This window comes from Rattus norvegicus, chromosome 2, assembly GCF_021556685.1.
Source record: "Rattus norvegicus strain SHRSP/BbbUtx chromosome 2, alternate assembly SHRSP_T2T, whole genome shotgun sequence".
Taxonomy (NCBI): domain Eukaryota; kingdom Metazoa; phylum Chordata; class Mammalia; order Rodentia; family Muridae; genus Rattus; species Rattus norvegicus.
Window position 1 is genome coordinate 133,029,936 of NC_141535.1, and position 144,179 is coordinate 133,174,114.

General features: G+C 36.7%; 1 protein-coding gene and 1 pseudogene across 1 annotated transcript; both read left to right on the forward strand.

Annotated features, from left to right (window-relative positions):
- Window positions 1–894: 894 nt before the first annotated feature.
- Window positions 895–50,544, forward strand: LOC134485905 (uncharacterized). Its single transcript, XM_087637203.1, has 24 exons — window positions 895–1,002; window positions 2,820–3,000; window positions 5,846–5,995; window positions 11,748–11,789; window positions 12,352–12,433; window positions 17,743–17,820; window positions 19,420–19,483; window positions 21,163–21,345; window positions 23,513–23,691; window positions 24,100–24,261; window positions 25,224–25,333; window positions 25,711–25,900; window positions 27,314–27,572; window positions 28,509–28,648; window positions 29,899–30,057; window positions 30,893–31,002; window positions 32,285–32,471; window positions 36,577–36,814; window positions 39,837–39,976; window positions 41,151–41,309; window positions 42,984–43,093; window positions 44,590–44,776; window positions 47,973–48,209; window positions 50,286–50,544. The coding sequence occupies exons 2-23, from the start codon at window positions 2,858–2,860 to the stop codon at window positions 48,168–48,170; spliced, it is 3,270 nt and encodes a 1,089-aa protein (XP_087493329.1). The 5' UTR covers window positions 895–1,002; window positions 2,820–2,857; the 3' UTR covers window positions 48,171–48,209; window positions 50,286–50,544.
- A 15,197-nt stretch (window positions 50,545–65,741) lies between these two features.
- Phb1-ps17 (prohibitin 1, pseudogene 17) lies at window positions 65,742–73,385 on the forward strand (annotated as a pseudogene).
- Window positions 73,386–144,179: the final 70,794 nt, after the last annotated feature.

A 144,179-nucleotide genomic window follows, 5' to 3' on the forward strand; every position in this document is an offset into this window, starting at 1 on the left:
AAATGGTTATTTATGGCATTTGAATACATAAATTTCTTTATGATATTCTCTTATTTACAGTACTTCAATATATCAGTCATGTGAAACCAGAATTAAGCAACAGCAAATTTTTAAAGAGAACTTTAATTTGATACAATTTTACTCTTAATAAGTACTGAATTATTACATATAGTTTGCAGAATGAATAATTAAACTGTTGTCAAAATTCTATATTTTTAAAAGATATAGACATTCTAATTTTATATGATCTTTCTAGAATGGTGACATTTCCCTGTTAAACTTCGTGAATAATTCTGAGATTTGTAGAGTATCTCTCAGATTGTTTCAATTACAATTCTTTGTCTCTAGCATATATTCTATAAAATGTACTATATATTAATAATTGTGTCCTACTCTGTATCCTTCAAAGCCGTCTGCCTTCACAGAAGTATGTGAAGGGTTCTGATTCTCTGTCAGTAAAGCACATTCCAATTTAAAGTTCCTTGTGATTTTATGTCTATTCAGCTCTAAAGTTCACAGTGTTAATGAAGTTTCCATGCTACCTATTTCATAAGGAACCTTATGTTGAAAAAAATAAGAATTGACAATCATCTAGGATTCATATGCATTTCACAATATTACTCTTACCATACACATGTCTATTTACCTATCCATCCATGTATTTATCTTCTATCTCATCTATAACATACAGCTATGTCTACATCTATATGTATACCTATAGTTGTGACAGTGTTATTCATTACAAACACTTGTGGCTCCTCTTTTGTATTCCATGTTTTAAAGCTACAGGGAGAGAAATGGAATGCACATGTCACTCTGCCAGCTGGCATGAGCCTCAGAATATTGACATCACAATGGTTCTTCAGCCTGACAACTACAGAATCCTCAGAGCTCAGTTGCTTTCTAGCCACTGCAGTAACCAGTTCGGTGTTTAGAGGCAGGAAGGCGAACGAAAATTTCACATTGTTTGATAAATTCTTCATTGCAGGCTCGTCCAGAAAGGTATATATTTATATAATTTGATTCTCATGATAGACTTATGGTATCAGGAAGTGTTCTGTCTTGATCCTGCCAGATCATGTGAAATAACTCTCCACTCAGAGTTGTTTCTTGAAAAGGTAATCATTGTAGCAATATTCAGTACCAATCTTCTACAGAATCAAAGTAGAGGGGTATATTTGAGCTACAGAGGAGATTAATTTCTGTAAATTTTTAAAAACTGCACGAGTTAGAAATGAGGATTATTTTATATTCACTCCATATGCATTACTCACCATGACAGCAGATAATGTTTTTTAAGAAACTGCTTAATCTAACCCACAATCTAAGAATTCTCTGGTTTTCAAGAAATTGTTATTTTTTTCCAAAATGCTTTGTGTTCATTGGAGTCTAATTCTCCTTATTCAACATTGACTCAGATTACAAATGCTCAGCTTTCATGATGTGGAAATTTACTTTCAATATTGTTCAACATGAAACTGTGGTAATACTATGTTTAAAGATATCTTTTCATTATTATTTGATGTGTGTGATGGCAACCATGGCTGTTCTCTCTTCGAGGCTTTGATTCATGTGAGTCTTAAGTCCTTTCTAAATGAAAGCTAGGGCATTTCTACACAAATTCTTTGAAAGATGTAATAGAATTGTGGGATGAATTACAGGCACTTGAGTAACTATACATTTTAAATATCCAAACTGAATGAGCAGAGAAAGTAAAGGAACCACAAAAACAGAAGCCACTCCTTTATTAGAGTAGCAATTTTATTATGGGGAAGAGAGAAAAAATGTTCAGAGACATCTGGAATATTTCAGTATATAGAGAAAAGAAACAGGTTTGATATGACCAAGTCTGGGAAAAGAGAAGGAATACTATCAGAGGACAAAAATGGAGATAGCTTGGTCAGGAAAATGGACTCACAGAGAGGTGGGAGGTTTCTAGCACATATTAGGAGTTAATATGATGAGGAAGCAGACGGGATGTTGGAAAAGATCAGAAACCTAGATGGGGATTTGAAATTTATAATTAGTATGTTTACCCACTTCCGGTATAAAGAAGATCAGAATGGGAATTGATATCCTATAAGAACAAGTCAATGGAGAGTCATATGTCCCTTTTGCCACAAGGGAAATATGTACCTTTGTTAAAAATGACCAATTTCACAAATTTTTGATGAATGCTTGTTTTCTTTTTCATTTTTGTTATTGTTGTTGTTGTATGTTTGTTTGTTTGTTTGTTTCCATCAGGAATCTTTCTTTACTGTACCTTGAGCTGGACCAAGTCTGGCATTTCTGAGTCCCTCCCAGAGGTCTAACTAAATCAACAAGATAATCTGAGTATTTTCTTCACACCTACTATGTTAGCTTACAAAGGTTTAGTTATGGCATTTTCTCAGAGTAACATCTGATATCTGTCATAACGTATATCTTCATTAAGATTCAAAACAGTTTCACATTATTGGTTATAAATTAGCAGTACAATAGCTTAGTTGGACTGTATCAACAAACTTTAGGGTCCACATTAAAGTCTTTCAGTAAATACAGTTTGAGAACGATTTTCTAGATCCTTCCAATTACACTTCTTCAAACTATTCCCATGACTCCTCAGAAAGTGTTCCCACTTCTGAAAAGATCCCAGTTCTTCAATAGGTTCCAAATAGTTGCCTTTATACATGACATATTTTCAGTTACATTTGAAAGCTGTCTATAGCTCAACAGAATCAAGCTTGGAAAATTGAGTCTGTATTTTAACACCATTCACCCTTTGAAATATAGTATGAATATTGGTCTTAGAACTTATCCACTGAATATTTTTCTGCTAGGTGGAGCCCTGTATGAAGAGAATTCTTTTTTTTTCAACATGGAAATGATTGAGGAGGAAGATGTGGGAAAAGAAAATCAAGCCATGGTTTGCCAAGGTGCCGTGGTTTTCCGAAGAGGATGGAAAAGAAATAAACGATATCTCACACTGCTCAGTGATGTTTTGGTTGTCTCCAGTAAACTGTAAGTATATGCATCATGACTTCCTTACTATAAGAGACCACACATTGGAAAGGATTTAATGAACAAAACTATTTAAACTATCTTTTATTTTTGAGATTATAATTACTTCACTACTCTCCTTCGTTTTCCTTTTCCATGTCCTTTCATATATCCCTCCTTGTTCTCTTTTAAAATCATGGCTTTGTGTTTTTTATTACTTGTTCTTACATATTATTTTATATGGAAGCTAACTTAAGATACACATATATAATAGATATGCAGGTATACATATATATGTATAGTTTCTAAGTATTTAAATAAAATCTGCTCACTCAGTATAATACTGGGTGTATTTGTGTTTTCAGGAATGTATATATGGCATTAGATAAGCAGCCGTGTGAAATTCCTACGGGGGGGTGGGTTCTCTTACTTTCAATTTTGCTTAGTGGCATTTCCTTCTTTGAATAGAGTTGATGCTTAGTAGACTAAACCTACATATTTCGAATTTGTTTTTACGCATTCCTTGGGCACATTTAAAAAGTGAATTAAGGTACTACTCTGCTCTTGAATCTGGCAAAATGCTAGCAACAAGCTACCAAGCAGACAGTTATGCTAGCATGTGTCCACATTTCTAGCTTTGTTAAAACTAACTTATGAGTATTACAACTCATAATGAGAGACTTGTGAACTATACAGGGACACATTTCTCTAAATAAAATATTAAATCCATGATAAGCAGGAGCCTTCTTGCTTGGTGTTTACAGATTATAGAAGCAAGATGGTTTGTCATAAGGGGCTACCCATTTAAGTCTCCTGACCTCATAGCTTCCAGATTAGCATGAGGAGACAGGAAGCAACTCCTATCCCTGCACTAATCAAGGAAACTGCAGTACTAAGTCTTGCTTGGTGACTCTGCAGACACTAGAGAAAAGTGAGCTGATTGAATGAAGCTGTGTACATGGTTATATTACAATTCATGGTATAGAGTGGTTTTCTAGGATCATATCATATATAATCTCCTCTGGTCATGATCATAGCCTTCTTATTATTCTAGAAGGTGTGATGCTGCTGCTGACATCATCAAGTAGATATTTTAAGTGCTGTTCTAATAAGTACATAAAATTATCAGACAGACATCAATAAAATAGTCTATTCCATTTTGGGGGCAGGGGGTTAAATTTTCTTATCATCAGTGAATTATTTTCCCAAAAAATCCATTTTCAGATTGTTAGAAAAATAATAAATTCAGTTGAGAGTTCTTCTATACATTATAAATACACCAACTGGGTATATTTTTCTTTCAACCCTGATCAGTCATGTAAGCTCATTCACAGAAAATGGTAGTTAGTGTCTAAGGGAAGCAGGCTTCGAGTAAGAGAATGAACTGGCTGACTATCAATCTGTACATTTTTCTTGTTTTTCTACTCAGCTCCCTTTCTTTCCACACTGGGAAATCTTCACATTTTACTTTAAAAGGTATTAATCAACTTATCTGAAATGTAAAATGAAACAAACTGATCATTTGCCATATAAGTGTAGTTGGTGGAAGGAAATGAACTTCACTTTGTGTTGTGAGAATAAAGGAAATGGAAATGATTGGTTTCTTAAAGCCAATTAATATGGTCCCTTCTGTCATGTTGCAATAGTAATTAAAACTATTTTTAGAATCACATTCATATTATAAAAAAAGGTTATCAAGCTTATAAGAAAAAAATATCTATTTCCATTTTCAAGGAAGATTATCTTTTATCAGACTTTGGAATGAAAGATTTTAGGTTCAAGCAATTCTTTGGAATTTTTAATTTTTTTGTATGCACATATACATACATTGAGATGTTTTCAATGGTGAATGTAAATGTGAATATAACTGTCTCATATTATTGAGACATGTGTTGTTATATCTTGAAGTAAATCTTACATGATGACTAATAATTTGAATATAGCATGTTACATTAGATTACATGAGGAATATTTCTCTGTAGTGCAATTAGTCATTCACATGTTTCCAATATTAAAGGATTATATACAGGATTTTTTGGATCATGGCTTATTCTTGTGATATTCTGTCCCCTGAATTAGAAAGGGAGTCATTTATATCTTCAGTTATGTAGCCACATATTAGCTCACAAATATTCGAAGGAAAGTTTAATACCTGGGTTTACACAGCAAACACACTAGATTATACTAGGTGCATCACTAAAAAAATAAAAAAAACCCTATGAATGTGGGGAGGAGACCTGTCAGGGGGTAGAATGGAAAGGAGAAAGTTACAAAATCGTTAAACAAATTGTATTTGTATGTAGAATTCTGGGAGAGCAAATTACTCATAAAAAGAATGAAAATGAAGAAAATTTATACTTCTAATTTTTTTGTTTTTGAAAAATACTTCTAATAATATCACATGATTGATAGGAAGAAATAATTCTAATTATTTGGCTAAATTATTGTAAAAAAGTATCATCTTTTTGGTTATTTGTGTGATATGTATTTTGTAGGATTCCTAAAGGAGCTACTGTAATGAGGTAATTGATTTATTTAGTTCAGGGAGATGGACAACAGAAAATAGATTTTTTAAGTCAAACAATATTTTTGTTTCTATTCTAGAAAGATTTTTACAAGTAATTAAAATAAATTTATTTAAATAATTTCCTTTGTGTATTATGGGAAAAAACAAAGCTAAATGGTTATTAATTAACTAAATCCAGGTAAGAAATATTGAAATAGGTCATTTTCTAAAAATGAAGCTCTGCTTGGATATAGAAATGAATGTGTACTCCTTTGCTCTGGGGCAGGAAGAACTGGGTTTTACCACAACTCCAACTACCATGCAAATTAAACTAATGTAGATATTCGATTCTCTTTCTAGAAATAAGAAGAAGTTTAAGGTAAAGCATGTCATTCCATTGACTTACCTGTGGATTGGAGATGAAACAGACATATTCAGGACAGACAACAGCCCTGCTTCCAAGACCATTTACCTATATTGGCCAATGGGAAATGCTGTTGTCACCTTCCGGTAAGACATAGATTTCTGATCTGTAATCACAAGAGGATAGCTTCAGAAATTGTTGGTCAAATTAATTGTGCATAATTCACTTCCCAGTGAATGAGTATACTCATTCTAAAATTCTCCAACTAAAAAACAATAATCAGGCTCTGGCTATTGGTGACCGTTGAAGAATGTGTTTCTAGTAAATTCTTTCACCGAAGACTTTCATCATCCCAAAATGCTTGCAAAACTAGAATCAATTTTATTCTGTCTGTATATAGGAAGACAACTCAATTTTCCCCCTTCTATGATGACCCTAGATTTTCTCTACTCTTCACCATATACATTTCTACATGTAGGTAGGTTCTTTATGTTTTGATTTCTATGTTCATCAAGACTACACCAGATCTGTGGGGCGGGACAGAAGTGCATTGTTTTCTAATAAGAATGTTGACAGGACAAGGTGTAATTATATCCTAGACATTCTTCTCCCCAAAATGATCAGGGAAATTTCAAATTTACATTCTTATCTTTCCTGATAAAATGTGCTTATGGCATATTGATATTATCTTGAGTGCAGTTGTGATTTGAGCTATTTTCATTCTTCTGTCCAAACTCTTAATGTCATCACATAGTTGATTCAAATAAAATAAACAAAAGTTTTATGAGAATTCTAAGCTCTGCAAGTTTGCTCTTTACATGGAAAAGCATTTGTCATAGACACTGACAAAAGATAGCACCTTTTGTTTTTCTTTTTTTTTTCGGAGCTGAGGACCGAACCCAGGGTGCTTTACCACTGAGCTAAATCTCCAACCCTACCATTATCATTATTATTATTATTATTATTATTATTATTATTATTATTATTATTATTAACTTGAGTATTTCTTATATACATTTCGAGTGTTACTGCCTTTCCTGGGTTCCGGGCAAACATCCCACTTACCCCTCCCCTTATTTATGGGTGTTCCCCTCCCCTTCCTCCCCCCCTTGCCGCCATCCCGCCAACAATCTAGTTCACTGGGGGTTCAGTCTTAGCAGGACCCAGGGCTTCCCCTTCCACTGGTGCTCTTACTAGGATATTCATTGCTACCTTTGAGGTCAGAGTCCAGGGTCAGTCCATGTATAGTCTTAAGGTAGTGGCTTAGTCCCTAGAAGCTCTGGTTGCTTGGCATTGTTGTACATATAGGGTCTCGAGCCCCTTCAAGCTCTTCCAGTTTTTTCTCTAATTCCTTCAACGGGGGTCTATTCTCAATTCAGTGGTTTGCTGCTGGCATACGCCTCTGTGTTTGCTGTATTCTGGTTGTGTCTCTCGGGAGAGATCTACATCCGGCTCCTGTCGGCCTGCACTTCTTTGCTTCATCCATCTTGTCTAATTGGATGGCTGTATATGCATGGGCCACATATATATGTTCGGTAGGCTCTGAATGGGTGTTCCTTCTGTCTCTGTTTTAATCTTTGCCTCTCTATTCCCTGCCAAGGGTATTCTTGTTCCCTTTTTAAAGAAGGAGTGAAGCATTCACGTTTTGATCATCCGTCTTGAGTTTCATTTGTTCTAGGCATCTAGGGTAATTCAAGCATTTGGGCTAATAGCCATTTATCAATGAGTGCATACCATGTGTGTTTTTCTGTGATTGGGTTAGCTCACTCAGGATGATATTTTCCGGTTCCAACCATTTGCCTACGAATTTCATAAAGTAATTGTTTTTGATAGCTGAGTAATATTCCATTGTGTAGATGTACCACATTTTCTGTATCCATTCCTCTGTTGAAGGGCATCTGGGTTCTTTCCAGCTTCTGGCTATTATAAATAAGGCTGCAATGAACATAGTGGAGCACGTGTCTTTTTTATATGTTGCGGCATCTTTTGGGTATATGCCCAAGAGAGGCATAGCGGGGTCCTCAGGCAGTTCAATGTCCAATTTTCTGAGGAATCTACAGACTGATTTCCAGAATGGTTGTACCAGTCTGCAATCCCACCAACAGTGGAGGAGTGTTCATTTTTCTCCACATCCTCGCCAGCATCTGCTGTCACCTGAGTTTTTGATCTTAGCCATTCTCACTGGTGTGAGGTGAAATCTCAGGGTTGTTTTGATTTGCATTTCCCTTATGACTAAAGATGTTGAACATTTCTTTAGGTGTTTCTCAACCATTCAGCATTCCTCAGCTGTGAATTCTTTGTTTAGCTCTGAACCCCATTTTTAATAGGGTTATTTGTCTCCCTGCGGTCTAACTTCTTGAGTTCTTTGTATATTTTGGATAAAAGGCCTCTATCTGTAGTAGGATTGGTGAAGATCGTTTCCCAATCTGTTGGTTGCCGTTTTTTCCTAACCACAGTGTCCTTTGCCTTACAGAAAGAAGCTTTGCAGTTTTATGAGATCCCATTTGTCGATTCTTGATCTTAGAGCATAAGCCATTGGTGTTTTTTCAGGAAATTTTTTCCAGTGCCCATGTGTTCCAGATGCTTCCCTAGTTTTCTTCTATTAGTTTGAGTGTATCTGGTTTGATGTGGAGGTCCTTGATCCACTTGGACTTAAGCTTTGTACAGGGTGATAAGCATGGATCGATCTGCATTCTTCTACATGTTGCCCTCCAGTTGAACCAGCACCATTTGCTGAAAATGCTATCTTTTTTCCATTTGATGGTTTTGGCTCCTATGTCAAAAATCAAGTGCCCATAGGTGTGTGTGTTCATTTCTGGGTCTTCAATTCTGTTCCATTGGTCTATCTTTCTGTCTCTGTACCAATACCATGCAGTTTTTTATCGCTATTGCTCTGTAATACTGCTTGAGTTCAGGGATAGTGATTCCCCCTGAAGTCCTTTTATTGTTGAGGATAGCTTTAGCTATCCTGTGTGTTTTTTTTATTCCAGATGAATTTGCAAATTGTTCTGTCTAACTCTTTGAAGAATTGGATTGGTATTTTGATGGGGATTGCATTGATTCTGTAGATCGCTTTTGGTAAAATGGCCATTTTTACTATATTAATCCTGCCAATCCATGACCATGGGAGATGTTTCCATCTTCTGAGGACTTCTTCAGTTTCTTTCTTCAGAGTCTTGAATTTCTTGTTGTACAAATCTTTTACTTGCTTGGTTAAAGTCACACCGAGGTACTTTATATTATTTGTGTCTATTATGAAGGGTGTTGTTTCCCTAATTTCTTTCTCGGCTTGTTTCTCTTTTATGTAGAGGAAGGCTACTGATTTATTTGAGTTAATTTTATACCCAGCCACTTTTCTGAAGTTGTTTATCAGCTTTAGTAGTTCTCTGGTGGAACTTTTGGGATCACTTAAATATACTACCATATCATCTGCAAATAGTGATATTTTGACTTCTTCTTTTCCGATCTGTATCCACTTGACCTCCTTTTGTTGTCTGATTGCTCTGGCTAGAACTTCAAGAACTATATTGAATAAGTAGGGAGAGAGTGGGCAGCCTTGTCTAGTCCCTGATTTTAGTGGGATTGCTTCAAGTTTCTCTCCATTTAGTTTAATGTTAGCAACTGGTTTGCTGTGTATGTCTTCTACTATGTTTAGGTATGGGCCTTGAATTCCAATTCTTTCCAGGACTTTTATCATGAAGGGGTGTTGAATTTTGTCAAATGCTTTGTCAGCATCTAATGAAATGATCATGTGGTTTTGTTCTTTCAGTTTGTTTATATAATGGATCACGTTGATGGTTTTCCGTATATTAAACCATCCCTGCATGCCTGGGATGAAGCCTACTTGATCATGGTGGATGATTGTTTTGATGTGCTTTTGGATTCGGTTTGCCAGAATTTTATTGAGTATTTTTGCGTTAATATTCATAAGGGAAATTGGTCTGAAGTTCTCTTTCTTTGTTGGGTCTTCGTGTTGTTGTGTGGTTTAGGTATAAGAGTAATTGTGGCTTCATAGAAGGAATTCGGGAGTGCTCCATCTGTTTCAATTTTGTGGAATAGTTTGGATAATATTGGTACGAGGTCTTCTATGAAGGTCTGATAGAATTCTGCACTAAACCCGTTTGGACCTGGGCTCTTTTTGGTTGGGAGACCTTTAATGACTGCTTGTATTTCCTTAGGAGTTATGGGGTTGTTTAACTGGTTTATCTGTTCCTGATTTAACTTCGGTACCTGGTATCTGTCTAGGAAATTTTCCATTTCCTGTAGATTTTCATGTTTTGTTGAATATAGGCTTTTATAGTAAGATCTGATGATTTTTTAAATTTCCTCTGAATCTGTAGTTATGTCTCCCTTTTCATTTCTGATTTTGTTAATTTGGATACACTCTCTGTGTCCTCTCGTTAGTCTGGCTAAGGGTTTATCTATCTTGTTGATTTTCTCAAAGAATCAACTTTTGGTTCTGTTGATTCTTTCTATGGTCCTTTTTGTTTCTACTTGGTTGATTTCAGCTCTGAGTTTGATTATTTACTGCCTTCTACACCTCCTGGGTGTATATGCTTCTTTTTGTTCTAGAGATTTTAGGTGTGCTGTCAAGCTGCTGACATAAGCTCTTTCCTGTTTCTTTCTGCAGGCACTCAGCGCTATGAGTTTTCCTCTTAGCACAGCTTTCATTTTGTCCCATAAATTTGGGTATGTTGTACCTTCATTTTCATTAAATTATAAAAAGTCTTTAATTTCTTTCTTTATTTCTTCCATGACCAGGTTATCATTGAGTAGAGCATTGTTCAATTTCCACATATATGTGGGCATTCTTCCCTTATTGTTATTGAAGACCAGTTTCAGGCCGTGGTGGTCTTATAGCACGCATGGGATTATTTCTATCTTTCTGTACCTCTTGAGGCCCATTTTTTGACCAATTATATGGTCAATTTTGGAGAAAGTACGATGAGGAGCTGAGAAGAATGTATATCCTTTTGCTTTAGGGTAGAATGTTCTATAAATATCTGTTAAGTCCATTTGGCTCATGACTTCTCTTAGTCTGTCTACGTCTCTGTTTAATTTCTGTTTCCATGATCTGTCCATTGATGAGAGTGGCGTGTTGAAGTCTCTTACTATTATTGTGTGAGGTGCAATTTGTGTTTTGAGCTTTAGTAAGGTTTCTTTTACGTATGTAGGTGCCCTTGTATTTGGGGCATAGATATTTAGGATGGAGAGTTCATCTTGGTGGATTTTTTCTTTGATGAATATGAAGTGTCCTTCCTTATCTTTTTTTGATGTATTTTAGTTGAAAATTGATTTTATTTGATATTAGAATGGCTACTCCAGCTTGCTTCTTCTGACCATTTGCTTGGAAAGTTGTTTTCCAGTCTTTCTCTCTGAGGTAGTGTCTGTCTTTGTCTCTGAGGTGTGTTTCCTGTAGGCAGCAGAATACAGGGTCCTCGTTGCTTATCCAGTTTGTTAATCTATTTCTTTTTATTGGGGAGTTGAGGCCATTGGTTTCTTGCAGCAGAAAAGTTGGTCTTACAGTTGTCCTGAAGCTCAAGTTTGCTCCTGGGGTTCTGCCTACGAGCTCTCCGCGGTGGCAGCAACCAGGAAGATCACACCTTTTCTTTTTCTCTGAATATTATCTACTCCTCTGGTAAAATCTGTATAGATGGTTATTTAATGCTTAGTGTTTCTCCCTTATAGAATATGAGAATTATTATATTTATAAATGGTAGAGTGTCATATGACAGCTTTTCCAGTCGAAAATATTAGGCCCTTAAGAAGTGGAGTCATGTGTAGACTACCAAATACAACTATACCATAATTAATTGCCACAAACTTAAGATATTTTTATGCATAATAACCTTAAAAATCTTACCATTTATCACAACTCTAATTTTTTCAATTTTACAGTTCCATGGAAGAGACCATTTGGTGGAACTTCTTTCTACAAAGGTATTTTACTTATATTCATATTTTAATTCTTGGTTATGTAGGCATGGCAGTATGTGTTTCAGTTTCTGTATGTTTATTTGATAGTCTGTCTCAAAATCAGCTGTTAATTAGATGGTTAATGGATAATGCTTTATATTCTCCTGTCCATTGTTTATTTTGTTAATTTTGAGGAAGTTTTGCATGTATTATTTCCTCTTTGTATTGGAGTAAACAATATTCTCAAGTCTTAACTTTAAATTTCACTAAGTAGATGTCACTCTAGCATGCTCATTCAAACTATCTGCTGCTTCCTCCTTTGAGGTCAAGCAGATTTCTGCAATTCTGTTTGTTTCAGACACATCATTTTCAGGACTGGATATCCTACTTAGGTCAATGTGCTATTACCTGACTCTGTCTTAGTTTCTAAAACATTTCTGAATGTTCACCAGTTGAATGAAAAATATTGATGAACTTATTTTCTTGTATAGAAAGCTAAGATGTTTCTGAAAAAACATTAAGGGATTAGCTTGAAAAAAGATACTAATTCATTTTGCTGTATTGTATGGTATGTTTCATTTGACAGATCCATTCGAGATGCGAAGAAGCAGAACAAAATAGATTTATCCCTGCAGATATCCACTGAGGACATTGCACGCTGTGACACTGTATGTGAATACAAACGAAAACTACTACTCAAAGTTCATGATTAGGAAAAAGACAGTTTGTAAAGTAATGGAAGATGGAGACTTAAGAAGAGCATGGATGGGGAAAGAGGAAGAGAAGGAGAGAGGGAGAGAGAGAGGGAGGGCCTGAGTGAGGGAAAGAGGGAGAGAATTTAAGCAGTATTTTGTGGATATTCTGTCTGTATTCCAGGCAGACATAGGACATTCATATGTAATATGGGGAAAACAACATGAAACAGACTGATTCATGTACTAGAGTCCCGAAAAGAGGAAATAATTTTTGTTAAATCCCTGAAAATTGACTCAGATAGTTCCAACAGCTTATAATTCCAAATGAAGTATTATTACTACAATTAAACTGCCCCGTCATGCAGCCTTATTGCTTATATGTAGACTTGTGTGGTGTTTGCATTATTCCTTATTAATCTTAAAATATTTATGACTAGTAAACCATTCTTGTTATATGAGGTTATCATAAAGATTTACAGTTTCTTTCGATACTAACTGTTCGGTGATGTTTTAGCTCTTTATCTCCATCCTGTGCTCTTTCTCTATGGCCCTTTCTGTGCAGCCTCACAGCTGCATGTGAACACCAGCTACAAAATCATGGCTTTTTATCCTCATATTCATTTGAATAATTAGTCATAAGGGTATCGTTGCACATAACTACTGTTCAAAAATCAACCTTATAAATTTAACAGTGGTGTGTGTGTGTGTGTGTGTGTGTGTGTGTGTGTGTGTTTGTGTTTGTGTGCGTGTGTGTGTGTGTTCATCTTTGTTACAGTGTTTAGGATAAAACTCACAACTTCACACATACTATACAGTAATTCTATCATTGAGTTAAACTTAACTATCTATTGAATAATTGTCTATTTTTTAATGCTTATATTATTGTCTACTTTCCAGTATTGGGTTTAGTGCTGATCAAAAATTTAACTATTTTGTAGCATGTAAAGCATTGAAGATATTTCCTACTGTAAAGCAGAATAGACTGTGGCTCAGGGATCAGCATCTCTGTCTTTCATAATTGATAATGTGTATGAAATGGACCTAGAGTCAGTGTTCTTACATGTCACTGTGGATACTGTGAAAATAATGAAGACATTTTAGATCACCAAGAAATTTCTTCTTCTTACCAAGACTACGTTATACAAAACAGTAATTAAATATGGTATAAAATAAATTTCGAGTCAGTGACATGAATCAGGAAACGATCACTAACTTGCTTGACCATTTGTGTCCTCAGGACAGAGAGGAGTAAAAGAGCAGAACATCCCATAGGGAAATGTTCTCTTGCCTCTGCTGTTTAACTTCAGCTGTGGCAAACGCTTAGCATTGTAGATGAACAATATTTCTAATGATGTTCAACACTATTGTGACTTAAATCCAATTCCTTTAAAATGAACATTTTTACTAATTTTCTCCCATGACTCTAGTGCTTTAATATTTTATCCTCCTATAATTACTGAATACGTTTTGTGTGATTCAGAAGATTGGAATACATAATTTTTAGTTTTTTTTCATGTTATGATAATTTTTATTTCCTTTTTGTCCTTTAAGAGTTATTATCAGATCATCAAAACATTCTTCTACCTTTCTTAAATATCATCCATTATTTTCTTTCTCCATGTTCCCTAGTGAGTATTCAAAATATATGAATCTTTATGTATATAGGTATATGTATATATATATATATTAAATATTAATATATAAGTCAATTTCTTATTGGTTTTCTTTGATTTTCTCTTTATACTTCAGTCTTTTCCTTTTATAGTTTGAAAATTCTTTAAATCATCAATGAATTTGATTACTCTTAAGATAAACCTATAAAGGTTTTCTATAGATATATTAGGAAAATGTTTTCAGGATTTTTATTTTAGAATTTTTCCACCTAATTTTTTTCTTACTCTTAATATTGAATGTAGATCCCCACATTGCTTATATTTTAAAGTACATTGGTGCAGACAATTTTAGAATTATCTTTATTTGTTAATTTCATAGAAGTACAGAAATGCCAAATCACATGCACAATTCCAAGATATCGTCAATCCTTTCCCTCAATTAATGTTCTTCTCTTGACTTCAACAATTAACAATGTATAAAATATTGACTTTTGGTCTTAGTATTGAATTGAAAAGAACTGCATGGTCATCATGAGTCAATGGTCATGCCAGGACTGGTGAAAACGTTTTAATACATGCCTACATGACTTTAAGTAATGTGTTTTGAAATTCATACATTGTTAATAATAGTATCACCAAACTGCTTCAGATCTAGTCTATTAACATGCAATTTCAATATTTACAGTTATTATTTCTATCTAGAGATAGTTAAATATATTTATATTAAGTATATTTTTATTTATCTTTGAACAATTAAAACATTTTATTCCTCATGGGAGGAACATGTGAGCTATTACAAGGTTGATATTCTCTCTTAAACCTGCAAAGCTTCTGTAAGTCAAAGGTCCTGTTGTTTGGACAAAACGGCAACCAACCGATTGGGAAAAGGTCTTTACCAATCCTACAACTGATAGAGGGCTTATGTCCAAAATATACAAAGAACTCAAGAAGTTAGACCTATTAAAAATGGGGTTCAAACCACAGAAAAACACACATGGTATGCACTGCTTGATAAGTGGATATTAGCCAAAATGCTTGAATTACCCTAGATGCACAGAACACATGAAACTCAAGGAGGATGACCAAAATGCGAATGCTTCACTCCTTCTTTAAATGGGGAACAAGAATACCCTTAGCAGGGAATAGGTAGGCAAAGTTTGGAACAGAGGCAAAGGAACACCAATTCAGAGCCTGCCCCACATGTGGCCCATACATATACAGCCACCAAACTAGATAAAATGAATGAAGCAAAGAAGTGCAGGCTGACATGAACCGGATGTAGATCTCTCCTGAGAGACACAGCCAGAATACAGCAAATACATAGGCGAATGCCAGCAGCAAACCACTGAACTGAGAATGGGACTCCAGTTGAAGGAATCAGAGAAAGAACTGGAAGAGCTTGAAGGGGCTCGAGACCCCATATGAACAACAATGCCAACCAACCAGAGCTTCCAGGGACTAAGCCACTACCCAAAGACTATACATGGACTGATCCTGAGCTCCAACCGCATAGGTAGCAATGAATAGCCTAGTAAAAGCACCAGTGGAAGGGGAAGCCCTTTGTCCTGCAAAGACTGAACCCCCAGTGAATGTGATTGTTTTGGGGAGGGCGGTAATACAGGAAGGATGGGGAGGGGAACACTCATAGAGAAGGGAAGGGGATGGGGTTAGGGGGATATTGGCCTGGAAACAGGGAAAGGGAATAACAATCCAGATGTAAATAAGAAATATCCAATTTAATAAAGATGAAAAAAAAACACAAAATTCCTTACATTTCTGTTGTTCATCATGAATCAAGAAGTATTTAAACATATATAACTACCCGTTATATTTTCGTTTCCATGCTTTAAAACCTTACTTGTAAATATATTATATTTAAAATCTCTTTGTCATGAAATCTGATTGATAAACAAAATCACCATTAGGAAGAGACGTAAACATCTTTGCAATCATTAATTAGACATTAATATGTTTCTAATGGCCGGAAAACAAAATATTTTACAATAATGTGAATTAAAGTTCTATGTGTATAGTTACTCTATTTCTTTTGTGGAATTCTTTATAATAAAAGTTTGTTATCTTGAAGTTATACAGACGTTTTCAGATATTCAACAAAATATCAGAAGCTTTACTTTAAATGTGCTAAGCTCACACTGTTTGTGTGTGTGTGTGTGTGTTTGTGTGTGTGTCTGTGTGCAAGTGTGTATGTTTATCTGTGTTCCTGTGTGTATGTGGTATTTGAATGGTTGTACATATTTCAATATGCCATGTTGATGTAAGAAGGAAACTTACAGGTGTTTACTTCCTTTTATTACATATGATTTCTGAGGGCTGATCTATATTTTCATCCACAGATGATTAATTTTATATTCTGAACAAAACCGTAAATTGTTTCCTTTCTTTTTACATTACAACTACAAGATCAGAGTTGTTTTTTCATATTCTAAGATGCTTTAGCATTATGGCTAGCCTCTGCATAGCAAGATGCAAAATCAGTTAGTGTACGTTATCCTTTTCATAAAATTCTACTAAGCTGACAGATAACATTAGGGTCTTGGATGAATCTTCAGAACCACTCTAACAAACATTCACAAACACACACACACACACACACAAACACACACACACACACATACACACAAACACACACATATACACATACACACACACTCATAATTTTCAAAGTAATAGGTTATGCCTAGCAGTTGATTAATAGAAAGTAAAAATTAAAAAGCAATGAATAAAACCAGTGAAAGAGATGGCTTTTTTCAAGGGTGTTGTTATGGATAGGGAGAGAGCACTTGTGCTGTGTTTCTTATTGTAGGGACTGTTTCCTAGAAACTTAAAATCCTTATCAAAGATATATGATACTATAGAAACTAACTTCATAAAAATATACTTATCTACTCACTGTCTGTTTATGATTAGATTTCTAGTACATCAGTGGTTTCTTCCCTGATTACTATGCTTTGATTTCATGCTATTTTATTCTTGCTGTCTTCTTAGGTCTTTGGAGCAGAATCTAAATATGAGAGGCAGTAGAGAGCTAATAGTACAAATAACTTTTTTCTTCCTGGGAGTGTTAAGACATGAAGTCGTGTTTGTAAATATACATTTTGGATTCCTAGATCTATCACCATAAAAGATTTCAACACTCTATATCTATATACCATTTTAATATTTACAAACCCTGATATGATAAGAATGCTCAGTAATTAAAATTATTATAAAAATAATTGTGCTGCTTCTCATCCTCATTTCCCTAGAGCTGTGCACATGCAGCACATGGAAGTAGGGTCTAATGATGGAAGTCCAACTGGGAGGTAGCAAATGTCTCTTCTCTCCTTTTAAGAGCCCTCCATGACTACCTTCTGCCATAATTAACGAAAAATCAGGATGCTTAGCACTAGCACATATGGCATCTCAGTCACCCTTTATCATACACAACCTGTGACAGTTATGTTTGATATCTCATTACCCAAGTATTAATTTTAAGATAAATATGTTAGAGAGAGTGTCTTCCAGACTTATCTAATGGGAAGAAAATGTTATATATTAGAGGAGTTGTCACAGATTATAATTTGTAAATAATGATTACATCATAGTAACTTTTTCATCATGAGCTTTAAGGTTATTTTATATCATTTTTTCTCTCTCTACATTCTATAGCCTCTATATGTAAAAGCTACAAACTTCGATACAGTGAATGACATAATGAGCAAGTTACTACCAATGATGAGAAAACATGTAAGTTACTTTCAGTTTACTTTGAGTTAAAATGGAATTTTGCTTTTGAGATTCACATACGTGGAAATGTGTAAATACAGAAGAAATCTGATCATGATACATTGACATATAGACTTTACAAATGCCTCCGTTTTTATGTGAAGGTATCGAAAACATAATAATAGTCCTGCGAGTGATATTTTTCTTGAATTCGTGTCTACTTTTATGTGAAATGAATTCATAGCACAGTGGTTTGAGCTATATGCTTAGTTTCACTGGATAATAAACATACATTGTAATAAATTGTGATTAATTTGTCACATGCTCACACCTAACTTAAAGGAAACCAATGTTGGAGGGAAGAGTTTTCTTTCTTCTTTTCTTTTTTTTTATGAAAATGAGTCTATAAACCCTATTTGGGATATAATTCTGTCGTCTTCCCATTTCTGCTTGTTTTAATTTCTCGGTTTGGAGGTGTAAGTGTACATATTCTGGTATTTATTTTTTTACTTTTAATAAGTCTCGAATGAATGTGTCTGTTTTTTATGTCCTTTCTGCATACATATCTGTATATATCTTTGCTTTTCTATTTTGAAATGTGCACGTGTATCTCTGTTTAACTGTGCATGTGTGAGTGTTGTGATGGGTTTGCGTGTACATGTCTATGACTTTCTGTGAGTTTGTAAAATGAGAATCTACATGTTACTCTGTCTCTCTGTCTCTATGCCCCTCTACCTCTCCCTTCCTCCCGCTCTCTCTCACACTTTTTCTCTTTCTGAATCATTATCACCTCTCTGTGTATGTTGGGGTGTGGATGGGTAGTTGGTGGTGTGTCTGCTTGTGTGTTTTTAGTGTCTAGTTTAATAATTAAAAACTTTATGGGACAATGTCATTGGTTTTAAATAAGAGTCTACAAGAAAATACAATTAATAATTCTAGTTAGAGCCACTCCTGGAGGGTGCTCAATATTTCCACATAATGTTCTATTTAGAAGGTTGAATCAAATGGATCCATCACACTGTGTGCAGTAAATATATTCCAGAACTTCTTTTCAACATTGGGTCTATTTTCCAGGATAGACACTTGTGCTTCATCTCCACAGACAGGACATCTCTCATTGAAAGCCAAAAGCTGTTTTCACTTGTAGGCACACTCGTAGACTCTCTGTTTTTACTATTTTGTTCACTGTTGTCGAAGTTCTCCTATCTTTGAAATGACACTTTGCTAAACTTATCATAGTCACAGTGTGTATGTGCATCTGTGAGCACTAGTTTGTGTGCTCATGTTAAGTTGAAGTTCAGTATTCCTCACCCAGTATGCACAGATGTAAGAAATTATAATAATATTTGTCTTGGTTAGTGATAATGGCTGAATGCAACTTCTTACTTTATTGTGGATCAGTAGATCAAGGCTCCATCAAAGAGGAAAGGCAAGTACCCAAAGGTTTTCTCCTGAAATCAGTCCTGTTTGCTCAAACCTGTGTTCAGAAAACGTATCATTAATACTGGTCTAAATAATTTCCCTGCTATACAGCTAGATATGATAAGTAAAGGAAATTCTAGACTCTTCAAGACTCTGATGTCACCTTATTTGTGATGGTTGGTTCTTTTTGCCTTCCAGAACATTGAAGATTATCAACTGTGGTTCTGTCCTCGCCCTGGGGAAGCTCCAAGAGCACTCCAAGGTAATAACAGGGAAATCTAAAGAGAGACTAGCTGAGTTTGGTGAATTCCCAATGTTTTCATTACTTTGTCTTATACTTACACACTAAAGCAAAATGATTTAAACATAATGTCATGCATTTAAATCATAATTAATATCTAATATGACCTTCAGACTCAAGATAACATCTCGTAAGTTACAGTCTGAGAATAACAGGAATTTTTCTGGGATTTTCTATTTGAAAAACAGAATTTTCCTGAAAAGGCAAACAAAACAAAATTTTAAGCATCTTGTTTCTGGAGAAAATAATTAAAATTTGGTGATGATTACAGAATATCCTCCTAGCTAGAGAGATATCTCAAGGATTTCCATCACTCACATGGTAGCTCACACCCGTCTATAACTCCAGTTTCAGGGCATCTAATTCCCACATCTGACCTGCACAATCACCAAGTGCAACATAGTAAACAGGCATTTATGAGCAAAAGTCTTACACACAGAAACAAGTTTAAATCTAAAATGCAATATCTTCAGTTTTTTCTCTTTATTCCAAATTATATAGATTGTTTCGTAATGAATATTATAAATGTAGCCATTTCTCTGAATCCATGTAAAATATTCAGTTCACATCTCTCATGACAAGTAACTCTGTAACTGAATGTGAGATCATATTCTGATTTCTGGAAACAGCCTGCCTTACTCACAGATACTTGGTTTGTTGCCTTCTTTTAGTTCCACACTAGATTATTGCCAAATAAATAATGGTAATAGAATTATCAGAAAAGTTTGAATAAGAATTAAAAATCTGAGATCTCCAAGTGTGCTTGCAAAGCTGGACTTTTCAAAGGTAAATTTGTGAAGCTCTAACACATAGAGTTGATCTTCCTACAAGTGACTTAAATCTCTGAAGATGCTCTCCCATTAAGGCCAGATTTTCCAGTTTTGTCAAGTATAGTCTTTTGTAGTAAAACCTGATGATGTTTTTAATTTCCTCAATTTCTGTTTTGTCTCCCCTTTCATTTCTGATTTTGTTAATCTGCATACTATTTCTGAGACTTTTATTCAGTTTCAGTTTATGTGTCTTGTTGATTTTCTCAAAGAACAGATCTTGCTTTTATGGATTCTATTTCTAATTGATTTCAGACCTGATATTCTTTCCTGCTGTTTGCTTCTCTTTGGTTTGCTTTCTCCTTTTTGATCTAGGCTTTTCATTGTGCTTTTAAGTTGCTAGTATAGGTTCTGACTATTATCTTTGTGAAGACATTTAGCGCTCATATTTTTTTATGTATGCGGTGTGAAATATTTAAATTGCTTAATGTAAAGTTATACAAGTGCATAAGGATTCTTATGATGTAAAATATTATTGATATTAATACTCCAACAGGCATGTCTTCAAACGGTTGGAACAGAATATAACAAAGTCACTCTAATACATTGCACTGTTAGATCTATATTCTCTAAACAAAGTCTCACACAGAAATTTTTCTCCTCATTGTTTTTAGAGTTGTCAGCTAACTTAATTCTACTATCTGAATAGGGTTCTAATGTTTTCATGTGTACAGTCTTCATTATCCCAAAGAAGAAGAGGGAAGAGGAGGAGGAGGAGGAGAAATATGAAGAGGAGAAATATAGAAAGCATACAAATTGTATCAGAAGATTTGCCCATATTCAGTTACAATTCATGTTCTTTTTTTCTCATAGGAAATGAGTATCCACATGACATTATAATGATAAATATTCAAAAGAACTTCAGTTCACGGGACTTAAGGCATTTTACATCTTTCCCTTCCCTACCTGGGCTGATCATGAAATATCTAAACTCTGATGCACAGGGGCAATTCATCTTAAGGCCCAGAAACTCAGCCAGAAGCCAACAGCAAAAAAGTGAGTCCGCTGTTTTCTTTAGGGTGGCTTTTCTTAGTTCCCATTTTAATTTGTCAATAAATATCACACCATACTATCATTTCCTTGCTTGGGAGAGAGGTACTGTAATAAATAACAACAACAACAAAAAAAAAACTAAAAAATATGTTCCAGGTCCATAAGAAGAGAACTCTAAATTCTGATGTGAAGACTAGGCTTGGTTATAGGGAGAACATGTCGCTTATTCCAGACAGATATTCACCATAAATTGGTATACCAAGCACTGTGTGAACACATTTTTGTCCCATTAGAATTGCGGCCCTAAGTCATGGATCCTGATATGTTGCCCCTCAAGTGTTTCTATGATTAGAGCACAAAGTGACTTAAGAACTACATTTTGACAAACTATTGCAATGAAAACTACATAGAAAAAGTAGATTTTTGGGATTGAAAATAATCTGTTGCAGGCTTCAAATACAAATTAACTTAGGCTTATAGCCAAGTCTCTCATCTCATTTCAAATTATATAAACATATACTTTAGACCTAAATCTAGAGTCACAATATTCCTAAAATTGATAGACTGGGCATTTTTATTTTTTAAAAAATATTCTGCAAAGGATAGAATACTTTTATACTTTCTTCTTACTCTGTTTTCTTGGAACCCTCCCATTTACTAACTTGATTTCTTTTAAAATTTGTCTTTTTTTCATAGTTATTATATTTACATTTGAAATGTTGTTCCCTTACTGCCCCCCTAAGAATAACCAACCTCATCCCTCTGCTCCTTTGTCTCTAAAACGGTGCTACCCCACCAATCTTCCTACTCCCACCTCATCCATCTATCCTTCCCTTCTCTGGGTACTCAAGCTTTCACAGGAGCAAGGACATCCCCTCCCACTGAGGCCAGACAAGACATACATGTGCTACATATGTAGCAGGGGCCACAGACTGACAATGTGTACTCTCGTGTTGTTATCTAAGATCAGGGAGCGCTGAGGTCAAGTAAATTAATACTATTGTCCCTCCTATGGGGCTGCTATTCATTTCTCCTCCTTCATTCCTTCCCCTAATTCTTTTGTTGGGGACCCAGGGTTAAGTTGGATGGTTGCCTGTAAGTATCTGCATCTGTCTCAGTCAGAGGCTGGTAGATCTTCTCAGAGGACAGCCATGTCAGGTTCCTGCCTCCAAGTATATCTTTGTAACAACAATCTTATCATGTTTTGGTGTCTATGGATAGGATGGACCAGAAGTTGAGGCAAGTTCTGTATGGCCTTTCCTTCAGTCTCTGCGCCCATTTTTGTCCCTGCAGTTCTTTTAGACAGAAACAGTTCTGAGTCCAATATTTTGAAATGGGTTTTGGTATAATATATATCTATAACTACACACACATACATATACACACACTCACACATACACACACACACACGCACACAAACACACACACACACTCACTGAGAGACCTTTGTCAGTCTATGTAATATTACTTGTGATTTCTGCCCTCCTGATTTTACATTAGATAGCCAGGCAGATAATGTGTTCTACAGTGAGGAAGAATATTTTATACTGTGTTATATGACTCATTTGTTTACTTTTAATTTATTTGTTTTAAAAATCGTTTTTAAATTTTTTTATGGTCCAATATTCTAAAGGAAAACTCAGAAGGGAAAAAGAAACTAGGATTTCAGCTGTGTTCTTACACTACAATGTATAGTCATGTATTTTCTCATGAGGGGGACATGCTGCTGCTAATATAAACTTGAGAATGGTTCTTGAAAATACTGAACAAAAAACTAAGGATAGAAAGAACTTCATCATAACATTTGAAGTAAACAGAAAAATTTTAAATGTGAATAAAGGAAGGGCGTCAATTAAAATGGATGTGACTACTGAAGCAACAGCCTGTACATATTTCAGGGAGCTTGTTCAACCAAGGTACCTAGTATTTCATGAGGAACTGTGGAGTTAGACAGCATCATCTTGTGGGAATGGCACCTAGAGAACTTTAGACCCTGTCTTAGAGACATCAGTAAGATTAATAACAGTGTAGGTTATATGAGAAGAAGGAGGTATAAACACAACAGAATTATTAACCTATTAAAATAGGGACATATTCTACTTAAATTTAGTTTTGTAAAAGATCTTTATAAATTATACTATCCCATGTAATGATCTCAACTCCTGTTCAGATATGAAGGAAAAGACTCTTAAGAAACAAAGAACTTCTACATCATCGTGGTGGCACAGGAGCTGTGAGCCCCACCCAGACCAAGTATGCACCACCCCAAAAGTTAATAATAGAGGAAAACTGTTTGGAAGAGAACTCAGTTCCATTTGTAAGGATGGCAACCTGCCCTTGGCAATTCTGGTATGTCTCATATGGTTCTTCTCTGGCTCTCCTAAGTCAAAATCCTGCTTCTTAAATCCCTATTCCTTCACTTCTATCACAGTGTGGAGTAAAATTTGTGTCTCAAATCATTGGCTTTCAAATAAGAAGATGAGAGAGGGTTATCAGGGATGATCTATTGGAAAAGTTTGATTTAATCCCTTAACTATTTTGGAAAATTTGATAAAAAGAAATGTTGCACGAACTTTAAGGATTAATGTTAACGTTGGCTATATACAAAAAAAATTGAGGCACAAAACTAGCCTGAGGGACTCTGTGTCCATGCAGGTACTTGCACTGCATCTGTGCACACCATTGTTCTGGTTCTCAAGGAGCCAATAGTGCTCTGTTGTGCAGAAAGCCTGACAGATATTTCCATTCTTCCTCTAGGACATGCTGTCCCTACTAAAAAGGGAAGGGCCCACAACCGAGGGTGTCTTTATAATACATCCGAGTATAACAATGTGCCAAACAATAAAAGACAAATTGGATTCAGAAGAAGAGGTGGACATGAACAAGCTATCAGTGCATGTCGTGTCGTGGATCTTTAAGGTAGGGAAAGTCCTTCCATCATCCACCCTCAGGCTTCCTGAGTGAATGGGAATAGTGTCCTTCCTTTTGCATTCCATTGACTGACAATAGATACACATGAGAGAAATATGGTAAGCTCTAAGTCTCCTCAGTTAGTCATAATAATATGGATGATGTTTTGTTCAGAAATTATTTGAGCAATGCTATTGTTGGATTATCAAAACTGAGCCCTCCCTTCATTTCTAGGAGATCCAATGTCAAAGCAAATGTCCTTGTCCTCTGGTATACAGTCTTTGTGACACTCTTTTCCAATGCATGGAGCCCACAGTTGAGGAGTTAGTATGTATATGCATAAATTGGGGCTCAGAGCCACAGGATATTTTGTTCTTTGTGCCTTAAATAGCTGTAGTTTTAAGTAACAGTCTCCAACCATTGCAAAGAGAAATTTTCTGACGGGTAAGGGCTATGTTATCTGTGAATATTAGTAAAATATTAATAATAGAGTTAGGAGTCACACTTGTTTAGTGAAATGGGGGCAGGGCATTCACTAAGAACCCTGACGACACGTTCCTCCCTGCTTGAAGTACCAGACATAGCTTTCTGCTCCTGAGAAATCAGATAGTATTTCCTATGGTTGTCTTTGTTGTGGTTACTACCATAATTTATGTTTCTATCATGTAAAATAGTATTTGAACTGAAATATTTTTTGCTTATATGTGCTAGCTGGCTCAGCTGTCCACTAGAGGAATGTTGAGCTGAGGACAGATTTTTCTATAGTCCATGTAAATCTGAAAATCTACTCTTTGGTTTCTGTTTTGAATAGATGAAACTTACTGGACCAATATACTGTGGAACATTCTAAGTAGGGGAAATTTGGGGAGCTGTGAAGAAAGTTAGAATTAACTTGAAATTTACAGTTGAATGCATTTTGAATAATTTCCATGATTAATTTCTTCCATAAAATATTTTTGCTCTTTTTTAAGGACTTTCTACAAAACATTGAAGGAAGTCTGATGACTTCAAAACTGTATGATGAGTGGATTGCTGTAACCAAAATAGTCGATGACGAAGAGAAATTAGCTGCAGTGCAGAGGTAATTGTTGGCAAACTCTGTGAACAACATCAACAAAATAGAAGCAGTATTTGCTTACACATTAGAGATAATATATCACAGCAATATTTACTAAAAACATTGACAGACAGCAAAAGGTTTCACTTGTTCACACACACAAAAGACACTTTGAAAAGAGAAGTGTGAGTTACAGTGGCCCAAGCTTTTATCTTACATTCACATTCCAATTAGATTTGTCTTTTTTTCTGAATTGGATAAATATTTCAAGCAATAATTTGAAGAAAAATTCTTCCATTTTATTTTGAGAGCATCCAGCAAATGATACAATCACTCTGTTCCCTTCATTCATATTTACAGATCGAGTATACTTGTTTAAAAATAACTTTCTCTACATTCAGCCTTTTAGATAAACTGCCATCTGCAAATGCTGTGCTTCTGAGGCAAATTTTTCAAATATTATATGAAATAAAAAGTAATTCTTCTGTTAATGAGATGTCTTCTTACAATCTATCTGTTGGGATAGCTCCATGTCTCTTATTCATGCCCAGTTACTGCAATAACGGAGGGACAAATGACATTCCCATAAAGGTAACGCCTAACTTTGATACGCCTTTACAATGAGACAGGAAAAAAGGATTATCCTGAGAATCCAGGTTATTCTGTTGTTGTGGGTGATTGTTTTGGTTTTGGTTTTGTTTCATTTTGTAAAGGAAGTACAGCTTTGAAAGGTGTTCTTGTGCAGGGAAGGAATCATTGGTGAATTTTAACTAAAACATAAATGTGTATTTGAGCTCAGTGACTCAGTCTTTAGTCGTCATTTAGAATGTCCTAGACTCACGCAGTGAAAACAAATGCTGTGAAATGATACAAAAAGTAATAATCCTGGGTATTGATTGGGTCAGCAAACCAGACTTAATACGGATATAATCAGTGTAGAATGTGGGAAATTCTACTTGTTTTCAGGGTGGTTTCCCCAACAAAACAAAGGCAATGCAATTTGGATTGCTTTAATCAGATAAGGTCATTAGAACTCCTGATTAATGTTAGTAAGTACACCCTTGCGCTCTGGGTGCTGGTTATGATTGATTTAGAAAAGTGATTGAGTATACTCTTCTATGTTAGCCACCTTTTAAATACTATAATGAAACACCAAAATTTACATAGTATATTGATCAAATGGTTCATTTCATTAATAAGTATCTGAGTTTCTGATTCATTATTAATTGACCAATTGTCATTGGACCTCTAAGGCTCATATTATAAAACAGCCCAATTGAGAAACAATAATATTCCTCACATTGTGTAGAATCAAAGGTCAGGAGGAAAAGACAGGGTACCAAAGTAGCTGCCATTGAAGATCAATAATTATCCCATTTCCTCCAAGAAAATCTTATTTCAAATACCTCCCAATACAATGAACCATAAGATCAAGATGTTACCATTGCTTCTGAACTGAGTAATCACTGTTTTAAGATTAAGTAATTAATTAAGGATATGTGAAGAAATGACTTACAGTGATATACTGATGCAGCTGTTACCATTGCACTGTACTGAGACATGATGGGCTCAGATGGGTTTGCCTGTCTCTTGCTTTTTAGACAACCCTTGGGAACTTTTCATCAGATGGTGCCTGCATTGAGAAGCCATTTTTCTCCTTAGTTCTGCCTTTCTATAAGCATCCTTACAATCATGCTCACTCATGGGTGTATCAAATGTAACCAAAACTATTTCAGTGTACAGTACACATCACGTACTGGCCATCACAATGTAAAAACTGGAAATCATCCTCTTATATAACATTGCACTGTGATGATCACACTTGAACATTAGATCTAAGAATCTTTGAAATTTCTGGCATAGCCAGCCCCTGTATTCTAACAGCTAACTTTTTCTCCGAATTTTAATCTGCACATTTTTAGCCTCCAAGACTAATAAGTAAAATGTGATTTGCAACCAGGCAAACTAAAAGAGACATTCTGTGTTTGCCCTCCTTTACCACAGATTTCTCTGGTAACATTTATGATCGAAAACACTCCAAAAATTTTTGGAGAGGACGTGGTTGCAGTGTCATATGAAACATCCCTAACTCATCCTCCCGGAGCAAAGTCCTCATGTTCCCCTGACACTTCAGCAAATACCAGAAACGTGAAGCAAACCAATCGTGGACTCAGCAGCTGCCCCACTGAGAGGACATGCCCTCCTGACTATAATGCACTGCCAGGAAGTCCAGCTGCCCCTCTTCCCTGTGAAGACATTCTAGGTGTGTAAACTTGTTCTACTACCATAACTTAAAGGTAGAATCATTGAGCACTGAAAATATATTTGTAACAAACAGCAATGAAGGATTTCCTGAAGCATGTGAAGAAAAATTTTGCCTATGCATTATAGGTATTATCCCATTGTTAGAATTTGCCTCCTAATTTAAGTACCTCTTTCCACTGTTCCTTACTTTATGTTAGAGGTTACTCCCAGCAATGAGATTAAATAATTAAGGATATGTAAGTAAATGATACTTACAGTGAAAAATTGAGTCTTAACATAGATTCTTAAAGAAAATATCAACTCAATAGCAAATTGGGTTTTCTCTATGTAACAGGTCTGGTTGTCATGAAACTTGCTTTATGTACCAGAATGACCTCAAATTCACTATGCTCCTCCTTGCTCTTCTTCTTGAGGTCTGGGAATATAGCCATGTGGCACTATGCTAGTCTCTTATGAAAATCTGAATATATAGCATAATATACCCATATGTTTGACATAGACACTATGATCTGAGATTTGAGCTCATAGATCAGTGGAAAAAGCCAAGGGCTGTAACAGAACTGTACTTAGTCAAACTGTGTTGGGAAATCCAGATACTGCTATTAATTTACTGTTGTCAATGGCAGTCAGAGTGTTACACAGGGGGATGAAAAGACTGGTACTATATGACTGTTTGATTCTAATATTTGTATGCATAGCTTTCAATGCAAACACAAGAAATTGATGTTTATCCCATAAGTATGGGACATATACAACTATATATCCAGTGATTTACAAAGCAAGATCATAATAAATGTTATAATATTAATTAGTTATTTTCTGTGTGTTTGTGGTATCACATAAGGCATGCAGGCCTTACACTGAAAAGGGTCTACTAAGGCTAAATGAGGGCTAAATCTGTTCAGTTAAAACAATGATTTCCCTTCTTTCTTAGATTCAGAGAAAAGTGAAGGAAATGTATATACCAACCAAGCAATACCTTTGCTTAGTCTACCACAAGCACCAAAGAAATGTTTGTTTGGCAAATCTCTTGTGAGAATTTTTGAAGGCAAAAGCCTGCCTACTCCAATATTTGTGAGTATCATTTGGGGTTTCTACAGCACCTTTGTTTTCACTAAGTTGTTGAACCAAACTGATGAATGTTTATATAACTTATCCATGAGAGCAAGATCAGTTTCGAGTAAAATAAGTTCCCCAAAAGTTTGAATCATGTAATGAAAAAGAATTGTAAAAGAAGAAAAAGAAATTGATTTCCCATGTTTTACAGTTTTTGCATCCAAGATACAAACCCACCATCTTGTTGGAAGAAATGGGTCTATAGAAATGCCCCAATGATTACCCAACTGTTTTCCAGTTTCTTTATGACTCCATGTCACTCTGGAGTCAATCCCTTAATATCATTGCTATGAGATTAATCACTCTTTTATAATTAGAAATATCTCTAGACTTTTACTTTACATTATAAAATGATTAGTTTTGCTATGTATTAACATCTTTTATCCTATTAGAGTATATTTAAATGTCACCTAATATGCCATAATCTATTTTAAACTCGTTACTAAACTTCTTTCGAAATATATATTTACTGTCCAACATCTATTTTAGCACTATAGCTATGCTGGAAATTTAAGCTGTGTGTGAACAAATTGAACGTGTCAGACACATAAGCATTACTGCCCAGTTCTTAGGTATTTTAGAGCAGAATTTTCTGATAACCATGTTTTTAATCATGTAATCTATTGAAAATGCAGAAAATATGGGGTAAATCTGTGTATGGTAGTCATTTTTACAGAGTAAAATTATGGAAGAATGAATGACATTGCTTGGGTTCTTAGATGTGACAGCATCATTAGACATAGGTAAAAATAAGAGAACACAAAAAAAGAAAATAAAAGTTGTAGATGTATAGTGAAAAAAAATTCTTAAAAACACAAAAGTTAAGATTCGTAATAGAGGCCAGGACAGAGAGGAAATAAAAGTGATTTGATCTCAGAAAGGGAACTATTCCAACAATTACTTAAGATGGCATGCTTGAGAAGGATATGCATAGAAGGAAACAAAAAGTAATGGAGGACCATTCACCAAAATGGTTGGTGAAACAGAGGTCCAAACAAAACCGTAATGTTACAAATTGTGGAAAAAATGGATTAGGGAAGCAAATGTGTATGTTAGCAGAAACAATAAAAGGTCAATGACTTTTTCATTCTTCTCATTTATAGCTCTATATCCAAAACTGCCATTGCTCAGGTTAACAATAAATGACATAAATATTCTTCAGATGTGTGGACCTCTAATAATAACAAGCTTATCCTTATCCCACACAGGATATGTTTTCCATAATTGCAGAGAAGGGACAAGATTCTGATCATATATTTAATACGGTATCTGAAATTTCACACTGGTCCCTGAGGGACAGGATTGAAAATGACGAACACATAAACTGGCAGGAAGAAGACGTTCTGGTTATAGCATCCGTATTAATGGTAAGGAAGGTTTTCATATCACCAACATTAAGCATCCCTCTGCAGATGCATATGTGCTTTCTGTCCTTGAGATTATGTGATGACTGATTCCTGGAACTATGGACCCTTGACACATGACCTCTGTAGCTTTCCCTAAGGAGTTCCTGTCTCCTTCAGGGCATCGAATCCTTCCCCCATTTCTTCCAAACAAGTACTCGATTCATCCATAAGATCCAATGATTGGCTGTGGCTCCTCATATCCTATTTCAGTCAGATGCTGGCTGGAGCCTTTGAGAGGGCAGTTAAGATAGGTCCCTGTCTGGATGTTCCACATAGGAGCTGCCTTTTTCAAGGCAGAGGTCTTTGGGTTTGGGAGTACATTATAGAACTGCAGTTGCAGATACAGATGTGGACTAGAATCCAGGAGAGACAATTTGAAAGGACGGTAATTTTGTTTCATTGCTATAGCAACTAGGACTCTGCTTCTTTGATTCTACTTGTAGGTAAGAAAACACAGGATCGTGCACATAGGTTCCACTTTTGAGCTTAGATTTTGGGGAGATGACACTTTGGGAATCTTTGTGGAAGTAAGCCCTCAACCAGTGATTCTCAACCTTCCTAATCCAGAAACACTCATCTATTTCCTGATGGTTTTGTGACTCTTAACCATTACTTCATTTGACTTCTCTTCATAATTAAAATTTTGCTACTGATATGAATAATAAAGAAAATGGATAGATTTTCTTATATACAAGATAAATGATATGACACTCAAGTTGAAAATCACTGGTCTAAACTGCCAGTTTTAAACAAAATTACATTGAACATTACTTTTTTGCTTTATTTCATTAAAAAGGACTTCATTAGTAACATTAAAGGAAGCTTACTTACTTCTGATTTATATGAAGATTGGCTTACCGTCATGGATGAAGGAACTCTGTTTGGAAGAATTACTGCCATCCAAAGGTAATGATAGAGTAAGCACGTGGGGAACTACACCAATATAGAAGCAGTGCTTTTGTAAGGTACAGAGGCTTGTGAATACAGGATTATTAGCTGGCATGATATCTCATGCCAAGTGGTTTCCTTAGCTCAGACAGGTATTGTCACTTTTTAAACATGTTCATTTCTCACGCTAGTGTGTTGAATCATGTCTGTAAACTCACCTGGGAGTCTTCTCCTTTATTTCTGTCATGGCCAAGAAGTCAGCCTATGTAAGAAATTTTGTGCAGGTCAGCCTAGAGTATTGGTTTAGTTCCTGTGTGAGACAAATTAAAAGAAGTTTGTGTGTATAATACCTGTGGGTTATTTGCATCCCAATATTACTACCATGGTTTTAAATAGGTCATTGATTAGAATATGAAGCTATTACTGGATTCTTCTTCCTCAATTATAGCTATCTAGAGACGTCTGAGTCAGTTCTCACTTTGACTTTGAATCATTTTTCTGTGTGAAAGTTCATAGAATGTTTTCGTATTTAACAGGAGCTTTGTGCTCCCGTTCCTAACCAGGAGCCCTGCATCTTTGCCTTGCCTGTAGCAGAAGCTTTTGTAACTGCATCATGTAGAGTCACTAGGGTCCTTCCTCCTACTTATGTTTGAGAGTGTCTAAAGAGTGTTACGTGGATTCATACTACATTAGAAATAAAATGTGTCTCCACTCCATTGTGGTTGGATAAATAGGTTGCTGTTTAATAACAATGGATGTTTTCATGAACAGAACACACATGGTCTGCAACAACCTTCATTCATTCTCATACCAGGGCATTTTGTGGATTCACTAGTGTGATTTCTGTTCCTTAAGTTCTACAGTGTCACAAGAGTGTTACATGGATTCATAATACATTAGATATTAAATATGTCCCCGTGGTGCCTGGAAAGGTGGATCGCTGATAATTACACTGGATGTTTTCATACACAAAACATATATGGTTTCCAACAATCTTCATTCATTCTGATACTAGTGATCCAGGAACCTTTCTCTGGCTTCTGTAGGGTACCACTCATACATCGTACACAGAAATTCATAAAGAATTTTAAAAATATTTCCCATGATTCTCTGAAGAAAAGTGAGTTGCAGAAAATATTTTATGTAATACTCTATCTATATATTCTTACTTGTTTTGAATTCTGATCATGCTATGAGTTGGTCTACAAAGCATTTATCTTGTTTTTTCTTTGTGGTTAGATTTGTAACTTACATTACTTTTAAGATGATCTAGCATAAACTTCTCCTTTTCTTTGTTTAGACTTACACGTCAGATGCCCGAACAAAACTTCCTTCTTCTACAATATGTCATTTGTGTATTAGTAATGATAAGTGACTCTTCGATGAATAATTTAGACTCTCACACATTATCTCTCCGCATAGCTCCGTCTGTGCTATGTGGTCAGCCTGCAAGTGACGCACTATATGGGGATTCTGCCTCAAGAAAGGTAAGGGGGTCTGACTTTCGCCTTTGGGAACAAAGTTAGAATAATTATCCTGTAATTGGGAATACTTTGGAAAGTTCATTTCTGCAAAAGGAAACACTAGGACTGCATTGTTCTGGAGTGGAAGGAAATAAGTATTGATCTCTTTTAGGAAGATTTGGGAAGGGAGATAGTTAATGTAGATTAAAGAAGTTGAGTCATTTCTGTCTTTCTTTTGTCTTCTCCTTCTTTCCTTTTAGATACTGATTTTAGATATTGATGTTGTAGCCAACAGCAATCTGCACGTATAATAGTAGTCCAGGAAGTTTAAATTGAAGTTCACCAAAAACCCTGATCATATAGAAACCTGATTGCTTTTATAAACTAAGTTTATACTTGTGTTTCATTGTAGGGAGACCATTATATTACTAAATATTCACATCTTTATATCATTAAATATGTGTGTGTGTCTGTGTGTACATATCCATGTAATTGTACTTGCACGTGTACATTATTTGTATATGTGTATGTGTATGTTTATGTATAAGTGTATGTGTATGTGTATGTACATATATAGTACATACATATGTAATGATGAATCATTGGTGTATGTTATTTTGTATACTTTCCATTATTTTCACACTAACCTATTACAGGACAAATTTTATGTTCCTCAGGTTTACCATAGCTATTAATTATCTTATAAACACATATACATTAACAGTTTTCCCTAATTTATTTACTCTATATCCTGAATGGGGTCTCTTCCTCCAAGTCCCATCTTCACAACCTGTTTTTTTCCCTCCATTCTTTTTTACCTCAGTAGTATAGACCTTCCATGGACACCAATTCACTCTCATACATCAATTCACAACAGGAATAAGTCCACCTCCTCCCACTGAAGTCATACAGCGCAGCCCAGGAATCAGAGAAAGGACTAAAAGAGCTTGAAGGGGCTCGAGAACCCATATGAACAACAATACAAAACAAACCAGAGCTTCCAGGGACTAAGCCACCCTCCAAACACTATACATGGACTGACCCTGGGCTCCAACCTAATAGTTAGCAATAAATAGCCTAGTAAGAGCACCACTGGAAGGGGAAGCCCTTGGTCCTGCCAAGACTGAACCCCCAGTGAACGTGAATGTTTGGGGGAGGGCAGTAATGGCAGGAAGATGGGGAGGGGAACACCTATAAAGAAGGGGAGGGGCAGGGGTTAGGTTGATGTTGGCCAGGAAACAGGGAAAGGGAATAATAATCGAAATGTAAATAAGAAATAACCTAATCAAGAAGGATGGAAAAAAAACAAATATGGAGTAGTAGATTTTAGAGTCAGATCCAGCCCATACACCTATTGTTAGGAGACCTACCTGAAGATCAAGCTGCACGTCTGCTGCATATATGTAGGAGGCCTAGATCCTGGGCTGGAGCATATGAAGGGGGAGACCCGGCAGATGCAAAGCTGAAGGATCACAATGATTAAAGGCTATAGCAAGGTACTAGGATAGAGAAGGAGATGCATCTTCGGGAGGTTCTAGTATTGATGGTGCAGCAACATCAGACCAGTGACCTATTTTGATGTACATTTACAAGCAATCTGTTTGGACAAAAGTGTATAATGTGTGACACAGTATGGCACTGTACATCTCACACAGTCCATTTTTACAAATGTTTAATTTTAGTTTGACTTTTTAATATTTAATTTAAATTTTATTTAATTTATTTTTTGAAATTTTGGGAGAGGGGATTATTTCCAAGATATACATGGAAGGATTGATAAATGAAATGAGTTACTTGGTAGCATGATTGTAAATTTTTAAAGAATCAATAAAGGACATATATTTTGAAAAGGATAAAAGGGAAAGAAAATGTAAAAAATGACAAAAAGCAAGTATGTTTTATTTTATTTTATTTTATTTCATGGGTTTATTTTAACTTTTCTATGTACACATAGCCAGTTAAACCAGCACCATTTATTGAAGATGCTTTCTGTCTTTTTATTTTTGAAATTTTCTTCATTTTTTAATTAGAAATATTTCTTTATTTACATTTCAAATGTTACTTCCTTCCTGGTTTCATGTCCATAATCTCCCATCCTTACAGATCCCCCATCCAGGTGTTCCCCCTCTATCCACTTACATTATAGCACCCCACCCCAACATTAAGGGCAGGACCAAAGGCTTCCCCTTCCACTGGTGCCCCAAAAAGGCTATTCTCTGCTATAGAGGCACTTAGAGCCCTGGGTCAGTCCATCTATAGTGATTGGGTAGTGGTTCAGTCCCTATATTTTTAACTAGTATTTTCCAGGTATTAGGTCCACAAGAAAGAAGATATAGTGATATAACTCACGATGGAGGAGGATAGCCCAAGGGACAGCTTGAAATAGATTCTGGCCCAGGACTCAACTGGGCTTGGACTAGAAACATAGCATTTTTAGTTAAATTCTAATTACCAAGCTACTGGAAACCTAAAATCCAAGCCTATATCAAACTGCATGTTCAGTCCAAATGAAGCAATAAATACATTTTTTCACTCTTAATATCTATTAATTATTCCTCCTTTATGGAAATTCCTTTCAAGTATGTTCCTTACATGGTTAAGTATGTAAAACAAAGAAACAAAACTATTTGTACCATCTGCACATAAAATTAGACAATCTTCTGACTGTGATTTTCCTAAGAAACATTTCTTTCCTATCGTGTGCAGGACTGCTCAAACACAACCTTAGGTGCATCCTGGGAAGAAACACATGGCATCAGTAGAGTTGACTTAATCTCAGCCATCATCTGAGAAGAAAAGAAACTTATCCATGTTGTTCAGTTTAGGAAGTGTCATAATTTACTACTATTGCTGTGACAAAACACTGACGAAAAGGAACTTATGCAAGACAGATTACACTCCATGGTATACTTACAGTTACCAGTTAAATACTGGGAAATGTCAGGGATCAAAATGAAGCCTGGAGGCAAGAACTGAAGCAGAAGCCTAGTAGGAGTTCTGTTGCCTGCCTTGTGTCTCATATTTTTGTTTTTCTGGCTAATAACTCAAGCATGACACCATCCCGGAGATCTCGGCCCTAAAAGTTCCAACATTAGTCAGGACAATATACCTTAGACTTCCTTGTACAATAGGTCAATCTGATGGAGGAATTTTCTAGTTAAGACTCCCTCTTCTCATCCACTTCTTCTCTCAGTCACCTTTCTTTGTCCTTAATAAAACACCAGGAGCTAAAACACCAACCAAGGAATGCACAATAGGGAAATATGTCTCCAGCTCGATATGTAGCAGAGGAGTGCCTTATTGGTCATCACTAGGAGGGGAGCCTCATAGTCCTGTGGTGTCTTGATGACCCAGAGTAGGGGAAGGTTAGGGGGTTGAGGCACTTGAGGTAGCACTCAAAGGAGCAGGTGCTGGAGATAGAGATTGCAGAGGGGAAACTAGGAGGGGAGATAACATTTGAAATGTAAATTAATAAAATAACCAATAAAAATTAAACAACGTGACCAAGGCAAATTATTGAAGTAATTGTTTACTTGGCACTTAAAGATGTAGAGGGAGGGCAGTCCCTCAGTGTCATGGCTGCAGAAATGAAAGACAAGGAAACAGGAAGTTGAGACCTGATGGCTCTTATCTTGGGAAATAAACATGAAGCAGAGAATGTACATTGAAAATGGGCACCAGCTTTTGTAACTACAAATTCTAAACAATGGCATCCTTCCACCAGGAAGTCCAAGGCACCAGGAAGCTGTCAAAAATAGGGTATTGTAATGCATAGAACTAGAGGGGCATCCCATTCAAAACATCTCAATAAAACTACCTAATCCCCCCACTCACACACAGAAAAATAACTAACAGTCCTTAATTTGATTCACTCACAGGTTTTGGCAGCATTTCAGGTCTTAAAAGTTGCTTTGGTTTAGTAGTTCTTCTATAATTTGAAATATGTATGACATTATAAAAATTTTAGTAAAAGGCAAAGAAATAAGTGTCTTCATTTCAGAGACTTCATTTCATGGGTTCCTCTCTGTTTGTGGCAAGTGTTTTCCTCATAGATTTGGATTTCATTTTTAAATTTCAATTTTGTAATCTATGTAAAATGACAATCTTGTTTTTGCCTTTTGGTTTACAGATATCTGTTATAAAAATGATGATTGACCACTACCTTGAAATATTTGGAAATGATAATCTATTTTCTAAACATATTGACGAAAGGTCTGATGATCTAAAGATGTATATAGATTTAATCTTCTCTAAGGGCAAATCTCCTATTATGAAAAAAGTCATAGTTGGCCCCAATGGGACAACCTGCAGTAATGATGAAAAAGTAAATATTTCAAATGCTGCTCTGCAGGAAGAATTTCCTACAGGTAAGACAAGATTTATTCAGTCATCAAATGAAGGGAATTATATCATTCCATAATTTCATAAATTTGTAAATATCAGAGCAGCTTTGGGTTGCATAATGATTATAGAGTATGAGAAAACTTTTTTGAACACACTTTAATTAAATATATTCATCTATACCTAAATATGTATATATATGTACATACACATTTATTTACATATATCTGGATACATACAAGTATGAATGACACACGGTTTATTTAGAAAATCCTACAATATTGTCTCCTATATTCCTCCCTTTCTTCCCATGGACCTTAAGTAATAGATTTCTTGTATATGAAATTATTATTGAGTCCACTTTGTTCTGTTTTGTGAATATGGTTTCCATGGTGTACAGTGTGTAGTAGTCAATACACATGAAGACCATTTCTGGCAAATTAATATTCTTTCAGTCATCATTAGCTGCCTATAACTTTTGATATATGAAATTTTGACCATTGCCCTAATACACCATTGATATTGTTATTATTGTGGTTTTGCACCTATTTTTATAAGAGGCTATGTCAAAACAGACGTTCAAGAAGGCTGTCTCTTACAGTATTTGTAACCTCCCTTCTACAATGTTCCCTGAGCTATAAAGCGTTTACTGGTACTGGGTTTTCCACAATGCACTTATCTCTTCATTGTGTCCAGTTTTTGTTTTCTGGAATGCTCTCCATCTTCGGGATAAAAAGGCTTCTTTGATGAGGGATGATGGCCCCACTTATTTGAGGAGATAAGATTAATATTTAGAGCACTATAAAGAACATGGCAGAATTAGTAAATTAATGTGATAAAATTTAAAGTGTATTAAGAGACTAGCTACACAAATCTGACTGGATTTCTAACCCCGGCCATGATTTCAATATTTTTGAGAAAAATTCTTCCAATTGTTAAAGTATTTAATGTGACTTTCTCCAAAATATGGATGCTTTAGGTAGCCCTTATATTTCTGTCAAGGTTCCGGTCTTGAGTCCCAGTGGCAAATGAATCGTTCAGGGATGTCTCAAAAGTCATTCTATCTCCATAAATCTTAGAAACTTCTAGCTTTAAGTCAAGGATGGAAGTTAAAAGAAACAGTATGCAGATTGGCATGTTAGGGAAGCAACTGATAGTTGTAACCAACTCTAACCCAGATAAAGGATAAAGTAAACATGTGGCAAGATATCAGAATAGGTGCATTAAGCGTCACTAAAAGCTCAGTTCAAAATAACTGTTCTTGAATTAGACTTTAATGTATTTTCTTTACTACAGAATTGAACATAATTCTGTGTCGTTTGTTTCTCAAAAAAAGTGTTGTTCCTAAGTACCTCTTTGTAGTTCAACATTGTATGTCTTGATATTTCTCTTTAGGATCATTCATACAGGTCTTTGACTTGTCCAAGTTAGACAATTTCAGTCCTCTATGACAAGATTAATTTATTTTCCTAGTATAATAAAATAAATGAAATGTAAATATAAAATTCCTTCATTTTTGACTGCTTTTGTTTTCTTTTTTCCACATCTGCAATTAGCCTTAAATGATTATATTCTGAAATGTTAAAAGTTGAAATTTCAGGTAATAAGAATGCTTTTCATACTTAGTTAAATGAAGAACATTTAGCAGTGATGGCCTTCTTTCTACAAGGACAATGATTCTATCACCCAGAATTTCCTTAGTGTATGCTGCCCCCCATCTAGTAACTTATCAACTATTATGCAACCAGTGGTTTGTTGTGCTCATCTTTGATCATGCTCAATGTCCTCTGTTTCATACATTTGTAAATAAGTAGGAAACTATAACAATCGAGGGAGGCCAACAGATACACATAAGAAATGAAGGAGTCAAAGTATCTCTTATTGAACATTATACGGTAGTAAACATAAGTGAGTAATATTCCATAAGAATACTCATTTAACTTGTAAACTCAACAAATAGTGACACACAAAACTAACACGCAAGGTGAATACTCCTTGTAAAAATCACAAACTAACTGAGAGGTAAATCAATGAATCACCATCATTCACAGTAAATTTCAAAAGTATTAAGTTACTTGAGGAAATTTTAAGCAAGATATAAAAGACTTTTGATTCGAAGACCATTTTGATTCTATCCTTTTAAAGCTTGATAAAATTTATAAGGTTTTGATGTTAGTAGGAGAAACAATATTACAGAACTGATTGTTTTACCTACTTTCCTCCCAGTCCTCTGCCATGTTCCCTTGACCTCACCCATAAAGTCTCCCCAACATGACTTCCAAAACATTACCTGAACAAAGACGACACCAATGAACATGAAAAACTGAATGGGACCCGGAAACTACAGAGAGAAATATAGGGAATTGCATCCTAAGCAAGCATATGCAATTGTATCTGAAAGAAGTGAATTTTTTTGCTTAAAGGCAAAAGATGGAACCTGTTTTCTTACACAAACTGATATCATAGTCTGTATATTACTGCTGTGAGACAGTTAATGCTTTCATTTATTTAGGGGTCTTTGTTATTTTGTTGTTGCCATATAGTTTTTCCCCCTCTGTTGTTGAATGACTACAGGGTTATTTATCATTTCTCTCTTCTTGAGTATAGAGACCTTAAATTCAGAATGCTGTTTCCCTTTTGTAGACCAAGACTGCTGATGAGAAATGTCTTCATGGTGACTATACTATGGAAAGTTTCTCCTCTTTTGTTGATATGAATGATACTTTTGCTCAGTAATAAACTCTAAGCTATTCTTTGACAACATGTTGAATGTTGGTGCAGGCCCACACATATTTTAGAATATCCATTGAAAATTCAGTTGTTAGTCAAATGCGGTCAGCTTTATGTGTGACTTGGTCTGTTCCATCATGGCTTTTTGTATTTTTATTTCTTTATTCGTTAGTCTTTGATTATTCTGTGTCTACTTGATGGCTTCTCTGCTTCTAGTACTTTAACAGGTATCTCTTTCTGAATTGGGGGCTATAAAATGAAAAGGATTTGCAAGGGTAAGTGAGTTCAGTTACAACAATGATTTCCCTTCTTTCTTAGGTTCAGAGAAACATGAACACACTGTATCTACTATTCCCTCAGTACTGTCTCCAAATCGACTACGACCTAGGAAGAAAAGTTTGTTTGGCCAACCTCTTACAAGTATTTTTGAAGACAATAAGCTGCCTACTTCAATACTAGTGAGTATCATTTTGGTTTCTCCTGCACCTTTCTTCTAAGTAAGTTATTCAATCAAAATGAATGTTTAGACACCTTATCCATGAGGGTAAGATCATTTTAAAATGGAAATAAGTTGCACTGAGGTTCAAATCACATAATTGAAAGAAAAAGTATTCCCATTTCACACTGGCTGTATCAAAGAAACAAACCTAAAAGCCCGTTGAAGGAAATGGGACTATGGAAGTGTCCTGCAGATTACCCAACTGTAAAGTCATTCAGTTTCTTTATGACTCCATATTACTCTGTAATCTCCTTAATATCATTGCCTCTGAGATTACTCAATCTTGTATAAGAAAAATATCTATAGACCTTTACGTTATGAAGGAATTAGATATACACTTTGGTTTTGCTATCTATTAACTTCTTTTATCCTAGTGGACTATGTATAAATGTACACTAATATGGCTTAACCCATTTAAAATGAGTTAGTAAACTTCTTAGGAAATAAATATTTATACTCCAGCATGTACTTTAGCAGTATAATTGTGCTAGGAATTTATGCGTCATGTTAATAAATTTATCTTGTCTGACACATGAGGATCACTGCCCATTTCTGAAGTATTAAATAACAGAATTTTCTGGTAACCATGTTTTTGATCATGTAGTCAATTGAAAATAGACACTACATGGAACAAATCTCTATAAGGTAGTCATGTGTACAGAGTAAAATTATGGAAGAATGGTTGACACATACTTGGGTTCTTCAATGTGGCATCACTGGAGACATGTTGAAAAATAAGAAGTCACAGAAAAAAGAAATAAAATCTCAGAAATATGGTGAAAAAATCTTTCTTAAAAATGCAAACATAGGATTCATAATAGATGCAATGACAGACAGAAGTAAAATAGTAATTTGAACTCTGAAAAGGAAATACCCATATAGTTACTTAGGATGGAATGCTTGACAAATATATTAATAGAAGGAAGCACAATGTAATAGAGGACCACTCACCAAATGCTTTGGGGAACAAAGTCTAAACCATGGTGTTTCAATTTGGTAGAAAAGAATAGGTTCAATGTCTCAGTTATAACTCTTTATCCAAAACTACCATAACTCAGGTTCACAATAAATGACTTATTTGGATTCAGAAGTGTGGATATCTAATAATACAAACTTATCATTATCCCACACAGGACATGATATCTATAATTGCAGCAAAAGGACAAAGTTCTGATCAATTATTCAGAACTATATCTGAAAATTCCCAGTGTTCCCTGAGGGACAAGATTGACACAGAACAACCTATCAACTGGAATGACGAATGTGTGCTGGTTGTAGCTTCAGTCTTAAAGGTAGGGAAGGGTTTTACATCTCCAACATTACACATCCCACTAGAGATGCATACATGCTTTCTGTCCTAGAGTTTACATGAACATGACTTTTCCTGGAACTGTGGACACATGATCTCCTGGTAAGAGGCATGGCAGTTAAAAGTCTGAGAAACCCATAGATTCATCACAAAGACCCCGGTGAACAGCTTCCGTTGAGAGTGAACTTCCTCGTATATCAAAGGGGGTTTAGTTTGGCGTTATAAATGTTCAAACTGATTTCACCTCTAACCATACCATGTGATGTAATAGCTGAACAAGTAATAATAGTGATTAAAGGGTGTTTTACAATATACATATTTTAAGTGATACCAAGACATATCACTCCCAATTAACAGTTCAAAATGGCTAGTCCACCACTGACATACAAAAGGATAAAGAATTTGGATATTGCCCCATGTCCAGTAGATACATGAAGTTGTTTTCCTTCTCAATCAAAAAAACACAAGCACTTTCACTTTTGCCAGATGTTGACATTCTACTTCCATGTCAAATAGTCAAGAATTAGCCTAACCGACATTTAACTTGTCTACACTCTTAACTTGCCAGTGAGCTGCAGTGAATCTAGAGCAAATATCATTGTTTTATTTTTGTTTGGGCCATGATCTGAGTTTACATTTCAGAAGATTGTTTAGCTATGACCCAGACATCAAAGGAAAAGATAATGCTCTGGGATTAACCATGCTTAATAACATTAGGCAAAGGTACAGAATGATTGCTCCTTGGCCCTTCAGATTGACAAGTGTCTCTGGTTCTCATTGTCAGAAACTTGGGATCACATCATGGGTAGAAAATTAAGATCAGTGACTGAATGTAGCCAGGTGCATTCAAAGTAATTTACAGGTACAAGAACACCTGGGATTTTTCAATCTTTATCTGTTCTTATGGAGTTCCTATCTCATTCATGGCATGGCATGGAATCCTTTCCCCATTTCTTCCATACAAGTCCCTGATTGATCCATAAGATCCAATGATTGGTTGCGGCTCCTCATACCCTATTTCAGTCAGATGCTGGATGGAGCCCATCAGATGGCAGTTATGATAGGCTGCTGACTGGATGTTCCACATGGGAGCTGACTTCCTTCAAGGCAGTGAGAGCAGTGGACTGGGAAGGGGAGTGTAGATCTATGATTGCAAGTAGATGTGTGGACTAGAAGCCAGGAGAGGCAATTTGAAAGGACAGTAGGTTTATTTCATTGCTATAGCAGCTAGGACTCTGATTCTTTGATTCTAGTCGTAGGTAAGAAAACACAAGATCCTGCATACAGGATCCACTTTTGAGCCAAGATTCTGGGGAGAATAAAGTATGGGAAACTTTTGTGGAAGTAGGGTCTCAACGAGTGATTCTCAGCCATCCTACTCCCATAACACTTATATATTTCCTCTTGATTTGTTATGCCTAACCAGTACATGATTTTGTTGCTGTTCCTAATTAAAATTTTGATACTGATATCAATTATAAAGAAAAATGGATAGAATATCTGATATGGGAGATATATGATAGGTGACCCCCAAAAGGATTATGACACACAAGTTGAGAATCACTGGTCTAAACTGATAATTTAAACAAAAAAGTTTTTCAAGTACTTTCTAACATGTACATTGACCATTACTTTTTTTTTATTTCCATTAACAAAGGACTTTATTACAAATATAGATGGAAGCCTACTTACTTACAATTTATATGAAAATTGGCTTACCGTCCCAGAAGAAGAAACTCTGGCTGGACAAATTATTGCCATTCAAAGGTAATGATACAGTTAAGCACGTGGGGAACTACACCAATACAGAAGCAGTGCTTTTGTAAAGGTAGACAGGCTTGTGTTTACAGGATTCCAAGCAGGAATGATGTCCCATGCCAAGAGGTTTCCTTAGGTCAGGCATGTATTATCACTTTTTAAACATGTGCATTTCTCAAGCTAGAAAGAGGGTTGAATCATGTCTGTAATCCCACGTAGGAGTCCTCTCCTTTAATATTCTTATGGTTTAGAAGACAGCCTATGTAGCACATTGTGTGCATGTCAGTCTAGAATATTGGTTTAGTTCCTGTGTGAGACATATAAAAGAAGTATGTGCCTATAATACCTGTGGGCTTCTTCCTTCACAGTATTATTGCCATGGTATTGTGAATATTTCACTTGTTAAATATATGTCATTGATTAGAACATGAAGCTATTACTGAGTTCTTCTTTCTCAACTACAACTACCTAGAGAAGTTTAAGTTAGGTATATCATTGACTTCTTTGAATTATTTTCCTGGGCAATAATCCACAGAAAGATTTCATATTTAATAGGAGCATTGAGCTCCCATTGCTACCGAGGACCCCTTCATCTCTGCCTTTTCTGTAGAACCTTTTATAACTGCATTGTGTAGGGTCCCTAGTGTTTTCTGCTCCTTATATTCTAGAGTGTCAGAAGGGTGTTACATGGATTCATACTGCATTAGATATTAAATTTCTCTTCATGGTGGCTGGAAAGATGTTTTGCTATTCAATAATACTAGATGTTTTCACACAAAACACTCATATGGTCTGCAACAAACTTCATTCATTCTAATACCAGTGCATTGTATAGGGTCAATAGTGTGATATCTCCTCCTTATGATGTAGAGTGTCACAGAGTGTTACATGGATTCATACTATATTAGATATTGAGTGTTCCACATGTTGGCTGGAAAGATAAATCAGTGTTTGATAACACTGGATGTTTTCACACACAGAACATACATGGTCTGCCAAAATCTTCATTCCTTCTAATAATGGGGCATTGTGTAGTGTTACTAGTGTGATATTATGTTCTACATTGTCACAATTGTGGTACATGGATTAATAATTCATTAGTATTAAATGTGTCCCCATCGTGGTTGGAAAGATGATACAATGTTTAATTACACTAGATATTTTCATACACAGAACAAACAAGGTTTGCAAAAATCTTCATTCATTTTAATACCAGGGATCCTGACACATTCCTCTGGCTTTTCTAGGTAGTTAGCAGTCTTACATCGAGTACATAGAAATTCATACATATTTTTAGAAAAGTTTCCCATGATTATATACAGAAAAATCATTTGGAGAAAATATTTTATGTAATACTCTAGTTATATATTCTTACATCTTTAATTTCTGATTAAACTTGATTTATTCTGCAAAAATGTTTACTCTGTGTTTTCTTTGTAGCTACTTTTGTAACTAACATTACTCTTAAGATGATGTAACATAAAATTCTCCTTTTCATTGTTTAGCCTTCTACAACAGATACCAGATCCAAACTTTATACTACTGAAATATCTCATTTGTCTATTAGCAATAATAAAAGACTCACCCATGAATAAGCTAGATACTAAAAGGTTATCGATCCGCCTTGCTCCACATGTCTTATGGGGTTGGACTTCTAGTGACTCATTATTTGGGAAAGTTGTCTCAAGAAAGGTAAGGGGATCTGATTTTTACCTATGGAAACAGAATTCTAATTGTGATACAGGAATTTAGAACCCTTTATAAATATCATAACTGCAAAATGAAACCCTAGGATTGCATTCTTCTAGAGAGGATATATATATATATATATATATATATATATATATATATATATATATATATTGATCTACATCAGGAAGTTTGGGAAGGGACATTGTTGATACAGATTAAAGTAACTGAATCATTTCTTTCTTTCTTTCTTTCTTTCTTTCTTTCTTTCTTTGTTTTTTCCTTCTTTCTTCCTAGATATTGATTTTAGATATTAATGTTTTAGCAAACCATATGCTGCGCTTACAATGGTAGTCCAAGAATTGGTGTACGTTATTATGTATGCTTTCCATTATTTTACCATGACCATATTTCAGGTACAGTTTTAAGTTCCCCAGGTCTACTGTAGCTGTTAAAGTTATTTTAAAACCATACACATTAATATTTTTCACTAATTTATTTACTCTATATCCTGATTGCAGTCCTTTCATCCAAGGGCCATCTTCACAACCCTTTCCTCCCTCCATTCTCCTTTATCTCAGTAGTGTAGAACTTCCACGGACACCAACTCACTCTCATACATCAATTCACAACAGGAATAAGTGCATCTACTCCAACTGATGCCAGACAAAGCAGCCCAGCTAAAATAAACCAATCCAGTGGTAGTCAACAGAGTCATAGCCAGCCCCCGCAACAATAATTAGGGGAACTACCTGAGATCAAAGTGCACATCTGCTACATAAATGTAGGGGTGCCTACATCTTGCTGCTGGAGCATATTAAACAGGGAGGTCCTACAGATTCAAAGCTGAAGGATCAGAACAATTAAAGGCAACAACAATACACCAGATTATAGAAAGACAGGCATTTCTGGGGAGTTCCAGTATTGATGGTGTAGCAAAATCCAGAGGGTTTGAACCAGACCAGTGACTTATTTCAATGTACATTTGCAAGTAAACCTGTTTGACCAAAAGGGTGTAATGTGTAACACCTAATGTCAAAACACATCTCACACAGTGCATTTTTATAGATGTTCCCAAATTTTAGTTTGATTTTTTTAATTTGTTTTGAATTTAAGACTTTATTTATTTGTAATTTTTGAAGTTTATGGAGGGGGGTTCATACCAATGGAGATATAAAAGGCTTGAAAAATGAAATGAGAATTACTTAATAGCATTATGAATAATTTACAGAGATTCAATAAAGGACAAATAAACTTGAAAAGGAAGAAAGGCAATAAAAAGTTAAATGAAAGAAAGAATGGTAAATTTTAACTAGTAGTTTCCAGGGATTAGGTACACAGGAAGGAATACAGTAATGTTACAAACGATGGAGAAGGATAGACTAAGTGACAGCTTGAATAAGATTCTACCCAGGAGACTACTTGGCTTGGATAGAGAGACATATACCTTTTTAGTTAAATTCTAATTACCAAGCTACTGGAAACCTAAAATGCAAGCCTTTATCTAACTGCATGTTCTGTCCAAATGAAGCAATAAATATATTTTGTCACATTTAATAGCTATTAATTATTGTTCCTTTATGGACAATTCTTTTCAAATATGTTCTTTTGCATGGTCAAATATGAAAACAAGGAAGTAAATCTCTTCTGTACTATGTGCATATAAAATAAGACAATCCACTGACTCTGATTTTCCTAAGAATCATTTCTTTGCTATCCTGTGCAGGACCGCTCAATCATAAATGTAGGTGCATCCTAGAAAGAAACATTTGTGATTAGTAGAGTTGACTTACCCTAAGTCATCATCTCAGAAGAAAAGTAACTCATCAGTGTTGTTCAATTTAGGAAGTGTCATCATTTTCTACTAATGCTGTGACAAAACACTGATGAAAAGCAACTTATGCAAGACAGGTTACACTCTGGGATGGACTGGCAGTTACCAGTTAACTACTGAGAAATGTCAGGGCCCAAAATGAAGCAGGGTAGGAACCTGGAGGCAAGAACTGAAGTAGAAGCTTAGTACTAGTTCTCCCTCGCACATTGTATCTCCTATCTTTCTTTTTCTGATTAATAGCTCAAGGGTTGCACCATCCTGGAGATCTAGGCCCTATGAATTCCAAGGTTAATCAGGACAATAAACTTTAGTCTTCCCCATACAATAGGTCAATCTGATGGAGAAATTTCTTAAGACTCCCTCTTCTCAACAACTTCTTCTCTCAGTCACCTCTCTATTGCCTTTTAAAACACCAGGAGCTAAAGCAACAACCAAAGAGTGCACAAGGGGGAACTGATGGCTCCAGCTGGATAAGTATTAGAAGACTGACTTATTGGGCATCATGGGGAGGGGAGCCCCTTAGTCCTGTGTAGTCTTGATAACCCAGGGTATGGAAATGCTTGGGTGTTGAGGAAGGAGAGGGTAGACGAGTGAGGGAGTACAGTCATAGAAGCATGGGGAGGAGATACAAGGTTTGTGGCGGGGAAAATCGGAAAGGGGACGATATATGAAATGCAATTAAATAAAAATAAAACAATAAAAATAAAACACCATGACCTTAGAGACTTATTGAAGTAAGTGTTTCCATGGGACTTAGAATGCAGAGGGAGTATAGACCTGCAATGGCATGACAGAGGAGCAGGGCTGCAGACAAGAACAACAACCAAACTGGTAGCTGAGACCTGTTGGCTCTTATCTTGGGCAGAAAACCTGTAGCAGGGAAAGTACATTGAGAATGGCCATCTGTATTTTGTGACTCCAAATTCTAAGCAGTGGCATATTCCATAAGTAGTGCCAAAGGATTTAAACCAGCAGAAATTTGTCACAAATTATGTATTGCCATGCCTGAAATTAGAGTGGCATCCCTTTCAAATCATCACAACAAAACCACACACACCGCTCCCCCAAAAAACTCAACAAACCACTGTCATCAATTTGATTCACTCACAGTATTTAGCACCATGTCAGTTCTGAAATGTTGCTTTGGTTGAGTATTCCTTCTATTCCTGGCAATCTATATGAAACTTTAACAAGTTTTAGTAAAATGCAAAGAACTTAGAGTCTCCATTTCAGAGACTTCATTTCATGGGTCCCTATCTGTTTGTGGCAACTGTAATTTTTCTCATAATTTTGGATTTCATTTTCAAATTTTCGTTTTGTAAACTCTGTCAAATGACACTCTTGAATTTGCCTTGTATATTACAGATATCTCTTATGGAAATTATGATTGACAACTATATCCAAATATTTGAAAATGATAATAGATACTGTATCCATATTGAAAAAAGGTCTGCTGGATTAAAGACATCTGCAGATTTCATAAATTGTGGTGTCAAATCAACTATTATGAAAAAAATCATAGATGGACTCAGTAGGAAAACCTGGTACAATAATGAAATTTAAATATTTCATATGCTGTTCTGCAGAAGGACGGTCCTACAGGTATGAAAAAATTTATTTAGTCATCAAATGAATGGAAGGACAATATCATTCTCTGATTTCATATATTTGTAAATCTCAAAGCAGCAATGATGTCACAAACTTCTATTAGAGTATGGGAAATGTTTTTAACAACAATGTCATAAAATTGTGCTTAAATATATGCTTTATATATTTATATACTCATATACTTATATACATCTATATGCATACAGTTATATATGATAGACTATTTAGCCCCTGTAAGAATCCCACAGTATTTTCCTTCTTCCCATGGTCCTTAACTCTTAGGAAATATCATTCATATGAAAATATTATTTTGGATAAGATCATGTAGAAACAGTTACTGATTCATGTATCCATTAAAACCTTCTCCATGTTTAATCCCTGTACCACTGTCAACAGCTTAGTTATCCTAGTGGAAAAATATTAATTTTTTTAAATTTCTTATGAGAGACAATCTTGCCAAATTTTTAGCATTGGTATAAATATTAAATTGCATAGGATCCACTAAAAGAGATATGTGAAGAATGATAGATGCTAAAACACACCTGATCATTAGGTATTGATACACAAATTCACATCCATTGATAATTCAAGTAATTCTTTGTTTAGATTTAAGAAAATATATTGAAATATTACTCCTTTATTTTAATCGTGCTTCAATTTCTTTTTTTTTATTTATACTATTTTTTAATTCTACAAACCAAAACACAATTCAAAATATTCATTATTTAAATATACAAACAAAGGGATGTCTTGCAAGTTTTTTTTAATTTTTTATTAGATATATTTTTTTACTGACATTTCAAATGTTATTCCCCTTCCCGATTTCCTGTCCATAATTCCCCATCCCCTCCACTCCCCCTCCACCATACAGGTATTCCCCCTACTCATCCCCCTTTCTGTCAACCCCATATCTCCCTGCACTGGGGGTCCAACCTTGGCAGGACAAAGTGCTTCCCTTCCACTGGTGCACTAACAAGGCTCTTCTCTGCTACATATGCAGTTGGAGCCCTGGGTCAGTTCATGTATAGTCTTTCGGTAGTGGTTTAGTCCTTGTAAGCTCTGCTTGGTTGACATTGTTGTTTTTATGGTGTTGCAAGCTCCTTCAGCTCTTTCAGTACTTACTCTAATTCCCCCCAAGGTGGTCCTGTTCTCAGTTCAGTGACTTGCTGCTATCATTGACCTCTTTATTGGACGTGTTCTGGATGTTTCTCTCAGGAGAGATCTATATACAGTCCCTTTCTGCATGCAATTTTTTTTAGCTTCACCAGTATTATATAGTTTTGGTGGCTGTATATAAATGGGCCACATGTGGGGCAGGCTCTAAATGACCATTCCTTGAGTTGCTGCTCTAAATTTTGCTTTCATATCCCCTCCTAAGGGTATTTTTTTACCCCTTTTAAGAAGGAGTAGAAGCATCCACATTTTAGTCATCCTTCTACTTAAGATTCCTGTGGACTGCATCTTGGGTAATTCAAGCTTTTTGACTAATATCCACTTATCCGTGAGAAAATACCTAGTGTGTTTTTCTGTGACTCATTTACCTCACTCAGGATGATATTTTCTAGTTCATTCCATTTGCTTATGAATTTCATGAAGTCATTGTTTTTGATACCTGAGTAGTAGTACTCCATTGTGTAGATGTACCACATTTTTTGAAACCATTCCTCTGTATAAATGGCATCTGGGTTTTTTCAGCTCCCGGCTATTATAAATATGGCTGTTATGAACATAGTCAGCATGTGTCTTTGTTGTATGTTGGAGCATCTTTTTGGTGTATGCCCAGAGAGGTATATAGCTGGATCCTCAGGTAGTGGAATGTCCAATTTTTGAGAAACCTCCAGACTGTTTTCCAGAGTGGTTGTACCAGTTTGCAATCCCACCAACAATGGAGGAGTGTTCCTCTTTCTCCACATCTTTGCCAGCACATGCTGCCACCTGAGACTTATCTTAGCCATTGTAACTGGTATGGGGTGGAATCTCAGTATTGTTTTGATTAGCATTTATCTGAAATGACATGAATCTATCATCTGAGAATATTTTTCTAACAATGACATTTTTTCTTTCATTTAGCAGGAGAAAACAGAAGAGCTCCTATATATAAGTGGTAGAGGATGATGGGAGACGTTCTAAGATCACTCTATTTTCATGTTCCTGTCTACCACCCACTAAATTGTAGCAGAAGATATTATTACAAGATCTAACTTCTTCTTTACATTTCACCATATTAGTTACAAATAATTCCCTCATTAATCTTATTTTATTCTGTATATTATACATTTTTTGCTATTATAATAAATGTTATTAAATTGTTTTATTGCTTACACTGCAATGTGCCTTGTTCATAATTCTCCATAATCTTTGGAAAATAGCATTTTTCAGTTTATAGCCCATTTCTAGTACGGTTTTCCCACCTCAGTTACCAAAATATGGCCAGAAGCTAATGTCATTAAAAATCCCTCAGAGTTATGCCTAGAATCCAGTGCCATACAAAGTTCTAAATAAAATTCCAGTTACAATAAAAATTAATCATCATACTTGATGAAATTAGAGGTGGATCGTTGTTTTTAGAATATACAAAATGACCTGAAAACATATGTGCCTTAGCAATTGAGATACAGCCTTTGTGACATGAATTTGGGTCAGCAAAACTTACTGTAAAGACAAACAAAACTGGGTATTCTAACACAAGCATCTCTAGACCAGAAGCTTCTACCTCAATGCAAATCTGATTTGGAGATAATAATTAACAGGATCTTTTTGGCCAGATATTCCTGACAGATTTTTGGTAATGATCAAAAAGACATGTGGTGAAAAAAGAGTAAGAAGGAGAGATGGGGGCAGGAGAGAGAGAGAGGGAGAGAGAGAGAGAGAGAGAGAGAGAGAGAGAGAGAGAGAGAGAGAGAGAGAGGAGAGAGAGAGGAGAGAGATAGGCAATTACTAGAGGATCTTAACTTTCAATAAGCACAAAGCTGTAAATATATCAATAGTGATTGCTCTGTATATGTTTTATAGACACACACACACATATCTACATGCAATACATACACTCAGAAATGCATAGACGCATACATTACATTTGTTATATCTGTGACCTCAACATGAAATATTTTTTTCATAATTTGTCTATTATAAAAGGGTCTGCAATACAAATTTGAAATATGGAAGTCTTAGAAAAAACCTTGAATAAAGTAGTTATTTCCAGAATTACTCTTCATAGATCTATCCTGAACTCACATTATAAGTTCAAAATGTTTTCATTTATTACTATTAATATTTTTAAATTTTTATTGAAAATTGAATTATAGCACTGTAGGCTGACTTTTTCCCTTCAGTCACTAAAATCTCAAACATTTCAAAATTGTTTTATATATGTATTTACACACATATATATGTATCTTTAAAAATATGAATACAACTTGAGTCCATTTTCTTGTGTGTGTGAACATGGTTTCCATAATGTTCAGTGTGCATTAGACATTCCACATACAGATAATTTCTGGAAAAATTAATATTCTGGCAGTCATCTTTAGCTGCCAATAATTTCTGACATCAATTTTGGCCATTGCCTCAATGTTGCATTGGTACTGCTGTCATTGTGGTTTTGAATCCTTTATACAGTCTTTGTAAACCCTCTTCTACAATGTTCCCTGAGCTATGGAGAGTTTAGCTATAATGTACATACATTCACAAGTGCTAGGTACTCCAGTATGCACTCATCTCTTCATTGTGTCCATTTTTTGTTTTCTGTAATGGTCTGCATTTTCTGTACTAAGAAACTTCTTTGATGATGGATGATGTCCCCACCTATTGGTGGATATAAGACTCATATTTTGAATGCTGTAAAGAACCTGGTGACTTAGTAAATTTATGTGATATATATTAAGGTTTATTACATCACTAGCTCCATAAATCTGACTAGATTTCTTGCACCAGCCATGATTTCAATACTTTTGAGAGAAATTCTTTCAATTGCTAAAGCATTTCATGGAACATTTCCCAAAATATGGATGCTTTAGGTAGCACTTGGATTCCTGTCAGATATGGTGGCTTGAGTGCCTGTTGACAAATAAATCTTACAGGGATGTCTCAGCAGTCAACTGATTCTATCTGGATATGTCTTAGAAACCTCTTTCTTTAAGTCAAGGTTCTAAGGTAGCTAAAGCAGTATGCAGGTTGAAATGTTAGGGAAGTAACTGAATATTGTACCCACATTGAACACCTATGAAATATGCCAATAACCAGTATCAGATATCAGGATAGGTGCAATAAGGGGCACTAACAGCTCAGTTATAAACAACTTCTCTGTGATTAGACTGAAATGTAATTTCTTTACCACAGCATTAACCAAAGTTCTGGGTCTTTCATTTGTTTTCTCAGAAAAAAATGTTATTGCTAAGTACCGCTTTATAGCTCAACACTTTATGCCTTGTTATTTCTCTTTAGGATCATCCATTTAGGTCCTTTGCCTTGTCCAAGTTACATATTTTCATTCCTCTTTTACAAGATAAATTCATTTTCCTAGGAAATTATGAATGAAATATAAATATACAATTCCTTCATTTTTGGCTACTTATTTTTCTCCTTTCCACATCTGAAATTAGCCATAATTGATTGTAGTCTGAAATGTTAAAAATTGAAATTTCAAGTAATAAAAGAATGCTTTCCATACTGAGTTAAGTGAAGAACATTTAGCAGTGACAGTCTTATTTCTGCAAGTACGATAATCATTCTGTCACCTAGAGTTTCCTTACAGAGGGTGCTACTTTTAGAAAGATGCTCTGTATTTGTGTTAAAAGAAAAGGCTTTGAATTTCTCCCAAACAGAGATTGATTAGATAAGTCATGGGGAGACCCCTAAAGATTTTGGCTACGAACAGGAATGAAAATTTCAAGAAAGCCAAACTGGACAGGTAAAATAATTAGCTGATTATATCACATGGGAGAAGCTATAATACTGACTAGAAATATAAAAAAACAAGTTCTAGCCAAAATTTCAGATCAAACTACCCAGTAAATCTTATTGGTTACAGAATCCTTAAGATTCATCATGCCATCTTCACGTGGCATGAATGACGTCCTATTATATTTGATTATCAATCAAATTAAGTCATAAAAAGACAATTGTCTTTCATTTGCTCAAACAGGGTTCAAAATTCGTACTTAACTGATCTGTGCACTTTAAACAATACATATGAATATCTTTATGCAACTAAAAATTTGGTTGTAAGATTCTTATATTGCAGAAAGAAGCACCAAATTGCTGCTCTGGCAAGATTCTTTCTTGGGGACGCTGAAAAGACCTATTGCAGCTTCCAGACTGACTCTGCCTCCTAATGCTGTTTCTAGAGACTTGCTTTCAGAACAGCTTCAGGAATAGCTGCTGGTTCCTGATGAACTTGGTTCAGCCAGGCTTTCAGTCAGATCTAGTCAGAACTTTATTCAAGTCCTGAATTTTGCATACAAATACTGGATTTTATAATATATATATATATATATATATAATGTACTTGTATTTCAAATGCTATCTCTCTTCCAATTTTCATCTGTCCAAAAGTCCCTATCCCTCCCACTTCACCATTCATTTATGAGGGAGCTCCCCAACCCATCCACACACTCCACACACCTGTCTCACCACACTTAGCCTATATATATATATATATATATATATATATATATATATATATATATGTATGTATGTATATATATGGGCTGGAAATCCAGGTGAGCAGGCTGTGAATTGCCAATCCTTCAGTCTCTGATCCATCCTTTGACTCCATATCTCCTCCTATGAATATTTTTGTTCCACCTTTTAAGAAGGACTAAAATATTTGCACATTGGTTGTATTTCTTCTTCAGCTTCATGTGGTCTGTGGATTGTATCTTGGGTAATTCAAGCTTTTGAGCTAATATCCACTTATCAGTGAATAAACACCATGGTTTTTGTGACAGGGTTACCTCACTCAGGATAACATTTTCTAGTTTTATCCATTTGCTTAAGAAGTTCATGAAATCATTGTTTTTAATAGTTGAATAGTACTCCATTATGTAAATGTACCACATTTTCTGTATGTATTCCTTTGTTGAAGGACATTTCGGTTCTTTCCAGCTTCTGGCTATTATAAGGCTACTATGAACATAGTGAAACATGTGTCCTTGTTATATATTGGAGCCTCTTTTGGGTATATGCCGAGAAGTAGCATAGCTGGGTCCTCAGGTAGTACTACGCACAATTTTCTGAGAAACCTACAAACGGATTTCCTGAGTGGTTGTACCAGCTTGCAATCCCACCAACAGTGGAGGAGTGTTGCTTTTTCTCCATGTATGATTTTGAACTTAGCCATTCTGACTGGCAAGGGTTAGAATCTCAAGGTTGTTTTGATTTGCATTTCCCTGATGACTAAAGATGTTGAACATTTCTTTAGGCACCTCGCAGCCACTTGAATTTCTCAACTGACAAGTTTTTTTAGCTCTGTACCCCATTTTAATAGGATTATTTGGCTCTTTATAGTGTAACTTCTTGAGTTCCTTGTATATACTGGATATTAGCCCTCTATCACATGTAGGATTAAGAGAGACCTTTTCTCAATCTTATGATTGCTGTTTTGCCCAAATGACAGTGTCCTTTGCCTTCCAGAAGCTTTGCAGTTTCATGAGGTCCAATTTGTAGATTCTTGATCTTAGAGCATAAGTCATTGGTTTTGTGTTCAGGAAAATTTCCCCAGTGCCTATATTCAAGACTTTTACCCACTTTTTCTTCTATTAGTTTGAGTGTATCTGGTTTGATGTGGAGGTCCTTGATCCACTTGGACTTAAGCTCTGTACAGGGCACTAAGAATTATTTGATTTGCAATCTTCTACATGCTGACCCCTCCAGTTGAACAAAGACCGTTAGTTAAAAGTGCTGTATTTTTTCCACTGGGTGATTTGTAGCTCCTTTGACAGAGATCAAATGACCATAGACGTGTGGGTTCATTTCTGGGTCTTTAATTCTGTTCCATTGATTTACCTACCTGTCTCTGTATGAGTACCATACAGTTTTTAACACCATTGCTCTGTAATACTGCTTGAGGTCAGAGATGGTGATTCCAACCAGAAATTCTTCTGTTGTTGAATGTTGTAGTTTGCCCCAAAGTTACTGTATTTTGATGCTAATTCCACTGCCCCAAGGACAGCTGCCTAGTAAAGGACTCAGAACTCAGGTGACTTCACCAGAGCCACCTCTCCATTGAATTTGTAAAGTACTGGTGAGGGGCAGGTACAGGATAGAAGGAGGCCTGTCATTGGAGGATAAGGAAGGATGGGTGGGAGAGAAGTTTGAAGGAAGAGGAGGAGACTAGGGGAGAGAGAAGAGAGACGGAGAGAGGGGAGAAGCCATGGCAGGTGATGTTAAGATTCGGCTCTGTGTATTTACAGGTTGTTATTAATGTTCTCAAGGGATGGATAGTACCGGGCTTTGTATGTTTAAGTGGGCAATTATATCTTACTAATTGGATCTAAGATTATTGTGTTGTGTGTTCTTTTATGTGAGGGCTTGAGTGTAGGAAAGTGTGTGGCTGGGCTGTGTTTCTGCCAAGATATCTAACAGATATCTTGGGGCCCCGAGGTGCGGACCTAGCAGGATAAAAGACTATACTTTTTTATTTTTATATTTTTACAACAACAGTTGAATATAAATTTTAGCCATTCTGGGTTCTTGTTATTCCAAATGAATTTGCCAATTGCTATTTCTAATAACTCTATGAAGAATTGAATAGGAATTTTGATGGGAATTCACTGAATATGTAGATTGCTCTTGGTGAAATGGCTATTTTTACTATATTCAATCCATGAGCATGGGATGTTGGTCCCTCTTCTGAGATCTTCCTCAATCTCTTTCTTCAGAGACTTGAAGTTCTTGTTATACATGTCTTTCACTTGCTTGGTTAAAGTCACACCTAGTTCTTTTATGTTACTTATGACTATTGTAATGGGTGTCATTTTCCTAATTTCTTTCTCAGTCTGTTGATCCTTTAAGTAGAGGAAAGGTACTGATTTGTTTGAGTTAATTTTATACCCAACCACTTTGCTCAAGATGTTTATTGAAAGGAAAATTATTCAGATTTAAGGTTTAAAAATATGAAGTTAAAAGAATAAGTTTCAAAATTCACAGACTCAGAGCTAAACACAGTGAAAAGCAAGTCCAGGCAGCCCCGCCCGGACTAAGAGACCATAAAGATAAAGAAAAGGAATGCAGGAACCAGCCTGAGTTATCGGGATTGACTCGTAAACCATTTGGCAGGAGGGCACCTCCCCCAGCTTACTCAGAGTCACACTTTAACCAGATGTCCTTCAAACCCTGATAAGCCCCTAGCTCCTAAAATCCTGAACGCCCCAGTCAGCACGTACTCTTCTGCTGTGCTGTAATCTCACTGCTATGTTTGAATGAGCCAATCACTTATAGCCGTGCCGACTCTCTCCAACCCCCTGTTCCTCACCCTATAAAAACCCCTTGCTTCTAAAAGTCCGGGTCGACATCTCTGTCTCCTGTGCGGGATACGTGTCGGCCCGGAGATCCCCGTAATAGATCTCCGTAATAAACCTCGCCTTTGCTTATTACATCCAAAATGGTCTCTCTGTGTCTGGGGTCCGCGATTTCCCAAGACTTGAGTAAGGGTCTCTCTTCGGGGATCTTTCATTTGGGGGCTCGTCTGGGATCGGTGTTTCCTGGGGCATGCCATCCTGAGACTTGAGCTAGGATCTTTCATTTATCAGTCTTAGTAGTTCTCTGGTGGAATTTTTGGGGTCACTTAAGTATACTACATATCATCTGCCAATTGTGATGTTTTGCCTCCCTCCTTTCCAGTTTATATTCCTTTGAAGTCCTTTTCATGTCTGATTGCTCTTGCTAGGACTATGGTACTATAATGAGTAAGTAGCAAAGAGTGAGCAGTCTTGTCTAGTCCTTGATTTTAGTGAGATTGTTCAAGTTTCTCTCCATTTAGTTTGATGTTAGTTACTGGTTTCTTATATATTGTTTTTACTATGTTTAGGTTGGACCTTGAATTCCTCATCTTTCCAAGACTTTTACCATGAAAGGATTTTGAATTTTGTCAAATGTTTTCTCAAGATCTAATGAGATGGTCATGTGTTTTTTTTTCCTTTGAGTTTGTTTATATAATAGATTACATAGATGCATTTTCTTATATTGAACCATGCCTGCATCCCTTGGATTAATCCTACTTAATCATGATGGATGATCATTTTGATGTGTTCTTGAATTCAGTTTGCACAAATTTAATTCAGTATATTTGCATTGATATTCAAAGAGAGCTTAGTCTGAAGTTCTCTTTGCTGAGTTTTTGAGTGGTTTATGTATAAGTGTAATTGTGGCTTCATAGAAGAAATTGGATAGTACTCCTTCTCTTTCTATTCTCTGAAATAACTGTACAGTATTAGTATGAGGTCTTCTATGGAGATCTGATAGAATGCCACATTAATCCCATCTGGTCCTGGAGTTTTTCTGTTTGGGAGATTTTAATGACTGTGTCTATTTCTTTAGGAGTTTTGGGCTATCAGATGGTTTATCTGATCCTGATGTAATTTTGGTACCTGGTATCTGTCTCGAAAATTGGCCATTTCATTCAGATTTTCCAGTTTTGTTGAGTATAGGCTTTTGTAGTAAAAACTGATGATTCTTTGAATTTCCTCAGATTCTGTTGTTATGTCCCCCTTCTCATTTCTGATTTTGTTAATTTGGATATACTCTCTGTGACCTCTGGTTAGTCTGGCTAAGGGTTTATCTATCTTGTTGATTTTCTCAAGAACGAATTCTTGGTTTTGTTGATTCTTTGTATAGTGCTTTTTGTTTCTACTTGTTTGATTTCATCCCAGAGTTTGATTATTTCCTGCTGTCTACTCCTCTTGGGTTTATTTGCTTCTACATGTACTACAGCTTTTAGGTGTGCCCTCAAGCTGCTAGTGTATGCTCTATCGAGTTTCTTTTTGGAGTCGCTCAGAGATATGAGTTTTCCTCTTAGCACTGTTTCCTTTGTGTCCAAAGAGTTTAGGTAAGTTGTTTCCTCATATTCATTAAATTCTAAAAAGTGGTTAATTTCCTATTTCTTTCCTGACCAAGTTATCATTGAGTAGAGCATTGTTTAATTTCCATGTATATGTGGGCTTTTTGTTGCTTATGTTGCTATTGAAGACAAGCCTTGGTTCTTGGTGATGTTAGGATGCATGGAATTATTTCAATCTTGTATCTGTTGAGTGCTGTTTTGTGAACAATTATATGGTTAATTTTAGAGAAGGCAATATATGGTGCTGAGAAGAAGTTATATTCTTTTGCTTTACAATGAAATGTTCTATAAATATATGTTAAATTCATTTGGTTCTTAACTTCTGTTAGTTTCTCTGTGTCTTTGTTTAGTTTCTACTTCCATGATCTGATAGAATGCTACATTGATGAGAGTGGGGTGTTGAAATTTCCCACTATTATTATGTGAGATACAATGTGTTCTTTGAGCTTTAGTAAGGTTTCTTTTATGAATGAAGTTGCCCTTGCATTTGGAGCATAGTTATTCAGGATTAAGAGTTCATATTGGTGGATTTTCCCTTTGATGAATATGTAGTGTCCTTCCTTATCATTTTTGATAACTTTTGATTGAAAGTCGATTTTATTCAATATTAGAATGGCTACTCCAATGTATTTCTTGGGATCATTTGCTTGGAAAATTGTTTCCAGCCTTTTACTCTGAGGTATTATCTGTCTTTGTCACTAAGGTGTGTTTCCTATATGCAGCAAAATTCTGGGTCCTCCTTACATATCCATTCTGTTAGTCTCTGTCTTTTTATTGGGATATGAGTCCATCTATGTTAAGAGATATTACAGAATAATAATTGTTGTTTTATGTTATTTTTATTGTTAGAGGTTGAATTATATTTGTGTTTCTCTTTTCTTTTGGGTTTGTTAAAAGATTACTTTCTTGCTTTTTCTAGGGTGGAATTTCCCTCATATGTTGGAGTTTTCCATGTATTATCCTTTGTAGGGATGGATTTGTGGCAAGATATTTTATAAATTTGGTTTCTTTATGTAATATCTTGGTTTCTCCATCTATGTTGATTTAGAGATTTGCTGGATATAGTAGCCTGGGCTGGCATATGTGTTCTCTTAGGGTCTGTATGACATCTTCCTAGGATATTCTGGCTTCCATAGTCTCTAGTGAGATATCTGGTGTAATTCTGATTGGTCTTCCTTTATATGTTACTTGACATTTTTTTTTACTGCTTTTAATATATTTTTCTCCATTTTGTGTGTTTGGTGTTTTGACTATTATGTGATGGGAGGAGTTTCTTTTCTGGGCCAATCTACTTGGAGTTTTGTAGGCTTCTTGTACGTTTATGGGCATCTCTTTCTTTAGGTTAGGGAAGTTTCTTTCTGTAATTTTGTTAGAGATATTTACTTGCCTTTTAAGTTAGAATCTTTTCTCTCTTCTATACCCATTAACCTTAGGTTTGATCTTCTCATTTTGTCCTGGATTTCCTGGATGTTTTGGGTTAGTTTTGGGATGTTTTGGGTTGGTTTTTCTGTTTTATATTATCTTTGAAGATTGTGTCAATGTTTTCAATGGTATCTTCTACCCCTGAGATTCTCTCTTTATCTCTTTTATTTTCTTGGTGATGCTGGAATCTTTGATTCCTGATCTCTTTCGTACGTTTTCTACCTCCAGAATTGTCTCCCTTTATTCTTTCTGTATTTTTTCCTACTTCCATTTTTGATTCTGGATGGTTTTGTTCAATTCCTTTACCTGTTTTGTTTTGTTTTCCTGTAATCCTTTAAGGGCTTCTACTTGTTTATATGTGTTGTCTTGTATTTTTTTAAGAGAGTTATTTATGTCCTTCTTAAAGTCCTCTATCACTATTGTGTGATGTGATTTGAAATCTAAATCTTGTTTTCCAGTATTTGCTCTAGTATGAGAACTGTGTTCTGATGATCCCAAGTAATCTTGGTTTATCTTGCTTAGATTCCTGTGCTTGCCTTTGGCCATCTGGTTTTCTCTGGTATTAGCTGGTTTTGCTGGCTCTAACAGGGGCTTCACCCTCCTGTAAATCTGTGAGTCAGCACTCCTGGCTAAGGGCTTTTTCCAGGTGGGGTCTGGATACAAAGAGCTGTGTCACAGGGTTAGCAATGAGCCCAAAGGAAACCAGTAGGATCCTGTCCCAGAATGCTGCTAAGTTCTTGTCCCAGGTTCCTCTTGGGCCAGGAATCTGAGCAGAAGTGGTTGTTCCCGCCCTGTGTTCTCAGGATTTTCTACATTTCTGAGAGTCTAGCTCTCTCCCCCAGGGGATCTGGGTATAAAGAGCTGTGGGGCTAGGTCAGCTCCTGGCACAGGCAGTAAGGAGAAGGATCCTGTCCCAGACTGCTCCTGGGTTTCTGTGTCCTGATGGCTATAGGCGGGTCCCTTGGAGCAGAAGTGGTGGTCTTACCTCTACTCTCAGATATATCAGCACTCTTGGTGACTGACTTCCAGTTCTGGGTGCAGCAGAGACAGGAAGGTTCCTGTCCCTGACTGCTCCTAGGTTCCTGTGTCCACAGGACTCCAAGTGGTAGTCTCTTTTGAGCTCTCAGGATTGTCTTCACTTCTCTCCTCCACAGGATTTGGGTACTCATTTTACTCTTCTAAACCAAAATATTCCCCTCCTTTATGCATTCTTTTATTTAAAATTACTTATAATCATTAAATGAGTCATTGTAAGTAAATCATAAGTAGTCTTATACATTTTATAGAGGTACCTACAAAATAATTATAAAATAATGGATAAGAATGCCTTTAAACATAGCTAAGAATGTCCTGACTGATAATATTGTTGAAATGCTATGGTGACATATCAATAAATCAAGCTTCAGGCACTTTATTTTCTAATAAAATTTGACATACTTTAATGTGACTTTTACATTTTCCTCCAGGCCTTTCCTGTTGGCTTATCTGCTTACTCTCTAAAGTGCCTTTGAGATTACAACTGTTGCCACTATGTTTTTTTGGAAGGATTTCTATCATATATACCTCTCTTTTATTGAGGGTATGTGTCTAATGAATATACATAAAATAAATTTAAAGACTAAAAACAATAAATGAATTTTGTTTATGTTTTTCATCTTTCTATATCATACAAAAAGAAGTTTATTTAGCTTTCAAATGGAATTATAACATAGAAATCGATTCTAGAATGTTTTCTCATGTAGTTCTAGATAAAAGTTTTCATCTAACAAATTTTAGTATTTAATGCACCTGTTAAAGTTCACAGTAACATTAAATGTTCCAAAATATATTGAGTATTTCACAACTAGGGTTTTTATCAAGATGAGCAAGGTTAATTAATTAAACTATAAAAACGGTTGCCTAAAAAGCTTCTCTGGAGACACCATGAAATCAAAGGACTATGAGATGATGCTTGAGGCACAAACATTAAATTATCTGAGCATATTTTTGCATCATTATTTTTAAGTTAAAAGAAATCCTATCAAATCTGAATCATAACTAAATTTCATTTTGTTACCAGAGACCTCAGGGGTAAATAAAATTTTTGATGTTTTTTTTTTTAATTCTTTTAAACTGTATTTTAAAAAACAGAAATTCATATCCAACTATTTCTGATGGACTGCAAAGAAGGCTCTGTCAGGAAAGTGACTGTCTTAGTTAGGGTTTGATTGCTGTGAACAGACACTGTGACCAATGTACGTTTTATAAAGGACAACATTTAATTGGGGCTGGCTTACAGGTTCAGAGGTTCAGTTCATTATCATCAAGGTGGGAGCATGGCAGCATCTCCAGGCAGCCATAGTACAGGAGGAGCTGAGTCCTACATCTTCAGGATAAGGAAGCCAGGAACAGACTGAGCATTCCAAGGCAACTAGGAGGAAGGCCTCCAAGCTTACCCCCACAGTAACACACTTCCTTCAACAAGACCACACCTTCTAATAATGCCACTCCCTGGACCAAGCATATATAAGCCATCACAGTGACTGACTTCTAACCTTGAATACCTGAGTTTGGACACAGCATATTCACATGTAAAAAGCAAGGCCATGGCAATACTTACCACCTAAATACTGGCGAACACAGGATGAATGCTGAGAATTAGCCAGTCTTGGGTTTTACTGAGTCGCCAGGCTTGATATTTGATGAGAGATCCAGTCTTAAAAACTAAAGTGAAAAAAAATTAAAGTGAATGGCCTGATATACATCTATATAATGACCCTCTCCAAAAACTTGATTAAATGAAATTTAATTAGGTTTTACATTTTAAAACTATATCTCAAATTTAGTGCTGCTGCAGTCCTTGAATGTGCTTTATTTTCCAAATTTTCTCCTAACAAATGTCATTTGTAGGGTATAATGTATTTTTTATCAATTACAGATTTCTATGCTTTGTTGCCGTTGTTTCCTCTAGGCTGCTAATTCCTATTTAGTTTGATTTATATTTAGTTACTTCGAAGTATTAAGACCTTTATTATTGTCTAATTTCCTTCTATTAACAACAACTTCCAGAGAAAAATCAATGGAAAGTCTATTGTTTAGACTTCTTTTAAATTTCTATGTTGTATAGCCATATCTTCCTCCAAACTGAAACATTCTATCTTTGAACAGTCTTCCCTAAGCCTCCAGAAGTTCTAAGAAGATTTTGGATAAGATTCATGAAGTATAAAACTCACATTTCTCAAAAAGTTCTTGAAATGTACCAGATGTACAAGGTCCCTTTCTCTCTAAAGTTATGTAAGCAGTAAGGAGAGAAGGTTCTTCAAGCTGTCTCTCTGTCTGAAATTATGCAGGACACTCCAGTGTAGGATGCTCTCATGAGGCATCACCTAACTTGGGAGCTTTAGGAACATGGCTGACATGAGTCATGTACTTACTTATGATAGGTAAGTAAGACTTCATCCAAACTTTTTCAAGTGAGCACTATAAACTATGATTCTTCAAGTTGGCCTTAGTTGATAGTGTCACTTTTGTATTGTTTCAGGTTGGCGTCTAAGGTGAGTAGAGAGTTGCTTAACTTTGTCCAGAAAATGCATCTCAAAAATACAGTGTTCCACTATAGAATGACAGTTGTGGCATATACATGGCATGATGATTGTGAGAAAGACGGGGAAAACTCCTGGGTAGCATCTTAAAAATTAATAGCAGCAATAAACCCTGAGCATCTTATGTCTATTAAAATGTTCTGCTCTTTCAATTCATTTTCTTCCTTTATTACTTTTTCTTTCATTTACTGTAACTTACTTATCTAGACAAATTGTGTGTGTGTGTGTATGTGTGTGTATGTGACAGAAAGAGAAAGAGAGAGAGAAAGATTGTGTTATGTATCTGTGTATTTGAGAGACTGAGTGTGTGTAAGTCTGTGTCTATTTGCATGTGTGTATGTATATCTTTGTGTGAGTATATAAAAGAGAAAGGCTATGTGAATGTGTGTTTGTGTGTGTGTGTGTGTGTGTGAGTGAGTGTATGTGCATGTGTGTGTGTGTGTATTCATTTGTGTGTGGTGTTTGATAAATGACCTGATAACACTGAAAGCATAAAACTTCACTTTAATTCTGCAAGTTGAAAGAGTTCACCAAAAATACTAATTTCATCTATTTTATTGTGCTATTATAAGAGATGGAAAGTAACTGATTACATTAGTTATTTCTTATCATGCCTTTTCCTTTTTTTTTTTTTTGTTCTTTTCTTCTTCCAAAGATGTTACGGTTTAAACCTTATTGATTATCAGCATCAATGTGTAAATAGCTAACTAAAAACTTTTAAATTACATTTATGTATTTATTATCTCTTCCTTTTATGTGTGTGTGTGTGTTTGTGAGTATGTGTAAAATTTGCTTCAGTTGAAATTTGCAGCACTCACCAGTTCCTCTGCCTCACAGGTCCTTGAACAAACTCAGACTTCAAGGATTTTCAGCAACTGCATTTGGAGACTGATCTACCTCAATGTTGCTAGAATTTTCTTTCAATGTTGTTGATGTGGAAAAATACAAATTTAGGGGAGAGGAATGGATTTTGACATTGCATGAAATATCTGTAAAGGTTGCTGAAATACTACATACATTACAAGATTACCACTAGATAATTCTAGGGATAATGGGATCACAGAATCACAAACCACATGCAGCCTTCATAACAAGTTAGGCTTCTTCAGTTTACTGCAATTTGATGCATGAATATGAAGGATACCATATATAAACATATTTAAAAAGGTCTCCATATTACCCAAGTAAAAAGAATCTTTATATAACACCAACATATTGTAGATAAAGACACCAAATAAGAATATTCAAACTTGAGGGAGTGTGCAAATGAAACTGATTTGTGTCTCAGAAATGTTGTAAAAGTCTGAATCATGTGCCATGATCAGATGATTCTGTTTACAAGTAAGCAGAAGAGAGCATTGTGGAGGTCAGCAAAGTACTAGTATGTTCTGATAACAACAGAAGTACAGAAATCAACAGGATTGCTCAAAGGGTACATGCACATTCTTAACCAAGTAAGTGCTGTTATACTAGTAACAAGAACATAGGCTGATAGGATGCCCTGTTATGATTTGACTGTGTAAAATAAATGTGCAATACAGTTATGTAATTATAATTAATCCTTAACAAAGGTGTGACCAATTACAAGTTTAAACAATGGGAAATGACTTTCAACCTCTAAAGTTATTATTTGTTTGTAACAGATTACATATTGAAATGAATGTGTGCGTACAAATGGGATATGGAATGGCTTGGCAGAGGCAACGTACAGAAGAGACACGAGAAAATTAACAATAGGCCTAAGTGAATAAAGGAAACAATGAAGGACATGCAGGGAAACAAACCTAGAATTTTGAAGAATTTAAATTAACAAAACTTATTTTATGAAGTTTTACAGGTTCTACTGGAAAAGGAAATATTACATATAACTAAAATCTAAGGAAATAATATAATGACTTAAAATATGTCAGGAAACTGATAAACCTGGTAATCATTTTATTTTATAGCAGTTGGCTTTTTAAATACTTCTGTTTCTGTTTCTGTCTTAAATATTAAACTTGTGGTTTGGACAGGTTTTATAGTTAAATACTTATGAATCCTTTGACCTAGTAGTCCTGGCTACTAGGTCAAATCACTATTTTCACTATATAGATGAACATATGGGCTTTTAGAATTCACAGAAAATTTATGTTAATTATAATTTTGCAAATGGCATAAGAGGAATGCAAATGCAGAATGACTGATTTCAAAGTTCATACTCTTAGCTATTATACGAATGTGCTCTTTTTAAGAGTAGTTCTGACAGGAAATTAAGAAGAGAAGTTTGGATAAAAGTTGGCACATGGAGTGATGAAAAGCTGTGACCTAAACCTTCACTGAATAGAGAAGAGAGGAAAAGCAGGGCATTAGAAATTCCCCTGAAAAGAAGTGCCACCAATATGTCATCCTCACTTGATCCAAATCTCACAAAGGGTAAATGAGTTTTAGAATGCAAGTGTGTGGAGTCCTATGTGACACCATGGACGTATGGATTTGGAAGGTCCTGAGGATCAGAAAGCTGAGCAGCCTGTAATGGCCTTTAGGTGAATAAAGCCATGCTCACTTCAAGCGGCTACAACTCTGCCAGACATTACGATCTGCAAATTAGTTGCACTGCAATGGATGCAAAGAAATGTTGTAAAAGACAATTGCCTGTATGATTTGTATTTTATTTTTTAATTGAGATAAAGCCCAGTATCATTTGGTAACTGAAGCCAAAGAACATATAGGAAGCTGTGGGCTACCAATCTTGGTTAGCACCAGTCTTCAGGAAACCTTCAAGTATCTCATTCCAGATCTGTGCTCTTTTTTCTCAAAATGTATTGTGAACACAGTGCTGCACACAAGCTGCACACAAGAGCTGGACATAGATTTGCCTTTCCCCTTCCTCCATGAGGTTCTCATATTAGAATTCAGATTACCTAACATAAAATAGGCTTTCTGGAAACTATATTCTAAATCAATTTCTAGAAATAAGTTTTTAATCTCTTTTGTAGGAAAGAATTTGGGGACCAAACCCTGTAAGAACTAGGAATGGACTGGGGTACAGATGGAAAATGGGATATAAGTGTGTTTCTCTTCAAGACCTACACAGCAGAACTGAGCTCAGGATCCCTAGAAGATATCAATTCTTATGGACAATTTGTGCATGCAGACAGTAGAACAAAAAGTTTAGATCAAGGTTGTTGAGCAAACCTGTTGGTTCTGTTGTCCCCTGACAGGGGACCATGAGTCTTCAGCATGGAAGAATCCTGCACCTGCAGAAATATATTCTGAGCATGATCCATCTACCTTGCACTCAAACTGTAGAAGACAGATCAACCAATGTGGGGTGTGTGTGTGTGTGTGTGTGTGTGTGTGTGTGTGTGTGTGGTGTGTGTGTGTGTGGTGTGTGTGTGTGTGTGTGTGTGTGTACATGTATGTTTGTGGAGAGAGCCATGTGAACATCAAATGCTCTCTTAGAACTATGCTCTCAAATGGGTATGTACAGCATACCCTAAATCATAGCTATTTGAAAGACTGAAGTATGGAATCAAAGGTCAAATACAGCATGGCAAAAATAGTGAGACTTAGTCTTGGAAGAAAAAAGGAAGGGAAGAAGGGAAAGAAGCCGGCAAGTAGAAAGAAAAGGAAGGAAGAAATGGAGGAAGGGAGGAAGGAAGGAAGGAAAGAAGGAAGGAAGGAAAGAGGGAGTTCGAGGAAAGGATATTTTAAAATGTGCTATATTCAAGTTGCAAACCTATTTGTGCTATATTCAACTTGATTTCGGTTGAGGAGTTGACATACTTTTAAGTGACTGCAGTGCTGCACGTGGCTTTCTGAAAAACTTGTAGATTAAATCCGTGCTTTTGCACCACTGTAGCGAACTCTTGCCAAATAGCCGAAGAGTGTGAATTATTTGTAATCATAGGTCCCTTGACTAGATCTGCAGTTTTAATTTCCCGAAGGTGAAGTCTTGGAAATTCTGCTAAAGTTCAGGTTGTGCAAAGTACGTGAGCTGCCCTGAGGCAAAGGGTGAAAGAGGTGAACTGAATATTAAAATGTCCACACTACTCAGCTTTGCTGCTTGTCACTCTGTCCTGCGGAGCTGAGGGTGAGCTGTAGCTGTTGAGCTTCAGCTGTTAAACTGAGGGATCAGCCCTGTTTTCTGTGGAGTAAATTATATGCGGGATGTGGGTAGGTAAGCTAATTAATGAATGTCTGAAAACTGCTGCATGGCTTTCCTGCCCTAAGGCTTTCCAGTTCTGCAACCTACCTCCTCAGCGCAGCCTGAAGTCAGTTACATTCCAAATGCTGCAGCATCAAAGCATCTTCGCAACGATCCACTATAGACCAAAGTTATTTTTTACCTCGTTTGGTTTTCTCTGTGCCTCACAGAAGACAGACCAACATACTTAGCTCATATTGCTACTTCATAAACCCCTTACGGTTTGTATAACATCCATGGAAAGTAAACTCACGATGCCATGAGTACTTTTTTGTTCCATTTCTGTATTCTAGAATATTCCATTGTGAGATTAGATAAAATGTGTGGATCCTACACCTATAGCACATCACTAATATCCATGTCAGCAATACTTGGACAGATAATTTAAATTTAAAGGTGCCAAATAAATGAGAAAGAAACTGGGCCATCCACTACATTGGCTGAACACCCATTTCCAACCAGTAAGCAAAGGACAATAATTTTCTCCAATTATCAGTTTATGGAAAAGAGCAAACTTGTTTTAAAATCTGTGACCACTTTAGCTATTTGGATAAATACTCAGAAGTGGTGTGTACCTATTACTCCACAGTGACCTATGGGCTCATATCATTATAAGTAGGGGTTGTTAGACCCACAAGGGAACTCGGTGACGTTTTCTGCATTTCATTCCCTTGAATGAAATATTGTGACAGCCAAGGAGGTTCCTGACCAGTAAATCAACTCCAAAGGTTGTCTCTGCAGTGACATGGAAAGAATAGTATCACATTAGATGTGTTGTCCTGAACAGGGATCACCTCAAAGCACGAAGCTGACAAATGGCGCAGCAGGAGAGTAACAATTATTCTGGCGAGAGATAGAAGCAGAGAAAGGCATGTGAGCAATGAGTAACACATCCAGAAAGGGGCACGGGCTGCCGTGCAGAGGGGCACGGGCTGCCGTGCAGTGCCAGGGAGGACATCTCAAGCATTTGCATTCGGGTATTTGGAGTCATTTGGTTAAAACAATGACACTGTTTCATAAATATTTTAACATATTTTAGGTTTAGAAGTATAAGAATTTCTGGGAGAATTAAAATATTGGTTACAGGATCAGGACTATATTTAGATTTATAAAAGTAGAGTGCTCAAATTGGTTGATAAGAGAAAGGTAACTACAAAGTAAAATAATAAAGTATTTTTTATCACAGTGTTCTAAATAATATAGACTTTATTTTGTTGGCTAATGTAATAATATTGGCTAATTGAAATTAATCAGTAAGTTTTAGAGTATTACCTCTATGTAAACCAATTCCGTGTACTTTTGATAGATCTTTGATATATTTGTATGTATGTATGTATATATATATTCATATACACAAATATATATATATTGCTTAGCAATAAGTATCAACAAGCAGTATGCCCATTTTTAATATTGTATATATCAAAACCCATGCACTATGCACTATATACTTAGATTTTAAAGACTTTAAGACTTTAAAATTATACAGAGTAATGATAATAAATAACAATAATATGTTTGCTTTCTGTTTTAGAGCATCCATTTATCTGGCATTTTACAGTAATTTGCTTAATAACTATGTTTAATATAGACATTGTCTTAGAATCTTAATTTCTTAAAACCTCCCCCAAAATACATACAATTTGCAGAGGTTTTCTATTTCAATGAATTTTTCAGTCTACTTAGCCATACAAGAGTATGATTGTAAGACACATGCATGATGTAAACTGGGAACAGAATATTTGGAATGTATATGAATGCATACATTCAGCTAATTATACCATTCCCAAAGTTATCTATCATTTCAGAATAAAGTTAACATTTGTCTTATGCTGTGGTATTCTATTGACAAAGGCTTCAATCATGCGGAAAGCTGTTTTCAAATTTGCATTATTTTTAAAGAGCAGGCACCATTTCCATGATAAATGACTCCTAGACAAGAATCTTAGCTGACTATCCAAGTGCTCGATTCTATTATCACTGATTTGTCCTTCAGTCTTCAACAGAGTGAAAATGAAGGACTCCTAACTAATTGCCAGGAAGCAGAGCTAATTTCCTTATAGTGCCAAAAAGGGAAGGAGAAGAGTGTGAGCCATTAAATTTGAGAGCAGTGGTATGTGAAATAAAATCATTTTTAAGGTTTGTGTTGCCATACAAAATACCTTTCATGGTGGGACAGGAGAAAAGAATTCAGGATCAAACAATAGGCAAACGCTTTCTCAATAAGATGGCAGCTCCAGTCCTTCCAAGTTATTTATCCTTAATGTGGAGTGAACTTAATTGCAGAAGTCTCCACAGATTTTCCTCAAGGAAAGAAAGTGAAATGTGTCCTTAACAGAAATTGTAAAGGGACTTTAAAAGCTTTTCTTTTAATCGGGAAGTCAAAAGGCTTTGCAAATATGTTAAACACATTATACTTATGTTTCCCAGACTTGGTGTACACCATCCACGGAGAGGTGATGTCCCAAAGTTCAGAGCTTTCATTTTCTGTACAAAGTTCAATATAAAACCAGAGATGGGGGCTAATAGCACATTTTGGTCAATTAATCAAAAGAATTGAAAAGCACAATAAGATCAAACTCTCTTGTAGCTCTAGGCATATGGGCACCCATGTGAGTTGCTTCCAAACTTGGGGAAATCACAGAGGTCAGGGGTAAGCAATAGGCATGTGTTGTATTAAAATAGGAAACTCTTCTAGTAACTATGATAGTGCAGTTTCCCCCCTGGTTAAATGTTGTGATTTAGGTCTTAGTAACTTGTATTATTCAATGAGGAAACTGGATACCAATGAAATTACAATTCTTCAGCTCTTTCTCTAGCAGGTAGCAGAAGTTCTCTAACTAGTTGGTGTGCATGTCTGGTATACAATTTGGTCACTATAGCCACCTGTTCTTATAGACAAGTTTAGACTAGGGCTAGAGACATAGTTGTGTGGTCACCACATGCTTTAATATCCCAAACAAACAAACAAGGATGAACAAGTTAAAAATTAAGCATAAAGTTGTAGTACACTGGGTTAAAATAATGCTCATCTAGCCTTTTAATTGAAGACAGTGATTCAAATCTTTTAAGCCACTTATTTTCCCTTGTAACTGCTCACAGGCCTTAGTAGGCTCCCAGACCTTAGCATAGCTAGTGCTATGAAGGAAGTGTCATTCTGGCCTTAGACTATACCAGACCGAGGACAAAATCCAGTTCATCAAAGCCCATAGTTCTTGCATTTTGGTATCTGTGGTCCTGCTTTTGTCTAACTGTTCTTGTTGCTTTACTTCGGAAGTTATACCTTTGGCTACCATTTCTTGTTAACTGAAGTATGTCCAGCCCACCCTGAGTAAGGCTCTGACCTACAGTGACATCTTGAACATCAAGTGTAATCAAGTGTGTGTGTATGTGTGTGTGTGTGTGTGTGTGTGTGTGTGTGGTCTTCTCTGATGGATACCCTAAAACTACTTACAATTTTTCAATCAATTATTAATCAGCAGGAAAAGTATATTCAGCTATGTTTGAATCCTAGAATAGGAAAAGTTTTAATATTAAGAATCAGGTAGGTTGAACGAATGTTTGTTATCCACTATTAATATTGATAGATCCTTTGATTCTTGATTGAATCTATGTGCAGGTACTCATTTGTTGAATTAATAAGTTATATCTGTACATACACAGAACAGATAATATTTAACAAAACATTTTTTGCATTCACCTTGGAAATAACATATGTGTTGTAGAAATTTTTAATCCCTATTTGGGGCTTCTACCCTACCTCTGACCATTTGGTTCCTGGATAAAAGATATCCACAACCTTTATGTTTATAACAAGCCTTAATCAGCTTAAGAGCTGGGCAGATATTTATCTTGAGCACTAAGGCTACTATGCCTATTTCCCAACCAATAATCCCCTTATATAATTTCCCATGTTTTATCCAACTCACATGTTTATTATTTTAAGATTCTTAGCCCATGGCTGCTTTCTGTTCCATTGATCTTCTTCCCCTCCTGGTTCTCCTCTGAGCAAAGCCTAGGAAACCTAAACCCTTCCTATGTCATCTCTATAAGATGTTGGCATCTTTATTAAGAAATCAGAAATAACTTGAAGACAAGGTCACATAGTATCACTGGGGTCTACATGCACTTTCTCTGGGATAACCAGGTCTGGTTGCCTATATTTGGTATTACAACACATAGCAACAGAGCAAACCTCAACAAATATGTCAGAATTATAATGATAGCTCTAGAAAATAATCTATGATGCCTTGTTCATATGCAAAGAAAGCCTTTCAAAGACAGTATGTTTGAATTTGATTTGTGACTATAGAAGTGAAAATTCTTTACCCTAACTGCTCAGTCAATTTTTCTATATATTAATATGGAATTCATTTACCTTCTATGAAATCAGATAGCTCCCACTGTTTGTGCTTACAAGATTTTTTCTCTTGAAAAAGTTATTTATGCAAATATGCCTAAATTAATCTCACTGTATTAAAAATCACAAGCTCTCCTTTTCGGTGATGTATATTTTCCAAAGACATTCCTCTAATGTATCTGTTGCAAATTACAAAAATGACTACTCCATACTGTTCATATGAATGGAAATAACATTTCATTAATTTTTTTCTAGATTGCTAACATTCAGAGCATTCAATCTTAAATTGTGACAAGTTAGCTCTCAAAAATAAAAATAGCCAAATTAATTTCCACTTGCCTCTCACATCTGCTCCCATGTATGACTCAAGATTGACCTTACTTCCAAAAAGACTTGCTTTTCCTGTACCTAAAAAATATATTCTTACCCCTCAAGAGACAGGGATGGAGAGAATTAGATGGTTTAAGCCATCCCTTTAACTGAGCATTCTTATCCTATGTAATTATTATTTCATGTGTCCAGAAATTCTTTTCTTCTGACCAAGCAATCTTCATTTTTATTAACTATATAAGGATGAAGATTTTTCTGCATCTTTAGATAAATATTCAAAAACTTCTAACGTCACCCTTTTCCTTTCTACACAAAAACACACAGGCACACAATATATTTAGTTAAAATTATAAAAATAGGGGGAATTCATGTGGAGGTCAGAGTGGAAACAGGTGTGAGTGGAAACAACAGAAGGAGCCATGGCTGCCAAAGTGAGTCCATTGGAAAGTTCGGCCTGGCGTTAGCAGTTGCAGGAGGCGTGGTGAACTCTTCTTTATATAACGTGGATAGCGGACACAGAGTTGTCATCTTTGACCGATTCCATGGCATATAGGGCATTGTGGTAGGGGAAGGGATTCACTTTCTCATCCCTTGGGTACAGAAGCCAATCATCTTTGACTGCCGCTCTCGACAACGTAATGTGCTGGTCATCACTGGCAGCAAAGACTTGCAGAAAGACAACATCACACTACGCATCCTCTTCTGGCCGGTGGCCAGCAAGCTTCCTCGTATCTACACCACCATTGGCGAGGACTATGATGAGCTGGTGCTGCCGTCTATCACCACAGACATCCTCAAATCGTTGGTGGCTCGATTCGATGCTGGATAATTGTTTACCCAGCGAGAGCTGGTCTCCAGGCAGGTGAGCAATGACCTCACATAGCGAGCAGCAAGATTTGGGCTCATCCTGGATGACAGGTCCCTGACACATCTGACCTTCGGGAAGGAGTTCACAGAGATGGCAGAAGCCAAACAGGTGACTCAGCAGGAAGCAGAGAGAGCCAGATTTATAGTGGAAAAGGCTGAGCAGCAGAAGAAAGCAGCCATCATCTCTGTTGAGGGGGACTCCAAGGTGGCTGAACTGATCGCCAACTCGCTGGCCACCTCCAGTGATGGCCTGATCGAGCTGCTAAAGCTGGAAGCTGCAGAGGACATTGCTTACCAGTTCTCATGCTCTGGGAACATCACCCACCTGCCAGCGGGGCAGTCCGTGCTCCTCTAGCTCCCCGAGTGAGCCCAACCTGGCCACGGTCTCCATCGCTCTGAATGACGCCTTCCTTCTGCCCCACCCCATCACGCCAATATATATATATAATATATATAATATATATATATATTATATATATATATATTTGTATACAATTGTAACATAAAATATCTCTTTCACTTTAAGTAAAGGTAAAATAGAGTGATTATATATTATTATATTTTATGTATGTCCATATTTACCTACATATGTAATGTATTAATTTAAGATTTGCAACAATAAACCTTCACATTGCAAAAGAAAAAGAGCACCTTTCCTCCCTTACAGTTGTTGACTATATCCATCTCAATGTTATATCATTCTTCACCCATTTCTTCAGCTTTTTCCCTGTAATTATATTTACCCTCTAATGACAGCTATTCTTTAATATCCCAATAAACCTCAACATTGGCAATGCTGGAAATCTCTAATCCTCTCCAGTTGAAACAATGTTTTCGGATGAACCCTTCTTGTTCTAAGACATTTAATATACTATGTACTCTCTGACTTCTTATTCTAAATAGGTACATTGGCTGATAAGCAGAAATAAAGTGGATAATCCTTGATTTTAAATATCAATTGTTCCTTTCAGTAGTAATTTATACACACACACACACACACACACACACACACACACACACACATAGTCATACACACAAACACATGTGCAGCTTGCTAGCTAGCTAGATGGGTTTCTCTGTATGTTTTGAGAACCACTATATTGAAATATAACTGACATACCAATATTTATCATGAGTTTGGAGGCAAGTACATACCACAGAAACCTCCATACAATTCCATGTACTGATCCGGCAAAACCCGTGATTTTCCTTGCACACTTTCTTCTTTCATTGTTATAATAACAATTGTTTACGATATCAGTACGAGTTCTGCCATCATGGCTATATTTCAGTGCACACAAAAAAAGATCACTCATTACAGGGAAGAAGTTCTATAGTGAACTTTTAGGTGTTTTTCCTCCGCTCTAAATAAAAGTCCAAGTGCTTTGATGGGAACCCAGCCATTGTCCCTCTCCTTGCCCTGAAAATTACTACTTCACTTTTCATCTTGAGTTAAATATTTAAGTATGTGTTATTATATAGTTTTGCCCTTTTGGGTCTATTCAATCCACTTATCATGTTATTCAAGCTCAGCTACATGGTGGAAATGGAATGGCTTCCTTCTCTTTTAAAGCTTGGTGATACTTCTTGCCAAAAGACTATCGTTCCTTGACTTCACTTACATCATTTGTGGTCTTTTATTTGTTGTTTTAAAAAAAGTTAATTTACTTTTTTATCAGATATAATTCTTTTCAGAATTTTGCTGTTAGTTATTGTTTTGTTTTTGTTTTTTTTCTTGTTGTTGTTATATAAACATTGAGGAACTAGAGACTTAGTTTAGCAGTGCAACACTAAAGAATTCCTGAGAAATTCCTTGAATCATTTAGGAATGTCAGCTGGGTATAAACAAATTTTGGTACTTTTACCATGAAAACACACTCAAGACTAGCATGTTTATGAAGCAGACATGGAGACTATTATTAAAGACACTTAAGACTTGAGCATGAAAGCCAAAGGTTTGCTTAATACAAGTAAGATATTTGCTTTCCACATGGGAACAGGGAAAATAAGATATATCCAGTGTAAAATATGATTCTTCAAAGGAAGTCATGAAATTAATTGTCTTATCATTAACCAGGTATAGAATTCGGGCGACTGTAAATTAAACTTCAAAAAAACATTAGATTTATACTTGTTATTACAGCTACTGTGTGTTTATTTGTAAAAATTTCTGAGTGGTACAGGAGAAACCCTAAAGGTGTCTAATACCTTTGACTTTCACAGCATCCCCAGACATTCTTTCTTTTGTGAAGACACTCAAACACCATGTAGACATGCGTGGTACGACATTTACTATGGTCTGAACATACCAGGCAGTTATTCTCTGTATATTGACCAGTTGAATCTATCTACTACAAGAAGAATCTTCCCTAATTAGAGTGGAGATAAGCCATCTGTGCACAAAATGAGAAGTCATTTTAATACTGTGTTAACTTAGCAGGATAATCATATGAAGTTCTCTTCCTATTAACAATGCTCAGGGATGGATTTCATCTAATGCAATGGGCCTTAGATAGAATCAGGAAGTGGTTGGTTACTCGATGACAGTAATCCCATTACTGCACCAGTGGTGGTATCTTATCAAGCCAAGCTTTTTGTTAGTTCACAGGATTCACAAATGGGTGATAGTAATGCTATTTTTCTCCTCCAGTAGTGTGTGTGTACAGCACCTTCTAAGACCATGAAGTTAGTCAATAGGGATGAAGCTTCCAGATTATTACACACTTCAAAATTCCAACATAGATAGGCAAGGCTGGCATAAAATACCACCACTAAGTGCAAAGATATTGGTATTTGATTACCAATTCAGATGGTGGGTCTGGTTTTCTTTAATGATTTATCCCCTGTTAGGGCAAAGTCACATTATGGTAGGTTCTTCTCTCTTAGAGTAGTTGGGAGAAACAAAATTATCTCAGTAGTTTTCAAAATGAAGAAGAAAATTCAAAGTCAGGCAGGTAGTGGGGTCAGAGTAAAGAAGGTAGATATGAGAAAAGTTGAGGGAAGTAAGAATATATTCAAATGACCGCATGTGGACTTCTAAAAAGAACTAATTAAACATTATTAATCAATGATTAATAATTAACTATTTGCTATTGGTTATAGACAACACATTATTAGTATTTAAAAGGTTGTGGTGGTCTTTTCATTTTTCATTTAATAAGAGAGAATGTAGGTAGGTGCTGTGTATGCCGTGGGTGTATTTATAATTCAGTGAAACCAGAACCTACTACTCTTCTACATGGAGTTATTTTATGTTTTCCCCTTGACAGAGCTTTGCCATGAGAGTTCAAGAAAAATGCAAGTTTATAGATGCCAAGGGAAGAAGACATGGAACAATGTTAATCATGCTAGAATCCCTTGTGCTCAATGGTAAGAGGTTTGAGCAGGGTGGTAGGTGCAATGTCCCTTTCTCCAGGTGCTCTCAAAGGCCTATCTTTCCATAGTATCATGCTATGTTAAGCCTCTGACACAATACAAAAGCTATTCTAGCTCTTTTTTAGTTTTGAACATATCTGATCTCTTTAGGGCAAGAGAGCCTTTTCATTTTTAAGGCTATTGACATTTCAACTAAGGCATTGAAATTCTTGAATTATTGTCTCTTTTGCTTAAGAATATATTTGAAATTTTATTTTATTTTTATTCTGAAAATTATGAGGCAATTTACAACTCAATGTAAAATTTACTTCATTAAACAACACATACAGCTCTCCATCATTCTTTGCTGGTTCTGTTCTCTTGCACCTTAAAAATTTTACAATATAAATACTGAACTATGCACACTGAGTAATTCTCTCAGCATGACTTCAAGCTACCATTATAGAGAGTTAAGTAAACTTGCTAGGAAATGGGTTGGACAACTATACGTTTTGAAGTAAAAGTAAAACATAAAGCTTTTAATGATATTTTCTACTTGATAAGAGTGTTTCCTGTATGCTAATTTATAAAGACCCCAGGGTCATCTACACTTCCAAATTATGCTGCAGGCCACTTAATGGAACTTATTCTCCTGGCAGTCACCAGCCTACAGAAATAACACATTACTATAATTTCTTCCCTGTAAACGAGTCCTGATAAAGTCTATCAAGGCTTTCATCACCAATGAGCTTCCATTATTAGCATAAGCATAAAGTGCTAATAATTTAACTAAGACTCACTTTACACTTTACTATTAATATATTCAGAAAAAAGGCTACAAACAAAATAGAAACACAGACATTTCATATTGGAATTGATGGTATAAAACAATGAGGTTTGTAATATTTGGTGAAAGTTTTAACCTTTTCGCCAGTATTGCAAAAAGTAAAAAAAAAATGCTTGTTCTCCTGGGAAAATACTTAATCTGATTACATGGTGGAACTTTAAGTGTGACAAAATTAATAGGCTTCAAGAACACCATTTTACAAGTTATTTGAGGTGCGCTGCTTCTAGGATCCACAGACCCAGACACTCTTCAAGGGGATTTTGTGTATACCACCATACCAGACTCAAGTCTCACACAGTATTGATTCCTCTAAAGTCATTATTGTTTGCTGAAGACACACTATATGCAAACATTTATGACATGAATTCTGTCCAAATAACTGTAATTAAAAACAAATGCTTTTATCATTCAATCAGGCTTTGATCTCACTCAAAATATTCAGAAACGGTACACTTTTATTTCAACTTGATACAAGGTAAAATCATCTAACAAATGAAGACCCTTAGTTAAAAAATTTCCTCCATTGTTTGTGGTCCCATTCCTAGGCTGGTAATCAAGTAAAGCAAATCACTAAGAAGCAGCTCTCCATGATGCTACATCAGTCCTTGTTTCCAGGTTCCTATTCTGTTTGAGTTCTTGTCCTGACTTCTTTTAATGATGAACAGCAACTTGGAAATATAGCTAAATAAACCCTTTCTTTTCCAAATAGCTATTGGACAGGTGTTTTGTTGTAGCCATATATAATTGGAATAAATTACAGAAATAAAACCTGTTGTTTCTCTTCTGATATATATTCCTGGACAATAAACCCAAAATTTTAGAGACTAGTTTCCCCTTATCACCTAGAATGAAACTGACTTGTTTGCTTTGTTTCTTTATTATGTTTCAAATTGAGAAAGAATTAAATCATTGTCCTCTCCCCTTTTCTTCCAGGCTTCCCAGCTACACTCCCTTATACACTTCTTACAGCCCCCATTTTCAAGATGATTGTTTCTTTTTATTTTTATTTCTCTATGTGTCTGTCTGTCTGTCTCTGTCTCTCTGTGTCTCTGTCTCTGTGTCTCTGTCTCTCTCTCTGTCTCTCTCTCTCTCTCTCTCTCTCTCTCTCTCTCTCTCTCTCTCCCTGCAAATGTGTGTATGAGTCTGTATGTGCAGACAAACAGAAATATAAAGGAGTCCATTGTTGTTTGTGTGTATGCGGTTTTAAGATTGACCCCTCAGCATTGATGAGCAGTAAGAGTCTAATCCTTTGGAAATGTTAATACTTCTGGCAATCACTAAATACATTTGATGTTTTATCTAGAGTAAAATCAATGATTTTTTCCCTTTCTTATTAACATGCTTATTGATGTTGTCATTATTCCAGCCTTGTTTACACAGCCCTTTTTCAGAGAGATTGCTTCTTAGCAGACTCTATAGTACTTTCATCATCATCATTATTATTATTATTACAGTTTCTTGCCTCATCTTTTTCTGTGCTTTAGGTCCAGCAGTTGTATCCCTTAGTGTACTGTTCCCCAAATCTGTTGATAATCTCACCAATGCACCCGAATGTGTTTTCTGTGATGCTTTTCATTTGCTTTAACTAGAGGATTCTTTGATGAGTAATGAGGGCAACTTTAATCAGTGGTTATAAGGATAAGATTGAGAATGTAGTAAGGAATTAGTATAGACTAGCAAATTATTGAAGTTATATTCATTTCTAACATCCATGACCTCACTAAATGTAGGAAACTGGCTAGGTTTCTAGCACAAGGTATGATTTTTTTTTCCTATAAGACATATGTTAGACATCTGTCCCTTGTCATCAAGATGTGGCTGCCTCTTTTGAGAAAATAATGCATATCTTGCTATGCTGGCCGTTGTTGTGGCTCAGAATTGTTGAGGTCGGTTGAACTGTTTAATACCTTCCCTAAATCACCTCTTGCAAAGGTTTTTTGTTTTGTTTTGTTTTCAATTGTTATTCCCTTTCCCGATTTCCAGGCCAACATCCTCCTAACCCCTTCCCTTCTCCTTCTATGTGGGTGTTCCCCTTCACATCCTCCCACCATTACTGCCCTCTGCCCAAGAATCCTGTTAACGGGGGTCCACCTTGGTAGGACCAAGGACTTCCCCTTCCACTGGTGCCCCTACTAGGCGATTCATTGCTACCTATGCAGTTGGAGCCCAGGGTCAGTCCATGTATAGTCTTTGGGTAGTGGTTCAGTCCCTGGAAGCTCTGGTTGGTTGGCATTATTGTTCATATGGGGTCTCAAGCACCTTCAGCTCTTTCAGTCCTTTTCCTGATTCCTTCAACAGGGGTCCCTTTTTAGGTTCAGTGGTTTGCTGCTGGCATTTGCCTATGTATTTGCCATATTCTGGCTGTGTCTCTCAGGAGAGATCTACATCCAGTTCCTATCAGCCTGCACTTCTTTGCTTCATCCATCTTATCTAGTTTGGTGTTGTATATGTATGGGCCACATGTGGGGCAGGCTCTGAAGGGGCGTTGCTTCAGCCCCCGTTCTAAACTTTGCTTCCCTATCCTCTCCTAAGGGTATTCTTGTTCCCCTTTAAAGAAGGAGTGAAGCATCTGCATTTTGGTCATCCTCCTTGAGTTTCATGTGTTCTGTGCATCTAGGGTAATTCGAGCATTTGGGCTAATATCCATTTATCAATGAGTGCATACTATGTGTGTTTTTCTGTGATTGGGTTACCTCACTCAGGATGATATTTTCCCATTCCATCCATTTGCCTATGAATTTCATAAAATCAATTTTTGATAGCTGAGTAATATTCCATTGTGTAGATGTACCACATTTTCTGTATCCATTCCTCTGTTGAAGGGCATCTGGGTTTTTCCAGCTTCTGGTTATTATAAATAAGGCTGCTATGAACATAGTGGAACATGTGTCTTTGTTATATGTTGGAGCATCTTTTGGGTATATGCCCAAGAGAGGTATAGCTGGATCCTCAGACAGTTCAATGTCCAATTTTCTGAGGAACCTCCAGACTGATTTCCAGAATGGTTGTACCAGTCTGCAATCTCACCAACAATGGAGGAGTGTTCCTCTTTCTCCACATCCTCGCCAGCATTTGTTGTCACCTGAGTTTTTGATCTTAGCCATTCTGACTGGTGTGAGGTGGAATCTCAGGGTTGTTTTGATTTGCATTTCCCTTATGACTAAAGATGTTGAACATTTCTTTAAGTGCTTCTCAGCCACTCAACATTCTTATGCTGTGAAATCTTGTTTTGCTCTGAAACCCATTTAATAATATCTTTCAAGTCCTATGTCACTACAGTATCTTACCATTAGAGATGCAGATTCCTACTATGAGAGGCAACCAATGGCTGCATTAATAATATATATTGTTTTGAAAATTATTCAGTGACCTGACCATCAAAAGTAAGAGTCTCATGTCTGGTATTGGTATTTTTGTAAGTCTATTCTTCTTGTGAAGGGTACCTTCAACTGTCAACCCAATGGCCTTGTTTTAAGATTATATATGTATGTAATATATATTTGTAATACATGTGTGTGTGTGTGTGTGTGTGTGTGTGTGTGTGTGTGTGTGTGTAAGGCCAGATTCAGGTATATATACATGTTGATATATGTGTTAATCTAAATATATTTTCTCCATTTATTCTTCACTATTCCTCAATGTCCCTGTTTGGTATCCTTATCTATCAATGATAACTATCTAAAGATATAGATCAGATAATTCTATATAAAAGTAATATATGCAATAACACATGATAGCTATTTTTGTATTTTATGAAGCATAACTATGATGCTTAACTGTTGTCAGGGTATTCTTCAGGACAAAACAAGACATTTTACATATCAACAATTATCTCTAGGCAAAACTTTACAGTTTTTAACCAAATACCACATAATCCCTGGAGCAATGTAAACACATGATTAAAAGTGACTTAAATTGTCTTATCACATTCATTGTCACTAATAGGCATATTTAATAATGTACTAAATTGTGTATTTTCAAAAAACTTTTCATTTATTTATTAATATATAGTTAGTGATCTATATTTGCATCTATGAATAGATTCATGGAAATATCAAATAGAAACAGGGAGGAATAATGAGGATGATATAGATATATATTTCAATTTTATTCTAGATACTAAAAAATGTTATTCAACTATTGGAAAGGCAATGTCAATATCTCTTTTAAATGAACTGTAGCTGTAGAATAACAAGGCCTAATATTCTAGTATTTTGGTTTTGTCAGAAATCATAGTTGAATTAATAATTAATATTGCAGTAGTTCTGTTGGTTGTCAACCTATTGGCTTGAAAAGGACATATGACACTGGTAAAGCTCAAGTCTGGATTTTACAGAAAGGACATAGTAAGGAGAGAAGACTTTTTTAATTATGCTCAGCCAGAGGGAATAAAGTAGGGAAATGCAGCAGTAAGCCAGCTCTCTGCCTTCTGGATACATGTTCTCCTCTGCTCCACCATCTTTGATGTCATGACAGCCTGAAACCTCAGAGCAAATATCAGTAGTTCCTTAATAGTGAAGTTTTGAATATATAAATCATCATAATTTGAGTTATCATAATATAAAATTTTAAAATTGTACTGTCAAAAAATCTTCAATATATCTCAAAGATTAAAGTTGTCACCGTTCAGCACCAAGCAACATTTCAGAACACTCAGATTCTCCCCAATATTTTTCCAATGTGGCAATGCTTCTGAAATAAGACTACTGTGGCCAGTTGTGGGCGGGGAAGCAACCTAGGCTTTGCTTCACTGCAGTAGCCATTCAGAGGTTGGATTTTTCAGTGACTGGGAAGGGTAAATGTCCTAGATTCTAAGGGATTGCTATCTTTGCGCCTTATAAAGAATAACTGTGGTGCTCTCATGTGATGCTGGGGCTATACTGCAGGACAAGGAAGATGTCTTAGGTGAAAAGGTTATCTCTGTGCAAAAAATTTACAGTCCTTCGCCAAATATTAAATATTCCCATGAGCTTAATGCATAAGGTTGACTAATGTAGACACATTGTTAAAAGTGCTTTGAATTGTATCATCACTTTCATTTTCACTAGTAGGGATACTTTATAATGTTTTAAACTGTATTCTTTCAGAAAACTTCTTGTTTTACACTGCCAGTATTGTAGTATATCACATCACCAGGCAAGGATATTTCTATAGATAAATTTAATTTACTTACCAGTATAAAAATTATGATTCCTTCTGCCATTCCATCAATTCTTTTTTCTTCAATAATAGTTTTTTATTTCCACTGTTGAATATTTTTATTTTTATTGGATACTCCATCAATTATTTTCCGAGATGATTAAATACATTTCAGTATTTTTCAGTTAAGCATAAACAAATGACAAATGTTCTTCACCCAGTGAAGAAAGGATGTACATAGAACTTCATAATTTGTGATCAATATGTTCCGATGATTTGCCTATTTTGCTTTAAAGATAATTAGATCACCTAAATCAAATAAGCTCTATTGCTTGAAAGTATAACTTGATAATAAAGTTGGAACATTACTTTCTTAAGATAATATGTCATTGAGACTTCTCTAATTACAATGGGTTGGAAAATAATCTATGAAAAAATGGGAGTTGGGATAGATAACACATGGACAGATAATATTTGGAAGAGAGCAAAATTGGGAGCTTAAATGATCAGCAGGTCAGGGATGTATATGATGATGCACAGAACATAAAACTGTCCACAACAGCAACAGAGTGTAGTTAAAGAGTTTTAATCCCCACATTAAAATATGGCTATTTTCTCTCCTTGTTCGTTGATCCATTAGGGAAATGCAGACTACAGTGAAATTATAAGAGATTTAATATTCATGTTATATAGTGTTAAATTAACTAGGTTTATAGGTAAACAGAAATGTAAATATGAAGATGGGATTTTTATGTTTATAAAATCACTCTATATCTCTACAAAACACAAAAATGCTATTTAGTCTGCAAACTTGCAGTAATTCTGTATTAACACTAATAAGAAAAATGAAACTTTTAACCCAGTCATCAGTCTTATGAAGGTTGAAATCATGATACTGCTAGGTGCTGTAAGACAGGCTGTCAATGTTTACAAGTTCTTCGAACCTAAGTTGAAAGCAGCAGCTAACTGTCTTGGTAATTAATTTATAGTAATGCTCAGTTAGATTGATTATACTAATGATGATTTGTCTATACCAAGTGTCAGATCAATCTATTTAATCATATGAAACCATGGGAGCTTTTTGGATGTTGGTGCATTTTATAACTGAAACGTTTGGCTTGAAAACATAGGTCTCGGATGCAAATAAAGCTTCCTTTCACATGGATACCAGCCAGGAACAAACTGACAGTCTGTAACGTACACAATTTCTATCAAACGTTCTTTTTCTGGGGCTTCAATCTGTCAGAAGTGAGTCCTGGCTTCTTCTTTCAAGTACTTGATTAGCAAAATATTACTACATGTTTCATAGATTCACTGCAATGTATCAATAATCATTTGAAATCCCAGTTCATATCTATGTCAGTCTTTAGAGTTAAAACTATTATAAACAGAATATTCCAGTAAACTTTCAAGAAAGTTATATTTATCTTTTTTAAAACATATATTCTGATAAAAACGCTCCAAATCTGTACCTGATTCAATTATGGCTTACCCAGAAAACAAATCCACAGAAACAACTTATTCAGGTGATAGCCAACTGAAGTGAGAACATACCCTGACTTGATGATATTTTTTTTTCTTAGAGATGGAAGAAGTTAACACTTCCTATCAACTACGTATTAGTAAATAATTGACTCAAGGAAAATGATCTGAAATGCCATTCAACTGCCTCCATCACAGCCCATACCTTGTTAACATGGCACAATTGGGTAAGGATTTTAATATGTTAGTTTATTTCAAAATAGCTATATGACTGTAGATTCTATAACTATATGTCACATATCTTAGTGTATGTGTGAGGAATGACCTATGTAAATAGAATTTGTTCTTCTTCGGATGCTTTTTAAAACCTCTATGGCAATTTGTTCAAAGAAGTTGTCAGGAAGTTAGGTACAAATGGATGACAGGTTTCCTCCTCAACACACCTCAAGGATAGAAACTTTGATTTTCCTGTACCTGGCATACATTCATTCTACATGGTTACAGAAAGTTTCAGTTTACACACACACACACACACACACACTGAGAGAGAGAGAGAGAGAGAGAGAGAGAGAGAGAGAGAGAGAGAGAGAGAGCAAACAAAGAGGCAATTAGAAAAGTAGACAGAGATGTGCCCCTTGTCTAGGTACTCACGTTATTCATCCCACTATGTATGCAGAATTCACTACTAGATTAACAAAATTATTTTGCCATGAATATGTCTACTTAGGAAAGAATTTTTCTCCCTTGATAGCATCTGAATGTTTAACCTCTTATGATACAATTTATATTTTGAACTTATTTTAATTATTCTGCTTTAAATATTCATTTATGTTTAAAAAAGAAAAATTCTAAGTGTAAAAGGGACCCTAGTTCATATATAAATTGGAGATTTTTTGCAATTTTAAATTTTTATAATTAATGAATATTTTAGGTTTTAATTTTACTAGTTAAGAGAGCAATAAACCAGGGTCTCATTTATACTTAATTGGCATTATATCCACCATGCAAGTACAAAGGACAAAACGCTCATTCTGTTTAGTAGCAAATTATCGTTGGAGTGTCCTGGTAAAAGAAGAGGCTTACAGATCTGTTGATAAAGGTTGGGATTAGCCTTTATGAGCACAATCGATTTGTGTTTAGTGCTGTACTTCCTATTGCTACAATTGTAATCAGTACTATTGACTATATATTGGATGCGAAGGTTTGCCAGGAACTCAAAGAATTATAAGCCTTCATTTAAGGCTCTTCCTTTGCAGAGAATCTGTTTTTTCTCTTTACACTACAATGTTTCACTCATTACTGTTAATTTTAGTGAGAGTGCATCTGTATAGACATCTGCCTCACTTTTGAAACATGCATGTTCGTTGAGTTGTGAAAGAGGGCTCTGATTGTGCCCTTCATCTGTAAGTCCAAGAAATTTGATGCAGATTATGAAATCGCTGTCCTTTTTCTAATGAAATATTTACATCAGGATAAACAAACAAGTTTACTTTTTCAGTTATATTCATAGACAATCTGGAATCAAAGATAACTACTGTGAGTTTGAAAAGCTTTTTTCTTATTTAATCTGATCCTTTCTGAGAACCAACATTCTGCATAATCCAAATTCATAACACAACTTGCAGGTTTGTTAGTAAACAAATTAGTAAATGGCAATTTAGATTACTTTTTACATATTTAGGCAAGAGCAGTGTATGTCAGCAACCATTGCAGAAAGCATTGTAGAAAGCACTGCAATTAGCATATGAATGATCTGCAGTCTTTAATATTGAAACATTACTGACCAACAAGAGAATGCATATACACCTCATTTCCCCACCACTGTACTAACATTATTTCTTTTTTGTTACTTTCTATTAGTTACGAATTTCACCCTTGTAACCTCCCCCAAGACTTCATACAGATATCCTGTTATTTCCCTGTGTTATGAAGATCCTGTAATTTTGGGTCAATAGGCCTGGCCCCTTCTTCTTCTCTAGCAGTTCATCAACAGGGTAGTTATTGCCATGGGTCTATTCAAACCCCTGGATCTGGGCCTGAGAGTTATCTGAGCTGGTCATTGAGAGAGAGAGAGAGAGAGAGAGAGAGAGAGAGAGAGAGAGAGAGAGAGAGGGAGAGGGAGAGGGAGAGGGAGGGGGAGGTAGAGAAAAGGAGGGAGGGAGGGAGGGAGGGAAAGAGACAAAGACAAAAATCAAAGAAAATTTAAGTATACAGATTTTGAGTGTAGTTAGTATTTACAAAATGGATAAATATCAGGTTAACTACTGGTATAGATCTAAAAAGCAATCTCTCAGAAAACGGTAATAACTTTTGTGATGTTAGGCAATTAGAAATTAGGAATAAGTACCTTGATTTTATTGGAAAATATGTGTGTATATATTTAAAAAATATAGCTGTGATTTTTCTCACATAATTTAGAAAATCCTTAAAGTTCCAATAAAATGTTATATATTTAAATAGTCTTGTGCATTGATTATGCTGCGTTCAAAAGAGAACGCTTTAGTGCTCATAGAAAAAAGAATTAATTAGTTGTACTTAAGTCAAAAATACTAATAACCATCTTAAGTAGGTGAACACTTCTATGAAGGAAGAGAGGCATACAGATATTATTATGGAACAAAATAATAATTTCTACATGGGGTGTCATAAGTAATCCTTCAATTTAGTCTTTTCAGCTCTCCCGTATACAGATAACTCTATCCTTTTTAATAGATAAATTATGAAAATAATATTACTGCCTCTAAACACAAATGACAAGTTTTCTAATACTAAATGCAAGTAATTCATAAAAATATTGATATATTTTCCAGATATGGCTATCTAGAACACTTAATTTTTGAAGTGAAAATAAAGGGTATTGTGTGGAACATCATTAATTAACTAACACAATGTGACAATCTAATGGATATTTCAACCAGGGAATTAAAATCTTTCCAAAGTTATTAAAGTGCAATATTTATAATGACATATACTTAACCAAGAAATGTATAATCCCAGTACTCAGTGGCTGGAGGAGGGGATTGATTAGGGTGTTAAAGCAAGCCTTGTCTACATATCTAGTAAAATGTTTGCAAGGCTACATAAAAACTCAAAGAACTCAAAAAATATTGATTAATAAAAGTCAAAACATATACACATTAGATGTAATAAGGCATGATTTTAAGGAGTAAATGCTCAAAAGGTTAATATTGTTCGGAAGCAGCACTTCTTCAAATTTCCTAGCATCAATTCTACCACTAGAAAAATATTATAAAAATATTAAAATATCCAAAAATATCCAAAAAATTCACACTCTAATTCATGCATCAAAGAAAGAAATCATGAAAAATGTGCAGACCACTCTCAGTTTCAATTTGAATAGGCCAGAAGTATCCAGGATAGTGTATAAATGACACAAGAACAGATATATGGACAGACTGCATAGAATGGAGAGTTAAAACATAAATCCTTACATTTATGGTCAATTAATAATTGGCCATGTTCCAAAAGACTTCAGTAAGAAAAAATATCCTTTTTAGTAGATGGTTTTGGAACAAATGGATATCTATGTGCAAAAGAGTAATTTGGGGCCACTAAATTACACTACATAAAAATTTAATAAAATGAATCCTGCAATAAAATATAAAAGCTAAGGCTATGAAGTACTTAGAATGGAATATAAAAATATGTCTTTGCTACTATGGGGAAAGACTTTTGGGGAAACCATCCCAAACAAGAAGCAATTAGTTACTTCCACCAAAGTTTAGTGGCTCACAACTTCCTTAACTAAACTAAAGTTAACTACATTTAACTAAAGTTCTCTCCTAGTGTCTGCAGGCACTAGCAATTATGTAAGACACCTCAAGACTGAAACACAGCTCTTCGAAGAGTAAAATACATAATTACTACATCACCTAGTAATCTACTTCCAGTTATGTACCAAGAAGAATGAAAATACATACAATGATTTAATCCCACCTGTACATGAGCATTGTTCATCATAGACCAAAATCTGAATTTATCCATGTGTCCATAGAATATATTTGTATGTCCATGAAAAAAATAAGGTTTTCAGATAAGCATACTAAAAATTGCTATGCAATGTGATATTGTTTCATTGCTCTTCCAGGTTTGATAGGAAGGGGCCCTTACCAGATATAGGTCGAAGAAGGCATGGTCCTCCTTTATGATGTTACCATGGAGAAGGAATAGGATCACGATAGTGCTTCATTATAGCTTAATCAATCAATGAATTTAAAACAGATGAGGTCATTGAGGTGTATAACTGAACTGGGCCTTTAGTAGACATTGATAGTCCCGTCACTTGAGAAACAAAGGCAGGAGGATTATTGCATGTTCCTCAATACTGCTCTGCTCTGCATCCTGAGTTGCAGTCATGTTAGGGTCAAATAGACAGGCACTACTGAGTTGGATGAGTTCCTACTGGTGTGGTCTTGAGGATAAACATTCTGCAGACCTTTCCTCCCACTGTCTTCACTCCCAGGGCTCAAGTTAGTGAAGAGTCTCTTTTCGTAAATACTCCGAAGCCCTCAATGGTCTCCCTCTCCTATGACTCAGTTGAGCATGAAATGAAACTCAGTACCTGAAGCTAACAATACAGACTTTTTGGTTTACAGACATTTTTTTTCTCAGACATTTCACCACTGTAATGAACACTGGCTAACACAGTACTTACAAAAGAAAAGAGAATGATATGAATAGATACTACAAAACCTACACTCAGTGCAAAACAGTCAAGTATAATTGTCTGAAATGCACACAAGGCCTGCAGTGGAATGTAGATGAGTTGCTATCTAGAGCTATTGTAGTGAGTGCAGTAATTACTGAAGTTAGAACATGTCCTTTCTGAAGGATATAAATGGACTAACATTAGTGGTACTTGTTTCACAATACAACAAAAAGGAATTGTATGTTTTTAAAATATAAATTCTCCTGCTAAGAGAATTTAATTTCTAGGAGGGTTGTGCGTTAAGACCAGTACCAGTGTGAAAGCACAACCTAAATTTTGTAGTGTGTTTTCAAATAAAACAATGAAGTCATGAAATCCTTAGGCAAATGGATGGAAATAGAAAATATCATGCTGACTGAGGTAACTCAGTCCCAAATGAACACACATTTTATGCACTCATTGATAAGTGGATATTAGTCCAAAAGCTCTGAATACCCAAAATATAATTCACAGACCATGAGAAGCTCAAGAATAAGAAAGACAAAAGTATGGATGCTTCATTCCTTCTTAGAAGGGGAAACAAATAGATAGAGGGTCAGAGGGATTTGTGAGGAGCAGAGAAAGGGGAGCGGAAAAGGGAAACAGGGTTAATAGAGTAAAAATGGTCATTTTGCCAAAAGCAATCTACAGATTCAATGCAATCACATCAAAATTCCAACACAATTCTTCATAGACTTAGTAAAAGCAATGTGTAAATTCACTTTAAATAACAAAAAAACAAGGATAGCAAAAATTATACACAACAATAAAGAAATTCTGGAAGAATCACCATCCCTGACCTTGCAGTTTTACAGAGCAATAGTCATAAAAACTGTATGGTATTGGTACAGAGACAGGCAGGTAGATCAGTGGAATAGAGTTGAAGACCCAGAAATGAACTCACACACCTATAATCAATTGATCTTTGACAAAGGAGCTAAAACCATCCAATGGAAAAATGGTACCATTTTCAACAAATGGTGCTGGTTCAACTGGAGGTCATCATGTAGAAGAATGCAAATCGAACCATTCTTATCACCCTGTACAAAGCTTAAGTCCAAGTGGATCAAGGACCTCCACATCAAACCAGATACACTCAAACTTATAGAAGAAAAAGTAGGGAAGAGTCTTGAATACATGGGTAAGATTTCCTGAACAAAGCACCAATGGCTTAAGCTGTAAGATTAAAACCAACAAATGGGATCTCATGAAACTACAAAGTTTCTGGAAGGCAAAGGAAACTGTCATTAAAACAAAATGGTAACCCACAGATTGGGAAAAGATCTTTACCAATCCTACAACTGATAGAGGGCTTATATCCAAAATATACAAAGAACTCAAGAAGTTAGACGGCAGGGAGACAAATAACCCTATTAAAAAATAGGGTACAGAGCTAAACAAAGAATTCTTAGCTAAGGAATATCGAATGACAGAGAAGCACCTAAAGAAATGTTCAACATCAAGCACAAGGCCCTGGGTTCGATCCCCAGCTCCGAAAAAAAGAATAGAAAAAAAAAAAAGAAATGTTCAACATCCTTAGTCACCAGGGAAATCCAAATCAAAACAACTCTGAGATTACACCTCACACGAATCAGTAGGGGTAAGATCAAAAACTCAGGAGACAACAGATGCTAGCAAGGATGTGGAGAAAGAGGAACACCCCTCCATTTTTGGTGGGATTGCAAACTGGGACAACCTCTCTGGAAATCAGTCTGGAGGTTCCTCAGAAAATTTTACATTCCACTACCTGAGGACCCAGCTATATCTCTCCTGCGCATATACCCAAAAGATGCTCCAACATATAACAAAGACACATGCTCCACTATGTTCATAACAGCCTTATTTATAATAGCCAGAAGCTGGAAAGAACCCAGATGCCCTTCAACAGAGGAATGGATACAGAAAATATGGTTCATTTGCTACACAATGGAGTACTACTCAGCTATCAAAAACAATGACTTCATGAAATTCATAGGCAAATGGATGGAACTAGAAAATATCATCCTGAGTGAGGTAACCAAATCACAGAAAAACACACATGGTATGCACTCATTAATAAGTGGATATTAGCCCAAAAGCTCAAATCACCCAAGATACAATCCACAGACAACATGAAGCTCAAGAAGAAGAATGTGCAGATGCTTCACTCCTTCTTAAAAGGGGGAACAAAAATATTCATAGGAGGGGATACGGTGGCAAAGTTTAGAGCAGAGACTGAAGGAATGGCCATTCAGAGCCTGCCCCACATGTGGCTCCTATATATACAGCCACCAAAACTAGATAAGATTGATGAAGCTAAGAAGCACATGCTGACAGGAACCGGATATATATGTCTCCTGAGAAACACAGCCAGAGGATGTCAAATACAGAGGTGAATGATAGCAGCAAACCACTGAACCGAGAATGGAACCCCTGTTGGCGGAATTAGAGAAGGGATTGAAAGAGCAGATGGGGCTTGCAACCCCCTAAGAATAAGAGTGCCAACCAACTAGAGCTCCCAGGGACTAAACCACTACCAAAAGACTATACATGGACTGACCCATGACTCCAACTGCAGATGTAACAGAGGAAGGCCTTGTTGAGCACCCACAGAAGGAGAAGCCCTTGTTCCTGCTATGGTTAGACCTCCAGTGTAGGGGAATGGCAGGGTGGGGTGGGATGGGAAGAGGGCATGGTTGGGAAGGGGAACACTTTTATAGAAAAATGGGAGAGGGTTGTGATAGGGAACTTATGTCTGGGAAACCAGGAAAGGGAATAAAATTTGAAATGTAAATTAAAAAATATCCAATAAAAAAAAGAAACGAAGAGTATAAAAGTAATATAGTGAGAAAATGTGGAGTAGAGAATGAAGGAAAAGCCCTCCAGAGAATGTTCCATCTGGGGATCCATCTCATATAGTCACCAAATCCAGACCCTTTTGCTGATGCCAAGAAGTACATGCTGACAGGAGCCAGACATAGCTGTCTCCTGAGAGGCTCTGCCAGAGCCTGATAAATACAGGGACAGATGTTCACAGCTAGCCACTGGACTGAGACAGGGTCCCCAATGGAGGAGTTAGAGCAAGCACGGAAGAAGCTGAAGGAAGAACAACAATATTGACCAGCCACACTCCCCAGAGCTTCCAGGGACAAAACCACAAACCAAGGAGTACACATGGAGAGACCTGTGGCTCCAGTTCTATGTAGAATAGGGTGGCTTTATCTGGCATCAGTGGGAGAAGAGGCCCTTGGCCCTTGGAAGCTTGATGCCCCAATGTAGGAGAATGCCAGGGTGGAGAGGTGGGAGCAGGTGGGTTGGGTAGCACCTTCATAGAACCAGGGGAGGGGGAACATGATAGGTTTCAGGAGGAGAAACAGAAAAAGTGAATAACATTTGAAATGTAAATTAATAATATGTGCAATAAAAATGAATAACCAATGTTTCTATCTGTTTCATATGGTCAGATTTTAAGAGAAATAATGAATCTCCCTAATCTTTTTTTTTTATTATTTTGTCCCAATATTTTAAAAATTTCTGAAGTTCCTCAAATATACAATAATTAAAACAAAACCAAATTCACAGAAACAAAAGCAAAATTGCATAAAAGCACTCTTTCTTTCCTCTTTGTTTTATGGAGATGCATGTCACAATAAATTTCCCATTTATTTCAGATAGAAGTTGACCTTTTCATCACATGAATTATGGTATACAAGATTGGAATTTTCTAAAATATAGGAGGGAAACCACTAAGTTTATTTGTGCACGCTTACGTGCCTGTTGTGCTTTTCTGTTTATCTTTGTGCAATTGTGCCTCTAGATGTTTATATAAGTATGTGTAAGTACAAAAATATGTGTCTGGGAAGAGTGTATGTGTGGCATTTGTGAGAGTATGTGCTTCTGGATCTTGGGCATACATGTGGTTGTACGAGTGCAAAGGTGAGTGTGTAAGAGTATGTCTTGGTGTGCTGTATATGTGTATCTATGCTAGGACACGAGAAAGAACTTTATTTGCTCTCATTATATTAGCATAGGCATTCATCCATCACTTTTCTGTGAGAGCTTTATTTTCTCTCAGAATATTATCTTGTTTTAAACTTTACTTTGACCATTGCTTTCTTGATCTACAGTGTACATTCTATTTGGAATTTATATTACATCATTATTGGATCCTGTGGATATGGCCAAGACTTCTTATGTTCTGGTTTCTGCAGTTAATCTTCTCTTCATTCACACAGGAAATGCATTTGCTATGTGTCTAAAGGACTTCCTCACTACCAGCTGCAGCACATTTTCAAGTCACTGTGTTATTTTATGAGATAATCGTGATTTATGTTAAATTTATTTTCTCTCGACTCATTACTTGAGCAGCACTCTTCTGCATTGACACAAGTGCCATTATTAGCCTCCTCTGGCAGCAGTAACTTACATCATCGAGCCTGCCTCCTTTTCCTGCTACTCCACCTCTTCTCATACCATGCTCTGTGTGTGAGTCCTGCCCTATCTCTCTCAATTGTTACTTTCCTGACATTTCTTATAGAACAAGGGATCATTTTATCCATATCATGTTGAATGTGGGTTTGAAGTTTTAGTCTATTTTGGAGTGTTATCTATAATAGAAATTTATTTTTTACAGTTTCTTCTTAACAATGTCATTTTTAAAATAAAGTTAAGTGGTATGCCTTGACTTCGACTTCCAGAATTTCTAGATTACCAATGACTCACATTCCATTAAGTCACATACCTCTAAATGCTTGGAAAGCATTTAGGTGTCTTGAAAAGAAGATGGTTTGTTTGAAATGTAGCTGTGATTTGCTTCCTCTAAGTATGCTGTACAGTATTTGCACTGGGGGAGATTTCTCATGCTCAGTTATTACAATCGGATTCTGGAACAACGGTTGTCACAGCTTTCTAAGATCATGACATTTCAGTTTAACACCTACTGCTCACTTACTTACTGGATAAGTCTCTCCCACCATCTGATAGACCATCCCTCAAACGTGAACTCTTTCTGTACATGTGTCAGAAAAATCATACTATTATCGGAGACAAAACTTTCCACAGTTATCTTCCACCAAAGTATGATGGAAACATGGTGACATAGCTTTTGGATTGGGAGAATCAGGTTTCGTGATTACTAGCGTGAGTAGAAGGCAGTCATCTTGAGACTCCCACTCTACCATAGACTACCCTGTCAGATATACTGCTTGTTATTCTATCTGTACTCCACTATTATGTATCATGGAATAATAGTTGCGTTTTCTATTAATCATTATTGTGTTTATAGATATTAAGAAATATCACTCATGCCTCTTAGTTACATGCACCCAAATTTTCAATGCAGAGATCCTAAGACCATTCCAAATCAAACAAAACAAACTGCCTATTGATCCATTCTTCAGAAAGACTCTCAATCCCTCAGCACCTCCTCAAACCACTCCTGGTTCCCATTCAAAGGAAACTAGCAGGCTTCCCAATGGAATATGAGCAGCAAACAACTGTTCCTTAAAATGTTTGTTGTCTTCCAAGATATTTCATATCCTACATCTCAATACCTCCATGAAATAATATGTACCAATCTCTGGACTCTTCTCTTCCTTACTGAAAAGACAGAAATGATTTTTACTAATACTACTTCAATGCCTGTCACAGATAGATATTTCATCAAAAAGATTTAATCAATATTATTTGATAAAGGTAAAAATAAAGAAAAGACATTTATCTTAAAACTACATAAAAATACTTCTACATGAAAAGCCAGAGTGATATACAACATACTTTGAACTCTAGCACAATAAAATAAAATACAATATCCAAATATTAAGCATTTTAAGAATATAAGATCATTTATTGAAACACTACTGAATTTTACTTTTTCTCTGTTTATGTTTCCTTTTACAGATATCTCTGTGTAACCTTTTCTCCTTCGTTTAGGTCTAACACTGAGGTTGATAGTTGTTAAAGCATTGCGTGTGTGTGTGTGTGTGTGTGTGTGTGTGTGTATGTGTGGGTGGGTGTGTGTGTGTGTGTAAGATAATAACATGTTAACAGTTAGACTCAGAGATCTCCCAGTGTCCATCTTCAGAATTTATTTGAGGATGGGTCATTATCTTAAACCATCACCATTTGTATTTCCTTGATTTCCCTGTTCAATTCTAAATTTGTTGCTCTGATTTTAAGATTCAGTTTTTCCACTGGTTTCTGATCTGCAATCTTTGCTTATCTCATCTCTTAATTTTGATTCTGCTGTTTAGAATTGTCAACCATCACTCTGCGGAAAGTAACTGTGTAGGTGCATGGCGGATAAGAAGGAGTAATGCTGTGTGATGTCATTAAGATGTTCCCTACCTTTGCCCTGTTTTTCTTCTGAGGAATCTAGAATCTTATCCATCTCACAATGATGAGTCAGTAATCTGTTCTGTTTGCTAATCCATGTGTTTAAAATTATGAAGGGAGCACAATTGGATTTTGTCTTTTGTTTCTAGCACATCCATGCCATGAGCTTTCAAGCAGATTAACTGAAGCAGTCTGTCATACTCTTAGCATTTTTTAGTTTGAACTTGGCTCTGCAATTTTTATCTTTTGTAAGTTATCAATAAGCATGTTTTCAGAGATACTGGAAATAGCTTCTACTTGAAGCACAGTGTGGGGGGAAATTTTTTGATCTACAGTGGGGTAACCTGGCTCTGCTACTCAAATGTGATCTTCCGTTCTATGTCTAATCTACCTTCAAAGTTTCTTCATTGCCTTTTTAAATCCATTGTATGGATTTCTTCTTACACTCTTTTAGATGATTTTATGTATGCAGAGGAACAATGAGCGTCAGGTTGTCAATAATGTAAAAGACCAACTTTGATACCACCAGGTAAATTGAGGCAGACAGTGAGATGTGGTATCATCAATCTGGTGCTGATAGAAGTTGAGAAGGGCTATGCTACTGATAGACAACTATTAGAGTAAACATTTAGGAGATTTCTCTCTAAGAGAAGAAAGCTCTATTCCCTGGGGCAGGCACTCCCTGCAAGCAGTGAGAAACTCTGAACTCTTGTAACATTTTAGGAGCTAGTGAGGAAGAAAAATAAGGAGACAACTCACACACACACACATACACAGAGAGAGAGAGAGAGAGAGAGAGAGAGAGAGAGAGAGAGAGAGAGAGCCCCATAGTAGATGAAACAAAGCACTTTCCAAAAACTTCCCACAAACAAATACATTCATACTTACATACATACAGACATATATACATTCACTTATTTAATGGGTTGAGTAAAGGTCCAAAAACCAGCTTCCTAGCATTTCACACACACACACACACACAAACACACACACACACACACACACACATATATACACACACATGTATACACATATATGTTCATATACATATACACATATATAATGGGTACATGTATGCATGTAAACATGTTTACAAATATACACATATACATATATACACATACATACATATATATAGACACATAGTTATACATATACATATATACATATGTACATCATGGCTGTGATAACCATTGGATGATATTTCATAAGTTCTAAAGCTGTTTGTTGTTCCATCTTGAATTGCCCTCAACATCAGGTCATGTGAAAGTAACTTCTATTGACCAGATGGAACTGTTGTTTTAGTGGAAGCTTACTGCTGAATTAACCCACCCTTTGTAGCTCTTTCTGAACTCTTGCTGGCTGTTTGGCTCAAACTCCTCTCTGAGCTGTTTCAATCTGGATTCTCTAGTCTTCTCATTGAATTGCTCTGCTGAACCTCAGACAAACTCTGACAATTTGTTGTAATCTTCTGCCTCCTTCTTATTCTCTGACATCAGTTACCTGTGTGTGTCTGTACTGAATTGCATGAACTCACAAAGGAACTCAACTCTACTGCCCTTCACTCAAAACACTGACTCCCAGTTCACTGACCAAAGGGACTCAAGGAAATATCTTTCTTCTTATGCGGCTCTTAAATAACTTTTCTCCTGAATCATCTGTTAAATCTTTTGTAATTCTTCACTTTGCCTGCTCCCCAATTACACATTATTGTTTGGGATTAAGTGCATGTTCTAAAAGATTCCAGTTAGAGAAATTAACAATATATAATGAGGGTTTGTCTGCACTGCAGTCAGATCACACAGACTAGAAACTTTATGGATAAGATGAGAGAAGCCATGTTGCTGGATTAAAATTCTTCTACAAGGGCAGTATCCTGGGCTATGTCAATGCCCACATTTACTACTGCCATTGTTTTTGCCTTTGTTCAGTCCATACCAAGTACATGGAGTACTTCATTGTTTCTATAGCCTTTTCATGTTCTACAGTGGCAGCTTCCTGTTTGCAAAAGTCCTGACTTTTGTTTTTATCAACTTTATACAACCATAGACATATCTGAGAAAAAGAATCCTCAATTAAGAAAATTCCTACAAATATTAGCCTACAGGCAAATACTTGGACTACTTTCTTGATTCACAATTCATGTGAGAGGAACGTCCAGTTGGGAAGGACTAGCCTATTGTGGGCAATGCCAACCTGTGTATATGCCCTGGCAATGTATAAGAAAGCAAATTCAACTCTATAAAAAGAACTATAAGCAACCGAGTAAAGCTGGGAGCAGGAGGATAATCCTCTGGAGGGAAGAATACAATTAGTTTTGCAATACAAAATGGTCACACATGCAAGCCACATTACATGGACTCAATGGGCTATACTGAGAAATATATATTTATATTAAAATATATGTATGCACGCAGTAAAAATTGATTAAAATAGAGGCCATGTGAATAAGAACAGGAAGGAATATAGGGAAAGGTGGAGCTGCTTGTATTCTAATGTTAATTTGTATCCCAAAAATTAGTTTGCATGAGAGTATACACATAGCTTCTGAGCACCTACTCCTAGATAATCCTGATTGGTATTTAAAGATACCAGCAGTCAATTGCTGGGAAGGAGAGAGTAGTGGGAGTTACCTTTCCTGGACTTGAGACTGTGAGGAAGCAGGAAGATAGAATCTGCTATGCATTAGGAGGAGAGACACCATGCCTGGGAGAGTGCAAGGCAGAGTGACAGAGGTGTCATGTAAAGGAACTGGGAGAGCACTGTCAAGTACAGGGAGTACTGGAGGTCCTGACGGGTGCTTAACTGTGTCTAGAGCAGCCAGGATAGAACATAAACCTAGAAAGCAGGAATTTTTGGCAGGAAATAGATTCTGACAGCGTGGAGGCTAGGCAATCACCCAGGTACTGTATTGCTAAAGGCATTTTAATATAAAGGCTGTGTGTGTCGTTCATGTGGTAACATAAACCATTGAGGCAAGAAGCAACCCTGTGCCCAGGGTTTACTAAAATATTAATACTACATGGAAGAATTGAAGAAAAAGTTATCGAGGGGGGACAGGGAGCTGGGGAGAACATTGGTGGTGTAAATAATTAATAATGATAATTAATATAATAGGATAAAAGAAAGAAAGAAAGCAGGAGAGAAAGAGAAAAAAAGGGAAGGAAGGAAGGGAGGAAGGAAGGAAGGAAGGAAGGAAAGAAGGAAGGAAGGAAGGAAGGAAAGAAGGAAGGAAGGAAGGAAGGAAAGAAGGAAGGAAGGGAGGAAGGAAGGAAGGGAGGAAGGAAGGAAGGAAGGCATAAATTAAAGAGACACATGGGGATCAAGCCAATAAGCAACATTACTTCATGGATTCTGATTTAGTTTCTACCTCCAAGATCCTGCAAGTTGTGGTCATTGTGGTCCAAGGCTGTACCCATGCTGGCACAGAAACTTAGTAAAATATGGAAATATTTACTGCATGATCCTGGTTTTGACAACACGAAGGAGTCAGAGAGAAAAACTGAGGACTGGCAGATTGAGAGGTCAGAAGAGGACTTTGGTTAAGTTTCAGCTTCAGCTGTAGTCAAGCCCCAGAACTGAAGTGGTATTGAGAGAAGTTAAATCTTGGCAGCCTAGGGAATGTGTCAGAATCCATGAAAAGTGTCCAGGAGAGGTTATTGGAAAGTACAGAGTCCATTTGCAGAGGATACCCCAGTATTTTGAGGATTACTGCATGCTGGGATGTCCACAAAGGGCAGAAGCAACTATAAAATGGAGCAAGATTACCTTGGAATTGTTATAAATGAAATATGAGATATTCATATATACATACATATACATATATATACATATATACATATATATACATATATACATAGAGGGGAGACAACTGAGACTGGGAGTTATTTTCATTTCTTTTTACATAGATATGACCTGTTAGGAGTCATCTAGAAGAGGCTACGGGTAGCAGACGACTCTCCTGGAAAGGACCCACCATATTGCATGGTCTGCAATGGGTAAAATTCTGAAATGACACACCTTCAGAAATTTTATGTCATGATTGACTCTTATTACTAATATTGCCTTTCCTGTCACTATTAAATTAGTCTAATAATTCCAGGGTATTTTTCCACCTTAGTGGGCAGGTTTTCTGCAGATCACTGAAGATAAACTCTGTTGTAGCACTGCTTTGTAGAAGAATTAATGATTTTATAATTCCTAATAAAAATTTTACAGAATACCTAAAGTTATAGAAGTAATTTTGAGCCCTCTATAGAAAAAGCTGCAATTAGGAATCTGTAAACTTTCTTGTGTCATAGGCTAATTGCACTAGGATAGAAAGCAGCCTTGGGACAAATTTAAGATCAGGGAACAAATTTATTCTAGGCTAACTGTGAAACCATTATCTGATAACTAAGGTCAGAAACTGGAAATGGAAATGTATTATAGGTGCAAGGACAGAAGATAAAATATATACTGGATGTAATCTACACAAAACGTCAAAACAAATGAGACACTAGGTGGATTTACCTACTGACAATTTTTATGACATAAAAATTGCTTTATGAATTTGTAGGGCAAGTAACAGATACTGAATATTTAATTAGATAATTGGTATATTCAAAACAAAAACTCATGTAAAGATTCCTGGTGAAACTTCTCCTCAGATTTATGATGAGATTTTGGAATGTAAAGGCATTTGGAAAATCATGTGATCTATTCCCCCAAGAAAGTATAAAAAGTAAGAATGAGGAAAATAAGCAAACAGGGCATCTTTCATTCAGCAATTAAAAAGAAGCTTTTTCTTTCTTTGAGCAAAAAAGGTTGGAACGTAATTTTCATCTAAAATAAGTGAGTATTTCTTGCAATGGTACTTGCTCAGTGGGACTTGTTTGTGGGGGCTTTTGCTCCATCCACTATATATACATATGACTTAACACGTAATTCTTTTTTTTTATTAACTTGAGTATTTCTTATATACATTTCCAGTGTTATTCCCTTTCCCGGTTTCCAGGCAATCATCCCCCTCCCACCTCCCCTTCTTTATGGGTGTTACCCTCCCCATCATCCCCCCTTGTTTCCCTCACCCCAACAATCTAGTTCACTGGGGGTTCAATCTTAGCAGGACCAGGGCTTCCCCTTCCACTGGTGCTCTTACTAGGATATTCATTGCTACCTATGAGGTCAGAGTCCAGGGTCAGTCCATGTATAGTCTTTAGGTAGTGGCTTAGTCCCTGGAAGCTCTGGTTGCTTGGCATTGTTGTACATATGGGGTCTCGAGCCCCTTCAAGATCTTCCAGTTCTTTCTCTGATTCCTTCAACGGGGGTCCTATTCTCAATTCAGTGGTTTGCTGCTGGCATACGCCTCTGTGTTTGCTGTATTCTGGCTGTGTCTCTCAGGAGAGATCTACATCCGGCTCCTGTTGGCCTGCACTTCTTTGCTTCATCCATCTTGTCTAATTGGGTGGCTGTATATGTATGGGCCACATATATATGTGGGGCAGGCTCTGAATGGGTGTTCCTTCTGTGTCTGTTTTACTCTTTGCCTCTCTATTCCCTGCCAAGGGTATTCCTGTTCCCCTTTTAAAGAAGGAGTGAAGCATTCACATTTTGATCATCTGTCTTGAGTTTCATTTGTTCTAGGCATCTAGGGTAATTCAAGCATTTGGGCTAATAGCCACTTATCAATGAGTGCATACCATGTGTTTTTTTCTGTGAATGGGTTACCTCACTCAGGATGATATTTTCCAGTTCTGACCATTTGCCTACGAATTTCATAAAGTCATTGTTTTTGATAGCTGAGTAATACTCCATTGTGTAGATGTACCACATTTTCTGTATCCATTCCTCTGTTGAAGGGCATCTGGGTTCTTTCCAGCTTCTGGCTATTATAAATAAGGCTGCGATGAACATAGTGGAGCACGTGACTTTTTTATATGTTGGGGCATCTTTTGGGTATATGACCAAGAGAGGTATAGCTGGATCCTCAGGAAGTTCAATGTCCAATTTTCTGAGGAACCTCCAGACTGATTTCCAGAATGGTTGTACCAGTCTGCAATCCCACCAACAATGGAGGAGTGTTCCTCTTTCTCCGCATCCTCTCCAGCATCTGCTGTCACCTGAGTTTTTGATCTTAGCCATTCTCACTGGTGAGAGGTGAAATCTCAGGGTTGTTTTGATTTGCATTTCCCTTATGACTAAAGATGTTGAACATTTCTTTAGGTGTTTCTCAGCCATTCGGCATTCCTCAGCTGTGAATTCTTTGTTTAGCTCTGAACCCCATTTTTAATAGGGTTATTTCTCTCCCTGCGGTCTAACTTCTTGAGTTCTTTGTATATTTTGGATATAAGGCCTCTATCTGTTGTAGGATTGGTAAAGATCTTTTCCCAATATATTGGTTGCCGTTTTGTCCTAACCACAGTGTCCTTTGCCTTACAGAAGCTTTGAAGTTTCATGAGATCCCATTTGTCGATTCTTGATCTTAGAGCATAAGCGATTAGTGTTTTGTTCAGGAAAATTTTTCCAGTGCCCATGTGTTCCACATGCTTCCCTAGTTTTTCTTCTATTAGTTTGAGTGTATCTGGTTTGATGTGGAGGTCCTTGATTCACTTGGACTTAAGCTTTGTACAGGGTGATAAGCATGGATCTATCTGCATTCTTCTGCATGTTGACCTCCAGTTGAACCAGCACCATTTGCTGAAAATACTGTCTTTTTTCCATTGGATGGTTTTGGATCCTTTGTCAAAAATCAAGTAACCATAGGTGTGTGGGTTCATTTCTGGGTCTTCAATTCTGTTCCACTGGTCTTTCTGTCTGTCTCTGTACCAATACCATGCAGTTTTTATCACTATTGCTCTGTAATACTGATGAGTTCAGGGATAGTGATTCCCCCTGAAGTCCTTTTATTGTTGAGGATAGTTTTAGCTATCCTGGGTTTTTTGTTATTCCAGATGAATTTGCAAATTGTTCTGTCTAACTCTTTGAAGAATTGGATTGGTATTTTGATGGGGATTGCATTGAATCTGTAGATCGCTTTTGGTAAAATGGCCATTTTTACTATATTAATCCTGCCAATCCATGAGCATGGGAGATCTTTCCATCTTCTGAGGTCTTCTTCAATTTCTTTCTTCAGTGTCTTGAAGTTCTTATTGTACAAATCTTTTACTTACTTGGTTAAAGTCACACCGAGGAACTTTATATTATTTGGGTCTATTATGCAGGGTGTCGTTTCCCTACTTTCTTTCTCGGCTTGTTTCTATTTTGTGTAGAGGAAGGCTACTGATTTATTTGAGTTAATTTTATACCCAGCCACTTTGATGAAGTTGTTTATCAGCTTTAGTAGTTCTCTGGTGGAACTTTTGGGATCACTTAAATATACTATCATATCATCTGCAAATAGTGATATTTTGACTTCTTCTTTTCCGATCTGTATCCCTTGACCTCCTTTTGTTGTCTGATTGCTCTGGCTAAGACTTCAAGAACTATATTGAATAAGTAGGGAGAGAGTGGGCAGCCTTGTCTAGTCCCTGATTTTAGTGGGATTGCTTCAAGTTTCTCTCCATTTAGTTTAATGTTAGCAACTGGTTTGCTGTATATGGCTTTTACTATGTTTAGGTATGGGCCTTGAATTCCTATTCTTTCCAGGACTTTTATCATGAAGGGGTGTTGAATTTTGTCAAATGCTTTCTGAGCATCTAATGAAATGATCATGTGGTTTTGTTCTTTCAGTTTGTTTATATAATGGATCACGTTGATGGTTTTCCGTATATTAAACCATCCTTGCATGCCTGGGATGAAGCCTACTTGATCATGGTGGATGATTGTATTGATGTGCTCTTGGATCGGTTTGCCAGAATTTTATTGAGTATTTTTGCGTCGATATTCATAAGGAAAATTGGCCTGAAGTTCTCTTTCTTTGTTGTGTCTTTGTGTGGTTTAGGTATAAGAGTAATTGTGGCTTCATAGAAGGAATTCGGTAGTGCTCCATATGTTTCAATTTTGTGGAATAGTTTGGATAATATTGGTACAAGGTCTTCTATGAAGGTCTGATAGAATTCTGCACTAAACCCGTCTGGACCTGGGCTCTTTTTGGTTGGAAGACCATTAATGACTGATTGTATTTCCTTAGGAGTTATGGGGTTGTTTAACTGGTTTATCTGTTCCTGATTTAACTTCGGTACCTGGTATCTGTCTAGGAAATTGTCCATATCCTGCAGATTTTCAAGTTTTGTTGAATATAGGCTTTTATACTAAGATCTGATGATTTTTTTGAATTTCCTCTGAATCTGTAGTTAGGTCTACCTTTTCATTTCTGATTTTGTTGATTTGGACACATTCTTTGTGTCCTCTTGTTAGTCTGGCTAAGGGTTTATCTATCTTGTTGATTTTCTCAAAGAACCAACTTTTGGTTCTGTTGATTCTTTCTGTGGTCCTTTTTGTTTCTACTTGGTTGATGTCAGCTCTGAGTTTGATTATTTCCTGCCTTCTACTCCTCATGGGTGTATTTGCTTCTTTTTGTTCTAGTGCTTTTAGGTGTGCTGTCAAGGTGCTGACATATGCTCTCTCCTGTTTCTTTCTGCAGGCACTCAGCACTATGAATTTTCCTCTTAGCAGAGCTTTCATTTGGCCCATAAGTTTGGGTATGTTGTACCTTCATTTTCATTAAATTCTAAAAAGTCTTTAATTTCTTTCTTTATTTCTCCCTTGACCAGGTTATCATTGAGTAGAGCATTGTTCAATTTCCACGTATATGTGGGCATTCTTCCCTTATTGTTATTGAAGACCAGTTTTAGGCCGTTGTGGTCTGATAGCACGCATGGGATTATTTCTATCTTTCTGTACCTGTTGTGGCCCATTTTTTGACCAATTATATGGTCAATTTTGGAGAAAGTACCATGAGGACCTGAGAAGAAGGTATATCCTTTTGCTTTAGGGTAGAATGTTCTATAAATATCTGTTAAGTCCATTTGGCTCATGACTTCTTTTAGTCAGTCTACGTCTCTGTTTAATTTCTGTTTCCATGATCTGTCCATTGATGAGAGTGGGGTGTTGAAGTCTCCTACTATTATTGTGTGAGGTGCAATGTGTGTTTTGAGCTTCTATAAGGTTGCTTTTATGTATGTAGGTGCCCTTGTATTTGGGGCATAGATATTTAGGATTGAGAGTTCATCTTGGTGGATTTTTCCTTTGATGAATATGAAGTGTCCTTCCTTATCTTTTTTGATGAATTTTAGTTGGAAATTGATTTTATTTGATATTAGAATGGCGACTCCAGCTTGCTTCTTCTGATCATTTTCTTGGAAAGTGGTTTTCCAGCCTTTCACTCTGAGGTAGTGTCTGTCTTTGTCTCTGAGGTGTGTTTCCTGTAGGCAGCAGAATGCAGGGTCCTCCTTGGGTATCCAGTTTGTTAATCTATGTCTTTTTATTGGGGAGTTGAGGCCATTGATGTTGAGAGATATTAAGGAATAGTGATTATTGCTTCCGGTTATATTCATATTTGGATGTGAGGTTATGTTTGTGTGCTTTCATTCTCTTTGTTTTTTTGCCAAGACGATTAGTTTCTTGCTTCTTCTAGGGTATAGCTTGCCTCCTTATGTTGGGCTTTAGCATTTATTATCCTTTGTAGTGCTGGATTTGTAGAAAGATATTGTGTAAATTCGGTTTTGTCATGGAATATCGTGGTTCCTCCATCTATGTTAATTGAGAGTATTGCAGGATACAGTAACCTGCGCTGGCATTTGTGTTCTCTTAGGGTCTGTATGACATCAGTCCAGGATCATCTGGCTTTCATAGTTTCTGGCAAAAAGTCTGGTGTAATTCTCATAGGCCTGCCTTTATATGTTACTTGACCTTTTTCCCTTACTGCTTTTAATATTCTTTCTTTATTTTGTGCGTTTGGTGTTTTGACTATTATGTGACGGGAGGTGTTTCTTTTCTGGTCCAATCTATTTGGAGTTCTGTAGGCTTCTTGTATGCCTATGGGTATCTCTTTCTTTAGGTTAGGGAAGTTTTCTTCTATGATTTTGTTGAAGATATTTACTGGTCCTTTGAGCTGGGAGTCTTCACTCTCTTCTATACCTATTATCCTTAGGTTTGATCTTCTCATTGAGTCCTGGATTTCCTGTATGTTTTGGACCAGTAGCTTTTTCTGCTTTACATTATCTTTGACAGTTGAGTCAATGATTTCTATGGAATCTTCTGCTCCTGAGATTCTCTCTTCCATCTCTTGTATTCTGTTGGTGAAGCTTGTATCTATAGCTCCTTGTCTCTTCTTTTGGTTTTCTATATCCAGGGTTGTTTCCATGTGTTCTTTCTTGATTGCTTCTATTTCTATTTTTAATTCCTTCAACTGTTTGATTGTGTTTTCCTTGAATTCTTTTAGGGATTTTTGTGATACCTCTCTGTAGGCTTCTACTTGTTCTCTAAGGGAGTTCTTCATGTCTTTCTTGAAGTCCTCCAGCATCATTATCAAATATGATTTTGAAACTAGATCTTGCTTTTCTGGTGTGTTTGGATATTCCGTGTTTGCTTTGGTGGTAGAATTGGGCTCCGATGATGCCATGTAGTCTTGTTTTCCGTTGCTTGGGTTCCTGCACTTGCCTCTCTCCATCAGATTATCTCTAGTGTTACTTTGTTCTGCTATTTCTGACAGTGGCTAGACTGTCCTCTAAGCCTGTATTTCAGTAGTGCTGTAAACCTGTTTTCCTGTTTTCTTTCAGCCAATTATGGGAACAGAGTGTTCTGCTTTCGGGCGTGTAGTTTTTCCTATCTACAGGTCTTCAGCTGTTCCTTTGGGCCTGTGTCTGGAGCACACCAGGCAGCTCACTTGCAGCAGAAAAGTTGGTCTTACCTGTGGTTCCGAGGCTCAAGTTTGCTCGTGGGGTGTTTTCCTCTGGTGTCAGAGATGTGTGCAGAGTGCCGTCTCTTCTGGTTTCCCAGGTGTGTCTGCCTCTCTGTAGGTTTAGCTCTCCCTCCCATGGGATTTGGGTTCAGAGAACTGTTTATCTGGTCTGTCCTTTCAGGTTCTGGCGGTGTCTCAGGCGCAGGGGTCCTGCCGCCCTCCCCCACGGGAACCCAGAGACCGTATACAGTTTCCTCTTGGGCCAGGGATGTGGCCAGGAGTGGGCAGTGTTGGTGGTCTCTTCCGTTCTGCAGCCTCAGGAGTGCCCACCTGACCAGGCGGTGAGGTCTCTCTCCCAAGGGGTCTGGGAGCAGAGAGCTGCTGCGGGCCAGGATCCACAATTCTTTCAGAAATCTAAAATATACTTTACTGTAGTATTTGAAAAATACATATACACACATACATATATACACACAAATATATTATATATTTTATATTATATATTTTTATGTCTTATATATTGTGTAATATGTTTTATATGATGTATACATAAATTAGATGTAGACATAGATATAAGTATAGGTGTGTTATGTAAGTATGAATAAATGCTTGTAGAGTTGATGAGACAGTTTGTCCAGCTGATTAGAATGTGCATGTATATGAATATATGTATGTCTGTGCATATCTGCTTGTGTAAATGTTCTTTCTGCGACTGTAACTTTTGTTTTCCCGGTTCACAAAGAAATAAAGTGCCAAACCTCCCTCTTTCCTGGCCAGTTATAAGAGATGCTCCTGAGCAAGAGGAGAGAAAGGAACTCTAACAATTGTTTATTTAATTCCTTGATGCTCCCAGAAGGAATTAATTACCAAAGAGTATATCTGCGTGTCTGTCCATACATACGTATACTTAAGAGTTAAAACAGTTTAGAGTTTCTCACTGGTCATACTTGCGAGCCCCAAATAATTAAGTTTTGTTCAGTCAAGAGTATTGTGACCCTGTAAGTCACTATCATAGTCCTTATCTGCTAGCAACATGATTTCTCAATCATGAATGCTTCTCCCAATCCACTACCTTCCAGAGAGCGTGAGAGAGAGAAAGAGAGAGAAAGAGAGAGAGGACAAGAACTTGTACTTGGAAGACTCTTGGCAATGTCCCCACATTTAAAACCAAAGATTTTTAGGCAATAGCATATATGTAACTCTTTTCCAAATATCAATAGGAAAAAAATGTAAAATTTACTCTAACCTGTGTGCAATTGATGTGGCTTAATGTGTATTCAACATTCCTGTGGAATATTTTCTACTTCAGAACTTTGGTCCATTCTTTACAAGAGCACCAAAATCAAGACTTAACACTCGATTCTTTGATTTTTTTTCTTAAATAAGAATGTTTAAAGAGATGGCTGAGTAGATGAAGTCTGTGGCCAACAAGCCTAGAAACCTGAGATTGACTCCAAGAAGCCAAATAACAGAAGGAGAGAGGTCACCTCCATGGGTTGTTCTCTGACCTCCACTAATGTGTAAGAACACACTCACATACACACACACACACACACACACACACACACACACACAATAAACAAATGTAAACAAATAGAATATCTCTCTCTCTCTCTCTCTCTCTCTCTCTCTCTCTGTGTGTGTGTGTGTGTGTGTGTGTGTGTGTGTGTATGTGGGAATCTTCTTGCCTTAGTTTAACACTCCCAGACAGACAGAAATATTATCAGTAATGAACATTTCTATTAAATTTCTGGTTTCTCATTGCTGATAATTAAACCTAATTCCAACAAAAGTATTTTGCATAGATTTCAGAAGATTCACAGACTTTAACATAGTTACATATAATGATCGTTAACTCAGTAATATTTTAGATAATGAATATAATAAGCAATAACATCTAAAAATTTTGAACGAAGTTTCATATGAAAAAATAAAAAGCTAGTGTCTTCAATAATCTAATTAATAGATTTTTTCTTTAGTACAATTTAAAATAGTAACCTGTGTTAAAATGTAAATTATTACTCTGAGAAAATCTTATATTTGGAAAGAGGCCTGTGGAAAACATATTTAAAACAACACAATCAAGTTTTATTTTCATGAATTTCTAGTTGTTCTCTGCCCTATAAATGCATTAGAAGAAGAGCCAATGAGTCCTGCAAACACCATTAATAACTATCTCTCAGTAAAGTGTTTTAACAAAATGTTGACAAAGATCTGAAGATACATTTGCACAAGGAGTTTAGTTATTAAAATATATCATTAAGATTATACCAAGAAGCTAAAAAATTATATCCATATATATTATCTAAAATAATTTCAATGTTTTGATGATAGAAAAATCAAACTTAAAATGATTGGGACTTGTAAATTTTCTGTTTTGACAGATATCAATCCCTATAAACTGTAGTAGGTTTTTTAAATGTAACTTTGAAAGACTGACATAATTTTTGATATAGAAGTTTAGAGAGACTTTACACATTACATATTTCACTGTGGAGTTAATTCTGATTCAGAAAAGTAGTCTTAAAACTTAACAATCTAAAAGGAGAGACTGCATATATTCTTGTGGAGACATGTATTCTATACTTAAAGTTAAGAAAATACATCAGCATGTTAAAACTTATAAAATTTATGAAAAAAATAATGTTAATCTTTCCAACTTGTCCATATATGTTGTGATAGCCAACATTGATTGTTAGCTTTAAAAAAAAAGTCAAGAATTAGTCAGGACTCAAACAACTGAGCATCTCTATAGTAGGTAATATATAGATAGGTTTAATAAAGATTTGAAGAGTTATACTACATATAGGCAGTGCATTCTACAGAAAACTGTCTGGGACTGAGATGAATCAACAATGCAGGCTAATATTAGGCACAGCATTCACTACATGCTGCTTCCTAAATGTAGGTGCAATAGCTAGCTGTCTTAATCAGGGTTCCTATTCCTGACAAACATCCTGGCCAAGAAGCAGGTCAGGGAGGAAAGGGTTTATTCAGATTACATTTCCAGGTTGTTCATCACCAGAGAACATAAGGACAGGAACTCACACAGGGTAGGAATTTGAAGGCAGGAGTGGAAGCAGAAGCCATAGAGGAATGCTGCTTACTGGCTTGCTTCCTGTGGCTTGCTCAGCTTGCTTTCTTATAGAACCCAAGACCACCAGCCTGGGATGGTACCACCCACAATGGGCTTGGTCCTCCCCCCTTGATCACTAACTGAAAAAATGCCTTACAGCTGGGTGTCATGGAGGCATTTCCTCAAGGGAGACTCCTTTCTCTGTGATAACTCCAGAATGTATCAAGTTGACATGGAAAACCAGCCAGTACAACTGACCCCTTGTCAACTTGACATACACACACATCACTGCTAAACATGGACCCTTACATTCTTATTCATCCTCAAGATCTAAATAACTTTAAAAGTCCCATAGTCTTCATAAATTCTTGCATATTAAAATTTCAATCCCTTTAAAATATTAAATCTCTTTTTTAAATACAAATTCTCTTTACAATTCAAAGTCTTTTAACCGTGGGCTCCACTAAAATACTTTTTTACTTCACAAGGGAAAAATATCAGGGCATAGTTACAATCAAAATCAAACTCTTAATTGTCCAATGTCTGGGAACTTCTGTCTCTCCATCTTGTCCTCAAGGCTCCAGATGCTTGTACCACTCTGCTGCTGCTGTTCTTGTTGGTCATATCATGATACTGGCATCGCCAAAGCATTGCTGTCTTGTGCTGCAACTGGGCCTCACCAATAGCCTCTCATAGGTGCTCTTCATGGTGCCAAGCTCAACCCATTTGCATGGCCCCTTCAGTCCCCAGCTATCAATTGCAACTGAGGCTGCACCTTCACCACAGGCCTTCCATGGCCTCTCAGAGTGCCAAGCCCTGGCTGTTCAGCATGACCACTTTGTGCCTTCAAAACCAGTACCACCTGGGGTGGCTGTTACTCATTACCAAGTCCAGCGGCAGCAGGAAGTACTACTACCTTGGCTGTTTCTGGAACACAGCTTCTTTGTGCTCTCAGAAAACACTTCCCAAAAGATTTCACCTCAATAATGCTAGTCTCTTCTTAATGACCACTAATTTCGTAGTTCCAGCTGATGAGCATCAATAGTCCCAGGAATGCGAATGTTTCCCTTTAGTAGCTCTGTAATTCTATTTGTCACAGCTGATTCTTCAGTCCCAGCTAACTAAAAGCACAGAATCATCACAATCAAAACAGCAATTGCCCTTAAATCTTCCCTCTGAAATTTCACAAGCCAGGCCTCCATCCTTTGCAGTGTTCAAAACATTATCTTCCAAGCTCCTACAGAACGTCCCACAGAGCTATTGACCCCCAGTGGCTCTTCTAGCCCAAAGTTCCAAAGTCCTTCCACCGTCCTCTCCAAACCATGGTCAGATAGTCACAGAAATACCCCACTATATTGGTACCAATTTCTATATTAATTAGGGTTGTACTGCTGTGAACAGACACCATGACCAAAGCAAGTCTTAGTAAGGACAATTAATTGGGCTGGCTTACAGGTATATCATTAAGGTGGGAATAGGGCAGCATCTAGGCAGGCATGGTGCAGGCAGAGTTGAGAGGGCTACATCTCTTCTGAAGGCTGCTAGCAGAATACTGGATTCCAGTTAGTAAGCTTGAGCATCTTATAGACTACACCTACAATGACACACCTACTCCAACAGGGAGACACCTTCTAATAGTGCCACTCTCTGAGCCATGCATATACAAACCATAACACCAGCTCTCATATCCCTTTGTCCTCTATCTCGTCCATCAAACAATGTACCCAAAACAAGCCTTCCTTTCTTCATGTGCTTTGGTGAAGTATTTTATTACATAAGTGAGAAGGTATCTAATGGAATAACTTGGCACCATGTGTGTGCTCTTTATTACATAAACTGAATCATGTGGTTGGTTATCAGGTCTTTGGAGTTGTTTTGAAGCAAGAGTGTTGAAGAATTTTAACTTGGTGATTAAAAGTCTAGACTACTGTAAGGAAAGCTTAACTTGCTAACTATGGGATTTTGGAAGAACAGAATGCCAGCCCAGAGTTTAAAAGAACTAAATGGTAGTCAGCGGTGAGGAAGAAAAGAATGCCAAGAGTTAGGCTGAACGGAATGACAGAGGAAGTATTAAAGAGCAAGAACATCCTTGTAGAAGCAGGGGGAGGGGGAGGGAGAGAGGGTATGGGAGAGGGAGAAAAGGAGATAACATTTGAAATGTAAATACCTAAAAATAACCAAGAAAAATAAAATAAAATAAAATAAAAAAGAGAGTGGAGACTGGCACTTGAGGAATCAGAGCACTGTAGAATTTATCGAGAATGGAGCAAGAGTATCCTACTGCTAGATAGAAAAGCAGCATCACGGGTGCAGTCTGCTCATAATCTACAAACCTGAATGAGACTGAATTCAAAAGGGGCTACCTTGTTTGGCTGAGGAAATCTCTAGACAGCAAACCATTCAGGCTCTCCAGTTGCTGCTGCTCAGCGTTCTCTGTATCCAAAGAGAAGCAACAGCTGCTTCTCATTGGATGTAAGTTCATCCCCAAAAACAAAAACAAAAACAAAAAACAAACAAACAAAAAAACCCACCCCACAGGGCAAGAACCTAGAAGCCTTGGAGCTATACAAAACTGCAAATTATTGTCTATTTATTTACCAGAAAACTCTCGTATGCTGTAACATACTCTCAATGAGGTCTCAGGTCACTCACTTTGCCTTGGTCAGTTGCCGCTTCTTAGCCTCCATTTTTCACAATCAATACACCTTCTACAGTGAATATGATAATGTAAACCAAGGTGATTCGTATTTCACAATTCCTTTCCTAATAACTTTCTCTAACTCAGTATTACTTAGGTGAAAATGTTCAACCACCTTGCAAACTAAATTCAGTGTCCCCTAGAAACCAATTATAATTTCCTTGTCTTTGCTTTTCTTTTCCCATTTTTACTCCCCATTCACATAGAAATACTGTATGTGGATATGAACTGTATTTTCACATAGCAATAGCTTTATCAAAAATTATTTCTGATATCAGACATGTTTGTACTCCAGGAAAATCCCTTATGATTTATGGTTTTTCAAAATGTAAACTGATATTTTTTCCTGAGACTGTCAAAACTCTGTGGTCGAATTAATCCTTTTTTGAATTCTAATCATATATTCTTATGATTCATTCATCTTGTTTTCAAAAACTGAGTTCCATTCTATATTGAGTACTACTAAAAATATAGGACATAGGGGATGCACACTTAAATCTCTATATGCTGGGCAATTTCTTCAAAATTATCACTGACATGCTAAAACATTAATTTATTAAAATCAATTTTCTTAGTTCATTGTGTTATATTTAATAAACTTCTTAAACTGTTATGTCAAAGACTTCTTTTAAAAATCATTGTTTTTTAAAGTTTAAATATTTGTAGGCATTTATAATATTTAGTCCCTTTTGTTAAGTATAAATATAACAATCTAAAGAAAATGATGGGCTGGAGAGATGGCTCAGTGGTTAAGAGCACTGACTGCTCTTCCAAAGGTCCTGAGTTCAAATCCCAGCAACCACATGGTGACTCACAACCATCTGTAATAAGGTCTGATGCCCTCTGGTGTGTCTGAAGACAGCTACAGTGTACTAATATGTAATAAGTAAATTAATCTTTTAAAAGAAAAAGAAAATGACATTTGTTTGATTTAATGTACCACAAAAGGAACTAAAGAGCTATTCTTGAAGCATTTTATATTGATAACAAATAATTATTCAACTCTTGAATGCTATCATTATTTTGAAACAAGACCATATATTAGTTATCATTTATAAAGCCATAATTATAAATTTTATTTAAGATAGATAATATTAATTCCATACACATAATCGAATAATGCAGAGTCAGTGAATCGTGTATCATGCAGCTTGAAGCACTCTGATCTGGGCAAGTTGCTTCTAAACAAGCATGAGCATGTCATTTTAAGGAGACGTATATGTGTTGCAGACACACTACTGAAAGTTACACACCTACTACTTACTAGCATGTGTACTAAGTGAAGTGTCTGCAGATTAGAAAAGAAGTGGTTCTCTGCACCCAAATCCCATGGGAGGGAGAGCTAAACCCTCAGAGAGGCAGACACACCTGGGAAACCAGAAGAGACTGCACTCTGCATAAACATCTCGGACTCCAGAGGAAAACACCAAACGCCATCTGGAACCCTGGTGCACTGAAGCTCCCAGAAACGGCAGCACAGATCTTCCTGGTTGCTGCTGCCACAGAGAGCTCTTGGGCAGCACCCCGAGAGCAAACTTGAGCCTCGGGACCACAGGTAAGACCAACTTTTCTGCTGCAAGAGACCTGTCTGGTGATCTCGGGACACACAGAGGCAGAATTCCTCTAGGACCAGGCACCTCCTGTGTTTACCTGGAGTCCCACACCCGCGGATCCCAGCCTGTAGCAGCTCTCTGCTCCCAGACACCATGGGAGAGAGACCCGACCGCCTGGTCAGGTGGGCACTCCTGAGGCTGCAGAGCGGAAGAGACCACCAACACTGCCCACCCCTGCCCACATCCCTGGACCAAGAGGAAACTGTATAAGGCCTCTGGGTTCCCGTGGGGGAGGGCCCAGGAGCGGCAGGACCACTGCCTGAGACACCACCAGAACCTGAAGGAAACAGACCAGATAAACAGTTCTCTGCACCCAAATCCTGTGGGAGGGAGAGCTAAACCCTCAGAGAGGCAGACTCGCCTGGGAAACCAGAAGAGACTGCACTCTGCACACACATCTCGGACACCAGAGGAAAACACCAGACGCCATCTGGAACCCTGGTGCACTGAAGCTCCCGGAAACGGCGGCACAGAACTTCCTGGTAGCTGCTGCCACAGAGAGCTCTGGGGCAGCACCCTGCAAGCAAACTTGAGCCTCGGGACCACAGGTAAGACCAACTTTTCTGCTGCAAGTGACCTGTCTGGTGAACTCAAGACACAGGCCCACAGGAACAGCTGAAGACCTGTAGAGAGGGAAAACTACACGCCCGAAAGCAGAACACTCTGTCGCCATAACAGGCTGAAAGAAAACAGGAAAACAGGTCTACAGCACTCCAGACACACAGGCTTATACAACAGTCTAGCCACTGTCAGAAATAGCAGAACAAAGTAACACTAGAGATAATCTGATGGCGAGAGGCAAGCATAGGAACCCAAGCAACAGAAACCAAGACTATATGGCAACATCGGAGCCCAATTCTCCCACCAAAACAAACATGGAATATGCAAATCCACCAGAAAAGCAAATTCTAGTTTCAAAATCATATTTGATCATGATGCTGGAGTACTTCAAGAAAGACGTGAAGAACTCCCTTAGAGAACAAGTAGAAGCCGACAGAGAGGAATCACAAAAATGCCTGAAAGAATTCCAGGAAAACATAATTAAACAAGTAGAAGCCCATAAAGAGGAGTCACAAAAATCCCTGAAAGAATTCCAGGAAATCAAAATAAACAAGTAGAAGCCCATAGAGAGGAGTCACAAAAATCCCTGAAAGCATTCCAGGAAAACACAATCAAACAGTTGAAGGAATTAAAAATGGAAATAGAAGCAATCAAGAAAGAACACATGGAAACAACCCTGGATATAGAAAACCAAAAGAAGAGACAAGGAGCTGTAGATACAAGCTTCACAAACAGAATACAAGAGATGGAAGAGAGAATCTCAGGAGCAGAAGATTCCATAGAAATCATTGACTCAACTGTCAAAGATAATGTAAATCGGAAAAAGCTACTGGTCCAAAACATACAGGAAATCCAGGACTCAATGACAAGATCAAACCTAAGGATAATAGGTATAGAAGAGAGTGAAGACTCTCAGCCCAAAGGACCAGTAAATATCTTCAACAAAATCATATAAGAAAACTTCCCTAACCTAAAGAAAGAGATACCCATAGGCATACAAGAAGTCTGCAGAACTCCAAATAGATTGGACCAGAAAAGAAACACCTCCCGTCACATAATAGTCAAAACACCAAACGCACAAAATTAAGAAAGAATATTAAAAGCAGTAAGGGAAAAAGGTCAAGTAACATATAAAGGCAGACCTATCAGAATCACACCAGACTTCTCGCCAGAAACTATGAAGGCCAGAAGATCCTAGACAGATATCATACAGACCCTAAGAGAACACAAATGCCAGCCCAGGTTACTGTATCCTGCAAAACTCTCAATTAACATAGATGGAGAAACCAAGATATTCCATGACAAAACCAAATTTACACAATATCTTTCTACAAATCCAGCACTACAAAGGATAATAAATGGTAAAGCCCAACATAAGGATACAAGCTATACCCTAGAAGAAGCAAGAAACTAATCGTCTTGGCAACAAAACAAAGAGAAGAAAAGCACACAAACATAACCTCACATCCAAATATGAATACGACAGGAAGCAATAATCACTATTCCTTAATATCTTTCAACATCAATGTCCTCAACTCCCCAATAAAGAGACATAGATTAACAAACTGGATACACAATGAGGACCCTGCATTCTGCTGCCTACAGGAAACACACGTCAGAGACAAAGACAGACACTACCTCAGAGTGAAAGGCTGGAAAACAAATTTCCAAGCAAATGTTCGGAAGAAGCAAGCTGGAGTTGCCATTCTAATATCAGATAAAATCAATTTTCAACTAAAAGTCATCAAAAAAGATAAGGAAGGACACTTCATATTCATCAAAGGAAAAATCCACCAAGATGAACTCTCAATCCTAAATATCTATGCCCCAAATACAAGGGCACCTACATACATAAAAGAAACCTTACTAAAGCTCAAAATACACATTGCACCTCACACAATAATAGTGGGAGATTTCAATACCCCACTCTCATCAATGGACAGATCATGGAAACAGAAATTAAACAGAGACGTAGACAGATTAAGAGAAGTCATGAGCCAAATGGACTTAACAGATATTTATAGAACATTCTATCCTAAAGCAAAAGGATATACCTTCTTCTCAGCTCCTCATGGTACTTTCTCCAAATTTGACCATATAATTGGTCAAAAAACAGGCCTCAAACCGGTACAGAAAGATAGAAATAATCCCATGCGTGCTATCAGACCACCACGGCCTAAAACTGGTCTTCAATAACAATAAGGGAAGAATGCCCACATATACGTGGAAATTGAACAATGCTCTACTCAATGATAACCTGGTCAAGGGAGAAATAAAGAAAGAAATTAAAGACTTTTTAGAATTTAATGAAAATGAAGGTACAACATACCCAAACTTATGGGACACAATGAAAGCTCTTCTAAGAGGAAAATTCATAGCGCTGAGTGCCTGCAGAAAGAAACAGGAGAGAGCATATGTCAGCAGCTTGACAGCACACCTAAAAGCTCTAGAACAAAAAGAAGCAAATACACCCAGGAGTAGTAGAAGGCAGGAAATTATCAAATTCAGAGCTGAAATTAACCAAGTAGAAACAAAAAGGACCATAGAAAGAATCAACAGAACCAAAAGTTGGTTCTTTGAGAAAATCAACAAGATAGATAAACCCTTAGCCAGACTAACAAGAGGACACAGAGAGTGTGTCCAAATTAACAAAATCAGAAATGAAAAGGGAGACATAACTACAGATTCAGAGGAAATTCAAAAAAATCAGCAGATCTTACTATAAAAGCCTATATTCAAAAAAAATTGAAAATCTGCAGGAAATGGACAATTTCCTAGACAGATACCAGGTACCGAAGTTAAATCAGGAACAGATAAACCAGTTAAACAACCGATAACTCCTAAGGAAATAGAAGCAGTCATTAAAGGTCTCCCAATCAAAAAGAGCCCAGGTCCAGACGGGTTTAGTGCAGAATTCTATCAGACCTTCATAGAAGACCTCATACCAATATTATCCAAACTGTTCCACAAAATTGAAACAGATGGAGCACTACCGAATTCCTTCTATGAAGCCACAATTACTCTTATACCTAAACCACACAAAGACACAACAAAGAAAGAGAACTTCAGACCAATTTCCCTTATGAATATCGACGCAAAAATACTCAATAAAATTCTGGCAAACCGAATTCAAGAGCACATCAAAACAATCATCCACCATGATCAAGTAGGTGTCATCCCAGGCATGCAGGGATGGTTTAATATACGGAAAACCATCAACGTGATCCATTATATAAACAAACTGAAAGAACAGATTCACATGATCATTTCATTAGATACTGAGAAAGCATTTGACAAAATTCAACACCCCTTCATGATAAAAGTCCTGGAAAGAATTGGAATTCAAGGCCCATACCTAAACATAGTAAAAGCCATATACAGCAAACCAGTTGCTAACATTAAACTAAATGGAGAGAAACTTGAAGCAATCCCACTAAAATCAGGGACTAGACAAGGCTGCCCACTCTCTCCCTACTTATTCAATATAGTTCTTGAAGTTCTAGCCAGAGCAATCAGACAACAAAAGGAGGTCAAGGGCATACAGATCGGAAAAGAAGAAGTCAAAATATCACTATTTGCAGATGATATGATAGTATATTTAAGTGATCCCAAAAGTTCCACCAGAGAACTACTAAAGCTGATAAACAACTTCATCAAAGTGGCTGGGTATAAAATTAACTCAAATAAATCAGTAGCCTTCCTCTACACAAAATAGAAACAAGCCGAGAAAGAAAGTAGGGAAACGACACCCTGCATAATAGACCCAAATAATATAAAGTATCTCGGTGTGACTTTAACCAAGCAAGTAAAAGATCTGTAGAATAAGAACTTCAAGACACTGAAGAAAGAAATTGAAGAAGACCTTAGAAGATGGAAAGATCTCCCATGCTCATGGATTGGCAGGATCAATATAGTAAAAATGGCCATTTTACCAAAAGCGATCTACATATTCAATGCAATCCCCATCAAAATACCAATCCAATTCTTCAAAGAGTTAGACAGAACAATTTGCAAATTCATCTGGAATAACAAACAACCCAGGATAGCTAAAACTATCCTCAACAATAAAAGGACTTCAGGGGGAATCACTATCCCTGAACTCAACCAGTATTACAGAGCAATAGTGATAAAAACTGCATGGTATTGGTACAGAGGCAGACATATAGACCAATGGAATAGAATTGAAGACCCAGAAATGAACCCACACACCTATAGTCACTTGATTTTTGACAAAGGAGCCAAAACCGTCCAATGGAAAAAAGATAGCATTTTCAGCAAATGGTGCTGGTTCAACTGGAGGTCAATATGCAGAAGAATGCAGATCGATCCATGCTTATCACCCTGTACAAAGCTTAAGTCCAAGTGGATCAAGGACCTCCACATCAAACCAGACACACTCAAACTAATAGAAGAAAAACTAGGGAAGCATCTGGAACTCATGGCACTGGAAAAAATTTCCTGAACAAAACACCAATGGCTTATGCTCTAAGATCAAGAATCAACAAATGGGATCTCATAAAACTGCAAAGCTTCTGTAAGGCAAAGGACACTGTTGTTAGGACAAAACGGCAACCAACAGATTGGCAAAAGATCTTTACCAATCCTACAACAGATAGAGGCCTTATATCCAAAACATACAAAGAACTCAAGAAGTTAGACCGCAGGGAGACAAATAACCCTATTAAAAATGGGGTTCAGAGCTAAACAAAGAATTCACAGCTGAGGAATGCCGAATGGCTGAGAAACACCTAAAGAAATATTCAACATCTTTAGTCATAAGGGAAATGCAAATCAAAACAACCCTGAGATTTCACCTCTCACCAGTGAGAATGGCTAAGATCAAAAACTCAGGTGACAGCAGATGCTGGAGAGGATGCGGAGAAAGAGGAACACTCCTCCATTGTTGGTGGGATTGCAGACTGGTACAACCATTCTGGAAATCAGTCTGGAGGTTCCTCAGAAAATTGGACATTGAACTGCCTGTGGATCCAGCTATACCTCTCTTGGGCATATTCCCAAAAGATGCCCCAACATATAAAAAAGACACGGCTCCACTATGTTCATCGCAGCCTTATGTATAATAACCAGAAGCTGGAAAGAACCCAGATGCCCTTCAACAGAGGAATGGATACAGAAAATGTGGTACATCTACACAATGGAATATTACTCAGCTATCAAAAACAACGGCTTTATGAAATTCGTAGGCAAATGGTTGGAACTGGAAATTATCATCCTGAGTGAGGTAACCCATTCACAGAAAAAAACACATGGTATGCACTCATTGATAAGTGGCTATTAGCCCAAATGCTTGAATTACCCTAGATGCCTAGAACAAATGAAACTCAAGACGGATGATCAAAATGTGAATGTTTCACGCCTTCTTTAATAGGGGAACAAGAATACCCTTGGCAGGGAAGAGAGAGGCAAAGATTAAAACAGACACAGAAGGAACACCCATTCAGAGCCTGTCCCACATGTGACCCATACATATACAGCCACCCAATTAGACAAGATGGATGAAGCAATGAAGTGCAGACCGACAGGAGCCGGATGTAGATCGCTCCTGAGAGACACAGCCAGAATACAGCAAATACAGAGGCGAATGCCAGCAGCAAACCACTGAACTGAGAATAGGACCCCCGTTGAAGGAATCAGAGAAAGAACTGGAAGAGCTTGAAGGGGCTCGAGACCCCATATGTACAACAATGCCAAGCAACCAGAGCTTCCAGGGACTAAGCCACTACCTAAAGACTATACATGGACTGACCCTGGACTCTGACCTCATAGGTAGCAATGAATATCCTAGTAAGAGCACCAGTGGAAGGGGAAGCATTGGGTCCTGCTAAGACTGAACCCCCAGTGAACTAGACTGTTGTGGGGAGGGCGGCAATGGGGGGAGGGTTGGGAGGGGAATACCCATAAGGAAGGGGAGGGGGATTTTTGCCCGGAAACCGGGAAAGGGAATAACACTCGAAATGTATATAAGAAATACTCAAGTTAATAAAAAAAAAAAAAGAAAAGAAGTGACATGAGACTCCTGGGTACACCTTATACCTGAGGCTTGGACAGCAAGCCCTACGTAACTTTAAAACCTATTTCAGGTCACACTTATTCCACATGGTGGAATTTAGTAATATGATTTCCTACTGGGCAGGTTCAAGCTCCTCAGACATTAGAAGAACATTAATGTTATTGTGGTTGGTTGTTTTAGTGCTGCTCAGCTATTCTTATGTATTATAGATATTAGTCTGTTTTCAGATACATAGAGAGCTAAGATTTTCTCCAATACTTTAGGCTGTGATTTAGCCAATTAACTGATTCCTTTGTCCTACAGAAGCTTTAAATTTAGTAAAATTTCATTTTTGACTGTTTATAATATCTTCTGAATGAGGGGAAAGGCACTTGGTCTTGTGGAGGCTTGATGTCCCAGCATAGGGGGATGCTAGAGTTGTGAGGCAGGAGTGAATGTGTAAGGGAACAACATCTTACAGGCAAATGGGTGGGGGATGGGATGAGGGATTTTGGAGGGGAGACTGGGAAGGGAGACAACATTTGAAATGTAAATAAATAAAATAAACAATGAAAAACAAAACTCCTCTCTTGTGTCTATGTCTTTTTTTGGATGACATATTAAAAATATTTTTTATTGATGGGTAGGAGCCAGAGAGGTTAAGCATACCAGGAGAACACAGACCACTTAGTCAACTAGGCAGGACTGCTAGGGGGCCACTGAGACTGAAGTGGTAATCTTGGAGCCTGCATGGGTCTGCACCAGGTCTTTTTATATGTTGTGGTTGTGTAGTTTGGGGTTTTTGTGGGACTCTTAACAGTGGAAGTTGGGTGTCTCTGACTCTTGCTTTTCCTCCTCCTGAGTTGCTTTGCCCAGTCTTGATATGAGGGCTTGTGTTGAGTCTTATCTCTTATTATATCATATTTCAGTCATTTCCCTGGGAAGCCTGCTGCTTTCTAAAGGGAAATGGGGAGGTGTGGTGTTGAGGGAGAAGAGAAGTGGATGAGAGACTACTGGGAGGAGAGGTGGAAGGGGAAACTATGGTCATGATGTTTTGTATGTGAGAAAAATAAATTTTATTTTATTTATTTATTTTTCTGCAAATGTGGTGGATCCCCAGGTAGCCTTTCCTTCCGTCTCTGCTCCACTCTCTAATTTCTTTTTTTTAAATGGACATTTTATTTACTTATATTTCAAATGCGATCTCCATTTCTGAGTTCCCCTCAGGAAACCCCCTATCCCACTTTCCCTTCTCCTGCTTCTATGAGGGTGCTTTCCCACCCCATAGCCACTCTCACCTCCCTGCCATGGCGTTCCCTATACTAGGGCACTGAGCCTTCACAGGACCAAGGGCCTCTGCTCCCACTGATGTCTGACTAGCCCATCCTCTGCTACATATGTGGCTGGAGTCATGGGCCCCTTGGCTCTTTGTTTGGTGGTTTAGTCCCCGAGAACTCTGGAAGATCTGGTTGGTTGATATTGTTGTTCTTCCTATGGAGTTGCAAACCTCGTTCAGTACCTTCAGTCCATGTGTAGAAAATAAATGTTCAAAAATAATTTGAAGAGCAAACTTGAAAGTAAATATGTGGTTTGTCCTTTTGCACCTTACCTAATTAATTTCATACGATGAACTCCAGCTTATCCATTTCCCAACAAAGGATATGAATTCACTCCTCTAAATGACTGACTAAATCTTCCTTGTGCATGTACCAATTTATTCATTTATCTATTGGAAGGCACTGAGGCTGCTTCCATAACCAGATAAGCATGGGTATGCAGGTATTCATTGATATGTTGATTCAGAGTCTTTGGGTTATATGACTGGCAGAGAAGCACTTAAAGAAATGTTCCAAGTCCTTAGTCAGCAGGGAAATGCAAATCAAAATGACTCTGAGGTTCCACCTTACAACAATCAGAATGCCTAACATCAAAATTCAGGTGATAGCACATGCTGACAAGATGAAGAGACAGTGCCATTCTTCCACTGATGGTGGGATTGCGAATTGGTACAAACATTCTAGAAATCAATCTGGTTGTTCCTCAGAAAACTGGAAACAGATCTACCTGAAGAGCCCGTTTTAGCACTTTTGGGAATATACTCAGATGTTCCTCAAACAAAGAACGGATACGGACAATGTGGTTCATTTACACAATGGAATAATATTCAGCTATTGAAAAGGAAGACATGAGTTTTGCAGGCAAATGGATGAACCTGAACTATATCATCCTGAGGGAGGTAACACAGAACCAAGAGGACAAGCATGGTATGTACTTACAAATAAGTGGATATTAGCCAAAAAATGCAGAACGACTATGATACAACCATCCCACACACTACAAGAAATTTAGTAATCAGAAAGGCAAAGTGAGGATCCCTCAATTCTACTTAGAAAAGGGTCAAAAATAGTCATGGGAGGCAGAAGAGGGAAGGGACCTGCATAGGAGAGGAGAGGGGAAAGGGGAACAGAATCAGATATGAGGGAGTACCAGAGAGAATCCCAGAGGACCAGCAAAATTAATGGAATTATGTAGCCTCTGGGGTTGGGAGCTGGGAGGGTGTGTGGCCCTCTAGAATGTACTAGAGACCTTGGAGGTGAGAAACTCTTATTACTCAATGTGAGTGATCTTAGATGAAGTGCCAAACAGTGGGGTGGGGGAACTAGAAGAGTCTATCTCCATTAGATAGACAGGGCATCAAGTGGAGGGTTACCAACCCACAGTCAGAATTTCTGACCCAGAATTGTTCCTGTCTAAAAGAACTGCAGGGACAAAAATGGAGAAGAGACTAAGGGAAAGGCCAACTAGTGACCGACTTGGGATCCATCTCACTGGGGGTTGGGCGGACAAAGTCTGACTCTATTACTGATGCTTTGGTGTGATCACAGACAGGACGCTGCCATGGCAGTTCTCTAAGAGGGCAAAACAACACCAGTCTGACACACCAAATCATTGGACTGAAGTGGGGGTCCCCTACAGTTAAATTAGGGGAAGGAGTGAAGAAATTGAACAGTAGAGTCACCCTCTAGAAAAACCAGCAGTCTCAACTAATCTGGACCACAGGGAGCTCACAGAGACTAAGCCACTAACCAGATGGTTTTCAGGGGCTGGCATAAGGCCTGTAACACATATACAGCAGAGGACTGCCTCATCTTTCCTCAGTGAGAGGTGTGCCTAATCCTCGAGAGAATTTAGGCTGCAGGGAGGGTAGAATCATTCTCTAGGAGCCAGGGGGAAGAGGAAAAGGATGAGGAATTGTGGGAGGGTGGACCTCGAGTGGGGAGAATAACTGGAATGTAAATAAATAAAGTAAAAAAAATGCTTAAAATAATAAAATAATAAATATACTTAAAATACTTTTAAAGATATTTCCTCGAATGTGTACATAATCCATCATTAAGTAGAGGAATGAAATGAGCATACATTTTGCAAAAGACAAGTATAAATTGTTATAAAGCATATCAAAAAAATAAGTTCAGCCACAATAGCCATTAAAACACAATGAAAATTATATAAAGCTATAGGCAAAAAATGGCTACTGAGAAGAGAATTGGTCTTCACCAGAGATGAGCCCCTGCTTGTTTTTTTAATTCCAAGTGGTCAATCTTAAACACATGCATGTGTGAAAGAAACACTAAAGTGGGTCATCTGGTGTGTGTGTGTGTGTGTGTGTGTGTGTGTGTGTGTGTGTGTGTGTGTGTGTGTGTGGTGTTTCTGTGACAATATTACTTGTAGGAAGAGTTAGAGGGGAAAGGTGAAGAATGGAAACAATATAAACTTGGTGTTTTGTATGAATTTCTCAAAAATATGAAAGAAATCAGTAAAAAGTTAAACAACACAAATTCTGAAAAGGTATTGATAAAATGAAATCAATATGCATTGCTGGCTAGGATGTAATTAGATTCAAATTTTATTGAAATTTTATGAAGGATTTTCAAAACCCAGAACCAGAAGTCCCAAATGGTCCGCATCACTCCTTTGCAATTATCTAAAGGATCTTGCATCAACAAACGCCATAGATATTTTAAAACCCGCATTTATTCACAATAGCAAGGTTATGGAGCCAACCTTGGTGTAACAAAGAAAATCTTACAGGTATTCACGATGGAATTTATTCATCCATAAAAAAATAAAGTTGTATCTTTTGTGCCAAATGGCACTTGAGATCATCATCTATCAAGCTAAACTCAGAACATTGTGTCTCATATATTAAAAGATAATATAATATGCATATATTAAGAGAAGGGAAATCGTTTAGGAGAACCAAGGAAAGTATGGGAAAGGGGAGGGGAATAGTGAGATAGAGCGATTTAATTAACAGAAACATAGATACAGGTTTGGTAGTAATGGCTTGTGATGTTTTTACCTAGAACCCGAAGACCAGGACATACACAGTATGTCTTGTTTTTATCCATGACACTCCTTTATCTCAAGGAATTCTGTGGGGGAAAAATGATCACGCCACTACAGTTTTTAGACTTTACCCCAGAATAAAATACTAGAAGTGTGGGCAGAAAGGGTACAAAGGATCGCTTCCTACAGTCTGAAGAACAGGATTTAAAATGTTGGACCTCTGACTTGGGAGTCCACCGATGTCGTGGGTGTTTACATTATGCATGCCCAACACCACTCAAGTATTGTCCTCAGATTGGGTTTTGTCCAGCCTACTAAGCACTCAGCACACACAGAACTAATATGCATCAAATCGAACTCAGTGATTTTGCTCATGAGATCAGAGATTGTTATTAGAATTGCCAGAACAGAATTAATTTCTCCATATGTCTCAACATGTGACATATAGTCAAATAAAGCTTTTTGAATCACCAGCGCAAAGCTTTGTAGATATTCCCTAATGTGCAGTCATTCTCCTTCCATTTCTAACAGTAATATTCTGAGGATTGGTGGACCGTTTGTAATGAATTAACATTAGGTGCCCTGAATTTCCTTTCAATGGGACATATTGTAAATTAAAAGGGAAACAAAGATTAGATTTCGGCAGAGCTTTCCAGTAGAGAAAAATACCTTTAATGCTTTCTTTTTTCTTCATCCTGATATGTAGAATGAAAACATAGTGGTAAGACATTACAGAACTTTGCAAGAATTCATAGGGAACAAGTAGTAGTGTTTTATAGTTTCTAGTCTGTGCTTTTTATATTCACCTCCTTTATATCATTCTACTCAACTCCTTACTTTATAATAGACTCATGCTTATAGTTACGCATGTAAAAAATGTACATCCAAACATATCCAAATTTATATAGAAAAAATTAAAAGTGACACATGGATATCTGTTTTCAAATGGATAAAAATTTTATAAACTTATATACTAGTACATAAGACTACCCTTTTACTCTTGTAAATATATGCTTAAGTTGGCTTCCAGGAGAAACATTGTAAACTCTAAAGTGAGATGTAGATATGATGAAGAAGAGGTGTTGTTCTGAAAAGCAAATGGTACCATGTAAACACAATGCGATATTGCTGAGAGAAATGAAGAATAGGAACACGTCAGACAGTGCTGTCATGAGGGCTTAAAATAGATGCAGTTAGGGCAGGTCCAAGACTCAGAGGACTTAATCTCCGAAACGTGTTTTCTAAAATATAAATGCAGTGTTTGTTCTTCAGAATGTTTCAGAGAAAAATGGTAGAGAGAATTCTTAAATAGTGACCCCTTCAAAGATATTCTGTCCCCCTCCCCAAAACCATTTTACCTCACTGAATACCTCCTTACACATTTTTAATACTAAGCTTTTAAGTTAAAAATTAACATAATACATTTTGGAAGGCACTGTTATTCACATGATGAAGAATGGGTTTTATAGCAATACAAACGGATACCGAAACATCAGCATTCCACATCCATACATTAGGTTCTGTGTACATTTACAGGAAGTACAAAAGATTAACTTCAAATTGATTCATCCCACTGCACAAATTCACAGGGAAAGTGAGGGTCTGCATGCAAGGAAACAGCCCTCTCTGCAAAACTGAAATGAAGTGACACGCATGCTCCATTGTAATGAGATTCTGGGAAGTGGAGAAATCGTTGTCAAAGTTCTTCAAGTTGCATGATAAGAAGGGAACCTGGAACATTTAAAATTCGAGGAGTGATAGTTGAGCCTACACAGAATGTTCAGCACTGAGCTTTTCATCTAGCTAAGGAGAAAAATACCTATGAATTTTAAAAAGGCTTGACCATCCCATCTTCCTGGCAAAATCCTTGTCAATGTGTGATCTGAAAATATTACAATCAAACACATTGAAAATTCAGCAGTTTTTCCCCTCAGGAAAGGAATTCTTTCTGACAAGTGAACGAACACTGGGTTTTATTTTTGCCTGGGGATTTGTTTTCAGAGAAAAGTTTATTTATAAGAAATAAATTCTACAATATAGAAAAATCACAGAACACCTCAAACAACCTTGATTTCTATGCAAAATGCAGCCAATGCTTGATTGTTTTTATGATTGTTTTCTCTGAATGAATTCAGAATTTTTCATCATGAAATGAATGTGATTCATGTGTATCATGTCCCTATTTCCTTGATTCTACATAATATCTACTCAAAAAAAGATGTAATACCAAGACAGAAGTGTGTGTGTTGTGGTTATTGATAAAGAACTTGGCCCTTTGCCCTTTTATTTTACTATATAGGTAGTAAATCCTTTAAAATGAGACTATGATAAAAATATTAAATATTGTAGTATTAGTAATAAAGTATTATAGTATGCACTTATAAGTTACAATATTTCCATGTGTGTCTGTGCATGTGTGTATGCGTAAAGGTGATTTGTCATAAAATTGTGGAGGCTGTCCTTATTTGTATACTGAAGTGATATAAGGTAAATCTTACCTATATTGCACTCTATTTACATTATATGAACTATCAATGTATGAAATAAGGACTCCACAGTCCATGTGTTAAGGTAACAGTAACTGATAAAACATAAAAAGATAGAATACAAAAAAATGTGTGCTTTTGCTGCTTTGTTTATTTGGTGATGATAAATGAATTGAAGAGCTCTACCAATAAACTGCTTCCCTAGAACTCCAAAACTATGGTTGAGCCCAAATGAGTATCTCAATCCAGTCCATGATGTGTTTGCATTGAGGACATTACTATCTCAATTTGATCACCAGAACCAATGAAAGAAAATTTAAGACTCATACACACACACACACACACACACACACACACACACACATGGAATTCTAGTGCTAGGAAAATAAACACAAGGAAACCCTTGATGTTTGATAGCAAGCTGACTAGTTTGAGTAAGGACTGCCAGGACAAGAAGAAGTATTTCTCAATACTTCTTAATACTTAAACTCATAACAAATGAATGAATGAATGAATGAATGAATGATAGTGATAGAAATAATACATTGCTGCTTTATTTGGCATATATATTTATTTTTTAGAATTGTGGGTATTAGGGTTGTTTTTTTTATATAGATCTGTTCTAAGAAAAATGAAACATAGTGGTCTCCTCTAGGTTTAAGGCAAGTCACTCCACTGCTCAAGCCATCAAATAGCTGATCTTACTGGAATTAACTAAAACCTGCAAAGTATTCATAGACTGTGGCTTCTCCCAAGAATTCTGTTTACCTGCCTCCTTTATTACATGCTGTTCATTCTCACTTGCCATTTATGTAGACAATTTAGTTGTAATTTATGTTTAATCCATGCCCAATGACATTGTAATAGAATGGCTAGAACATAATGCTCTGATTAAGCAGAAGTCGCCCACTGATCAAATAAATATTTCTTTATATCCATTCCATCAAAAAATACAAAACTTCAGTGTTAGCTACAGAATAAAACAAAATATTACAGTGAAACATACATAAGCCAAGTGTTTTTAAAATATATTTTTAAATATGGACCAGGATATAATAGGTGTAAGTTTTCGTGAACCAACAAATTCATGAAAAGGAAGGCAGAGAAAAAAAAGCCTTCTAAAAGTAAACTACACTGACTAAAGACTGAATATTAAATGACCTAACCCAGAGCATATGCCAATTTCAAATGCAAAAGCATTTAGAGTAGACAGTCCTGGAGTCAGGTCATTAAGGTAGAGGCATAAGACCATGACTTAGAACCCTCCTTAGCAGACAGGGTAACACCAGCTTTCAGAGTCCCCTCTGTTCCTGAGCATTGTGAATACAAGAGCTGGCATCTGTTTGCTAGCAAAACGGGACTACGTGATAGTTAAAGGGAAGGTTGACCTGAGGCTTTTCTGGCTCCAGAATTTGGGGAACTTAGCTGATGTTAATTTCCTGGTCTTTGAAAGCTATTTAAAGTGTCCATACTTACTAAAGAACATTTTTTTTATACCAGAAGAATCTCCTTTGGACCAGAAAGACAGAACAATCTTGTCATGTATTACACATTTGTAAATGTTTTTCAAAGCTTTTTATAGGGTACAGTAATATTCTAACAGTTTCTAAGTTGTAGAAGTTGAATACTGCTGATATCTACCCAATATGTTCTCTTTCCCTCTGTGAAGTACATGTAATGCTATTCTGTTTTATGATGCATCATTGAGCTTACACCTACACTAATGCAAACACTCTTCTCAGCTGATAATACACATTGCTTTAGAGTTGGAGCTGGCATCAATTAGAGTTAGACGAGTTTACTTACTGAAGTAGGGGCACATAGCTTTCAGCATTTTCTGTGAAACACTTCTGAAAGCAAGTAAGTTATAATTCATCCATTGTCAAAATTTTTCATAAATTACATTTATACACTGAAATTTTACATACAAATCAGCTGTCTACATTGGATCTCTTGATGTATGACTTATATAATAAAAAACAAAGCAAAACGAAGCAAGGTTTACCCACCATCATTGGTCATATATTTCTGCAGGGTAGATTAAAATCTATTTTATCAGGAAAAGAAACAAGAAATATCTCCCATGGGCCTTTTCCATTAGTAGGTTGCTGAGCTGTGAATGTACCAAGTAGAAGAAATATGCTATTCTGCATGTAAGTCAAAAATCTGCATGAACTTTTTGTGGCTGTTATAATAAATCCCAAGTGCATTGGCTTACAAAGGGAATAATATCCCCTCTTTTCTTGTAGGTAAATGTTCAATATTAGCATTAATGTGCTGTAATCAAGGGGCAGGCAAGGGTCCACGCCCCTGGAGGCATGGGTAGTTATCATAGCTCGCAGCATTACTTACCTTGTAGGCCATACTCTTTAATCTCTGGCTGCTCTATATCACCTCTTCCTCATTGGTTTGTGTCTATTCTGTCTAAACCTAGAATACTAAACTCTATGTTATACCTAAGGTGCCAAATAATCCAGCCTTCACTTTTATAGCATCCACTGTTTCTTTGCTCACAGAATAGGAATGGATTACCATAGTTTATTTTTGGTTGCAAGTCTCTCTCTATGAAGTAAGTTTTCTGCTTTACAGTGCCCTATGAATTAAACTGGTATCTGTTTTCCTCCACTTGAAACTGATGTGTCATCACAGGCCTCAAACATTTTTCTTTTCCCTCTTTACCAAATTAATTGTCATAAGAGGTGCTCTCCTGGGATGCAATCCTGGCATGTGGTTTAAATATTTTTCTCATATTCTTGGCCCCTGAATACTTGGTGGCCGGTTAGTGGCATTGTTTGGGTAGGTTTCGTGGGTTTTGTTTTGCTGGAAGATGTATATCACAATGGTCCACTTTTGAGATTTCTAATGTCACATGCCATTCTGGATGCACTGTCTCTGTTTTCTATTCACAGATAGGATGTGACCTATAACCTGTGACTCTGGCCACCCCCTTACCTGCTAGGCTCACTTCACTACCATGGAAGTGGTCTTCTGGACCTGCTATCCAAACGAGGCTTTCTTACATTTACGTTGCCATGGTCATGGTGTTTTATAAGAGCAATAGAAAAGGAACATGTCAGCCAGTGTCCCTTTGCACAGCCAGGATATATATTTGATATGAAATATTTACTCAATAAAACAGTAGCTCCACAGTATCTGCTAGCCTCCATTTCATAGCTTGTACAATTTCCTTCCGTATTTCAGAAGCTGTATTCAACATTTTAAAAATTTTACTTATAAAATTTAATTAAATTCCAAACCTGTGAATTTGAAGCTTTTAAGCAATTAATAGAATCGGATAGAATTAGATTGGTAAATGGCATGATAATTTTCCTACAGTAAACTTCCTGCTAGGTGTTGGTTGGGGTCAAACACCTAACAGGGCTTCTAAGAAATTAGCAATGTTTTATTTCTACAGTTGTGGGGTGGGTGTATATATTGTATCTGTTTGCTTTCTTTCTTAATATAAATCATTAGAGTTTTCTGTACATGGTATCAGTTACATTTTGAGAGAAATGAAATCAGCTCTCATTTTAAGAAGGGACAATAATTAGGCATTGTGCTATAGGGAAAAGCCCTGCAGTCTGGATATGACCAATAGCATCTTCTTCATTAGACATTCCAGAGGATGCATAGCTCTGTGGGGATTCTCCATGCTGTCATCTCTGACAGCTCCAACACTCCTTAACAGGACGTCCTGTCAGATTTTCTTTCATTTTTTTCATCTTTTCTTATGTTGATACTTTGTTTAAATTGTTTCTTTTATTCTACTTCTTTCATTTCTTAACACAATCAAATCTACAATCATACAAGTCAGAATGAACAGCCACACACAAAAATCTGTTGTGCCCCTCGAGGCTGAGAGCAGGAGCATGAACCTGCAAAATGCCAAGAAGATTCCTACTCACTGTAGTGTGCAGATAATTATAGGTAAGAAGTTACCTCCATGGCCCTCTCAGTGTTCACACTGTGTTATTTTGTTGTTATTATTAATCTTTCCTAATGATGATGCTGGACGGCTTTGAACTCTGTACAAAAATGATAAAATATTGATTTTTGTTAATAAATTGAAATCTTTCCAGCTGATGTTCCTGGCATAGAATATAGTACAAAGCTAATTTGATAATGTTTTTTCCCAGAATAAAATACACAGATTGGATATTACTCCAGGAACTATGCCACTATTTGCAAAAAGAGGTTTATATTCAAAAAATGTTTAAAACAAAAGGATTTTCTTTATTAAAAAGATTTACTTAGAGATGATGTTTTTTAAGACATAAGAAATAGATGTTAACTACTTAAAATAATATGAAGAAGTGAAAGACTTCAAATTCCGGTTTCTCACTTCATACAAATAGCTTTGCTTTTTATAGACATTTTTCTTTCTATGTACGTTCAAAAAATTATTTAAAACCCAAAATAGGCAAGAAATGAATATTTATCATTTTAAGACCAAGGATAAAATTCAGTGATAGACTATATTCTTACCAGTATTAAGGCTCTGGGCTCAATTCCCAAGAAACAGAGAAAGACAGGCAGACAGATAATTAGGTGGGTCTATACAGTCATGGGGAGATAACAGTCAATAAAGAGTTTGCCTTGTATTCAACAAGAGGCTGATGCCCATAATCAACATAGAAAGCCAGTCTAATCTATGAGTTCCATGAGAGCGATTGGCATTGTTCCTGAAAGCACAGAAGACAGTACCTGCAAAAGATATCTAAATTTCAATTCTTGCTGAAATGTCCCTGCATTTTCATGCACGCGCACACACACCCACCCCACAGACACAGACACAGACACAGACACACACACACACACACACACACACACACACATGCATTCATATGAAAACACACAGGTATATGCACCTACAGGCATGCACCAACTCATATTCACACCCCACACATGTACATACATGAGCACACACACACACATATAAATGAGAAAGGGTTTGTAATTTTGAGATTAGATTTGGGTGTCTATTTGTGATGTAGAGTCAAAATGAAAGCATTCACTCAGCTTGCATAGTTTAGGGACAGCAGAAATTGAATGTGACTTCCTGGTTTAGATCTTAGCTTCTCTCCAGCCCCACCCCTATTTATTAATGTTGAGGAACTAGAAAATAAGGAAGTTTCTTTACTTCAGTTCCTCAAACCACTAAATAATGAGAAAATATTCATTTATGGATTAATTGTAAGCCATCAGTGAAATTATACACTTAACTTATTAACATTGTGCTCTTCTGAAGTAGTTATAAAATGATTTACTGAAATATCATAATTAACTGGGGATTACATAGAATCTCATGATACTATCCTCATTAACTTATGCTTGGTAGAAACAACACAAATAACTTTTTTTTACTGCAATACACTTTTTCCATATTGATCACACTACACATAGGGATATATGCAATTCAGATGGGAAAAACTGACTTTTATAAAAAGTGTTCCAATACACAGGTATATATGTTATTTTAACACATATGTATTACAGCTTTGTTGTTAACATTTTATGAAGTCAGATGTAGTAATGAGTATTTCAAAAATAACTTTGGAAAGAACTTATTAAGTGGGCAAGAGCTATTAGTATAACATGAAGATCCATGGAAAACACGGTGTTCTACACTATGCATCAAAGCCTGTGTCTGTATTAAAGCATCTAAGGTACCCACCACGCAATCATCAGCTGACAAGTTCTCTGTAGGTCTCCCTGCTCTTACATACCGGGGGCAGAAACGTACCACTTCTTTATAGGGCTTCCCATCACTTTGTATTTTGTAGGCAGAGATGGACACTCCTTTTTCTCACATGTGTTTATAAAAATGAATATCATCTCAATACGTAAAGTGTCTTCTTTTGAAGATTCGCCCTATTCGGAATAAAATCTCTAGTTTGGCTAAACTTAGCGTCCCTGTCTTTTCTTTCAACCTACTGTTCCTGCAGGTGACACCTGGAAATTTTAACAGTACTCTCGATACAGAGGCTGAGGAAATGGGGGCCATTTAGGAAATTACTGATCTCATGGCTCCTGTCACTGCTCTGAGCATTAAGGTTCTTCTGTGACTAGGGAGTCCTCCTCAGCAGTCATGCACCTGCAGCACAATGACTCAGTGTATCTGGAGAATAAAAGCTCAGGCCCTTTAATTCTTAATCACTGTAAAACTGTGTGTATACAGATTTGTTTTCTAACCATGTAGTAGAACAATTTTAGTTAATTTTACTTGCTAGAAGAGAGAAATTTGTCTAATGTAATGTAGACCTCAACACATTTCCCTCTGTTTTAAATAGAATAGAATATTGCTGTTTGGTCTCTCAATATTTTTTGAATCAATATTTTGAACTTACAGAAACTAATTGAACAAAATTATATCAACCGCAAGGGTTATTTGTTTCTGTTACATTGAAACTCTAAAAAGCAACTCTTTCATAATTATTTGTAATGCATTATCCACTTATAATGCCATAACTATATTTAAGTAGACATATGTCTATTGGTTCATTATTTTATCCTGTATAACATACTTCCAGTTGGCTAAAATGACTTTAACACTTTAGTTATTATTTTGTTGTTTGTGATTAAAATTGTTCAGCTTGAATGAAGAGAGTTTTGCATTTTCTCCATCTCAGGGAAAATTGTGCTTCGAGCTTACCATACCGTCAGCTAAACTCTAGCTGCTTAACTAATTACCCAGCTTACATTTCCATGTCAGGAAAAATTTTGGTTTATTGCTGTAGGATTTTCTGCTGCAATGATCCTGCTTGTCTACTCTAGTGTCAAATTCTGTAATAGTTATTCACATGACAGAGTTCATAGGGGCTTTTCTATTAAGTTGAATTCAAAAGGCAGGTTTCCCCTAAGGATTTCTGAATGCCAACCTGACAAAATACCAGAGAGCTTTCTCTCTTTTTTAATAGTCCTCTTTTCACCTCTTTTCTTTTGCTCTTTTAAAACTCCAGCGGAATAGGAGGTATAATTTAAAATTTACATAAAACTGACGGACACACAGCTTATATTAAACTAATTGTTATGGTTTATATTAAATGTCATGAATTTAAGCAGGAAATATGTGGAATGGATAACAATGGATAAATATCATTATTCTGGATTTTATTCTATTTATTGGGATTGGCATATTTCACCATGACACTGCCTTTCAAAAAAAAAAAGCATGTAATTATCAACAGTAATTTGCTGCTGCATGTAAGTTTTGTGCTGATGCACTTAAATTCTCTGTATGTAAAATTTTCTGTAAGTATGATATTCAAAGGAAGAGACTAAGGTTCAAACTTGCTCCTGAGCCCTGAATTTTTTGAGAAAATATGCTGATATTTCAATTATTGTTCAGACTAGATTTCTCAACCCTAAGGTCTTTGCTAAAATCTTTACTTGTGGTTGTTGTCTTTAGCAAAAAGGAATTTATGGGATTTGTGGGGTATTTTGTTTGTTTGTTTGTTTGTTTTGTTTTTTCTTTTTTTACCTTCTACACTGAAAATCTAAGGTAATTTTCAGAAGAAAATGTAAGAGCTTTAGTGATTTTTTTTAACTTTATGGTGTCTGAATTTCAGGATTAATTCCAAATAAGATAGGATTATGGAAGTTACTTTTAATAGAAAAGAAGGCCAATTTTTTTGTGTATATGTGAGTGTATGTGCATGTGTATATTCAAATGGGGAAGTGCAGACCTCTATATCACACTGCAGATGGAAATCAATCTCAGTTGTACGAACTCACATGCCATGTTGCTTGAGATAGTACCTTTTGGTTTTGTTTTGCTTTTAGCTTTTGTTTTTGCTTTGCTCTTTGCCACTGTATATGTCCAGACTTCTGTTTCAATAGCTTTTGGAAATTCTCATGCTCCACCTTGCATCTTGACCTAAGAACCCTGTGGATTACGGAACCAAGAATGCTTTAACGTGGTTTCAAGTCATTCAAATTCAAACCAGCATCCTCTCAAGACAAGCACTATAAATAATGTGCCATTTCCACAAGTTGGATATTTTATTAAGAATCAGAATTCTAAAATTATTTATTGATTTGGGATTGGTTAGTTACTTTTAATCTATCTAGAAACAACACATGGATACTATCATTTAGAGACATATATATGTGTCGAGATCTGAAAAGCCTAATTGTGTGAGAGAATCTGAATCCCTGCATGACTGTAGCACAGCAATTTTGCCCTTTCCCACCTACAATCATGAATAGCACTTATAATTACAGTAGAATCAAAGTAGCATCCTAGCACATGTAGAGGCATAGAAACAGAAATGAAATAAAATTGTTTGTTGAAGTGGCTTATCGGTGAAGTTCCAGACCAGTTAATACATGTCTAAGTGAATTATCAGCACACTCATAGGAAGCAGCCAACCATTCTCTGACTGACCTCAGGGTACACAAAGTTTCCTGAAAGCTTGATTCCCTTGAGAGACCTCTGGGACTCACTGTTCTATGAGGGAGTGGGTTTTTCAAATCATCTGTCCTATTTTGCCATAGTAACTATGTGTTGGGGAATTGAAATATTTTTTATAATTTCCAGGAACCTTGGGTTTGGCTCAAAATTGGTCCTGGTTCCTTGAGAATCAAACACTCCATGGGTCGTGGTGAAGCTTAGGAAGCATGGGCCTGTTGTGTGGTCCCACTGTGGAGCAGCAGAGAGCCAGCACACAACTTGTGGCTACAGCAAGAGGCAGAATGTTGTACTCTAATGGCTTTGTTCTTTCTGTTCAGGCAAGGACCCCAACCCATGGGCTGATGAGACCATTCTAAGTGTCAGTGTTCTTTGTTCAGCTAAGAATCTACAGAAATATCCTCACAGACAACACTAAAAATGTATCGTCTAGCATGCTTCAACCAATCAGTTTTATGAATAACAATCATAATTATCCTCAAGAATATGAATGATTTCAGGGGTTTTATGTGATTCACAGAATTATTTTTTTTAATCCGCAATATTTGCTATGCCTAGTAGGCAGATGACTGCTAAGACATATTGGTGGATTATCATAGATATTATCAGGTGATTTTATTGTAGCATTGTGACAGATGTAATTTCTTTATTTTACTGAATTTAGTAAACATTTTATCAGTTATCAATCTACAACTCGGTTACTAAAGATGGAATGCTGGCCCTTGGGTCAAGATAGCATGAGACATATCTTAAATATAATGAACAAAGTATCACAAGAACCTTCATCTCGAAGTGGGCATGAGTGATATTTATGTTTGTTCCTAAATGCCTATTGTCTTCACTTCTGACTCATTTCCTTCTCAGAATAAAATTCTCCAGGAAGATTTGGACAAGAGGTCTTCACAGAAACAAATTCAAGATGATATAGATGTCAAAATGGATGATACATATAGATACATATAAAATTAAATTGAGTAAAAGCAATAACATGGAAATTTGATAAAGCTTTAAAATAGACAAATAAATATCTTGATATACTATTTACAATTCAAGGTTGCTGACAATATACATCAATTTAAACTCACAGAACTTAGCCAGAATAGACAAATATGTAAATGCCATTGATCTCCATACACAGGTGGTATGGAGAATACTAGACTCACACAGTAAGGAGCATTGGTATCTAAGATTATATAGGATTATAATCTTAATATATTATATGAATAATATATATTATATGTTAATAAAATTGTAAGATTATTTAGGATCTATTATTGTATAGTAGGGGGTGGTAACAGGTAATAAATAACCTTTCCTTGGTTCTTATTTCTTCTCTGACTGTCAGTTAATTTGATGATATCTGTCTATTAATTAATGTAATTATATCTATGAAATAATATAACAGACATACTGGAGCATTGGGATTTATATCTAAGTATCCTTTATTCCAATCAAGCTCATTCATAAAAAATTTTTATATTAGGCAATAATAGCAATTTCATGCTATGATTAAGCATTTTTAGTTTATTGGACTCTTTTTCAAACAGGCAAATTCATGTATCAGTAGACAAAGCCTGGGATTTAATAAAACATGATTTGATATTGGCCCTAAAGTTTCTGTTGCCAAAATATACCATTCTATTTCCTTAATCATATGCTATATTCCTTAGAAAACATATCATTAGAGGACATGATGCTTCCTGTGTGGAACAGAGCAAACATTCCCCTGAATTTTAAGTTATAGTGTAACTAAGGAACTCTTCTTCTGTCTGTCTCCATATACAGTGGAAGAAGTTAAATTTGCTAGAGTGATTAACCTTTCCTTCAGAGTTAATTGAAGCATCATTTGACAAACATGGGGATAATATATAATATGTCTGGAGTTTAGAATTTCTGTTGGTAGATCTCTTGATATCACTACATATAACTATCATAAATTTTGTTAAAATTCTTGCAAAATTAAAGTAATGTAATTCAAACACAGTTAAGTCATGCTTAAGAGATCAGAGATAATGGTATGTCTTGGCCTATAAAGAAAATATCCAGAGCTTTTTAAGAATCTTTCTGAAATATGAACAATTCAGAAAAGAAAATTGACATATGAAGTTGCTCTAACCATGTGATTGCTTGTGAAAATATATATTGTAATAGTCATAAGTGTTTTCTTAAAGTTGCATTTCAACGGCAAATGGTCGGAACTGGAAAATATCATCCTGAGTGAGGTAACCCAATCACAGAAAAACACACATGGTATGCACTCATTGATAAGTGGCTATTAACCCAAATGCTTGAATTACCCTAGATGCCTAGAACAAATGAAACTCAAGACAGATGATCAAAATGTGAATGCTTCACTCCTTCTTTAAAAGGGGAACAAGAACACCCTTGGCAGGGAATAGAGAGATAAAGATTAAAACAGACACAGAAGGAACACCCATTCAGAGCCTGCCCCACAGGTGGCCCATACATATACAGCCACCCAATTAGACAAGATGGATGAAGCAAAGAAGTGCGGGCCGACAGGAGCCGGATGTAGATCGCTCCCGAGAGACACAGCCAGAATACAGCAAACACAGAGGCATATGCCAGCAGCAAACCACTGAATTGAGGATAGGACCCCTGTTGAAGGAATCAGAGAAAGAACTGGAAGAGCTTGAAGGGGCTCGAGACCCCATATGTACAACAATGCCAGGCAACCAGAGCTTCCAGGGACTAAGCCACTACCTAAAGACTATACATGGACTGACCCTGGACTCTGATCTCATAGGTAGCAATGAATATCCTAGTAAGAGCAGCAGTGGAAGGGGAAGCCCTGGGTCCTGCTAAGACTGAACCCCCAGTGAACTAGATTGTTGGGGGGAGGGCGGCAAGGGGGGGGGATGGGGAGGGGAACACCGATAAGAAAGGGGAGGGGGGAGGGGGATGTTTGCCCGGAAACCGGGAATAACACTCGAAATGTATATAAGAAATACTCAAGTTAATAAAAAAAATTGCATTACAACATTGTATTTGAATATATTAAGAGTATTATTCTAATATTTGTATAATATATAAGTATATAAAGAGCATATATTTACCAATTAATATATACATAGTTTATACACTCATTGTATATACAGATGATCTCTGGTTTATACTACAATCTTTTTATTTGATAAAGTATATATATATATATATATATAATAGAAACATAATTTGAATTTTGATATTTAATCTTGTTCTAGTCTAATAATCTGAGATAATAAAATCTTTTATAATACTACTCAGTGGCAGGGATACATACTCTGAATTGGCCAAATAATTACAAATGGAGGGAATTATTATACTATATTGTGTTTCTATTCTGTAATCTTTGGTAGATGCACTGAATGCATTTTTACTTATATTTCAATTAGCAAAGGGGTTTATTTTAATATAACCCCATTTGAAGTTTACATGCTTCTTACGTAAAATATTTTCTCTCTCTTATTCTGTGATGATGAAACATGTAATAAATTGAAACTATCATGTTATTTTATGCATATTTAATTTTACATCACAGTAGATAATTGAGTGTCAAGTAGACTAATATCTATAACAAAGATTCTATCTTCATTTTTGGAACCTAGTCTGATTCTATCTTAATGAATAGCAATCATATCATGTTGTTACATTGTTTATGAATTTGTTATTACCTCATTTTGAATAAATATGGTGTAAGCTAAGTTGATAAAATTCAAGTGGTACTTAGCTAATAAATACACACTCGCGACTTGGAAGCACTATCTGTAGTGTTAAAGGATTACATTTAACACAAAGAACCCTGGAACAAGACTAACCGTAGTTTATCCTGTGAATAATATCAGAGCAGGTTTCTACCTGTTCCATACAATCTGACACCTTTCAGCCTTCATTTAACCAGTTTCCAATTACTTAACTTTTCTTAGTTATGTCATGTGTAGTAGTAGATGATCATTTAGAGATTACAAAACTGGTGGAAGGTTCCTATCACTAGAGATTAATAACAGCAGTTCAAAGACTCTCAGTTTGTGCTGTTAAATTATCTGTCTTCTCAAACTCACCTACAAAAGTAGGATGTTCATCTGAAAGGACAGGGTATTCCTGGAGCACAGTTAATTTCAGCATGATTGCTATACTCAACTCTTCAGAAATATAAAGTAAATCTACAACACAACATAACCTGCCATCATTTCTCACAAAGCCATTATCTAATAGCCTTAATTCTGGCTTCAGTAAGAACCATAAGGAAGAATCTGATAGTTGAAACGAATTTTACAAAAACTGATGGGCTTGGGACCCATTCCAGTCTCTGTAGAGTCTATATTATGGAATATTTTTAAAAAAACAAACGAACATATGGCTATGAAATTCAATCATTTCTTCAAGAACGAGATGCCTGGTAAATAAAAGATCAACCAATGACATTAACATTTGGGGGATGAAACCATCAGTGCTTCTATTTGAGATGGCAATGGTCTTGAGGCTATGCTTTCACTTCTCTATGTAGTGGAAAGTCAAGTGGCCCACCTGGTCAAGTAGAATCTGTAGTTATAGCATGGTTTAGGATGACTAAGCTCAGAGTTGGGGATTTTCAGTGTATATGTTTCCAACAAGATGCCCTTAGAGCAAAAAACATAAGAGAAGCATTTTTATGACGATACTTGAAAATCACATTAACCAAAAGAAAATAATAATTAGGTCATATTGGGGATAATTTACAGATTTATACAAATTAAAAACATGGAAAATTTTTGCATCAAACTTTTTATGTCTCTACTGTGCTCATCATAGTAAAGATTATCTTGGAACTGAGAAGACTGAGTTAGCCAGAACCAGACTGACTTCATGACAGTCTGCAAGCTGGCAGTTTGGGAGACTAGACCTAAGTTTCTATTTCTCAAAACTGAAACAGTTAAAAACAAGTCAATTCCAGAAAGAAACACAGCTCATGGGCAACCAATCAGTAGCTGTTAGGAGCTGCCCTATTACCTAGCCTGAGTCAAGTATAGTTAATCAGCAAAAGTCTCCCAAATCCCCCCCCCGAGCCTTAGGCAATCACAAGGGCAACCATGCCCCTTGAAACAGAGCCAACCAATCAAGGGAAAGAAAGGTAAAAGTCACCTATTCCTACCCAAACAGGCTTTAAACAGATGTGGACCCTGCAGAGTCCATCTGATGGACCTCTGTCTTCCATCCTGATGTACGAGCAATGGGTGCATGCTGGTTCTCTGCACGATAAACACTCTTCGCTGTTGTGTGCTATTTGAGTCTGAGGTATCGTTTCCAGAGAATCACAGACCCTTACAGAACTATTACTGTCTGTCAAGTTATTAAGCTCCATTTTTGATTTACTGACTATTGTGAAGGTTAAAACAGGCAAACAAAATTATTCTATTTAATGTTGTACATTAGGTTTTTTTTCCTTAAGAAAACATCTATCATTTGATGAAAAATTTCATAAGGAAACTGTCTAAATAAAATACTAAGCAATTTGTAATCTCTCCCTATAATCATGAACGAAGACATGTGTGGAAATCCTGTGTTAATGATGTCATCCTTGATAGAAAAATCATTGGTACAGAGACAGACAGATAGATCAGTGGAACAGAATTGAAGACCCAGAAATAAACCCACACACCTATGGGCACTTGACTTTTGGCAAAGGAGCTAAAAACATCCAATGGAAGAAAGATAACATTTTCAGCAAATGGTGCTAGTTCAACTGGAGATCAGTATGTAGAAGAATGCAAATCGAACCATTTTTATCACCATGCACAAAGCTTAAGTCCAAGTGGATCAAGGACCTCCACATCAAACCAGGTACATTCAAACTAATAGAAGAAAAAGTGGGGAAGAGTCTTGAACACATGGGCACTGGGGAAAATTTCCTGAACAAAACACCAATGGCTTATCCTTTAAGATCAAGAATCGACAAATGGGACCTCGTAAAGCAAAAGACACTTTCCTTAGGACAAAAGGGCAGACTGGGAAAAGATCTTTACCAATCCTACATCTGATAGAGGGCTAATTTCCAAAATATACACAGAACTCAAGAAGTTAGACTCTAGAGAACCAAATCACCCTAATAAAACTGGGGTAGAGCTACACAAAACATTCTCAGCTGAGAATTATTGAATGGCCAAAAAGCACCGAAAGAAATGTTCAACATCCCTATTCATCAGGGAAATACAAATAAAAACAACCCATAGCCAGTGAGAATGGCTAAGATAAAAATCTCAGGTGACAGCAGATGCTGACGAGGATGTGGAGAAAGAGGAACACTCCTCCATTGTTGGTGGGATTGCAAACTGGTACAACCTCTCTGGAAATCAGTCTGGAGGTTCCTCAGAAATTTGGACATTCCACTACCTGAGGACCTAATTATACCTCTCCAGGGCATATACCCAAAAGATGCTCCAACATACAACAAAGGCACATGCTCCACTATCTTCATAGCAACCTTATTTATAATAGCCAGAAGCTGGAAAGAACCCAGATGCCCTTCAACAGAGGAATGGATTAAAAAAATATGGTATATCTTGTACTAATCAGCTATCAAAAACAATGACTTCATGAAATTCTAGGCAAATGGAATGAACTAGAAAATATCATCCTGAGTAAGGTTAATCAATCACAGAAAAACACACTTGGTATGAACTCATTGATAAGTGGATATTACCCAAAAAGCTCAAATTACCCAAGACGCAATCAACAGACCACAGGAAGCTTAATAAGAAAGATGACCAAAATGCAGATGCTCCCACTCCTTCTTAAAAGAGGAAAAATATACATATGAGGGGATATGGAAGCAGAGTTTAGAGCAGCGACTCCAGGAACGGCCATTCAGAGCCTGACACATATGTGGCCCATATATATACAGCCACCAAAACTAGATAACATTGATGAAGCTAAAAAGTGCATGTGGAAAGGGACTGGATATAGGTATCTCCTGAGAGACACATCCAGAGCATGTCTATTATAGAGGTCAATGCTAGCAGCAAACCACTAAACTGAGAATAGGACCCCTTTGGGTGGAATTAGAGGAAGAATTGAAAGAGTTGAAGGAGCTTGCAATCTCATAAAAACAACCATGCCAACCAACCAGAGCTTGAGGGACGAAACCACTACTGAAAGACTATACATGGACTGACCCAGGGCTCCAACTGCATATGTAGCAGAGAAGAGCCTTGTTGGGGCACCAGGGGAAGGGAAAGCCCTTGGTCTTGCCAAGGTTGGACCCCCAGTGCAGGGGAATATGGGGGAGGGCAATAGGGGGGTGTGTAGGGGGAGTACCCATATGGGAGAGGGGGAGGGGAAGGAATGTGTGCTTCTGGACGAGAAACCGGGAAGGGGAATAACCTTTGAAATGTAAGTAAAGAAATATATAATAAAAAAAATTAAAAAACAGAATAAAAAAACAAAAAAAGAAAAATCATAAAATAAGTTAAATAAATGTTTATAGCCAGAAGAAAAGGCAAGGAGGAAGAAGATGGAAGAAAAGAGTAATCCAAAGCTAAACAAATAGAGCGGTGAAAGCTTGAAACTGCACATGCATTGAGAAGACATTACAAGAGGGAGGACTGTTTCATTAATTAATTTAGTTATTTCATTTACATTCTGACTTGACTACAATACTCCTCCCCGTTTCTCCACCCTCACAAGCCCCTCTTCCATCACTCCTCTGCTTTTCCTCTGAAAAGGGAGATGAACTTTGTGGGTAGCAACACGTCCTGCCATATCAAGTCATTGCTGGACTAGATCCATAACAGGGAGGTTTATATGTAAATCCCATTTATTAGAGAAATATAATATTGTGATTGCTTAGCTATTTAATAATTATCTTGTGAAATAAAGCATAAATCACAATAAATCATATATCCAAAAACTCACACTAAGACTTAGATTTCTTTCTGGAATGTGTGTGTGTGTGTGTGTGTGTGTGTGTGTGTGTGTGTGTGTGTGTGTGTGAGTGTTGTGTGTTATGTGTTTATGTGTGTGTTTATGTGTGTGTACCTGAAGGGTGCTCTCCTATGCCTGTTCTATCATAAGGCATGGCTGCTTGTGGAGGCAGGCTAAACGTGAGGGAGTTTGACTGTGCAGCTGTTTGGCTGTAGGGAAGTGGGGAGACACTGCTTTGGGGTGGGGAAGCACAGTCTGAATGTGGGAAAGCCAGAGGTGGCTTGTGGTCCCTGGTCCTACGACCCGCCTGGGCCATGGAGTTCTCAGGCTCTTGGACATCCAGGAGCAGCTGGGAGTCGCAGACTAGCAGAGAAAGAAATTTGGGGCCTGTGGGCTGTGTCTAGCCCAGGGACTGGGGGAGGGAAGCAGGGATGGGAATAGGGAAGAACTCCAGCTTGTCCTAGCAGAGAGTCCTTGGCTTGGCAGCCTGCTACCTGGGAGCACAGAGAGGCCTTCTACAGGAGATTAGGCTGTACCTCTGTAGGTGAAGGCTTTCTCCGTGTCTCCCTATGGCATATATTGATAAAAAGAGACAGCCTGTGGTTTCCAAACAGTTTATTGTCATGACAGAAAATGGATGTGTAAAACCATAAAACACATCTCAGGGCAAGCCTGAGATTAAATGCCTTTTGCAGGAAGAAATGTCTGTGAAAGGAAGCTTATTGGTTTGCCCTCAGGACCTCTAGGTACTTCATTAGCATGGGAACTCTGAGCCTACTTGACTGTGGTCACATCTCTTTTCCCAATGTCTTGTTCTGAGATGTTAGGTGTCTCATCTATATGTGGAAGTGCATTACATTATTGTTAGTCACAAATCTATGGGCGGACTGTTACTACAAGGCGGGGGTCTGGTGCCTGGAAGAGTGAAGCTCTTACTGTCAGTTCAGAGTCTCTGGAATTTCAAGCCTTTGCATAGACCTTACAGGCTTCCCTTCGTGTCCACCATTCTTACGTGTGCCTGTCTGCCTCTGTGTCTGTTTGGTGTATGTGCAGGCATAGATATGACTGTTTCAAGGCCAGGGGATTTCATGGGATGTGTCCTCAATCAGTCTCTACCTACACACTGAAAATAGAACCTCTCAGTGAACCTGTAGCTTGGTAGTTTTCAGCTAGCCTGGCAGGCTTCTCAGTCCCATCACTCCCAATCCCTGATTCTTGCTTGTACTCCAGCATTCACTCTTGTTCAGAGTTGGCCAGGCCAGGCTGGGAATTAAAACTCCAGTCTTAATGTTTTCACAACAGGCAATCTTACCCACCGAGCTCTCCAACTTTTCTGATTTCTTTTAAGTTTAAAAATTATATTGTGTTAAAACTTTTGTGTCTAGTTATGGTAT

Bases quoted from the DNA above. Each gene is read 5' to 3' on its own strand.
- LOC134485905 (XM_087637203.1), top strand. From the start codon at position 2,858: ATGGAAATGATTGAGGAGGAAGATGTGGGAAAAGAAAATCAAGCCATG. The intron at 21,346-23,512 runs GTGAGTCCGCTG...ACTCCTGTTCAG, and splicing joins CAGAAGCCAACAGCAAAAAA to ATATGAAGGAAAAGACTCTT. The intron at 23,692-24,099 runs GTATGTCTCATA...TTCTTCCTCTAG, and splicing joins ACCTGCCCTTGGCAATTCTG to GACATGCTGTCCCTACTAAA.